General features: G+C 39.9%; 1 protein-coding gene across 2 annotated transcripts; it reads right to left on the minus strand.

Moving 5' to 3' along the window:
- Nucleotides 1-6691: 6691 nt before the first annotated feature.
- On the minus strand, nucleotides 6692-80032 carry STAC (SH3 and cysteine rich domain). Of its 2 annotated transcripts, none has more exons than XM_042817622.1 (11): nucleotides 79763-80032; nucleotides 57108-57384; nucleotides 36262-36362; nucleotides 33698-33779; nucleotides 31837-31952; nucleotides 27885-27957; nucleotides 23022-23086; nucleotides 22032-22120; nucleotides 18032-18083; nucleotides 17764-17901; nucleotides 6692-9723 (listed from the first exon to the last, which is right to left on the minus strand). In XM_042817622.1, the coding sequence occupies exons 1-11, from the start codon at nucleotides 79877-79879 to the stop codon at nucleotides 9625-9627; spliced, it is 1209 nt and encodes a 402-aa protein (XP_042673556.1). In that variant the 5' UTR covers nucleotides 79880-80032; the 3' UTR covers nucleotides 6692-9624. The 2 variants fall into 2 exon arrangements, with proteins under 2 accessions (XP_042673556.1, XP_042673557.1); XM_042817623.1 differs by lacking the exon at nucleotides 79763-80032 and adding an exon at nucleotides 61786-61865.
- Between the last annotated feature and the right edge of the window lie 64147 nt (nucleotides 80033-144179).

Genomic DNA, 144179 nt, shown 5'->3' on the forward strand with positions numbered 1-144179 from the left:
AGGTGTGATTTTATGCCTGTGTCTATGACCCTGAAACTAAAGTAATTTTGGTCTGTGTTGATCTACAAAGTGCTTCTTGCTGCTGCCAGACATCTGTGTTGAGATCATGCTTTGGACTCCAGCACTACCTTGGGTACAAGATTCTCAAAGTGCTTTGCAGCCATAAATCACTTTAATGGATTTTTATCCAGACTGCTCATTTGTTCTCAGCTCCCGGTTGCATGAATGAAGGTGGATCCAAGCACAAATAAAGTCCAGTTGTTGTTATGGTGTTGCACTTGAACTTGCTCCACACAGTCTACCTGGTTCCCTTCATCCTCCATAGTCCAAAGTCAGGTCCCCAAACTTGTTGATTATTTGTCATGCAAGGCTTTACAACAGGTGCCTGGCTGTGATTTCACACAGGTGCTGTTTTTCTGCACTCCTGGTCTCCCTGTATCATTCTGACTGCAGTTCTTGTATCCAATCAGGCAAACATCAGCTGGGACTCGCTTCTTACAGCAGCCTCAAGCCTGAAGGTAGCCAGCACATCCCTAGTGTGGAGATCAGCATGGAGTCATTGTTCCTCTGCAGCTTCATGCAAACGTGAATTTCTGCCTGAAGTGTTTACCAGCGCTGACAGAGGCTGTTCCCATGTCTTGACGTGGGATTTCATGCAGTCCCAGCAATGCAAAAGGTGTGAGATCTAGCATCACGTCCAGAGGAGCTGGAAATGGACTGAGAAGGTACTGGGGTTGCTGCAAAGCCACATGGCTGGGGAGAGGAGGACTTTGGTTTGGAAGTAAGGGGCTTGTGATGAAGTACAAGCTTAGAGGCAGAGTCTCATGAAGCAAAAGTGGCATATCTATTTTATTTATAAAAATGATTTATGATCTCATTTTCAACTCCTGCTGGGACTCCCACAGTGTAAGGGCAGCCTTAAGGACGGCTTTGATATTGCCTAGAGGGTTTTGGTTTGAGCTGTACCAGCTCATTTTGTGACAAGCTGTGTCTGGTGTGGCTAGGGGGGGTATCATGCAAAATGGCTAACAGGTGTCTCTAATAAAGCAGTGAACCCTGAAAGCAACATCTGTCTCATCCTACTCATGTTCTCAGATGATAATTGCATCACCTGCTCTCAGCCTCATTAGCACTGACAGCCCTTGCTCCCAAGACAGTGGGGGAGGTACTTATCTAGTTTGTGCTTTTGGGGTTCCGCTAAGCAGGCACTGAGCCTTTGCCTTCCATGGAGAGCACAAAAGGCTACAAGAACACAGGAGGTGCTGCTCCCTCTTTCTCCCAGATCTGTCCTGGCTGGACTGAGGCCAGAACCATGGTGGTGCTGTTTAAAAGGAGTTCGGATCATGGAAAGCTGGCTTAATTCAGACAGAGAATCACTCTGTGGGAGTTAAAGCAAAGATTGCCATCCCTGTCTGGACCTGACAGGCAGAGGAGCTTGTTGCAGAGGCTGCAGTGCAGGCAGGATGCTGCTCTGCCTCTGGCCTACTGGAGATTGTTTCATTAATTGCTGTCGTTAAATGTGACAAGCGTGCTAAATCTATGAGGGGGGTTAATTGGAACAATGGAGCTTCAAGATATTGTGGACTTTCCTTCTCAGTTAGCAACTTTTGTGTAACAAAAGACTAGGAGTGAGCACAGCGCTGTCAGAGAAGGACCACCTGTCTGCTCCAGCATCCAATCACATCAGCAGCTGTGCTATTCTGAGTTAATGTAGTTTGCTTTTTTGTTTGTTTTTTTTTTTTTTTAAGGAGGGAAGGGATATTACAGATAGGCAAACTATATTTTTGCAATCTTTACCAGCACCATGCAAACCAAAATAAAGGCTCCTGGGATTTTGGAGAAGCGAACTTAGAGCACTGTGACCTGGGAAAAAAAAGGAACGTAGAAATGGTTTTGGTAGTCTTCATGAAGAAATCCCTCTTTTGTTTTGGGAATGTGAGACCTTTGGCTCTTCTAAGAAAGGTGGTGGAAAATGTCATTTACTTCATAGTATGGGAATTAAACTGCTTATCCTTTCCTGGGAGTTTTTTTTTTCAGGATGTGAGAGAAGCAGGTTTGCCTGTCATTTGTGCTAATGGTCCCTATGACAGTGGCCTCTAGAGGTCACAGGACCATACACATCTCCAGAGGAAGTCAATCTACAGCAGTTCAGGAGCTGCTGTGTAAGATGATGGCTAGGAGCCAGGGAATAATTTTGAATTGGGCTACTTAAATGTAGAATAATGCAGTAAAATGCTGCAAACTAGGTAAATACTGATGTATGTGCTCCAGTCTGCTTTTCAAGGTTGTCTCACCACAGTATTAAATCCCTGATAGCTCCATTACTACTGGATGAAGTTCCTTATTCATGGTTAAGGATGAAGCTGAAGCCATGGTGTTATTTTTATAGGGTAACCTTCTCCTTGGACCATAGCAGCCTGGGCTTGCTTCTTCTTGCTTCAGTGAGACATGCTTCTGATGCTGCCAGCTTAGTGTCCTGTCTGCCTGCTCATGTAGGACAATGTACTTCAGGCCTGGATGCAAGCATGGAGAAGTGGTAAGCAAATCCACTGTGTGTGATTACACTCAGCCCCACCAGTTAAATAATTTTCCTTTCCATTTGAGATCTAGTGACTTCTGATTGAGGTGTGTATTGAGGTTGATGGTTTAGGAAAATGAAAGAGAAAGGAGAGGGGAAAGGGAAAGAAAAATACCCAGCATAACCCTACAGTTCAGGAAGGATCCCACACAGCAGGAATGAATTGCAAAGAATTGCTGTGCTGGCCATTTTCAGACCTGACTGCTTACAGGTATGTCAGTGGGGCCGGGCTCTGCTCAGCTGGAGGTCAGTCTCTTTACACTCCAGTATTCCAGACAACAAAAGCACTAATGAAGGTCAGTGCTCCTCTCTCCCATCCTTCTGCTTGGACACTGATAGACACATAGCGAGAACTGTGTGGCAGGGAAACTTCTGCTGAGCACTCTGAATGTAGATAAGCCAAACCCAACATCTTGCAATGTCTGCAATGTCCCATTGCAGCTTGAATTGTCTCTGGAAGAAGTATCGCCTTTGATCACAGGAGAAAGGCTTGGGAGAAGAGACCTTTGCAAGACACAGGGATGTGGCTGATGAGGATGTGGAGTGAGTGCAAGAGAGAGCAAGGGCAATTTGCATTCATGTTGCATTTTTGGAGTGAAATATGTTGACAGAGTAATAAACAACATGAACAAGCTGGTCACAAAAGTTTATTTTGTTTCCCATATTTAGTATGACCCAATAACACTTGGGCCTTAGGGAATCAGGCTTCTCTCAGAGGGTAAAATAAGTAGCATCTGGTTTTCCCCTTCCATTCTTGATCATACAGGCGTGGTCTCTCTCCATCCCCACCTTCAGTGAGAGCTCCTAACCCGTCTGCAGAGGGTGTTTCTGTGGGAAGGCTGCTTGAATTTGGAGAGAGAGTGAGTGTTCAACACTGGGTAGATGGCCCTGAAAGGCTTTTCTCAGTGGGACAGAGCATGAGATACCCAGAGTGCTGGTGACAGAGGTGCTGCAGGGAGGTGCAGGGAGGTGCGGGGGGTGGTCACTTTGCAACACGTACAGGAAAGACTGTGCTTTGGGGAGCAGAGCCACTCTGTCTACTCTGTCTGTCTTCTGCTTGCTAGGGGTAATTTTGGCATTCTTCTTCTGCCCTACACAAGGGCATGCACAAGGGCTGGCCAACACCACGACCATTCCCTGAAAGGGAAGTGGTGGACAGAGGCTCTGCCAGCTAGGGTTGGGCAGGCTGGGAGGGGCTGGGGCCAGGGCGTGAGGCTGGGGTTGCTGCCATCCTCCCCAGATCCCCACCCAGGACAGGGCTGCAGGAACCCAGGGCACGTTGAAGGGGTTGCTTCAGTGCTGCTATTGGGCTGCGTCCTTTAAGTCAGTTTTCGCACTCAGCTGCATCTTGGTTTTTCCCTGTTTGTGATGCAAAGCTGAATAACTCCCACAGTCTTGCAGTTTCATACAGTCAACCTCTGACCCTACCAGCTGGAAAGCCACTGGTAGCATAGTAATTACTCAGACGATGATTTTCTTTATTCTAATGAAGGTAATATATGATCTCTCTTCATAGTGTAACTGACTGACTGCTTCTTTTTTGTTGTTGTGTTTTGTTAATTTGAAGCCTCTGGGAATGCACCCAGTCTCTTCCTCCTGGCTTCCTCTCTTTCAAGTCTTCAAGGAGAAGTTATCCTTTATTTTCCATACCTCATTATTTGGAGGCACCTGGGTCAAAGAAGTGTGATTTACATCTTGTTCTGACACCTTTTCCAGGCTGCCCATTTGTATGCAGCATGCAGCCCTACCTTTGCTGGATAGATCACACACAGTTTGGAGCAGCAAGTGTCTTGACTGCCCTCAGTGCATTGCACATTTGCAGTTCACTTGCTGATAACTCTGAGTTTTTATGCTATATGCTTTGTCTAACACAGCTAATGCTTGACAGGGCTACACTTCTCTGCCTGTACAGCTCTCTGTCTCAGTACCTGTAGGGAGCTGACAACCATCCTAACCTGGTGCTGAGAATATTAAGATAAGGAAAAAAATTAGTTGTGATAGATTTTTAAGGGAATGTCCTCTTGCCTTCAGCTTCACATTACTAAGTACTGTTAGTGAACGTAATGAACATATGGAGAGAGATACGGATATCAACCTAGCCTTGTGTTTATGTAGTGTCTGTTTGTACATATATATGAAATACCAAACGAATGTCATCTTATTTGATAGAATGAGTGATGTTAATTTTACTAGAGCTACTCAAGAAAAGGACATACATCAGAACCTGACGCAGCCCTGATGTAGATTTTCTGGGCCTCTTTGCGGTGAGCCTGCCAAGCGCTCATTCCCCAGGCACATGGCAATTTTCTATATAAAGAACAGTTTTAAAAATAACTTATATACCCCTTACGTTCAGATTTTTTAATTTTATTTTTTATTTTTTCCTGCTATGGAAAACTCAGCATTGTGATGACATGTAATCCCATGGGGGAAAGAGTATTCACCCTGCTTTACAACTTCAGTGCGCACAGTCTGGATAATAATTTGGGATTACATTCTTCTGAAACGTCTGAAATAAGAAATGAAAACTCGAACCAACCTTCCTGGGACTACAATCAATGTGTGTTACTTTTGCTTTCAGGACTTGTGGGCAGGCACTATACTTGGAGGCAGACTTAGAGCCAGGCTAATATTTCCCGTGTTCTGTGTTTTAAATTAAGATGTTGTTAGGATCGTTCAATATTGTATTAAATGCAACATGTCCTACTGAGAAGGCCACTCTTGCCCACCGGCTACTAAATGAAATTCTATAAAGAGGAAGCAGGGACAAAAATGCAGCTCTTTTTTCATTCCTAATAGTAATGACTAGTAACTTCTGAAGTGTTACAAAAAGCATAAACAAGCACACAATACTCACATATATGTATTATACCTACATGTCCGGAAATGAGGGCTAGGAATTCCTCTGTCCTGATACAGAGCTTTGCTCTGCAGAGGTCTGCATCCCACTGGCTAAGGCTCTCATGATTGTTGATGCGTAGAAATGGGCACTTGAGAGGCACAATAAAACTCTAGCAAAAGCAGAAGGCTTCAGTAGGTCACATGGACCATAACACTGAAGTGCCCATAACTCTCTTTTCTGGGGAAGGAGGAAAGCCAACTGATTTACTAGCTTAGTTGTAGACATTTTCAGTTAGATTAGATAAATTACATCATAGAGTTTTGGAAGAATGATAACAGTGACCAGCCTTTTCCAGTGTAATAGATGAGCTTCACTCCCTGTGGCATTCAGAGATTTTTTTTTTTTATGGTGAACTTAAATGAGAGAAGATTGATAAGCTGAGCTGCATTTATTCAGTATCCTTCAGGGAAAGAAATGTAATTTGAGTGCTCAGTAAATCAGACTTGTCTGCATACATTTAGGAAAAACAAGTAGGATTCATTTTCCAAATATTTCTGCTTAATGCCATTTTAGACAATGTACATGGTCCACAAAGGTTTCTTTATAAGGCATCGTTCTTCCAAGTCTCCAGTGTCACTGCCCACTACTCTTGCAGTCTCCTCAGTCTATAGTAGCACTTGGTGCAATATTTAGTCAACTGAATCTCAACCAGTAATTACAAAGAAAAGGCTGGTGCTAAAGACACGTAGTGTTTGTTGGAGTAAGTGTCCTAGTCCCCCTGGTGCAATGAGCCTGCATCTGACCATGCACTGCAGCATCTGTGACTGAAGGAAATGACCAAGACAAAGTGGCCAGTTGTTAGAGCAGGATGATGATACGCTGAGAGAGATACCGTGCTGTTTGTGGATGGGAATAAATCATGACTCAGGCAGTTCACCCTCAGCTCACGTTGGTCAATCTCCCTAGCGCTTATGAAAATATTCTGCAGCCAATTTTATGCTGTGACGAGATGCTGAATGGCTTGAAATATAATCTGATCTGCCAGAAACAAATGATTGGGATAGCTGCACTGCAAAACTTCACTCTGAGTCTATGCATGCTACATACATTACAGAAGAACCACTTTAGAAATGGTTTGCTAAATATGGCAAATGTGAGTGCTGTAGATTTGAAATGGCAGTACTCAGTGATGTCTGTTGCTGATGACTGTAGCTCTCAGAGGTGGCTGACTGAAAATGATAGCGGCTGAAGCCAAGAAACATACACTTCTATTCTCCTTCCAACCATTGCACATTCTTTATTAAGCAGAATATTAAGTGTGAACAGTATTCATCTCCTAAAGTTCAAATTTTCGGAGGAAACGTCAGATAAATTCCACTCCAGCTTCTTTTAACTGCTTGCTAATTCAGTATCTATTGCAAACTGCATATGGTAGGAAAAAAAAAAAAAGGGATACTCATCTGGATTCAGAGTAAGGCATCCAAAATTAATTTGAGGAAAATGTCCTCGATTCAGCAAAGTGCTTCAGCTTCAAGCGTGCAAATAGCTAATGAATCACATGCTTAAAGTAAGACTCATGTATGTGCTTCTTGCTAAATTAGGTATAAATTACATCTTCATATCAAACAGCAGCAAAAACCCATTAAAAAGGCAAAACAAAATACACAAAGAAAAGATAACCATGAAAGCTTTGGTTCAGAAGCAATGCTTACTCAGACGTAATGCAGCCAACATAAGGTTTGTTTTGTTTTACTCAATCACTTTATTATTTATTGCTCAGTATCAAAAGGAATAAAACTGACATTGATTAAAGGCCATTGTGAGTTGTAGGTAATATTCATATCTTCGAATTCTTTGAATTCTTTCTTTCTTGATGCACATTGTAGGGATAAATTAAAATCATAGAAGACTCAAATAGGGAATCACAGTATGATGCAATCATGTAAACAATAGCACATATGTATAGATTAATATTAATTAATATTCCTTTGCCCGCTTGACAGGTCTGATCAAAAATAGCAAATATTTCAATTCTAACAAACATTTGAGTTTTTTTCTTTGAACTAGTGAATATATATATAAAAATCATATAAAGCAGAGTGGATTATCATGACTTTACTTTTTGTCTTGATCTTTAAGGCTTGTCAGAATCCTCCCTCTTCCCACTAAGTTCACTGGTTACTTAGGAGAATGAGCTGAGCAAATGTTCGTTGTTTGCTCTGTAGAAAAGCCATTTATGAATTGCTGATATTCCCATAGAGGGAGATATGAAATCAGATACTTTTGGTCAGCCAGAAGGATGTGAATTATTGGTGTAGACCGTTTGTATTACAAAGGACGATGTTTCAACAGTTGACACCCCTGTAACTTCCTCCTCAGCAATTAAGTGATAAGAGCTGCAAAATGCATCTGGAGAGGCTGCAGCCTGACCTGCTCTGTGAGCTTCTGGTCACGTGTAGCACAGCGCTGGATTTCATAAGGCTTTGCATAAGGTCAGCTGTTGGGCATCCCAACTATGAGACCTGGGCTGTGCAACACAGATTCGAACTGCCTCAATATAAGGAAGCAGACTGGACAGCATCTTTTTAGAAACAGTGTCAACTTTGCAAAGGCGTGTACTAACCTGGCGGCATCTGGATTTCTTCTTGCAGCATTGGCATATAGGACATCCATTTGTGGCTAATTGCAGTAGTATTAAAGACTGGCACTCAATCTCAGGCTGGTCAAATAAGGCGTGAATTCACCAGGGAGCTTTGGGACAGGACTTAATCTCTATGTCATAATATATACTAAGCTGTTTAAGTGTATTTGGTGCAATTACATCCAATTAAATGCTTGGAAATTAGGTTCACTGTTTTGAAACATCATAAGGCCCCTGCTCAGCAACACGATTGGCACCGGCTGACTTGTGTAAGTTGGTGAAAATCCACAAGTCCCACAGACTGCTCTCCAGATCTTATACCCTAAACATATTTGAATGAAGATGGAGGCTTACATGGATAAACCAGACATGTCTGTGCAGTTGCACTGGGACTGAGAAGGTTTATGGGAGGCTCACAGTTGTTAATGCCAAGGAGGTACTCATGTGAGTGCATTTACTGATGAATCTGCAGAACTATTAGCAGATGAAGACGACAACTTTGGTGGGTGACCACAATGCTAAGACACTCAGTGCCTTACTGTCACAAGTTCTGGGTTTAGGTACAGTCTTCACTTCTGTGCGCAGTCTGTCTTTTTCCTAGTGTTTTCAGTCTTCCAGGGGGTTAGTTAACTGTCTTTTTTTATATATATATAAATAGGATTAATATATAAAATCTTATAAGTGCAATAAACACAGAAAAATACAAAACATTTCAAGCCTGTGGCTCTCTCTCAGCATTCTTCCCATTTTCTCCCTCACCAGATAAGGATGCAGGAAACACAGAGGGACACTTCCAAGAAGGCTCTTGAATCGCAGGGCAGGCCATTTTTGGGAGCTATGAGAGCAGCCGTCACACCTGGCACACACTGAGAGCTTTTGTTTGTATACAGAGAAAACAAAGGACATACAAGGTCGCTACTCTTTCATAAGGTAAGATTGCACAGAAAGAGAAAGCTGCTGACCTCCAGGGCACAGTGCACTTTTTTGAACTGACGTCCACATGGTGACTCCAAACTGCTTTGATATGAGACTAACATCAGGAATAAACGCTTAAACTGATCAGTTGATACAGGGGACAGAGCTGTAGAACCACAGCCACACTTTACTACAAGCATTGGGCTGTAGTATGAGGACAGTTTGACTGGTATTCTTCCCTCCCTCCCAAACACACATCTCCAACAAGAAAGTAGTCCAACAGTTTTCTGAGACATGAGACTTGAGTTTAGTCCTTTAGAACAGCTGTCCATTTCCATCAGGGTTGCAATAGCCATCTTGCACCAGAAATCACCCCAGACTTCTTTTTCTTACCTTATTCCTATTAGTTTCCAAGGGCCTCTCATTTCCCTAGAGGTTTCTAACTATATTTTCTTTCAATCATTCCACTTTTCTTATTTCTTAGTGTTGCTGCGGCAGTCTAAATGTCTTTTTCTTCTTGTAGTTGCAGTTTTCCCACTGTTTCCCTGAACATCTGCAAGACAGCCCATCTGGATTGACACAGTGTGAGATGAGGCAGACAGGCATTGCCAACAAAGGGCTCCTACTGCAGCAAGCGGGCTGTTGCAATCAGATGTTTTCTAAGACGTCTATGGGGACAAAGCCTTTCTTCTTCCCACTGTATACTTTGATGAAGCCATCGTGTTCCTTTTCTGAAGTCACGCAAATCTGGATGCAAAGAAGGTATAAAAATAAAAATCTCTTTGCTATGATGAAGAGATAAATTATTGAAATCTATTTGGCTGGTAGGCTGGACCCTGTGCTGGTTGCTTCTACAGGTAGTTTAGAATCACTGCTTTGACAAGAAATTCTAAGTCATATGCTCAGAGCATTACCATTCCCCCTGACTCTCTGAAGGGCCACGTATGAATGAGAAATGTTAAAATCATTAACACCCTCCTACAGAATCAAATATTTTGAAGCTTGAATTATGACTTCAACCTAGTGTAACTATCGTGATTTAGTTGTCTATGTATGAGAGATGTGGGTAATTCAGATCACGAGCTACCAGGCTCCCTCAATAGTTGATGAAAAATAATCACAATGCCAAGGTGGGTCACTCGTAGCAGCTGATCTGAATGCAGGCATATTCTCTTTGGCATATTTAAAGAGCCAAAGTGCTTCTCAGATGGGCAATGGGTTCATTTTATTCACTCAGCTCTCTCACCTACAGGTGCCTGTGTCTATTTTGGATACCAAAGTATGTGACCTGAATACAGCTCAGCGAGTGTGTGCGCACAACTCCTGTGCCTAACAGAGGTAAGAATGATGGAAACGGTATGGTCTTCACAATAGTGCAATATATCATGTTAAGGATCTGCATTTCCTGAAGACCTTTGTGAAGTCAGGTATTTCCTTCCATTTGAGGGCCCATCTGAGGCTACTTTGGCAATAGATGAGCCATTTGAAAGCACTAGTACTTTGACTGGGCACTTGAGCACAGAGGCATAAAAATTAAGATTTTTTTTTTTTTTCAAACATCTGTGCTAAAGAAAGATACACTTCCTACTACAATTCAATTACAGTTGAAAAATAGGCAGAAAGCTAATGGTGCTATTGAGATCAACTCACTGATTTCTCATGATGAAAGTGCCAGGTCTTTTAAGCTCTGTATCTGGATTAATACTCACAAAGGCTTTATCTGATGGGTCTTTACAGTGTTTAGTTACAAAAATTCAAAGAGTATGAAATGACCCCAAATGGCTAAAAATGTTCCTGACTAAATGCATTTCAGCATGACTCTTACAAATCGTACGGTGACACCTAAATAACATATCTCAACTGTGGGTCGTATTGCCCTCTTATTGCTACATGCCTAAAATTTGCTTGCAATACTGATGCTGCTAGTTGGAAATGAAAGGCTATATGAAGGAGGTGAAGATGTTTCATGTTTGCCACCTCCAGTATTTGGAAATGGTCAGATGTATCTCTGTAGCTGAAAACAAGGGTTTGAAAAACATACATGCTCATTAATATTCTTGACATTCTCATTAATATTCTACCTACTTAATTCTATCTGAACTGCATTCCTGGGTCAGAATGACTGAGCACACCAACAGAGTTGACATCCAATTAAAACAAAATAATATATTGTTGTTTGGGCTAAATCACACAGAAGGGGAGAGAGAGAAGTATGCAATTGATGCTGTTTTTGTTCAGGTACTGTTGCAAAAGAGCCAAGCTAATTTTGTGTGATGGATCTCTAGCACAGTAGCAGCTCCCTAGGCAGTCACATCATCATTTGAAGCAGAAGTGCGTGAAGCAGAGCTATACAGGAAGGTTCTTCTGAGTATTATGAGATGTTGCTCTGTCTTTGAGGAAGACTATGAACACCTCAACAACTAGAGAAAAAGCCTACGAAGAAGCACCAGATTAAGGATAAATGAGCACAGCAGAGTGTTCAAAAGTAGGGAAGAGCACCTTGTTTGAAAGATGCCCATTCTCAGTTGATCCCTGCATGGGAAAATAAACTTTTGCAGGCTCTCTGTAATGGGCCTGGCTTGTTAAAAGGAATGCCTGACTCCATCACTATGTTACCTCCTGACTAAAAAAGTCTGACAGACCTCTTCCCTGATGTCTTGCACTGTCAGCAGAATGATTTGTGGGCAAAAGGAAAGTACAAAACTTTCTGAACAGAGGTTTTCTTTATCTTTGAAGTGGAAAAAGGACAGCAGATTTGAACTTCAGAAATTTTTTTCATTCTGCTGCTGTTATTCAAGCTCTCCCTGATATCAGTGGGAATGCTTTGCTATAGCAAGAACTTTAGATCTTCACTGGGTGTGTGGAAGACAAGGTCTTTCTGCAAGATTTTCTCTCGCTCCTCATACTAATACATTAATACATTAATCAATCTGCACTCTCACAAACTCCAGCTGAAGTTCTCTCACACTAATACTCTAAGCCCTGCCTTTGCCAGCCCCTGAATGGCAGAGGCTTTTCCCACTCTTTCCCAAGGAAGGGGTTGAGTGAAGGGCAGGTTGAGCCTGGCTGCAGTATAACACCCTTTACTAATATGGTACAAGTCAGGAGGTCCCCAAGGCTGTAGCAGCTGCTGGAACTTTGCACAGCTCTGGAGATTCTCCAGATTCTGCACTTTCAGAAAAGGGGGAATGCGACTCCATCTTTGGCCACGTTTGTCCTCTTTGCCTTTTGTGAGTATTGCCAAGGGTTTCATCCACGAGCCTTGGGATCTGGGTTTCTTAGGTGGGTGTGAATCAGGAGGAGTACGTGGTGGTGTACAGTTTTGGGCTCCACCTGATGAATCAGCTGTCACTGAGGACTAGTCCTGGTGACAGCAAGTGTGGTGGTTGTGAAGGCATAGCATGCCTAGCTGCCATCAGACACCCACAGTTCACTGCATCCAACTGGAAAATGCTTGAAATGACAGCTGCTCAGGCTGGTGTGTTCTGGGGGCAAGGTGGCTCAATTCCTCTGTGAATTCAGCAGTAACACAAATGGAGACAAACAGTGTGGGTTTTTTTTTTTAGAAAGAAAATAGAAAGTGCCCTGGCTCAAGAGATTATGAATGGAGTAAGTCATGGGATAAGCAATCACATCTCAGGCTATTTCTCAGTTATCCAGGGATCTACAGAAATAACTGAAAGTGGGATCTAGTATTATAAAGTCACTTTCTCATTCTTTCGTCTCATTTTTCTTAAAAAAGAAAAACCAAGCAAAACAAACACATGACAAAAATAAAGCAAACTACTGCTCAGATCCTGATTGATGTCTGAACTTGTCAACATCTGCCCTCGGGATTTCTTTATCCCTCAGCAGGGGAGATAGAAGCAATCAGGAAATGATCCTTCAAGCTGCTCTCAGAACTCTCCAGTGCTTCTAAGTCCTGTGGCAAATTCTCTTTGTCCCAGAGTAACTTTGAACTTGCTCTAGTTTTCTGTAGCTGTCTTCTGCTTATCTTCTCCCTTTCACATATTTAACCTGTCAGTAACAGGCTAGTTGTGATGAGACAGGAATTTGCTTATGAGGTCAGCACAGCTTCAAGAGCTGTTCTGGAGCCTGGAGACAGTGCCAGGTCAAGAGGTCTGAAAGCTCATGCCTTCTGTTTGTCTCTGGCAGTGACAGCACAGGGACATGATGAGTTTCCACATCTGCTTGTGTCTATGCACTGAAATTTTTGCCTAAAAGTAAGCTCTGTGGATAGAAATGGTAGATAACTCAGTTTTCATACTAATTTGGCTACAGTGCAAAGTCTGATGATAGGTTTTATATCAGCTACTTCACTAGCTTTTGGACCAAGAACAACAGCTTGTTTTTCATATGACATTTGTTCAGGATTTTAAAGATGACCTGGATACAAAATGTGCTGTGCTCAGGCTCTAGACTCTTCCACAACTTGTGTGCCATTCTGAGTCTCTGAATAAATGTCCCAGTTAAACAAGACAAGCATCGGTGCAAATGTGAAATAGCTGGAGAGAAAGACCCTTTTTCCCTCAAGCCTAGCTGTGAAAAGTAGCATCTATTGCAGGGGAGTGAAACTTTAGCATCACTTTCCAATCTGGATTTGTTTCAGCAGTGCAGCCAAGTCATTCTTTAAGAAGTTCAGATACTTCTGGAGTACCACAGAATGAAAGATGTGGGGCCCTAATGTGAAAGGGCCTTCAGCAAGGTGAAAAGACAGACACCAACAAAACATATGAATTAATGAGAAGACTTGAGGCAGGTGAATCCCCTGGGACCGGAAGCCTGGGTTGCAGTCCTGCCCTGTTGAATCCACTCTCCAGGATGAGAGCCTGGATCAAAGTCCATTTCTGGGCTCTTGTCAGGTGGCTGGATTAGACCTGAATGTAGCTGCTGATATACACATACCTAAAAGTCACTCCTGCTGAATGGGAGCAACTGGGTGTAGGGATATGGATGCCTTGGGGACAGCAAGGCTGACAGCTCTGGTTCGGAAGCTGCAGCCATCACAGCTATGGCCTTTTTTGCAGTCACCGTGGAACCCAGATGGGAGAGGCTTCCTGCAACAGGGCTACTTTACATCAATGACATTTATAGAACACATCCATTGTTAAATGGATCTGTTGCACTGACCTTTATGTAAACTCACAGCCCACACTTGGATGAGGCAGAGAGTTTCTGATTGCTAACCTCATTACAGATGTTGTGGTTTGGGGTCGTTTCTGTTTCACAAGATCACTTGTGCAATTCAAAATCAATAGTGTTATTTAATCACAAAGAGCTTGGTCCTAATGTGGTTTATATTTGTATGCTTGTCAGAGAAGCTGCCAGTAAAGAGTGTGGGCAGGATTTTCTTAAAGAGGGCATTTCCTCTATTTAATTAGGGTGCTAGAAAAGGAGGAGCAACAGACATACAAACAATAGAATGTTATTTCTTCTTTAAAAACAAGGCTAAGTCTGCCTTTCTGCTGCACTTATCTGATTGAGCCCAGCCACTTCTACACTGGTTTCAGGCACAGCACACCCTGAACTCCAAGATGTTGCTGTCTCTGAAGCAGTACTGCTTATTCCCAAGCTGAATTTCCTATTTCATAATGAATTATTCAAGGAAACCTTTGTGAAGATAAACCCATGCATCTTGCATAAGACGTGCAAATGTGCTGCTTTGTTTTTCCCTCCATTTTCTCCCTGAGTATTGGCCTTGCCAGAAAGGTCTGCATGAAGCTGAAAACCCAACACGCTATTCATAGGACATGAAAACAGCAAATGATTCCAGAGAAAGCCTCACCTACTGTGCTTCAAACTTTGAAAATGTCTCTACTCACCTGAAATGGAGCCACAGATTCCTTTGTGTAATAAAATACCCATCTTTTTTTTTTGCCTTTTTCCTTACAAATACATGTGGTATTTGTAAGGAAAAAGGCATGTAAGCTACAAAACAGATGGCAACCTGCAGTATAAACCATGGATGTTATCAAGCATTATACTGAAAATTCATATTAAAGGAACAGGATAAGTTTTCCTGTTCGCCTTCATTGTAAGAATGGCTCTGAACTCCTGTAAAAACACTGCAGAATTTACCCCAGTGAATTAACACAATAAAATGAAGACAATCTGCCATACTATAGTTACACGAATTTATGAGACCAGTTAATGAGTTTTTCTAGCTAAAGTGAGACTTGACAGGAATTGGTAGCAATGAATAATTTCTCCTCCTTGCTAATCTAAAACAAGTCAGTGTTTTGCATGTACTACATATATTGTGCTCCCAGGACTCTGAATGCTGTGAGACAGCTAAAATGGCTGCTTAGACCCACAGAAATCCCCAAGCAGAATGCAAAAAAGAAAGAATTCTGCAAAACTTTTTCCAGAATTCCTATTCAGATTATTTTCCTTTTCTTTCTGTGCCCTTCCTTTTCTTTAACTCTCTCAATGGGAGAAATAAACACTGGGGAAATAAAGGATGGAAAATAAGAGAAACAGCTATAGAAAGAAGGAAGGGAGGAAAATTGAGCCTGGAAATATAAAATAAATGTTTGAAGTAAAAAATTCCTGGTAACAAATACATTATCTTTCACAGCATGCATTGTTGTTCCTCAGGAAAGGAAGGACTCTTCTGCTGAAAAGAAGAAAAAAATAAATGGTGCCCTTGAGGAAGTGATCACTGAGGCAGGCACACATCCTGTGGTCTGGTCTGGCCCATGGCCCTACGCTGCTACCACATGTTGGCCCTGTGCAGGTTGCCAGCTCTCACTAGGAACTGTCATAGGGGGTTCAGTCCCTGTATGGGATTACAGGAGCAAGCAGATGAGTTTTTGGAACTCATTCCATCTCAAAATTACTCAAAATGGCCTTGAAGTTCTTTGAGCATCCCCTTTTTAAGATAATCTGTGCAAGGATGGAACAGGCTCTTACCACCCTGAGCTCACCTGCTGCTTCAACCTTGTCTCTGCCCCCCTGCTTTAACCAGATTTTCATTTCACTTTAACCCTCAGCATTTGTTTAAGATAGATAGGGATAAATAAGAAGGGAAGGGAAGAGATAGACAAATAGGATGGTTTCATAATCCCATTTTTACCCCTGCCACAGACAATGCCTCGCTCCTCACTGCAAGCTCCCTTGTGAGCCTATTAGGAACTAGGAAACAATAAGAAGCCATTGTGCTCAGATGCTGCTGCCAGACCTGCCCACTTAACAACTGTGGTCTTGTGAGAAATGAGGCAAGAAACTGCACCCTCACTGCCTGCAGGAGCAGCCACACTGACAGAGAGGATATGGTGTGCCTGCTGACAAGAAAGGACTCAGACTGCAGACCTTCCTTTGTGCTGGCAAGCAAATCTCCACACTCCCATTTCCTCAAGCTTCTGCATTGTTAATCCTAGAGCACAAAAGGTGCCAAACCTCCGGCCTGGCTTTGGTAATGACTTCTTCCCTGTGTGCACAAATATAAATAATAAAAAGAAGAGCAGGGTGAAAAAAAAAAAAAGGCATATTATCTCTTTCCAGTAACTTGAAGGTTGCCAAATGTAGTAAGTGCACAGGGCAGCTGAAATACATTCCTGTTACTGTATACTACGCCTTCCTTACAAAGCTGTGTATACTCAAGGACTGTTAGCATTAGTACATTATGATGTGCCACAAGGCAGCAGCAAAGGCACGAGTTAACCTTACCCACTGCTGGAGTGATGTATTACAAAAGTTCTGAGTGGAAAATGTGTAATCCTGGAGTTCGCTCTAATGCTGATTTCTGCTCCACTTTGCTAAAATCAATGGCTTTCCAGGCACTGAAAGGCAAACACCTCCTGGTGACATTATATAAACTGCCAAAGGAAAGGAAGGTGGAACAAAACTGGGCTTCACAAAATACAGTGATAGAAAGCCAGCTTCCTGTTTTGTGCAGGGTTTGGAGAATTTAGCCTGTGGGTGGCTGTCAGCCAGCCATCCTTCTATCTACATGACCCTATGCCACAAACCTTACTGTTAATGCAACTTTTGAGCCAAATTCTTCTCTCCTTTTACCGCAGCAAACATTTATAGCAGTACTATCAGATATACGGAAAGACTGGCAAAAATTCTGTTTACAAGTGCATTTAAAATCAGATCAAAGGCATAACAGTTGGCTGTGGTTTCCACCTTGTGAACCCACCCAAATAACCCAAGCCAGAAGGAACTGCTGAAAATATGCCAGGTGAATGGACTTTGTGAATCTTCACTGTATGTGGTGTACTATAACTCCCACTTGCTGCTTAAATTATGACTTGTAGAGAGAATATGCAAGTAGCATCACAAGCTATTAATGACTACAGATATTTTACAGCCAGTGAATAAGGGATAAATTTAAGATTTACAGTTTTCTCTGTGATGTCTTAACTCTGCTCCTGCTGAAGCTGAAACAATGTGCTGTGTTTATGTTTAGGAAAGGTAAGGTCTGGGAAGGGAGCTACCCTGTTTTATTAGATTAGCTTAATAGCGTGGAGGAGAGCAGACCATGTGTTAGGCACTCAGGCCTACCCCTACAACTCTGTTTTCCAAGCTGTCCCTCTGAGGTGACATATAAATATCTTTATGAACATCTGTAAGCCTGTAAACTTAGACCACAATAAATAGGAAGAATGTGTTAGCTGGTTAATACATCATTACCACGTTAATGGTAGATCTTGAAAACAGCTGAACTGCAGTGAACAGCATCTGTCTGTGTCCATTTTGCACCTTCCCTCTGGTCACATCAATTTGACTGTGGGATGCTCAAGTCTGCTGGGAATTCAGCCCAGTGGGTCTCCTTGCATTTACCTGGTTCTCTTTCAGAGTTATCTGCCCCTGCTCCTTGCAGCCAATGAATGTCCTGATACATCTGTAAATCTTCTCATCATGTTGCACTCTTTGAACGAAGTTAGCAGGAAAAAATCCAGTTCTGTCATCAATTTTTCCCTGTGGAGAAAATGTATTGACAGAAGAAAGCTATTAACAGCAGTAGCTTTAATGCAAGCTCAGTATTGAAAATAATGTATTTTTTCCCTTTGGAAATGAGAGAGATAGATGCACAGTAATTAGAACATACCTTCCACCAGTCTTCATTGGAGTCTTCCAGAAGAGTGATCATATCCCCTGGCCTGTAATTAGAAGAGGAAGAGTGGATTAGGATGACTCTTAATAGCTATGCTGCATCGGCTCCCACAGTTACCTTCTAATAGGTAGGTGGTCCTTCCTTGGTCATTTTATCTGAGCATTTATTGCAGGTAGACTCAGTGAGGCAGAAAAGTTTTCTTAAATCATACTAAGTAAAGTAGGAAGAGAATTGCTGTATGTTGGGGCTAGATCTTTATTGTGAGACAACACCTTCTGTGAACAGGAATTTCTGCTTCCTGTTTAATAAGAAACTGTTTAAAATGCAGTCCCTATTTGTTACAGGCATTATCTTGTTACTTCAAGACATTTTGCATTGTTGGGACACACTACTTTATCATCTGTGTTTTCAAGCTGTGATTGCAGAAGGAAGGCAGCAGGAAAATGGTTCTATTTAACTGACAAAGGCAATTAGTCAGCAGGGATATAATTTTGCCCAGGAATCTTTTTTTTTTTTTTTTTTTTGAATGGCACATATTTACCTCTATATACCTCAATGCAGGGTTGTAATTGCTAAGTATCAGCATCCAGCTGACTAGTTCCAAAGCAGAGCTAAGAGAATAATTTGGCTGGAAATGCTAATAGTGAAACATGCCGCGCTGATTTTGTACAGGTAGTTGAACAGTTATTTGACTTCCTTTCCCCGTTGGTGGCACTTCATTAATGTTATTGTGTAATTATAATCGCACTGTGTTGCAGAATGTAAGTGGCAGCCCATTTGCAAATGGATTAACCTCAGAAATCTGTCTGCTTGATAAGAGGCATCTCTTTGATCTTAACAAAATTAATGGTTGACCCTTAATTATTTAGCTTTCCTTGCATATCATGTTAGTCTCTTTGTATCAGTGAGGTATCAGCACAAGAGTCTGACAACACACTGAGGACATGTGATAAATAGAGAATTTGATGGGCTCTTGCAGAACACACGTAGAAGACATGCACTTGTCCAGCTGGAGAGCCTCTCTGGTCTATTTGCCCAACAGTTATCACTGCTGCTAACAAATGGAGATACAAGAATTTAGTCTTTCCTCTAACACGGCGGGGTTTGAACCTGAATTTTTAGGTTTCAAAGGTGCTATCAATAAGGCAATAGGGTAGGCTTTTCTCTCTTTGGGAAGCTGTTCCATTGTGCTTGGAATAATTAAATGTTCTTGCTGTGAGAAAGGAAGCTAGAGAAAAGAGATGACTTGGTACTCTTGTGGTAAAAAAATTCTTCCAAAGGAAGAATTCTGTCCAAAGGAAAGGACATCCAAGTCCAGTTAATATTTAGTATAAGATACTTGGGTTTTGAAGGAGCCTAACTTGTCACTCCAAAGTGAACAGGCTGTAATGTTACTGGCACCCTGACACTGCAAGGAGGAACATCTTCAACAAGAAAGATTTAGAGAATTCCACCTTTTAAATACCTTCCAGCCTGTTGAGTAGAAAAAAACTTTGAAGAAGAAAAATTTCAAGTTGTCAGAGGAAGAGGGCAACTGAACCTGAAGTCTTCCACGTCAGTGATCTGAGCACTGAGATTTTACATACAAGACCTGCAAATTCAGCTGATACTTTTTAGTACAGGACTAACATTGATTTCTCTAATCTGAAAGGATTCATAAATAGAAGTTCCAGGTGAACCTATATTATATTATTTTTCCTGCATAGATTTAGGCTGCAAAATCCCTAATAGGGGGCAATCTGCTGGGTGTTTACTGCTTATTGAAATGGTCCTGTGGACTTACCCTATTTTTTTAACTCTGCATCACAGCCCTGGACAAGTACTCTGCTCTACCTCAGTGTTCTAGACGTCAGTAGGTGCCAAGATAGGCGCTTATAATGCACTATCTGAAACCCTGTGTGCCTTACTCCAGAACTTACTTCAGGCACTGTAAAATATGGCTATCTCGTAGAATAAGCTTGTTACTGGACTATCCCTTTTTACTGAAGCCAGAGCTCTGGAAAGCAAGACTGATTGCTTCTGCTGCTGAGGAAGGAATCAAGGTTATGTCAAATACGAATTGCTGCTGAGATCAGGACTGTCACCTCTCAGCTGCAGCAGTCTCCTGCCCATTTCATGCCCTCATATGAGTGCTCAGATCTCCACAAATCTCCCTTAACATTTCCTTCCAGCTCACCTCCTTCCTCTACAAGTTCTCTTCCTTCTGTTAAGATGATCAGCGTCCAGTCGATCCCTGACTTGGGCTGCCAGGACAGTACATATCAAATCTTCACAATACTGCTGTGCTGAACCCATCTCCAGAAACTCAACTTTGTTGAACAAAAATTCATCCAAATGACCTGAATCCTGCCCTGCAGATAGCAAACTGCATTACTAGCTATTTAGCATCACTTATGAAACAGTGTTAATCCATGTATTACTGAATTTCTGGTCATGGGACAGATAACTTTGCTGTAGCCTAGTGACGATATTCCAAAGCCTGACTCTTGTCTCCATGGAAAGAGCCTGTCACTAGTGACCATTCAGGTTGTAGGCCATAGGTTGTTTGGGCCTTCTATAGGAGGGACAGGGGAGTTTTGGAGAATGATGCATTTTCTGGTTTTCTGTGTCTGGCTGAGGATGCCAGAGGATATGTGTCTGAATGGACTTCCTCTCCAAGGGAAAATTGCTCAAACTGAAATACACCTATTAAGGACTTGGATGCAAAGCGGGATCCCTCAACCAGAGTGGCTGGCAAGTTGCACTAAAGGTCACCATAGCCTGTGGTTATTTCCTGAAGAGCTGTCATGCCTAACATAATGATCAGAAAATGCTACTAAAACTGAATGACAGGGAAACTTGTTATTTCTGCCTTACATCCCACCCGTTCTTCCCAGAGCAATGAGAAGATACAGCTGGGAATACTAAAAAGGAGATGCTGACAACAGGGGCATTTCTCTGGCAATTCCTTAAATTTTGTGGCAAATGCACGACTGTTATCATGTAGAGAATGCCTTGGAGAGAACTGACACATTTAAAGTCAGCAGCTCTGAGAAGGCCCTCAAAATATGAACAGCATGAGTCAAGCTTATTGCACTCAAAGAAAAGTTGCTCTTACACTTCGGTGAGTTTGGATTAGACCTTGAGATGCTAGCAACTGATGCAGAACTGAGGCAGGAAGTGTTAAAAACTAATAATTGAGAAGGACACTTTGCAAAGCTCAGGATGCATTTTCTAGCGTGAAAAAAATGCCATCCATCTGCTGGAAATCATTCTTTTTTTCTCATCCATAATCTGAATGAGGGGGAAAAATCAAACAGGACTTGCAAAACATTCAGCATTAGCAGGACAGCGGGCGAGGAATTCCTAGTTGAAAATTTATGTTTGAAAATGACAAAGCAACTGAAAACTGCATATTTTCTAGTGGAAAGCCCCCTTAGTCCTTGCACAGGAACTGCCGAATCAAGGCCTGAACCTCTGATTGACCACCTGAGGCAAGCAATGAGTCAGCCCTCAGAGCACAGGTGAAGGCTGTGCTCTTGCACAGCTGTGCTGATGGAAGGGGTGGAGCCTGGCTGCACCTCTCCTAGACCCATTTAAGAGCTGACTACCACGTGGGAAGGGTTTCTTTTGGAGACTGCTTCTCTTGGAGTCTTCTCAGCAAGCCCAGGACAAAGATAAGCTTTCTGTTTATTCTTCTTTGGTGTGATAACCTGTTTAGCCTAACTTTCTTGTATATTTCTTAATTATAATATCTGTATAGTCATTGATTATACGCTCTTGAAGTGACATAAGTGCCTTTTAAGCATTTTATCTGTTGTGCCTTTGCCAAAAAAGAAGTGGTTGCTGGATTTGTTCCTATGCCAATAAATTTGTATCTGCAAGTACTTATATTTAAAAATGTCCAGGAAAAAGTCAGAATAAATCTCCTTTCCTTCTCTCTCAAGTCATATATAGCAATATAAGCCTTAATTTGCATGCATTAAATCAAATAATAAATATTTGGGGGCTTTACCTCATCTCCAAGTCTTCATTTTCTTGTGGTACAAATTTGTACAAGGCAACATAGGTGTTCATTTGTAACGTGCTTTTATAAAATGGTCCCTTGAAGAAAAAATAATAATGAGAAAATGTAAGCATCTGTTTGTCAAATATTTAAGTGTAACATATGGCCCCGTATCTGGAGCTTATTGATACTGGACAACCCAGGGATTTTGTTCGCACTGTTACAGTGAGGAATCAAGTTCTGTAATTCTAAGAGATGAGCCAGAATCTCACAATCTTGGAGGACTGTAAATGTCTTCATGGAGAAATAAGAGTTGTTCAACCCCCAAATCAATTTTCTGGCAGAAATATTGACTTGGTCTTTTGGGTGAGACTGAAAATGTGAGCTTGCTTTTTACTCATTAACATATGAATGTTGCAAGCCCAGCAGTATACTGGGCAGCATTATATAATATGTCTATTATAAAGGTCTCATTATGGATGAGTTCAACCTGTACAGTGCACAAGTCCAATGAATAGAGAGGGAAAATCACTTTCTTAGATAGAAAGTTATTTGCACTGGGCTTCCTGCAGAGAAGACTGGCTACTCTTTTGCCTCTCTGCTGGAAATCTGCAGGGGGGGAAAAAAAAAAAAGCACTGAAACCAAATGCCAGGTAATCTTCCAAATTATGTCAGGTCTGTGATTTTTATGTTACTGCTGTTCTGTTGGATTGACACAGCCTCCACACTGGATATTTTGTGTTTATAACATGAAATCATAGTGAACGCAGGAATATAAAAAGGTCCATTTTTGGTCAACCAAAAAGCCATCCAGTCCTGTATACTGCTTCCAACCAGCTTCCGGAAATGGAACAATTACGTGACAGGCAGATATTGATGTTTGCTCTAGGTAGTGCCCCCTGCAGTCCCAGCACAACTTAACAGCTAAAAGTCCTCCCCAATTTATATTCTACATGTCTTCCCATCCAAACTGCGTTCTCAGAAAGTTTTTAGCCATACCGGGGAATGTATACTTTTTGGTTCTTCTCCAAAGTGTTCTGTGCCATTTTCGGAATATGTAAACACTAAAATAAAGCAAACACATGACATTTTAGAATAGGTTAAGGCTCTTCACTTCACCAAGGCCAGCTTAGTTTTTGTTAAGCTCTTCCCTCAACAAAACCAGGTATTCCACTGAACTTGGCTCAAACCCGTTTCTATCCTGAATTTTGATCAAAAGACCTATAGGTAGGTGCAGCACAGAACTTAAGTCTCTGAATTGCACTACTATTTAAAGTCCTGAAGCCTTTTCTTCACATTCGATGCTGTGTTTTCGTGTTTAAGAGCAGAAGAATTTCCATTTGAAAAGCAAGTGCAAAACATGATGGTTGTATACAAACATTATTGAGAGAATTTTGCAGCTAAGAACCCTTCTTCCTGTATCCTCTGTCTCCACGTATTCAGTGGGCTTCTTTGCTCTTTCTCTTCAGCAACCTCTGCCTGGGTGCACTGGCTGTGCCCTCTCCATCTGATCGCAGAGGGATACTAGAAACACCTCAACCATAAGTTGAGATGGGTTGTCTGTTTGAAAGATATACATATGGTCTGTATGTTTGAAAATGTGCTTCTAAGTTACTAAATCAGAAACTCCTGGAATAAACCAAGAATCACAGATTGTAACTGACCTGATTGGTACCTGATACAAATCAATTATGCTATATTCATAATTGCTTTGCGATATGACAGATATCTGTCCTCAGTTACCTCCTTGGAAAGACCATTCTGGCTTTATTAAATTGATTGAATCCCCCTTTATGTTTTAACAATTGCTTGGTGTTTTATGCTTCTGGATAAAGTCTGAATATGATTGTACTACGTGGAGTCCTTTAGCAGCTAGAACCACCAGCCTCACCTCCATCCATTTACCCCTGCAAGTGTTTCAAGTGGTTTACTAGTCTCTAACAAGAATTTGGAAATCTCCAAAGCAGTAATAAGTAGCAGGATGATTGCTGGAGTGTATTTTCTTTCTTTCTTTGTGAAATGCTTTCATGTATCTGGAGAAAAGAAGAGGCCAGGAAATCACTGAATGGCTGAATTCCCTTCTCTCTCTCTCCTCTTCCACATTCTCACCTTTCTTCCATGAAAACATATTACTGTGGCTATTCTACACTGACAATGACAGCCAGTCAAGGTCTTTGAAGAAGTTTTTTGAGTTAAATAGTAAGGCTCCTTGATTATAGGCAGTTGTTCTTAGATTTTGTGCTGTTCTTCCTTGTAAAGGAGGAGATAGATAAAACAGTAGACACAGCATGAGTGAGAGATTTTCTGCAAAGGGACACATAGCTATGAGAACACAAAAACACACATACTCTGATAAAATGTAATACAGTTTTGAAGTCATAAAGTTTAATGTGTGAACGCAAAGTCTGTATATGAGTTGATGCATTAGCCTGAAACTGCCCCAAGTTGTCTCCAAGCGCTTATGATTGTGGCTGACCTGGAGGCCTCACTGTGCCTTTCACCAAGTCCTGAGATGGAGGGACACTGACTGTGCACACTGTCACCAGCACTAGAAGGGAGAACTTTTAAGAAAAAAACACTTTGCAGTATCCTTTAGCATACGGGTATGCATATTCCTGGCATCTGTGTAGAGAAGTCCTACTTATGTTTCTATGTTCCACTTTTTTTTCATTCAGTGGAGAAGGAGGTAAGAAAATTGGACAAGCTCTAGTGAGTGAGTTGAGTAACTAGGAGCCATTTTGACTTGCAGAAAGTCTTTCAGAAGAAGATATAGAGGCATTTCAACAGAGGACGTTTGGGAGAATTTCTGCTTGGTTCAGAAAACAAAGCCTGGTTACTCACGTGTACCTTGTGGTCGGTGAGCCCTCCGCAGCTCACATCTTTGTATCACAAGGACCATACAGAGTCATAGAATGATTTGGATTGGAAGGGACTTTTAAGATCATCTGGTTCCAACCCCTAGCTATAGGCAGGGACACCTCCTTCTACACCACGTTGCTCAAAGCCCCATCCAGCTTGGTCTTGAATGCTTCAATGGAGGGGCATCCACAGCCTTGCTGGACAACCTGTTCCAGTGTTTTCACCACCCTCACAGTGAAGAATTTCTTCCTAAGATCTAGTCTAAATCTGCCATCTTCCAGCTTAAAATAATTTCCCTTTGTCCTGTCACTTAATGCCCTTCTAAAAAGTTCCCCCCCAACTTTTCTGTAGGCCCCTTATGGTACTGAAAGGCTGCAAGGTCTCCTCAGACCATCTCTTCTCTAGGCTGAAGAGCCCCAGCTCTTTTAGCCTGTACTAAAAGAGGAGGTGCTTCAGCCTTCTGATCATCATTGTGGCCCTTTCCTGGACCTGCTCCAACAGCTTCATGTCCTTCGTGTGTTAGGTGACCCAGAACTGGATGCAGTACTCTAGGCAGGGTCTCATGAGAGCAGAGTAGCAGAGCAGAATCACCTCCCTCAACCTGCTGGTCACACTCATCTTGATACAACCCAGGATACGGTTGGCCTTCTGGGCTGCAAGCATGCAATGCTGGCTCATGTTGAATCTTTCATCAACCAGCACTCCCAAATCCATCTCCCCAGGGTTGCTCTCAAGCCATTCTCTGCCCAGCCTGTATCTGTGTTTGAAATTGCTCTGACCCAGAGGCAGGACCTTGCACTTGGCCTTACTGAACTTCATGAGATTGGAATGGGGTTCACATCCTTGTGTATGTAGGGAAGTGCTCACCAAACCTGGCTGTGCCAGGAAATTGTCCCAGGTTTGCTGAAATCCCTGCTGATAGCAGGCTTGTACATACTTTTTAAAGTATAATTTGGCCTGGGGGGCTTCTGATACAGATAGCAATTCACAGCAGTGCAGGAGTGTAACTGGCTTAGAAGAAGCTGAAGGGCTGGTGATTAGGTATGTCATCTTAGAACTGTAAACAAGGCAAGTTTGCTGGATGGTTTGTGTGCCAGGGCCTGGAATAATCCATCATCCCCTGAAGTTGCTGTCATATGCCTATAGAGTTTATTCCATTGCCACATGTGATGAGTCCTTTCTGCTTTTTCTCTTTAAACAAAGAGGCTCAAATACGCGTGTTCCTGAAATCTTGTTTGCAGAATGCAGGTTTTTATTGGGACAAAAATAACTGGAATAACCTGATTCATCAAGGCATTAATGTGGAACTGCCTCATAAAGAGACAGTGGACAGCAGAGGAAAAAGGAGTGGTGAATCACCTTGCAGCAACATTTTGAATTTACTTTGTTAAATTTTTAATCTCTGTTTAGTTCATGGTCTCTGGATATTTCTAGGAGGCACTGGAGTCTGAAAGCCACGCAGCTCTGTTGTTCATGTCTCTACAAAACATAAATCCATCTCCTTTCATATTTGCTTGCCCTAGCAGCAAAAGAGGAAAAAGGAAAGAGGAAAAAAAAAAAACACAACCAAAAGCACCCTGAAAAACCCAGAGATTTTGACAGTCTGAAAAGGATTTTTACCATTTCCACAGCTTGTGCAAACAGCACGGGCAGTTTATTAAAAATCTACCAAGGGGAAATTTTTTGGAGTGACTGATGCATAATTTATACTCCGAGCCTCTGAAGGCTGGATTGTAAAAAGCCAGTGCTGATCAAAGGAATTGTTAATGTGCCACGGAAGTTATTTGGGGGTTTGACACATGCTGGGTTTTTAAACTAATCTCTTTGAGTAAGTTCCTTGAATGCCTCTTAGTGCATTCAGTGAAGGCAAGTCTTACAGCAAAAAAGTTTCTTTTGGTTTCAGAAATTAAACTGTTGCTCAACAACGAAGGAAAGTTATCAGGAAACTCAGATAAGGCCAAATTAATCTCAGGTGGTCAGGATTAAAAAATGTGAAGTAGGTTAAATTTTTTATCTTTAACCGAGTGAGATCAACACACATTGGTGAGATGGAAAACCTAAATAAATTGTCAGAAGAAAGAAGGTAACATAGATGGGATGTTCATAAAACAGAAGGGAGGAGATGACTGAACACGGTGAGGAGAAGTGAAAGGAACACTTGGAAAGGAAGGAATAAGAAGGAGACAGCATGAAAGGGGAATGAACAGTTATAGCTGGCATCTCACCTACATGAATTGCCAGCTGTATGTAAGGAGCGCAAGGGGTCTAACAGAAGAAAAGCTATGTTCTGTGTGATTTATTTTTGCAGTGCACATCTCATGTTAAATTTACCAAAGTAGCCTCCTTGTGCTAGAGAAGACATTGATGGTTTGGGCCTGAAGTTTTATTAAAATGCTCCAACCCACTTTGTACTTATTGCTTCCCTTGCCATGACTGAATTCAAAAAGGAGGTCATGTACAGCCATCCCACACCAGCTGAGATTTCATCACTCAGCTCTGGTCTGCTAATGTAAAAGCATTACTTCCTAAAAAGCAGACAAAGGAATTGGCTATTAATATTATGGGGGCATGTTCTGTGGCTGTAATAAGAAGATGCAATTATAATCAGGATTCATTGTGATGTATATTTTACAGACATAGGGATATTATATGATTCATTTCTTATACCAAAGAGATTGTGGTATATAGAGAGATGTAGACAAGTCAGACATATGGAAAGAGGAAAAAAAGTCTTATTTTTGTTCCACTTTACCAATGTGAAACTGAAACTTTTTAAGTGACTAGAGTTACAAAGCACAGGAGATAAGGAATAGACCTGAACATTACCCAGTGTCAGGTCTGGACAGAACAAACAGTGGCTTGGATCTCCCCTGGCACTCAAAGCATTCCCCAAATTTTTTCACTAGCTTGTTGCCTCACCCACCTCTCCCTTCCAAAACCAGGAATAGGTTCTGCACAAGGCCAACGCATGCAAAGATGCCATCCTGGCCTAGCAGCACTCACCACTGTTGCTCCGTTTCCTGCTTATGTCAAGGCTGCTATCGGCTTCCTCAGGAACTTCAGCCAGATCAGCTGTCTGCAGAGACAGAGCAAACGAGATGGGAATCTGGTGGTGCACAACAAATACCTGCTTCATAGAGAGCAATAAAAGCACACAAAGGACCCTAGAGAAAATTTCCTGTCTTCAGTACAAAACATTTCTGCAGAGTAAAGTAAAATGAAAGTTAAGGAATAATTGACTGTCTTAAACAATCTGAGTGTCTGTATAAAACAGAAGTTTGGGGAGATTGGAGATGATGAAGATTTTTTAAATAGCTGACTACAGAAGAGACTGGCCATGAATTGAAATTATTGACCGACAATTTATTAATCCTGAACACATTTTTCAATAATATAACTGTAAGAGAAGTGTGATTTTAATTCTGTTAACATTCTGGGGGGAAAAAAGAGGAGAAGTATATTGGAGTCGTGCAATCAGCCTTGAAATATCCGCCTTCAATTTCTTTTTAAAATCTGGCTGGTATAGTTAGGGATAAATGAAGCTCAAATATTGTTGTTAGAATTACTATGATTTCTTATGTGTTCCATATTAATGTCAATCATGGTTAGGAACCCATTGTTCTAGGGCACAGGAAAACACGGGATGACAAAATCCCAAGCCTCTCAAATGCGCTCTGCGTAAGGCGCTGGATTCTTCAGCTGAATAGTTGGCTTCTCCATGTATATATAGCCTGACAGGAACCAGGAGCCACGCCAAACAGCTCTGTCCGAATCTAACCTTAAGGAGCTTCTCTTTCTGAACTTCCCACCTACGACTTTTGGATAAAACATCACCATACGAACAAACAAAACTTTAAACTGAAGACTAGGACTGAAGATAGTGTAGCCAATATGAAAAACTTTAAGTCCTCATATGGTCCTCAGCACTATTTACTTCTTGTTAACAGACACTTAAGACAGACAGAAGGATTTAACTTAATTATTCCATGACACTCTACAATTATATAAAATACACACCTCTATCTGGTGTTTTATAGACCTCTGCTTGCATTTCATTAAAAAAAATAAAATTGAGGAATATCCACTGCCTTTGTGTAGGGAGTACAGAATCTGAATTGCTTCATAGTTTTTTATATTGTTTTTTTCCTTTTACTAGTGTTGACAAAAATACTTTCATTTTAGAAAATATATTCGCAATTTATTATATTTCCTAGGAATTTTATTTCTGAGCTACTTCTCACTGCAAGCATACTGCTGAATGACAAAGTTAACAGTAGATTTATGCTGTAGGTATCCTGTGATTATCATGTCTCTCTTACTATTTTCACAGCCTTCCACTTTATTTTCTTTCATGCAATGTTTTTAGACTTCACCCGTTAGGAAAAGGTCATGTTTGTCTTGCACCCTTCTCACCCCTGGGTGAGAAGGGATAGAAATGATAACGATGAGTCAGAGTAGAGCATAGCCAGGGCTTGTTAGTCGCTGGGTGAGGGAGGAAAAGACTGGTTTTGGTGAAATAGAAAGTTGCAACTATTTTTCAGCCTGCTGTTGTGGTATTCTCCTCAGTTTTCATGAACTAGCATCAGAATTACTGATTAGCTTCATACTTTGTTGGATACTACTGTATATGGGATGTGCAGTGACTGTCTCTTCAGCACACAATTAATCCAAAACCTCCTGAAATAACATCACTTACATTTAAGGACTTTTCAGACAAGAAGTATATGACAGTGTCTAGTGGAAATGGTAGAGGTACAGAGCTGCTTTTGAGAAGACTAATAAGAACTGGAATCACATTTATATCACCTCAAGTGACTTTCTGTATAAATGTGGGTTGCAGAAGCACATTTTTGAAGGAAGCAGTAGGTAGTAAATCTGGAACATATGGCTACTTTCTTTTAAAGGAAATGCAGAATCCAGGCTGAAAATCACAGTGGGTGCATCCATACCGCTCAGTCATATTAAAAATACCTTGGCTAGTTCAAAGCAAGATGATATCTCCACTCTGGGCAGACATGAGCTTCAGTCCTGGAAGTTGTAGAGGCAGGGCACGGCTCCTGGGCTTGCTGCCTTTGCTGTTAACTATTCTTGGCAGTTACAGCTATACTGCTCTGAGCCTGAGCTAACCTCTCATGGCTTGGACACATTTGTGAGGTGCGGTAGGAACCCAGTTATCAGCATGTCCCTGGTTTGTCCCATGGCAGAATGCTGAAGCACTCTTCAGCTGCCAGGGTCAGAGCACAGTTGTGCTGCAAAGTCTCAGTGATGCTGTGAGCCTTGCAGGTGCATTACTGCTTCTGTTTCAAGAGGAGAAGAGCAGCACAGAAGTGAGTAGGGAGGACTACAGGGAAAGAATTTTAGTCCCTTTAGTTAGTGTTATTAACTGCATGGGCACCGATAGCTTGCATGCTCTGGTGCATTTTCACCTGGGCTCTAAGGGCTCTTTGTCACTCTCTCCTCTGGCCATTGGTCAGTGCCTGCTCCTCGGTCACACATTGCAGTTGTGAAGCTCTATGTACTCATCATTTTGATCAAGGTCGGGTCTGTCCCTGTTTTTTGTTCTTGACTTAATCCACAGGCTTGCACCAGCAGAATTTGTGGTTTCATGTGCCTGTTTATTCAGTCCTCTAGTGTTTCGTATTTCCTGTATGCTGACACATTTTACATTTGCTCTCAGCCTCACTACCCTGCAGAAATTCCCATAATGAACCTGCGTTCCTCATTCTACACCCACAGCCTACTTAGTTACGATCACTTCTCTAGGGAAAACACAGCATTCATGATTTCTACGCTTGAGTAGTCATTCATAATTCAATGCAAGGCTTTATTGATTTAGAAAGCAATAACTGCATTTGTAGAACTTCTGTTTCAAGTAAATGAAATAATTGAAAGAAAGAAGTGTAATCACAATGTGACAGGTGGTGAAGTCACTTTGGGTTTTAAAAAAGAATGAAAATTACCAAATTCCTTCTAAGGCGCAAACCAGAGTGGATGAAGGACACGTCCTTTAATAAATCCCTTGCAGATTTCACTTAGTTCTTGGGTAAATTTGTGTTCTTCCCATCTGAGAAATGAATATCTGTTTAGAGACCACCTATGTCATCTGAAGTTACCACTCACTCATATGAGTGAGTATATTTTTAAATCCTTGGAAGACACTCTACCAAACATAACTATATTTTAGCTCAAGTTTAACTTAAACATGTAAATATTTGCCCGGAGGCCTGGAGACAAAGTCTTACCGTTTTCCTGTGCATGGTAAGTTTTTTCTTTGATGTGAGCAAAGGAAAGATTGTCAGATAGCTTGGGTATAATTTTTAGACATGATAATCAGCTCCAGTCTGTGGAGCATTTAGTTGTGACTGCTTTTCGAGATGTGGGAGAATCTCTTGGTAAAAAAATGGAAGAGATAGTCTGACCTCATGGACACCAGCAGTGCTGAAATATTGTTTTTCTCTTTTGTCAAGTGGTAGTGTTGAACTAAGCAGGGATTTACAACAAGCAGAGCTAAAGGAACTCTTTCTTCCCTTGTCCTCATTCTCTGCTCTTTTGCCATGGTCCTGAAGAAACTGACTTCAGTGATGGGGGAGAATGAATGATAAGTTTTAATAGGGAGGTGAAAATCTCTTTGTCTGGTTATAACAGGTTGAGAATACCTGTCAACATTTGAGGTTTGGCGAGAGAAGCTTAAATCTGTGACATTTCTCTCATAAGAATAAAAGATTATTCACTTAGCTTGTATTTTTCTCTTTTTCTCAAGAGTCATCTAAAAGATACTGAGTTTATATAAATAGTGTTTTCTTGTTTCATCTTGAGAGTTGGGAACGGGTTTGTTAGTGTTTTCTTTTCGTGTGTATTCGTTTTACAGCTTGACATACAAGTTTTGTGGACTCTTGTGAATGAATAAGTACTGTTTCTCCACAAAGAAAATGGCAGAAAGATGTGGGATACTTACAGAGTTCCTATTAGGAGAATCAGACCCACTTCCAGAACTGCCTTTCTTGGTTTTCTGGGCTAATGAAGTCCCAAAGCGGAGAGTTTCATACACAGGATCAACCTTATTGCCACAGGCTGCAATGGAAGGAGGAAAACATAAATCAGTGTCTCAAAGATATTTCTGCCCTGGTTCCTGCTCCACCTGTAGAAACACCTGCTTGAACTGACGTGTTGGGATACATGTTTAGAAATACAAGTTGAGAGACCATCCTTATAAGAAGCATTTGAAAGTCTTAGTAGAATTGGCTTTTGCTAGTGATTTTTTGCTGTATCTTTGCTCACATTAAGGCTAGGTTTCCTTCACACAGGCTCTCTGAGTCCCTGTCATTGCCTCATCTCAGTCCGTCTGCAATCCTCATTCCCTAATCTTCACCAATGCTGTCTACATTGACATGAGTGAGTCAACATACCAGGAGGCTTTAATCCATGTTTCCTGCCTGTTCCTACCACTAACTTCTTAGATTGCTCTCCATGATGCATATTGGATGGAAAAAAACTTGCATCTTCCCTGAGCTTTAGGTGGTGTGTGCAGCCTTTCACCTTTATGCCATTAACCCTCACAGTGCTGTTACTGGGATAACGTGGATAAATAAGATGACTTTGGATCTTCCTGGGAAGGTGTTGATAGCACCAGTGTGAGACCAGGGGGGATCTGGGGGTAGTCATAAGAAAATACCTGCCATAGGAAATGCATTCCAGGTTGCTCAGCATAACCTAGGAGTAGTCAGAAAGGTCACCAACCCCACTGGCATGTCTGATCATTTTCACTCCCATGCTCTCCCTCTTAGCTAGTCCCAAAGTAATCTCTCATGAAAGAGAAATGAACATCTTCAATTGGCATGAACAGATCCAGATGAAATTCTTCTATACATACTGCCTTGTTAGATTTCAGCTTCCTGTGTCATACCAGGCAGTAGGTGCTTAGAATACAGCATCTTAGTAACATTGTATGGGAGGGAAATCTGAGCAAAATACTAAAAAAATGCTTGGGATTTTGATTTTTGATGGGAACAAAGTACATCTCGTTTTTAAGTCAGAGATTGCTCAGAATGCTTCAATTACTTATGACAAAAATGACAATGATGGATGATTTTTAGAAAGAGAAACTTAAATGAAATCTATGTAACTGGCTTCCTTTTTTTCTAAACAACAAAATAAGTGTTCTTGGATAAGCCATTTTAAACTGACTGTTTACTTCTGGCATTCCTCTTTTTATACTGCCAGGTTTGCCTGCTCAGACTACTTCTGACTGGGGAGAAGTATTATTGAGGACCAACTCAATTTCTCCATTTCAGAAATCTTTCTTTCAGGTATTACAGTGAGCAAAATGTGGTCTTTTAACTACTTGACAAACTGCAGGAACATTTTGTAAGAAAAAAAATTAGAAAAGTAAGAAGGGTGGGTGAAAAAAAAGAACAAGAACTTTACGAAGTCCTATAAGGGCAAGGCCAGTGGTTTAAATGCATCCACTGTTGTGATCTTTGTCTCTCACGTAGCTCTTCCCAGCTCCGACCTTCACTTCAGTCATCCACAGTTTCTTCCTAAGTTCCTTACTTTGAACTCATGTAGTTATTATTATAAACAGAATGACTACTAGGAGGTTACATGTAGGGAGTTTTGAGTGAAACACAATAAACACACCCTCTCCTCTTCCAGCTTTGTATCTTTGAAGTGGTCCTTTCCTGAGATGGCAGAAGGACATCCAGTCACTGAAAGGAGCTGGAAGGCAGCTGAGGGCAAATACCATGGCTGGAAGTCTGCCGCTGCTGTTGCAGAGCACTGCCAAAGGGAGACTGAACGGAAAAGCAATCAGAACCTACCAATAGGCATCACTTCTTTGATGCAGCCAAACTGTTCATGAATGAGAAGTGGTGAGCTGTAGTACCGTCGAAATCCCTTTGGCTGGAAGGAGAGAAAGCAAAAACATGTGAAGTGCATTGCTGCCATGATTGACATAGTAGAAATAACCTCAGCTCCTTGGCTAGAGGCGTAGCAGAGCTTTTTTATTTCTTCTGCAAAGTGTGGTGAGACTGGAAATTTGCCTTCTGTTGTTGAGTCACTGTGGGGTGCAGAGATCAGGGTTTTATTTAATTTTTCTCCTGGAAAAAGCTAATTTCCCGTATTTGTGTGGAAAAAGGAGGAGCTCATTTCCAGCCTTTCTTTTCTTTTGTCTTACACAAAAGCAGCACTAATTAATTACAGTAGAAGTGCTGAATCATTAGATGTTCTGAGAAGTTTTATGCTCCCTTCTCAATTTCTTCTTATGTGATGTGCATTTGCACTGTTTTGCATTTGCTAAATGTGCATCTATTCTTCCCCGTGTTTTCATGTATCATTTCTTTAGGTTTTTCTAAAATTTGCTGCTGACTGACCACAGTTTCCACTCTTCTTTTTTTTTTTCTTTTTTCCCCAGCTTTACAAGGCCTAAAAACTCCCCGGGTCATCACCACATGCCCCCTAAACATCTGTTTGTAGAGAAATGCACTATAACAACTGAAGCTACATCACTAAAGAATACCCAGCATGGCCAATGGTGCCCTATATCACTCTATAAATGATTCTAAGAAGACTGAATATTTCTTGTTATTTTCCTGTTTACCATCTCAGATTGGGAATGCTTCAGGCAAAGGCAAATGAAGGTGCTAACACCTGAGTCATTGGAAATGCTATTCAAGGCATTAGAGATTCACAAAAGTTCTCTCTGATCTCTGCAGGCTGTGAGAACTTCCAGCCATAGTGAGAAGTGGGAAGGCAGCATGAGGATGTGCATCTTTTCTGTATCTTATATTCAGTATGAAAAAATTATACAGTACTAGTTCTTTCACTAATGAGCTGCAGTATGGAAGGAGAAGGAGCAAGGGGGCTGATAAATTTGGTTACTGACAGAAACAAATTCCAGATTCCCCAGCTTCAGTTTAGACCCAAACTAAATTCAGACACCACATGAACTCATAAAACTCCCATGACTCTGCTGGAATTCTTCCTGCTATAAATTTGGCCTCTTGTTTTCTGTTTTTGTAAACTGATCTCCACAAGAGTTGAGGCTGGAATCAGGCAACGTGTGAAGCAATTAATGTGATTTAATATTTGGCTTGTCCCAAGCCTGCAGTGAGATAATTCTGCAGATCAACTTCCTATACCAGAAAACACCAAACCAGGACTATGATTATGCTTTAAAAGCATGAAGATTTGCTTCAGGACTATGAACAACAATAGCAATAATTGAATATACTTGAAAAGACAGTAGGTTTTCTAGTCTTTCTGAAGACAATGTATGGGTTTTTTTAATCATTTAACATAGCAAGGCTGTTTATGCTTAGTTCAGATTTGCCTTCAGCTGGCGTATGTTTGCAGGAGAACCAAAATCATCTGAAAAGCAAACTGGACAATTACCAACCAACAAAGCTGTACAAGAGCAAGTGCCATATTCTGCACCGGGAGTGCAGCCCTGGACTCCCAAGGACGTGGGGAGAAGAGGCAGGAGAGCCACCCCCACAGAATGGGGTCTGGGGGGGTTCAGGCTGATGGGCAAGTTGAATTTGAGTCAGCAGCGTGCTCTGGCAGTCCAAACCATACCTGGGTCAGGGAAGGGTTAGGGGCAGGTTCTTCATCAGAGGGTGGTGGGCATGGAACAGGTTCCCCAGAGCAGTGGGCACGGTCCTGAGCTGCCAGAGTCCTAGAAGTACTTGCACAACGCTCTCAGACATAGAGGGTTTGGATTTTGGGTGGAGCTGTGCAGAGCCAGGATTTGAGCTTGATGATTCTTGTGAGTCCCTTCCAATTCTTGATATTCTATGGTTCTATCAATCATTCTATCAACATGTGGACTCAGTTTTTATATTCCAACAATTTTCTTAAGCCATATTGTCATTTTTTTTAAGTCTTTCCCCCCTCTCCAGGAGTAACCAAATGAATCATTTTCCTGTAAAAAGCCACCAAGGTAGAATTTTTTCAAATACAGTATCCTGCCTTTGCCAACAACATAGGCACTAAAGTGCTGTGCTCCTTACAGGGCAGGGCTCCTCCAAGCCTCTCCTACGGAAAGACTTCTGCAAGCTCTGTAGTGTCTCACTGTGAAATATCTTTCAGTTTTCTTTTTAAGCTGAATGATGCTTATTCTTCAGGCCCTAACAGTGGAGGGAAAAAAAAAAAAAAAAAAGATTTTTCATTTGCTAAAATCCACTGAAATATTTTGACTAATTGGTAGCTTTCCCCACAGTGATTTCCGCTACAGTAAGTGTAGTTCAAATCATGGGAATTAATTCTAATATTCAGCTCAGTTTAGATTATGTAACTGTGTTTTCAGCTAAAAGCCAGCCAGGGGGCCTGACCCACAAAGCAACGTGCCCCCAACTGCACTTGCAGCCCTGGGCTGCTTACTTACCAGCTTGCCCATGCAACGCTGTTGTCCAATACTGTCTGCACACTTGTGGTGGATGCTCATCTTACAAGCCTTACAGCGCAGTCCGTGCTTAGCATTTGTCCCTGTGAAATGCAAGGAAATGATTTGATTAGACAAAATCAATAGTTTCCATGCACTTAACAAATTTCCATGCATTTAATGAACGACCTGAAAGAGCTAATAGGGACGTCAGTGGTGGTAGTGTAAATACTGATGGCTAATTTTGCCTCGCTTGCTTTTTAATGCATGTTTTTTATACATGTTCTTTTTTCTTTTTCTTTTAAAGTCTTTTCATTTCAGTCACTTATCCTCCAGGCTCCTTCCCAGGCTAGTGCTGCCTTTAGATATCTATTAGATTAGGCTCTGTTGTGTGATAGTGTGAGGATGCTGAGCCAGCTTCCTTAGCGTTGCCTGTCGATGTACCCAAGGGACTGCCACTGTTGCTTCTTCAGATCAGTGTCCAGTGGCGTGCAGGAATTGCTCCTTGCACATCTGTGAGCTGGGCAGCAAGGATGACATAAACCTGATTTCGTTCTCCTTCACTGGCAATGGAAAAATCTGGTGACACGGCAGGGAGCTTCGGCAGAAATGCTGCCATGCAGAAGCAGAAGACTTCTCCCAGTACTGGAGAACAGTAGCTCTGAATTATGCTCACTGTGGACCTACTCTGAAATAACACAGTATAGTCTGTCTTCCAGGAAGAAACAGTCACTCTTATTCACACACCCATAAGACTTCCTGAACTACGTAATAGCAGTTAAGCTGCAGCAACTCTTTTTCTCTTGCCACAGGACTGTATTAAATGGGGTGAGTAAACAGCATGTCAGTTCATTGCCATCGACTGAATAAGAAACAAGGTAGTAAAAATAAAAACAAAAAAACCTCTTGACATTTTAAACTGGCCCTCATTAGTCAGACATGATAGGAATATTAGTCAGAGGAGTCAGAAAATCCCACATCTGAAAGTACTCATGTAGGTCTTGATTATTTGAGTAGTTAACATCGTGTACACATTGCTGACTGAATTCAGCGAAATGCTGCTTCTAAAAGAAGCACTCCAGGGTAAGATGTATCAAGTTGGTGCCAGAAAATGAGCCTTATTGAGACCACTTTCAGGGGAAGAGGTCCCTGAAGTGGCCACTTCCAAGTCAGGTGGAGGCAGGCTGCAAGAGCTGATGGTGGCTGCGCTGAGACAGGCTTGGATGTATGTATCACTTGCATGCTGTTTGCAGGTCAGGTAATCAGCAAAGTCACTGCTTTCCAGCTGAGACTGTTTAAGAGATGAGCAGTGAATGAGGCTTGGCATTTTGGGGTGCACTCCAAGGGCCCCTGGGTGCAGACTGCATGACCCCTCTTGGCTGAGTCAACACATGATGCCTCACTGCTTGGTTAATGTGCAGTTAGCTTTACCCTGGGCTCTTTTTCCAGATTTACTGCAATATATCCCTGTTGGTTTTTATTTTCTTTCCCCCCTCAGTGGTTGCACTTGGATTACTGTGCTCTGACAATTTTTCTTCCTGTTACACTTTCTTTTCAATAACAGATGCTCAAACAAATACTGACTTCTGTGGCTTTGTGCTTGTGTTGCTGAGAATGAAATGCTGTATCACCCTTTCTGATGGTCTATGGCAAACACAGAGAGCTATGAGAAAACAGGATTTCCTCCACATTGTTCTATTAGATCTACAGGTAAGAATGAAAAAAGCAAAATGTCATCATATTTTGCATATAACAGGTACTCAAAATCAATGTTTACACTGAGTCTAATTGTCTTAGGCTGATCTGTGATGCATAGCTCTTACCTTGCTTTATATGCTGCTCCTGAGATTCAGCTGGAGGGGCAGTCAGTGCTATAGTCCTTTCTGCCATCTCTGTTATGCTATTCTACCCACATTAATATATTACAAGCTGGATATTGGTCTTTATGTGGCATTACTGTGTGATCACAGGAGAGACACGTTCGATGATGTAGCAGCACATCCAACTGATGCACAAAATGCACACAGAATGTGCTATTTTCAAAAAAAACAACATTTTGGAAGAGGAATCTGTGGTCATGTAAGAATGAGCTACTGTCCGTCTTATACAATAAACTACAAAAAATGTAATACTATATTTCCACCTACAGGTAGATAAACAGTTGCTTCAAAGAGAGAATTCAGTCACACATTTCAGTCTACAAGAAAGATTTTAAAATCAAAATGAAACTGCCTTTAACCATCAAAAGCTTCAATCATCAATTCATTGTCACTTCTAAATACTTGGTTTACTGTGGGAATAAGCAGCTTGGAAGTAATTTGCATGTGTCTCCCTCCCTCCCTCTGAGGAATAACCAAAGGGCTTAAAGAAGAAGAGTTAATTCCATATTTACTTACCCATCATACCTCAAGCTCTGAAAAGGACATTTATATGGGAAATATTTTAATTTTCCCTCAGGATAACTCTTCCTTCTCCAGTTTCTGATCTTCACCACACTAACTCAAACCTCCTCGGAGGATTATAGCTAAGCTGTTTCAAAAGCATGCCAGAGGTTAGATAACTGCATATTGACAATGTATCTGCCCCCTGGATGCTGAGATTCAGAACTGAGGTGGAGCCACAGCTCACAGTGCAGAGAAGGACGGATCTATGTGTTGCATAGGTGTGAATGAGGCCAGGATTTATTCTGCAGTTAGGTTTTGCATGCAAGGCTCTGCAGTCGCTTGAATGGGCTTGTTTTTTGTAGGCATCTCTGTAGTTTGAAATGAGGAAAAAGCAGGTAGAACATGGGTGTTGTAAACAAGTTATGTGGTGCTAGGTAAGCATGTTGACAGTCATGCCAAAATAAGAGAGGTGTTTCATTAGCCTAAAGAGGTGGCACAGGAGATAGCAATGTCTTGAAACCCTACTGGCAAATACATTCCTCCAGAGAGCATGAAAAATCCCTCGTGAAAGTGAGGGATTTGTTCTAGGTATAATTTAAATAGAAAAAAATCTAAGTGGTATTAATGACTAAAAATAAAAGAATGATAATAATCATGTTAATAACAATAATGATTCACTGGGGCAGACTATTTGAGGGGAACTTGGGCAGTTCCACTTGTCCTCCCAGAAGGTAACAGGGTGTGTGTGAAGTTAAAAACCACTCCGTGGTCTGCTTATTCCCACTGGGTTAATCTCTTTGCAGACTGAAATGTGGGGATCAGAAAGAGTTCAGATGGTCATAGCGGTGTCTGGATGTGACACTACTCCTGTGAAGCCTGGGACACTAAAACACTCTCCTCTGGGGCTTCTGTTGGCCATATTGCTCTCTGCTTCCTGTCCCTAAGTAGCTGGCAACCTGACTGCAGCCCGCCATTTATTCCCACTAGCAGATATTCCTCTATGCTAATTTTACAGCATAGCAGGAAGCTACTAGTATAAAGTACTCAGTGAAATGCCTTTATCCACATGGAATGTGCCACAATTTCCATTTGTGGTGGATCAGAAATACAGGAGCTGAAGGCTTAGCAATTATGCTAAACTTTGAGCACCCTAGCTACAGTTTGCTCCAGTATTCTTTCAGAGGAGGAGGAGATTAATAGCTTTGATGGACTCTTTATCATTACCTTTAAAATATAATTATCTCCATTCATTTCTCCAAAGACCCTTATTATGGTTACTTAATCAAATTATTACAAGTTGAGCACATTAGAACAAAAGTTCTGCTCACTCTTTTTTTGCAGTCTTGGAATGTGAGATTTTTTTAGTCAAGGCACAGTATTACCTTCAGTGAACACAGCAGTCAGTGTTCAGTGAGTGGCCAGCTCTATTCAACACTTCTTCATTAGTCTGTATGCGTTTGCTTTTATCACCTCTGGAGTATCATATTTGCACTATTTCCAAACAGCAGATGATTAGTAACGTCACAGGCTTACCTGTGGGCTCACTATTTTTGTCTCTTTACGCCTTGTGAGATGAACACATTTGCCAAAACTCAAATAGCATGGACCCCATTTGATGAATCAACGGTAAAATCATCAGAGGCGTCACTGATGGGCATATTTGGCCTAAATAATTGCAAACTGTTAAAACTGGGCTTTAGAATGGGAAAATACTGGATCATGTTCAGCAGATTCCGACTGCATGTAAACTTAATAGACAACAAAGACATGAAATACTTATAGGAAGAAAGCACACGTGCATGTGTTTTGTATTCTGTTTATTAAAGCATTTATTCATTTTCTCATAGTCAGTAAAATCTGGTATTGTTTTGCAAATGAAAAAGCCAAAACTGTCAAAAGAAACCACATTTCGCTTGGAAGAAAATGAAGAAATTTCATGTCAGGACACTTGAGTAGCTCTTAGACTTACAAATGAGGTTCTGTCACACTCATTTTCTTCAGATACCAACTAATACATCCAGACTCCCAGTACTAAAAGGACACACTGTTTTGAGAAGCAGGCCATATTTAATAACACCTTGCTAGAAATACTCTACGACTGGGTCAGCTCCCATTTGAATATCTAAACCAGTGGCTAGGCTTTTCAGAACAGGCATGGAAAATTCAATCTTGAACTGTTCTGATAATCTGACCCTGAATATTACCCAAAGGACACACGACATCACTTTCATAAATCTAAGCTTTTTTTGGAGGAAGCCTTAATGGGATCAGAACACTTTAACTCAGGTGAATGGAAGAATTTGAAGGCAGAGAGAAACAGATGAGACAGAAGGGGCAGAATTTGATTTCAAGGCTTTATGCCTGTCTCTCCAATAAAAGCAGTTTAGAAAGTACACTGCCTTTCAGGAGAGTGGCATTTATCTCAAGGAATGCAAATGAGAATTATATTAGTCACAAGCTTGCAAAAAGGGCACCTTTATCATCCTCTTGGCCAGCACAGCTATGGCCACAACACTGCTGGCTGGTGCTTTTTGCCTGTTGTTTAAAGACTCAGCATAAGATTAATAGCTAGTGAGTGAGAATGATCCCTGCAGCCTAAAGAAATCTGAAAGGAAACCGCAAATGCTGGTAACAGCATGACATTATGCTGAGTGTATAAAGATATCTATATTAGGTACTTAGGCTAAATTTAAAAAGAAAAAAAAAAAAAAAAGAAAGAAAGGGTAAAAATATTCAGGTCTCTATCAGAAAGAAGGGCAAAGGCATGGACTGTCATCTCCAGCTAATCAGCTAATCCAACTGCAACCCAATGAATATTTGTTGTTGTTCCAGCTGAGACGAACATGCCAGTCAGAAATGGTTTTGATTTAAAGCTTGCATAAATAAACACATTTAAAATTACATATTTTCCACAGAACTTCAACTTCTGCTGTGGGAGGCTGATAAAAATAATGAGTGCGTTGCCCCTTTCTCCCAAAGCACATTTGGAATTGTCACTGGAAAGCTGTCTCTGTGCCAGAATTTCTGGGAAATGGAGGATTTTAGGCAAGCTGGGCCAGTACTATAACAGTGAGAGGTTTGGGATGTCACCTTAGAAGGAGAAAGAGAAGTCCCTGCAATGGCACTGGTGCGTTTGTATCCATCTCAGCCTTGGTCCAACCTCCCCTCCTGCTCTCTAATTCATTTTTTCAATTAGTTGTTTTTGCATAACAGCTCTGTTGCTGAAAGGATGGAGATTATCTTTAAAAATTCATCTTTGGCTACTGCCTGTCCTCTGAGCTGGCTGCTGCTCACCTTCCTCCTTTGCACGGCCTCAGAGTATGAGAGCTGTGGGCAGAACAGATGACAAGAATGGCATTTTCTGAACAGGATACCCATCCCTTAAAATTAAGAATCTTGATTCTCCCAGCTGACAGTGCAAAGGGCAGACATGCAAATACCCAGCTGGCCTACAGACTGGAGCTCAACCCCATGCTTCCCAGACATCCCAGATACTCACCACTGATAGTCACTGGAGCTGTATATTGTTGACTGACACACAAATATTCACATTACAGAAAATTACCAGTACTATTACAAATTGCCCCATTGTGCTTTCCACTGCTAAGCCCTCGACCAAATGGATTATTGAAAAAAGGGATAAGGAAAGGAAATAATCAGTTTGCAGTCTGCTGTGTATTTTTTTTAGATCGCCTACAGATAAATGGATTACAGCAGCTCTTGGCATTTCCATTTCAACAATTCAATAGGATGTTTTCCTTTTCAAGGAGAAGAAATTACACTTTACAAGTAGGCTTCTCTTTTGACCTGACTAGGTGGCCTACACTCATTTCAACACTGCGGCAAAAGCTCTCCATGCTTGACAAGTTAGATGAAAGAGTTCAAAGTACATACAGAAGAGCAGGCAAAAATCTTATTTAGGCTATTTTTCATGAGTAACGAGAACATGGGATTGACTTCAAAGATTCTACCTCCTCGTTGGTATCTTTTTTACAGTCAGATTTCCCAGTTCAAAATGTAAAGAGCTGCAAGTAGGTTAAACCTGTAGTTCCTCAGGGATGGGTACAATGTACAGGCAGATCTAAAAACACATAGGATCTAGAAAGGGAATCCCTCCATTTGCATCCCAGCTGCCAGGTCTGGACCTGACACCTCATCTGGTTGGTATGAGCATCCCTTTGTCATGAGTCCAACTTGTGTCAGTCTAAACTGAATTGGGTGGGAGGAGAAGAAACTTGTTTGTAGAGTAGAACTTGATATCCAACCACAGTACCTGTTCTGTCCAATTAATAAATTTTAGACTATATGCCAGTGAGCAGTATGGGCCTGTTTGAATGCCCACCCCACCCAATTTCCCTGTAACAATATCCAACATTTAAATAGCACAGAAAGTTGTCTCATATGTAGGCAGGCTACAAAGCAGCACATAAAATTAGAACTGACTTCCCAGTGACATAGTTTTCTTTAGAAACAATGTGCTGAGGAAAAGAATCTGAGGCAGTAGTAGGCAGGTTTTTCTCCAGGGGCTGTTCCAGAACAGAAAAATATGCCTGCTAAAGTAAAGTTCTTCTAACTTCATGGTTTTAAAACATACATATCTGGAAGAGAAAATGCCTTTATTCCTCTTGCAAGTCAACTTTGTAATTCCTTGACAAAGAATTTCCAATGCTGCAAGCCTTCTTATTCTTTGGTAAAGGAACAATGAGATTTACTTACAAGGGAAATAGACTTTCCCTTTGGTCTCTTGGTCCCAAAGAGATTCTCATTCTTAGTGTATAGTGATAAGAAAAGGACAAAATCCACTGCCCTGTACTGAAAAATTTGGCTGTGAGAGTTTCTATTTGCAATGCACTTTTCACATATTCCGCAGCTTAGCTATAAATGTCTGCCCCTGAAAGGAAATATCCACCTCCGTATTTCTTAAAATATTTTCTCATGTTTTTGATCATCTAAATGTTAGTTAAGATGCAGGGACATCATGATAAATAAACTAACAGCTAACTGCATTATCAGAAGAAAAAAAACGCAGTCCTCTAAAACCCAAACATAAATTGTCTGTAGCGTTCTTCTCTCTAAACAAACTGACAGTGATATCTCAATAACAACTACATTTATAGACTATTGCCAGCAATCTCAAACCTGTGTTTGTGGATTTTTGCACTGGGTTGTTTGGCTGAAAAAGAAAATAGTTCAGAGGTGATAGGCATGGACTTGTCAATGAGGGTTGATACTAAACTGCACCATGATGACTGTACCAGAGCTGAGCAGGACAAGGCAACAGGAAGAAATTAAGCCTAGCATAGCGCCTCAAAAAAAGACTATCAGAGATCAGTGGCTGATCTTAGTCTCAGTAATATTAGCAAGTATAATGTGGTCAGTAACTCTTCTTGACATGAGGACGATGAAAGATTTCAAACAGGACTTTCACATTGGCAGGCTTAAGTTATTTGTACCTGTGTTCTTACATACGTTGAAATGAAATCCAGTTACAACTTTCTTCTTTCTGTTTTAAAACGCTTTGAAAAAGGATTCACATATTTTAGGGCCACTTAGAGATGCTGAAATTGTGCTGTTTTAAGGGTTTTGTGCCCTTGAAAGAGAGAAGTTGGAAAGTAGAAAGCCGATATCTGAACAAAGACTGCACTGCAAAATGAAGAGAGTAGCTCTGGACTTGCTGGAAATGTGGGAGAAGAGTTATAGAATAAAAGAACAGCCTGCCCTCAGCAAAGGAATTTAATATCCTCTCTGCTCTACTAATGGATTTTTAACATTGCTTGTTGCTTACAGAGCACCATCATCAATAGGCTTGAAATGAGAGGCTGCTATGTGCCAGAAGATTAGGGCAATCTGACTATAAAAGGTTTAGTTAAAAAAACCTGATATGTAAACAGCCAACTGCTCTCTGGCCTTCTGCTCTTTCAATCTTACTGAGGGCTTTGGCTCTTTCATCCTGCAGCTCTCTCATCAGCGCAACCTCTTGTCATTGTTCCTGTTCTTCATTAGTGCAAACAGACTGGCAATATCTGCAGCAAAGGGCCTCACACACAAAACACTGATGTGCAGCTTGCCACAGACAGAATTCCTCTCCCTTCCATCCTCTTTTCCCCATTTCAACTGGCAATGGAGCTGGAAAGCATAGAGACAGGATAATTGTGCTCTCCTCTGCCCAACACTCATTGCATAGACAGGATGTGGCCACAAACAGGCTCCTGCTCCAGAGCCATTTATGCCCTTGGATGCACATGTAGCTGGGGAAGACCTTGTCAGAGGCTGCAGGTGGAGGTAACAGCAGGATATGGCAAGGCTAGTGATGACTGAGGGCATGCCGTGGGTAACTGGGCAGCTGTACCAGTTTGGTATGGAAGTTATTTTTGCAGTTAGTCACAATGTGCTGCTTCTTCGTAGAATTTTACAATCACATTTCATAATGAGTTGTTTCAGTTCCTTTCCCACAGCATTTTCATAAGCAGAAAGATGAAATGCTAAACGAGGAGAAACATTCAAATGAAACCTTTCAACTCACGTGCAAATGCTTGGAAAAATCTTTTTTTGAAACAAACTTTTGCTTAAACTGACAATTTTCAAGAAAAATTCTACTCATTTCAGTGACATTGACGTAAGCTGGATAGAAAAACACTTCTGAATACTTCTGTCATCTGCTCAGAGAGGCTCTCGCAGCCTTCACTGTTATGACCTGAGACCAAATTTAGTCCCTGACTCATAGCAGTTCTGGCTTAAAGCACACTCACAAGTGCACCTCTATGTGGTATCAGTTATTATTTAAAAGAACAAGGAAAACATCTGCCAAATGATCATGAATAAGCTCTTGCAGCTCAGTAAAGCAAAAAGAGTGTTATTTGTGCTGGGATCTATCTAGGAATCACAAAGAAATATGAACATTTCATTGGAACTTTACATTATTGCTACATATTTAAAATTTTTAACCAAAAATGCCAAACTGCTAACATTTTACCCATCAACAGGAATAGCTCCAAGGCATCATTTAAACTCTCTGTGGTTAACAGTGATTTGCATTATCTGAATTCAGCCTAGACGCAAGCGGAAGAAGCCAAACCCATCCAGGTCACGACTTCCCTCATTTACACATGCAACTTGCACCAGCATGACTTATGTTTTGTTATGGTTTTTTTAATGTTTTTCCATGACTTTATTTGTTATCTGAAAGTCTGAATTAATTAATTAACAATTAATTAATTAACAATTACTGACTGTAATTGTTACGGTACCACTATCAGAGATATTGAAAACGACAAGGATAACAACACAATGTAGCTACAACCGACTGGCCTGTAGAACAACATGACCTGTAAAAAAAATGCAATAAATTCCAGCAGGCAACTTTGCTTTTAACAAAATGATTTCCAGTGCTGTTTGTTGGGAAGGCTCAGAAGTCACAAACTTTCTGGAGGGATGGTGGCAGAAGATCTTCATGTCAGAAGGCACTGGCAAATATCTGGATCTCACTAATGGGCAGTTGAGTCAATACATACATTCAGATTTAGGAACTGTCATGAGGAAAACATAGCTGAAATAGTGAACACCATCAGGGAACAGATAACTGCATATGAACATGACTAAGCATCCAAAAGTGAACTCGTGAACTCTAAAGCTTGTTACTTGCAAGCTTCTACCAGTATGGGCTGCTTGAAAATCATGGTAACACAGACTAAAGCCAAGTGGCACAACCAAATTTCTCCAATTAATAAAAAGACATGTGACAGGCATCTCAGTTAAAAGGATAATTGTGGATTGTGCTTCTTTCTGCATATGTGCTACTTGGACTGGAGAAACTGCTGGCTTTTTTTTTCTTTTCTTCCAAAAGAGCTGCTGCCAGAAGATGAGCGTAAAGAGACGCTCTCAAAAATAACAAGGTCAACATCCAAAGTAAAGAAAACATCCTGGAGACGACCACAGAACAATGTAATCATAGGGGTTGGAAGGGAACTCTGGAGATCTTCTAGTCCAACTCGCTGCTAAAGTAGTTTGATGAGTAGGTTGCACAGGAAGACGTGGAGATCAGTGCTGTAAGATGTCCAGGGATCTTGGTCCTAAATCATTCAGTGTGAGCAGTATCACTACAGGAACATCTTTCAGCCCAAACTTCCTGAGCCAACAGTGACCTGACTGCAGGGGAGGAAGATGAAGATCTAGGGAGTAAAACATTGTGGGTGTGGGAAGGATGCGGGGAGGGAGGGAAATAGTAAGCAGGATAAAGGTTGTAACATCACTGGTTCTTCAGTAAAACCCAGTATCCAGATCTATGTTGGCATTTATACTGCCTTGGAAATAATGCTGACCTCTTATCACATTTCTTTGGTTTAGAAACAGCCTGAATTTTACAGATAGGGCACTTTGAAATGCATCTGTAAGAAATATCCCCAAGAGATGAATTTTCTGCTCTCTCCAGAAAAACTCTGTTTCAGCTAACAAAGAGTTCAATGCCCTGCAGGCCTGCTACAGTGTTCCTTCAGCTTATCTTGGAAAACAACTGCTCATCAGAGGTCATCGCTCATCTGCTGCTCTTCAAAAGAAACCATCCTTGCTCCCACTCTTGGTGACATCTGAGATTTGTTATACTCAGAGGTTGTCCCATCCAGAGATTACAAATACAAAAGTGGACTTACATGCTCAGCTGCATTGAAAGACAAAGTTTATCAAAACAGATTTTTGGTATAAATTTTCTATATTTGTTAGCTCTAACAGACACTGTAAGGCAGATAGCTCAGTAAGCAGCTGTAAACAGACATGCAGATGAGCCCCTTCACAATGCCAGTATGCTGAGTTTGTGCTTACAAAGGACATGCATCACTTTTGTCCCCCCACTTTGTCTCTCTGTTTCAGAAAAAGACAGAGAACTACAGAGTATGTCTGGAAACTTCCATGTAACTCAGATAATCATGGGATATAAGAGCTTGCTACACTTTTGAGAGGTGCAGCTTGTAAAACAGGCTGTATTAGCACTGCAAATACACATTCCCACACCAATAATCCCAACACTCATTAATGTGAATGCTGAGAAAGCGTAGCAGGGAAATACTGACTGTAATAGTTTAGTTCACAGTAACTTAGAGGTTATAGCAGCCATACCTTATTTCCTCTCTTGGCTAGGAAAGTGGAATTGTTTTGCAAGGAGGATGATGGACACTTTCTTTTTCCTTCCCTCTCTTTCATTAAGCAGGAAGTAATGCCATGGTCTAAACAAAGTAGGGCAGGGGGGTTGGACTTGATGATCTCTGGAGGTCTCTTCCAACCCCTACAATTCTGTGATTCTGTGAAAGTACTTCAGGATTCTCAAGATCATACATCACATGTTACAAAGGAAATTACAATGAAGTCACAATACAGTTGGGGCAGTGTGGTTGGGTTGTTGTTGGACTTGATGATCTTTTAGGTCTTTTCCAACCTGAGCAATTCTGTGATTCTGTGATCTCGCTTCAGAGCTCATCTCCTGAATTAAAAGACGAGGTAATCCATACGTATGCAACATGCTTCAAAATATGCTGTCTATTGTACTCACATCAAAGAGGAAAAAAGTTAGACTGCAAATAAATTGGAAAATTAAAGTGAATGCAGTTTGGAGTAGATAATTCTTTGAACTTCTGTTCCTTGCATTCATGTTACAAAAACAGAAGGAAGCTGGCAAAAGTGGTAATTCTCAGCTATCAGTGCTCTATATGAGCCATGAGAATCATTGCTCTCCGAGACATCCTTTGAAGTCAAAGAAAGTAACAGGCGAGAGTGGGCAGGGATTTTACTCTATATAATAGCAATATTCTATTTCTTACAAAGGCATTTCTACCGCTTGCCTCATTTTATGGCTTTTGCAACACTCTGCACGGTGAAGTTTCTAATGAGTTTCCTTCCTGATAATGCTTTTGTCAGCTATGTGCCAATTTATTCTCCACATATCAGTGATTCTCTGGTAGAAAAAGGCTATAAAAATAATATAGATATATTTCACTAGAAGGCTGGCTTCAAAGATGCATTTAATCTGAATATATCTGATCTCTCATATGAGCTCAAAAAATACATAGCAGGACATAAAGGTGTTTTGCATTCTTTCTCATCCCCATAAAAACTTAAGTTTACCATAATGTTCTTCTCTAGGTCTGATCTCAGGAGCAACAGACATTACCGAGCAGTCACAAAGACAGTAAAAGAACATAAGAAAAGCATTACTTCAGCTATGTTGGCTTTTCTCAATATAGTCTTGTCAAAATCATGTAGGCTAATATCACTTTGAAATATAGATTGGATATGTACTGGAAGTGTTTACCATTCTCCATCTAATTAGGAAGTAAATGCTGGTCAACATATTTATATAAGTTGCTCCAAAAGTAATGCCTCCTATTTCTTTCCAAAGAAACTACAATAGATATGAAGAGCACAATCTCAGCTACAAAACTGCCTTTCAGCACTGTCAGCACCACTAACTATACATCTTCCCCAGTGATGGACAAGAGCCTGCATGCTGCACCCATAAAAATCTCTGTGAGTGGAGCTGTCCCACTGTTTCACAGCTGCTATGAAGACATGTGGTCCATCTTTCATCAGCTTGAACAGATGAAGTCAGAAGGCACCAACATATGGTAGGTATGGTAGCACAGTCCATCCAGGATCTGCCCTCTGCACTTTCATCTTCAAACTGGTATGGGTCCTGGTGTTATTGCATGGCAAGTGAGAGGTTGCCTTCTGCTCTGGCCTAACTCTGGAAGCTTCAGGTTGGTCAGTCTCAAATGTAACAGTCTGAGTTGAGGAAATCTAGAAGGATCACTCCTTCCCTTTCCCAACAGACAGTGCACATCACTTGATCTGTATGGACTGCATCCTGACCATTTTCTTAGATGTAGGAATTCACATGCCATGACTCCATGGACTGTTGTTTTGGCTCTGGACTATAATGGTCACACCATGTCTCATCACCAGAAATGACACAATCCAGGAAACTATCACCTTCAGCCTTTAGTATTTGTCCAGTAGGTCCTGACAAACTTGCACAGTGTTTTCTGTTCCTGTGTGAGCATCCACGGGACCTACCTGGTGCAGACTTCACAATATTCAAACATTGCCACCATCATTTCCTACACACTGAAGCTGATATTCAGCTCTGTACACAGTTCATTGATTGTAAGCTGTCAATTCATACAAATGAGCTGACACTTTGTGTGACAGCTGCGCATGGCCATCCAGAACATGGTGTGTCTTTCTGTCACCACTGCTGAAATATAGCACCCACTGCCTCACTGCACTCTTTGGCCTCCATAAACATTCAGCAAGTGTCAATTGATATCAGTGGGTGCAATTAATTCCACATGGAGGAATTCAGTGACACGCCTGTTTCATACAAACTTCCATGTCAGATGCCATTTGGTCAGACTGCCCCTCTGCTGCCATCTGTTACATGGCAACAAAATGTAATGGAATATGGGTGGGAAGGTTCAACCTCTACCGCCATACCACCAGCATTTGCCTCTGATGTTGTGGGTCAGCATAAAAAAGGAAGCATTACTTTCAGAGCAGTCCTCATAACATCTCTTTTCACTAAGCATTAACTGCAAATTCACATTAATAGCAATTTTTCAAAAACTACAGTGAGCTTGAAAATTACTTAGTAACAAATGTGAAACACGCTTGATGATGTTCAAGGACAAATTAGAATTTAAAATATACTTCCACCCTCTTTTCTCAACTAAGCAGTTCCTGATTATCCAATTTAGTGTTAACATTCTTGCCTCATCTCAGAGGAGGAAGCCCTCCCAGAGGATAAACAGACTAAATACTTGCCTTTCAATATTTGCTTTAAAATAAGATTAACTATTTATTACCAAAGAAAAATATTAATTTAACAGATGGATAATGTTTAGCCCCCTGTAGCTACTTCACAAATACGAGCCCGTGTGGATAGGGTATTTCTCATCATGTTTAGAAAAAATGGGAGAGGTATCCACAGAGCACATCTATAGTACATATACCTTATATGCATCTACTTCTCTTTCCCTCTCTTCATCCACATCTTCAGTACTTTTGATGTACAAACTGTCCACTTTCTGAAAGTTTTAGAGTCCAGATGTCATTGTCTATGTTTGAGTAACATAGTTGACCATGTGCTGCATAAATTGATTTACGTGTAACACTTAATCTCTAATCTCAGCAGAGTTTTGCTTAGCACTTGTTATAAGGTTCCTCCTGGGAAGCATTACTGAGTTAAGAAAGTTGTCAGTGGAGAAGGCTGGCTCAATGTCAAGCTAATAAATAAATTAAAATCATTATTTTGCATCATCTTTTTTCCTACATTAAAAAAAAAAATGCACACATTTCTCCTAAACTCTTGCACAGAAGGCCAGAGAGGATTGAAGTAATTTTCATTTACCCACTGATTCTCAGAAGAAGGTTTTGGTGGCCAGAACTATTCAGAATCAATTGGAGTGAGAATCTAAGTCTCCTAAATCGAGGACTATCTTTAAAGAAGGGAAGATTGAAGTCCTTGCCTTTTCACCCATTTAGATAGATCGGCACCCAGTACCAGTCACAACTGCCCCTTTCCCTCACAATCAAAATTAAAAGTCATTGAATTCCAGGGAACCAGATTTTGGAGGGAGGTTGCACTAGATGGTATCTCCAGAGGTCCTTTCTAACCCTTTGATTTGCTGATTCTATGTCTCAGATGCTTTGAAAACTCCTTTCCATAGGGAAACCTGCTGCCCGCTTGTATCAATAATAAATAATACAGACAATGTTACACTCCACTATAATCATCTGGAAAATGCATCCAGGAAGGCTCAGTTGTGACCACGTAAGCCCACTTGGGGAGGTGGTTACAAACTGATCATGGGCATCTCCTGTATGGTGGTGACAATACACACCTACAGCCCTGGTCATCTGTGACCGAGAGATGGTAGAGGGGCTGGGAGAAAGGAACGGTAGGATGAAAACCGATACTTTTTTTTCCTTTCACCTGAAAGAAAACCTTCAGAGAAAAAAAAAAAAAAAAAAAAAAAAAAGGAGCTCTAAGGGAGTCCTCTAAACTGCGAGCCTTGAACAACATACCCTGTGTAGATGTCAAGCAGTCATGATCAGCCTGTGGCTTTTTATTGCATCCTTGTCTACCTGTACAGGCAGGTTTTGGTGAAACCAGAATATCTTCTTGAAACAGTAAGTCAGGAAGTTGCAATGCAGAAGTCTTTCTTTCCTTCATTCCTGCATTTGAAAAGCCGGGGCCAATTTATCAGTGCTGATGACGCTTTGAAGGGAGAAAAAGGTTGAAGGTTCCAAAAGCTGCAGCAGCACAATGAAATAAAGGATTTATTTTAAAGATGTGTCCAGAAGGAATTATTCATTGCACTTGGATGGTCGGTTGGAACTCCAAATACCCTGGCTAAGCCAGAACAGACAGTGGCAAAAGTGAATCAGAACTGAAGATACAGCATAATTTCACCATTGAAACGCACTAATTAGCAGACTGGAAGTAAAGTGTAGCAGGGAGTTATTGTTGGTTTTTATCTTTTTGTTGCTCTGTCTGGAACTGAGTTAGCTTCCTGAGAGTGAAGGTAGATGAATTTAAATGTAAAGGGACTGCAGTAGTCTAGAGAATCTGCAAGTGATCTTCTAAATAAGAAACTCATCTGTCCCAAGATCAACTATAAATGCATATATCTAAGTCACAGGTTCAACTTGGTCTCTTGAAGTTTCAGACCAAGTTTAATCTCTGTATTACCTCTATATGTGGACAATCATGGCAGCACACAGTCTGTGAAAAACGAACACTCACCCAAAAAATATTGCCTATATGTATACTTTTAATGAAAACATTGTCCCTACATTTATCTGTAGTCCTGTTACTGCTCCTAGTATAAATACTAGAAAATGTTTAAGGGCAAGGTGTCAGTGGCACAATCTAAAAAGACACATTTTTAACCATTGCTGGACATTGCAGACCAGTTTCATTTGGTCATTCTGAATCTTTGTGGTCATCCACCATGTCTTTCCAGACAAAGATACCCCAATAAAAAAAGTGAAGTGAATAAGGTCAGAAATGTGCGTCAGTGACAAGATCAAACACAGAATGAACCTGCTAAGTGCACTTCTGAAACAGAGACACACAAGGATGCTTATAAACAAGCAGCAATTCCCTCAAAACACAGTTTTAAAAGGATCAACTTTCAAGTCAGCTATTTTTGAAAGCAAAGTGGCTTACTTTTTTTTTTTTTAGATGGAAGCATATTAATTATGTGTAATATGCTTGGAATGTGTGGAAAATAAAAATTTTTCCATATGAGTCAGCACAGGAAATGAACTGCAAATGAGTAGAATGGTGAGAAGTCTACAGATGGAGATTTTTTTTTTTTTTAATACACCAGAGCAGAGTACTGACATCATGACTTCTTATAGAGCGAAGTACCACAGAAATGACTGATGACACACCAGAGACTGAATAAGAGCAAGCAAGAACTTCCTTCTGATCTGCATAGTTTAAGCTTCTCATCTGATGCAAACATTAATTTAAGAGTTTCTGTCTCTGTTGATGTCAGACAGCTTTGCCTCCTTTTACTTGCCAAAGCTTACCACATTCTTGCTGAACACAGAACACTGCAAATAACACCAAGCCAAAACATCTCCAAATCTGCCTCATTTTCTTTTCAGTGATAGGAAATAAACCAGCATCTTCTAAATAATGACCTACTGATACATTGCATGAGATACTTTGGCTTCGAGATTTTCCCTTGTTGGATTTAAATATTAAAATCGTAATAGAACGGTAATAGTAGAAAAATTAGGAGCAAGAACAGCAACTCTACCAGTTTCTACAAGTCATGCTGTGAGAGGATGTTCTTAAGCAGACATACTTAAGAAAATACATAACCTATCATGGAGCTGAATCCTCAGTCCTAACCCTACCAGTGCCTGGAGCTCACAGTGGCAGAAGTGGGGGAATACAAAGTGGTGTAAGAGTGAGTGACAGAAGTGAACACTTATTCCAACAAATTATTGAGTTGCTCCGAAATTACGTGAAGTATTACTACTGACTTCAGTATTAGAACTGGAGATGGTATCATGGCATCTCACAGTGCCGGAAGGCCCCATTAACAAATGGATGTTCCATACACATCATAGTATTGCTTTGGATCCAAAATTATCTCACATACTGTATTAGGCAGCAAATTACTGCTTCTATGGCAATTTTTTCTTCTCCTTAGAGAGGTGGAACTTAAGCCACAGCCTAGTATAGTTAGAAGGTACACAGCCACTCCTGTCTTTAATGTAAGGTAAAAGGCACAGTATTAATATTAATTAATATTGCTTTTTCTTTTGAGAATGAACCAGAGTTTATGAGCAAATTTGCATTACAGTCATCCTAGTAAACGCCTTCCTTTGAGTGCTTAAACCTATTACATAGATTTGCCCTTTACCTTACAACTGTACTTCTGTCAAAGGAACAAACAGGAACACGTGCTGTGTTCCAGTGGCAAAATTCAGCTCCTGGTGTCTAACAACCAAGGAGGGATAATGTGCGTATTTTTTGTAGGTAGATAACATTTCACACATTTTAATTTTGCTGTCACTGAAAAGAGCAGCACGGGGATCCTGCTGTCTCTGTTCCAAACATCCTGCTCTTGTTGAAACTACAGACAGGCTCTGCCATGCCAGCGAGTCCAAAGTGCGTGCTGCATGCTCGTGCCATGCACAGTTCATCATGCTGCCCCAAACAGAGCTGCTCAGTTTGTGAATTGGAGAACCATTTAAGGTGAACCTGGAATCATTCTTGGTGGCAAAACTGAAACCATCTAAAGTCAAGCTGGGATTTTCCTGGACACTTTCCCCCAGCCTTCAAAACACGCATGTAGCCTTTGCCTTTACTCTCATCAATAAGGAATTTAAAGCCAGAGACACATTACTCTCAAATGTCACTGCCCTTGAAAAATGCAAATGGAGGGAACGAATAGACTCCATGTTGCAAGCATAAATACAGGGTTCCTGCACAGAAATTACTTTTTTTTCCTGTCTGCTTGAGGGAGCAGGCTTGACATAATTTCCTGAAGAGTTGCCTGTTTTGCTTCACCAACCCCATGACCAGCAGTTGCGCAAATCATGTGGATTAACTGAGCTACAAACAGCAACACCCAAGTCTCCCATGCTGCTTAAAATATAGTACAGAAAAGCCAAGCATGACTGTAGTAAGGATCAAAGATAGAACACGATGGAAGTAGCCTTCTGTCTATGAAAATAAGGGCATGACTCAAATGCATTATAAGGTAAAATTCTTAACACCTTTTCTTCTCTGCTGAGCCTTCAAGCAAAGATACGCTACAGGAGATCAGAGAAATTCACCTGACTCAGCCTGCCACCAGCCAAAGTAGGTTGCATTAGCTTCTTCAGCAATTACTAAAAGCTTCATTGCCTAATTAAGAGGCTAAGACAGAGAACAGCAAATGGAAGCCCTCAAATGATACAAAAGAAAAGGAAAAATTCAGAAAATCGGTGGGGTTAAAGCTGATGTTTTGAATCTTAGTAGATATGCTTCAGGACTTTCCTACCCCAGGCAGGACATAGAGAACCTAGCAAGGCACAGATGTTTATGAACTGGAGTTGCTCTCTGCAAAATTTGCTGCCAGTAATAACCTGTCTTATGCAGCAGTGTTTTGGAACAGTTTTACTGAGTCATGCAGATTTGTGATCATATTAATCTCCATACAATTTTCATGAGAAGTTGCCAGAAATGAGAAGCACTTGTATTTGCAGTATACGCTTGTGAAACTGAGCTATGATAGAATATTCATTCACATTATAGGAGGAGACAAGTTCCGAGCCTGCTTCCATACAAGAAGCTGTTTTGTTTGCCTATCTTCCAGACATCCCTTCAATCTCTGGACTATACAGTTTCTCTGGTATTGATGCTTTTATCTTTCTCCCTTTGACTTTTTCTACCCCTTAAATGGAAGAAACAAATATATGAAATCAAAACTCCTATTCCCCTGACTTTCGTAAAGCTGGGGTGGACAAAACCAAGACTCATCTGTTTGATCATTTTATTTACAGAAGCAGGATTGTCTTGCATTGGATTTAACATCCTGCTGACTGGCAGCTGCCTTATGTAAAGAATACAATTCCTCAAACAAGCAGGGGGACACCAAGCACCCTTGTGTGGAAAATAAGGTACCATTCTTTGAGAAAGGTCAAACAATCCTATCAGCATCTTTCAAGGGCTTACCAAGCTTTCACATGCAAAGCAGTTCCACAACAAGGAGCATTGCTTCTTACAGTAAGCTAAACAAACTGCAGACAATAGTTTGCACTCAAAGACTTGCTCTACTCCTATACAAAGCTAAACCAGCATTTCATTCCATGTGCTGCCCCAAAACATGGAAATTGTCACTCACTTTCACACTGGTACACTGCCACTTACTGTGCTGGGGCCAGATGATAAACAACGAGGCCAGATCATGTGCATACTAAACTAGCAGCAGAGACATGCATTTGTAGGACTGTGTTACTGAATAGCAGCTCTTGCAGCTTCCCATAGCAGTGACCACACATGTAGTGCATCTCTAGTCACTTGCCAGCATTTCTTTCCTGATCTCTACCCATACAAATAACCTGCTGTGTGAAGGATGCCTTTTTTAGATCTTCTGCCCTGTATTGAAAAATACTTTATGAGCAGAGCTCACCATGAAGCTGCGTTTTGCAAGCTCAAGAGAATAATAAATGATTAGTTCTGTCCTCTATTTCTGTCAGAGAGTTAATCCATGGCAGTAACTTATATTAACATGGACACTTTCAGAGATGAGGAAGAGAGATCCTTCAAAGGTATGAGGTTTTTGGATTGTCAGAGACAGCTGGAAGAGACACACCTAAATCAACAAGCCCAAGAAAGCCTGCAGTATGAATTCAGTTCTTATTTGTTCAGTTGACCTACTCTGCCAACGCACGTGTTCTGAATAGCCAACATGCACACACAAGTGGCTCAGAGCCTACCACCCAGCAGATGCTACTTCTTGCTCAGCTGCCAGCTGAGGTAGTTGGGCATCGTCACCATACTTAATGGAAAACAAGGGGCAGCAGGGTTGGGGCAATTATTAAGAACAAGAGTTAGAATTACTGCTGTATAGAAGAGAAAGAATAGCAAACAAATTTTCAAGATGAATTTCTGCAGTTTCTAGTATAATATATAACAAGGCTTGCACTTGGTGCTCAATATACCCTAAATGAGCACAGAATTTAATGCTGGTAGAAACCCTCACTTGTTATGTATGACTACACACATCACCAAGGAAAGAGAACCATGAGTGAATATAGATTTTACGTTCGTTTACAGCAGATGTGACTTAAATGCAGACCCTTTTTGTATGAGAACCCTCAGTTGGGCATCTGGGCTCTCACGAATTACAGAAAGTCATCCTGCACATTCTAACGTGGATGCCCACAGAGAGTTTGAAAATTGTTTCTTACCAACAATCATGTGGTTGCAGACATCACAGAAGGTGGGCTTTTTGAAGATGTGCTCCTGGAAGATGTGAGCCTTGTTGTTTTCTGACAGCTGCTGGGTTCTGGTGGGTGAGGACGCCTGGCTCTCTGAGCTGGGGAGCTGCCCTGTGCTCGTGCTCACCTCCGGCATCAAGTCCACTTGCAGCTTCACATCACTGTTAGTCCTCTGGAAGAAATTGTCTGCACTTTTACTCCGCAAGCTTTTGGTCTTGAAGGAGAGTGATCGTTTGAGTTTCTGCAGCTGCAAGAAAGAAGCCAATCACAATTAGTTCCTCTTTCTTTTCAACAGCAAGGTGAGGCTCTTGGTTTTGGCATTTGCTGCTGCTAAGTAAGCAAAAGACAGTTTCTTGTCCCCCGGGCACCTGGGAGCCATTAGCAAACCTGGAGCCACCTGAGAAATAAAACTGACTCTAAAATTTAACTAGCAATTTCAAAATTAAAACAAAACAAAACAACAGATCCCTACTTGAAAATAAACCACTCTTCATATATTTTCTGATGTGATAATAAACTCCATACCCCTAAGGAATGCTATTTTTCTTTCATGTGTGACCACCACGAGATACTGTAGAGAGCTGCACACACACTCCCTTGGAGAATATATTCTTCGCATTCAAGTATAAGAAAAGTTAGAGCCATTGCATAGCCTTCAGCAGCCTTTAAAGCTATTTCAGGAACAGATGTTAAATAGCATTACAAGAAGAGTGAATTCAGTAAATAAATTCGATATAATTAAACGCCTTGAATTTGGCAGAAACAGACTACACACAGTTTTGATGAAGGAATACTTGTTCAGCTTTTTTAAAAAAGGTTAAAAGGTTGAGGAGCAATAACAGTATAGTTAACTAGTCAACTGCTAGCTAATGCATTAATTAATTCATACTAATTAACAAGTACCCATATAATTCCTTATAAAGTGCATTGTGTATTCATCACCAGATGTTACATCTGGAAAGATTATTGTGGTGAAAATTGGAAAGAAACAGGGAAGGAATGCTCACCTGTATCAAAAGACCCAGGTTCGCAGAAAAGACTCCCCCAGAGAAGGGATCTCCAGAACAGACCCTTCCTCTGTGGCAGTCAGCCCTTAAATGGATCTAGGAGAGATGCAGCCAAGCTCCACCTCTTTGGTCACACAGCTGAATCGCCTTCACCTGTGCTCCCAGGGCTGACTCAGTGCTTGCCTCAGGTGAGCAATCAGTGGTTCAGGCTGTGACTCGACAGTTCCATACACCAGAATATTAAGTATCAGAATTAGACATAATCAACTCAAATTTATACTGTTTCTTTGCCTACAACGTGTCTTGTACCCTATCAGAGCTCCTCTCATCCTTCCCCCAAAGTTTTATGTAAGGCTGAGAAGGGCACAGAGGTGACCCACAGAAGGCATCAGATTATCAACCACATCATTTTGCAGTTTTGTCAACTCACCCATGAGTAGGATAAAAGGAAAGCATCCTGAGAAAGCCAGCTTTTATCCACTTTCTCTTTGCTGTCTCTAAAGTGTAATACCTCCATCCCACCTTTCTCCTCAGCAATAAATCAGCCATCACAGAATCACTTCAATCACTGCTGCAATTATCTGGATATAATGTGATATAACATCTGATGTTTTCCATGCCTCGTTGGCTGGCTGTGGCAAACCAGCAGGAATGGTTTATATTAGAAGCTGTTTATGTTAGAAACAGTGACGATTGGGAATCATAATTCACACTGATTTAAAGGGAAGAGTTCACATGCTTTCCCAAAAAAGCATAGGACTGTCACACTGACATAGTGGCCCCAGAGTACTTGTTCTTCCCAGTTCTTCTTTCTGATCCATCCAGTCTCTTTGCAGTGCAGCCATAACTGCACTATGGGATAAGAGCCTGCAGGCATCCTGAGGGAAACCTCTCTACCACTTCCACACATAGGCAGCTTGCCCTTGAAGAAGGGAGGTTCTCCAGCTCTCTCCCCACTTTGCACAACACCAAATTCCCCAGTCCCAATAAACGCGCAAAAACCATCACCTCTGATTAACAGCATTTGCGTTTGCTACGTGGAAGATTTCCCACATCCTGCTAGAGAAACCTTCTGCTCCCTGAGCTGCTTCTCCATAGTGGATTTGAGAGCCAGGGGGATCAAAGCTAGGGGCTTGTCCCACATCTCTCTCTGGGCACAACAGGAGAAGTCCTGGGTGCAAAGGAAAGAAATTCCCACCAGTTTGTCAGAAAGTTTCAGTGGGGAAATGGCTAAAGAAGAGTAGTTAAGTAAGTCAATAAATGCCAACTTCGAGGCAAAAGTGACTTCTGTTTTCTGAAAATCATTCAGCTGAAGGATAAGTAGAGGACTTGCTGAGCCTGAAAACCACCTTACAACAGCACCAACAAAATGTGAGTTTCTTCCTCTCCTGCTTAGATGTTAAGTCACTGGCACCCAAAATCACTGTGGTTACTAAGTGCTTGAACTACTTCATCTTGCCAGTGACAGCCAGAAGCTCAGTAATAACTTGCCCCCTTGCTACCTAAGTGCTTCTCACCAAAGTCAGACCTAATCAGTGCAGAAAAACACAGAATTACACCACCACAGGGTGACTGAAATGGCATTCATTATTGATTTGCCATCCGTTTCTATAGTGTCACATGAAGTTAATTAAATTTCAAAATACTGCTTCTGCCACAGAAAGAAGAGTAAGCTGTGCAATACAGTATTTGTTTTATCATGAATCAACTGTCTTTTAAACTTAGCAATGCAGTATGTTTCAAGGAGTTCTGCTTTTACTACCTTTATAGCATTCTACCGTGCAGATATTTGCCAGTTTAGATATATTCCAGCACCCTTTTTTCCCCTGGGCAGAAAAGTCAAGTTTTCCAAAGGGGGGTAGTACAGCATCCAGGCCATGCATGTCCAAACCTATGCATAGGCACTCAGGTGAGTGTGCAGCTGTGCATACATCTACAGCCTCAGTGTTCAGAACAGAACACAGATATTCATGAAAAATTAGACCAAATTACATCTACAGGCTTGGCAGGCATCTCTGCATGAGCTAATAATCCTGAGCACTATCCTGTGTTAAAATCATTTTCAAGGTGAGCATTCTCGCCGTTACTCAAATGGAGAATTCTCATTGTGAAGTGTGCTATGGCCTGGCCCACTCTTTAACAGGATGATTTCAAATGTAAACACTGGCTTATAACAGGCTTGGTTTTGATCTGCCATTAATTGATTTAATGTACTTGTGATGCTACTCCTAAGGGAGAAGCTTGGAATTCAACTGGAACCAGCTGTGTCAATAGAGAGAGAAGTATGCAAATTTTAGTATGATTAATTTCCTTCTGCAGAATTAATTGAGTCCAAGGTTACGACATAGGCAAAAACACTACCAAACTTTGCAAAAATGTAAGACTGTAATTGCTCTGTGTTAGACCCTACTCCAACTCCAGTGAAATATCACAAACAAAATCATGGACTGAACAAAGACCTAAACCAATCACTAAAAGGCTCTAAGAAACACACTGGAGATAATTCTCCTAGGCCTTTCACATTTTCTGTCCTGCAGGGAAGGTTTCAAATAAGCTTTTGCATAAATAAATAAATAAATAAGATCAAATTAAAATTCCCACAAGCACAAGAACTTTTCTAGAATTATGATAGGATCACAAGGCTTCGCAATACCGATCCTTCAGAAATGCAAACCTTTGATATCAAATTCAAGATGTTCTGGTGGGTTGGAATTAGATGGGGAAGAGAGTTTGTCTCTAGTCAAAAGCTTTTTATCGGTCACACAACTCAATATATTAAACTTGTGGACAAGGAAGAGATAAGTGAAATAGCTAAACCCTGGATCTTTATTAACCTTTTTTTTCAGCATTATCCAACACAATCTCCATCTTCTTCAGAGTTATTGAATGTTCGTGCTTCAAGGAATCAGGAAGCCCTGATGAACTACAGCTTATCAACACCTCCTCTTCTTCTGAATTCCCTTTACTACAGCTCTTCAGCTGCAGGCTGAAAGCAGCAGGCAGAAAAAGAACAGCTACTGAAATTCATTCCTATTGTGGTGTTGTTGCCAGTGATATTGATTTCAATGGGAGTTGCACCTGCCCTTGCTGTGGATTTATTTTACGTGGAAAGCACACAACTCTTGTCTACGATTTTGGTTTAAGAACTTTGAGGGGAAGCTGGAAAGATATCAGAGGTTTGAACTGCTTTATGTAACTAACTTTGCAATTGAAAAGATAAATATACAAATTTCCAATTGTCTTCTGCAAAGAATAATTTGTTTGGGCTCCTAATCACCTCCCTGATGTCTAGAAGCTTCTTTCCCAAGACTCTCTGGCTCTGCCTACAACTGCAGACAATGTGGCTCAGTAGGAGCGGATCAGCAGAGCGAAATGGAGGGTGTTGAAATGCATACAGCATGCAAACATTTCAGATCACAGAATACTCTGAAAGAGAGCAGCCCATTAGCCCTTCTGTGCAGTAAGTGTGTACGTGGAGCACAAGCAAATCCCCAAGAGAAGCACTCTGCACTCAATGAGGCTGTGAGTTGTTCCACAACTGAGAGGTTTGCTTTGAAATTGTACTCCCAAACGAAATTAAAATGCTAAGGTAAGTTTCTTCTCCAATTCTCTAGAAGAACTTCTCCATCACAGCTTCTTACCATTCAAAGCTCAGAGAAAGCCCCGCTTCTTCCACCTGAGTGCTTCACTCCTCTTTCATAAGCTCTCTCCTTAGTGATCTCAAGGTGAATGGTAGTTAACTGGAAGGACAAGCAATTTGATTATATTGTGTTTGCTTGGACCATTAGCTTTGGCATTCAGAGCAATCCTGATGGGAGTTATTTACTTCCCAACATGCTTAATCTTGCTCCCTGCTCAGCCACTGCTAGCCATCCTTGGCAGTAGTAGAGGCTCCTGGATGGCACAGGGCCAACAAGAAGGTTGTTTTTATAAATTTCCACACTTAACTTTATCTTCCACAAGAAAAGAACAAATGAAATAAGCTTATCCACTGTGCTTTCTGACAGACCACATGACAAAACCCTGATTTTCAGATGTCAACTGTGCTACTGTCCTAGTAAAAACAACAAAAAAAGTGATTGCTTGCTCTTCTCTATCCCTTTCTTCACAGTAGCATTAGCAACATCATTAGATGGATTACAAGTAACACGAGGCATTAATGGTGTTGGGATGAACCCTTAGGACAATTTGATTGCTGCAATTCTTATAAAATGTACCTCATTTGTTTAGCTATGGAGACTGTAAGTGCCGTCAGTGGTTTTTGCTCACTGCTGCAAAATAAACATCCACCTTCTATAAGGAATTATTTCTTCCTTCTTTCAGTTTCTTAAAGCAACTTTCCAAATTATTTCACTCCTGTGTTATAATAAATGAAGGACTTCAACATGCAGAACTGTTGCACTGATTAACTAGAGATCATATCAGGTGCATTACCAAAAGGGACTCAAACCAAAAGTGTTTCAAAAACGGGAAAGAACAACAGTGTTGACAAATGAAATCTATTCTACCAAATGCAATCCATTTTTCTGGGCCAAAGAGCATTCATTTTGTACCAGCAACCCCCTGAATATATTTCAGATGTTAAATGCATTTGTTGAAGGACTACATGTTACCAGGGTGTCAGCTAGCCTGAAGGCATTGCTGGACTTCAGCACGCTGCATTGATTAGAGCAAATAAGGAACTTTCTCCAATAGAAATGCTGCTATTGTGAGCATGGAGGCTCACAGTTTTCTTCTTAAAATTGAGGGACACAAAAGCAAGTGATTTTTGAGCACAGATGAGAGTGGGATCGTTGTGTTCTTCTCTAGTTTCGATGTAAAAATGCAATGCCTTGGCATTTCAATGAGCAAAATAAGGTTATGACATGTCTGAAGCCAGTATGCAGTTTTATAAATAATGTGCTTGTTATCTGTTGATGAGAGAAATACCATGTCTCATAGAATTAACAAGATAAAAGGACATTTCAAACACTTAAGGGGTTGGTGTGTTTTTTGGCAAAGTGTCCACGATAAAGTTTGTAAGCAAAGCTGATTCCTTTTCTATTTTCTCCTTTCTAAATAATAAATAGTACAAACACACTGCTGTACAATAGCACAAACTGAATTAGCTAGATTGACTTCAATTGCTGCCAATTTATACAGTCTGAGAATCTAGCTCTATCATGTATTTGCGGCTGCCCTAGACAGCTTTCTTAGAAGCCTTTAATCCTCTTAATTCACTACAGACAAACAGAGAATGCTCATCACTGCACAATCTGCTACGTAATATATCTGTGTTTTTTTCCCAGAGAGATTGCAAAGCCATCAGAACAAATACATTTGTTATTGCTGTAAATAAATAAATAAATAAATAAATAAAAATCAATCATCTGTCTTCTCAAATACTGTACTGGACTTCTCAAAGGTAAAATCTTTTCTGTAATACCTAATAATAATATTATTGATTTCCCAGTTACCTCCAGGTACTCTGATTGGCTACTGTTGCTCTGACCATCATCCTGTTGCTCTGACCATCATCCTTACATTACCCTCCCTGAACTCCACTGTTTTTGATACTCACCCACTGATCCTCACACCAGTTTAGGATATAAACCTTTCCACTCAGGTCTCTTATTGTGCTTTTCTCTGACATGCTAAGTCCTAACTCCAATGAGATGCTCTGATTGGCACATCAGAGCGTAACAGCAAAAATTCCTGAAAGAGCCTCAGGGATTTTTTTCAGAGCACGCAATCTGAAGAGATGCTCAGTTGTCACCATTCCCACAAATGTCACTGTGAATCACACGTTCTCAGCCCTCTACTGATGTACTACATCCTTGGCAGCTGTGTGTTTGCATATCTAATTGGCAGACCTCTAAATTATCAAGAGGTACAGTCTGCACGTGTAGTCAAACTGTGTTTGCTTAGCAGTTTTGTCCCTTCTGTACAACTCTCTGGCTTGGTTTAAACCATCCTGAATACCTAGATCTGAACAATTCCTTCTGTTGTTGGTCCAAAAACCTGTAGTTCGAGGTACATTTTCTAACATTGCGAAGAACCAGAACTAGAAAAAATGTGAAATAAAATGCCTGACAATATGAAATGGTTTGCCTTTTGCTCTAAATTCCTTTACATAGCCTTGAAATTCAGCATAAGCTGTAATAGGACAAAGTACTGCCCTCCAGGGGGTGGCACACCTGAGGAAACACACACAGTTTATTAACTACAATAATTTCTGTCAAATTTCAAGGAAATTCTTTTTGGTCTTCATGATATTCTGAGCAGGCTACTTAGTCATAAGGCACAAAAAAGTAAACTCTATGTGAGATATTCTGCAACTGTGACTTACCCTGAGCTTATATTAACTTCCCTGCCAAATATATTTTCATACTAGCTTCTAAAGACTCACTGTTCTTTAAACATTTTAAAACAGCTTGTAAAAAGGAGGCAACATATGCAAAATAAATATAACAATATTTGTATGCATGTGAAAACCAGAAAATTAATTTTTTAATCAAACGCTAAGCAATTTTTTCTCCCCCTGAGAACAGCAAAATTAAATACATTTATTTATCTAGCTAAAACTCTCAAATGTTCTATCTAAAAGATTTTTTTTCTGTTAAGTTTTCAAGCAGCCCTATTTCGATGTACTCAACATTTTTTTCTTTTAATCTAGCTACACTAGAATCAGTAATCTAAAAAAAAAGACTTTATGTTACACTTCTGTTCCCAAGAGATTTCATCTCTATTAGTATTGCTTCAAATTTCACAACAAGTTGAGTTTGAGAAAAATGCTTGTGAATGAGTGGTTGTTTTATCACTGTGTTTGTGTCACTCAGTCATGGTTTGAGCTAGGAACAGGTATGAAGCCTGTTTCTAGCAGAGAGGAAAACCAGTGAATCTTTCTCAAATCTGAAGCATTACAAGCTCACAACTCACAAGAACATCTTTCAGAGAATCTTCTCATGCAAATCATGAAAATCAGATTAAGAGCCCCAAAGTCATATATGCTGAGTTCACTGTGTTTAGCCCAGTGATCATCAGTTCTTCCTCCTTTGTGAACTCATGCACAGATCAAAACATGTTACAGATCAAACTAAGCAATGCTTCATCCATTCCCAAAACGTGTTGATTGCTTTTTGTTGGGATTGGAAAATGCCTTGTCCCTTCTCTTGCCTCAGCTAGCAAGGAGGAGATGCTTCTTTCCAGAGAAGGCGGCAAGACTATAAATTCTGTATTTAATCACAGGAATATATTCTCCCTTCTACCAAACAGCTGTTCCAACATGGGTGGTATCAGCTGTGGGAGATCTCCTGTAATGTAGGTTATGAGAGGTGGCTGGTGGAATGACTGGCTACAAACTTTCTCCATGGCTCCTCTCTTCATGGCCAGGCAATTTAATCTCCAGTCTTTCCTCCTGGTGCTAGCAGACAAGCTTACAACACAAGCAAGAGATGATGAGGAACAGTCCTTCCATTTCTCTAAAATCCTCTTCTAACTTTCGGTTTCAAAATGGATGTTTCCTACTTCTTGGTTGATAACCCTGGGTTCACCTCAGGCATCTGATTGCTAAGCATCTGGTCACCTCCATACTTTGTCCCTATTACAGTGATGTGCACGTGTGGTTATCTCCTAACTTTTGACATAAGAGGAATTTAGACTGTTGTCTCTGAGGTCTCATCCACAAATCCTGCATTTTGCTGCTCCATTTGGATATCTCTTTTCCATTTCACCTTCTAAACGGAACAGTGATTTCCCTTTGGTAACTCCTGAAGTACTCTTGTAATAACCTTTGCAGCAGTGGAAGAGGCACAATGAATTTTGGATATTAAAAGGCTGGATTTCAGAGTAATGTAAATCCAGGCAGCCCTGCTGAGGTAAGTGAAGCTACACTGCACGCACCTGCTGAGTGTCTGCAGCAATAATATTAAGGCCCGAGTTTTGCTTCTTTTTCTTCTCACGAATAATCTGTGATGAATATGATTGTGAATGTAGGATTAATCATCTACGATTGTGCCTTGTATCTGTCCACCTATGAAGCATGCAGCATTATTTTCCATTATTGTTCTTTTGTGAAATTAAAGCTCACTCAGATCATCTTAAAAAAGACAACTTCTGCTAAGACGTGCAGGTCTACCTATGGTATAAATTTTCACCAATTCATTTTGTTCATGTGTTCTTTTTTTCTTTTCCTTTTTTTTTCTTTTTTTTTTCCAAGCAGAGCTGTTTAGCTGTTCAGCAAAAGCAGACACTACTTTAAATGGTAGTATGTCTCTTGAAACAAACATGGAAATACATCTGGCAGGGCGGCTGACAGTAACGGAGGGGGACAATTAACATCAGCAACAGGTCCCACGTACCATATAATCACATTTGTATTGTCCACAGAAAGGAGGAATGAGATCTACTGGGAGTTGTGATAGTTAATATTTTAGCGTATCCACTCCTCCTTCTGGGGTTCCAAAATTAGGCTGTTAAAATTGCTTCATGATGAAAGCATATAAGTGCTCAGCTCTAGAACAGAGTTGTTGTCACTGGGCCAAATCCTAAGGTCTTTGCTCACTCCTAGCTCCAGCTGACTTCAGTGAGCATGGCTCCCAAGTAAAGGTTGGGGATTTGGCAGGACTATTGTTTTGCTTCTTTTGAAGTGAAACTTTTTGTTTTTACTTTTTTACTTTGTGCATTAAAAGCAAAGGATTTCTGCGTGTAGCATGAATAGCCACCTGAACACATGTGGCATCCTGTTATCTGAAGGACCTTATTCATCCTTCCTATTTCTGAAACCCCGTCAGTCAATCTCTTCTCCTCCATAACCAAATGCTGACAGACCCATGGAACACCTATGCCTCTTGCTTTTGTTTTTCCCAGATGTTTGTTTCAAATTTGTACCTAGTGTGACTTTATTCTGCCTAGATTTCTTGCTTAACTACTGTGCCTTAAGTCTGAAACAATGCTCTCTCATTTTCTGATCACAGAAAGAACAAAACCATAATGCCAGGATTTGGTTGCTATATGGCCTATTAGCTTAAAAAAAAAAACTACCCAACACACAAACAAAGCTATTCTGTCTTATTTGATCCCATAGGTTTCTGCACCTCCTTTCCTGTCAATCCACAAACAGATTCACCTGAATTATACAGCTTGTTCCCTTCTTTCCACTTCAAACTCTTTAGTGGGAAGATTATGCCTTACAGAATATTAGCAGTGTTTGTTGGCTCATTTTCAGTTTTTCTGTTTTCACAACCTCCTTCCCCTCCAAGTGCTTATTTTTACAACCTGGTAGCAAATTTTCTGCCTCCTCTCTTCTTTTTATTCCTCCCAAATCCTGACACTGTCCCATCCCAGCTGCTCTGGAGACCAGGTTACTGGCATGGTTATTTTGGCAATGTCTGTTCTGAAGCCCAGCAGGACCCCTGCTGTCCTGGTGTGCAGATTTAACACAGCCTTGGCACCACTTGATCTGCAGCCCAGGATCTGGGAGGAGCATCAACAGCACAGGTCGAGCAAAGATAGTTAATGCCTTCTCAGCGCTCTACTTGGGGCCCCAGTGAGTTTCTTTCATCTTGTTTTTCTAGCTTTAGAGTCCTACAGCAGCTACCAGATACATGGCGCATACTGTCATTTATAAATCAAAATCTTTTTCCACCTTGGTAACATTTTCATTGCTATACATCTAATTACTTTACTATCGACCATGGCAGAGATCTGCGTATTTCCAGATCCAGTTCTGATCTGGCACAGTTTCCTCACTACAGGTCTTCTCATAACGCAATTTAGGGCATGCATTTATACCTTCCAACACATCTACTCCAGTCATTTTCTAATTTTCAAACCACACTCCCAAATCATTTGAAGGAAAATTACTCCTGTATTACTCAGTTTTCAAGGAACCTTTTAGTAGTACAGAAAGTTTCTATCTAATTAAGTCTGTCCTTTGTCTTACCTTCATTCCAGGTAAGTGATGCTCAGCAAAAACTGCATTCAGTATCATACATAAAGAATAAACCAAATATCCACATGAAGAGTTTATCTTGATGATGATGTTGTTGTATATATGGAATTACAGTTACTTGGCACTTGACGGAGATACTTTAAGGACTGAATAATGCATCAAGTTTATAATGTGAATGTATATATTTGGAGGTGTTAATCGGCAAGTTTTGTATGAGATTTATGGTACATCTTTTACTCCTTTTACCTTAGGCTAATCTGTTTCTTTTGTATTTTTCCTAAACTTCCAAGCTGCTGAACATCTTCAGCCAGCTATTGTTTCAAGATCAACCCTGCAAAACAAAAACATTTTATTTTTATCCTCGCCAGCTGCACAACTTTCCTTCTCCAATTATCTCTATCAAAGTTTCAAGACAAAAAAATGACTGACTGCACTGTTATACTGAGGCATCTAGCTTCTAAAAAAAAAATAGTTATACACAGAACATCACAAACAGAAAGGGAGAATTTAAGACTGTAACTTTGAGGTACTACAGCTTTTACTCAGTATTAAAAGGGATCTTTAAGCCCCTCAGAATCTAAGTTTAAAGTTTAGCTGCTGCTACTGAAAGCCTGTGCACAACGAGCTAAGAATTAAACAATAAATTAATAAAAGATTTGTAACACAGTCACACAGGCTCTCCAAAAAAAAAAAAAGAAGCATATTTAAACTTCAGATTGTTGGTGTTGAGAGAGAAAAGAGCTTGGTATTGACATACGATACCAACAGATTTTTACAGTAATTGTTTTTATGATAGGAAAGTGAGGGATTTCAAATGAGTAAAACATTGTTGTCTGACAGAAATAATGGGAGTGACTTCAGTGGGGTTGCGTGAGGGATTCAGGCAGGCAAGAGAGCAGTGGGGAAGAAGAGGAAAGGAAAGCCAAGTGGGGACTGAGCATGTTTGGAAAAACGTGAACATGAATCCTGGTTACTTCCATGAAATGCACCACTTTGGCCAGGCTGCTGTCAGAGTAGCTACCATTCTTGTATCAGCAGAGTGGCACTGATCCATGAGGAGTGTGGCGTATTATTGCAGATATCAGAGCCTGAAGAGCAAGCAACCACTGCTGAATTGAAGAGCAAGTGCACTGATAACTTCTAAGATTTATACCTGCTTTTTCTCATCAACTGATTTTTTTTATACACAGCAGTGACTTTGAGTATGACTGCGCTGGAGGAATGATAACTCATGGAAAGGAGATCTTTTTCTGGAACAGAGCAGCTGGTAGTAAAGGCCAAATGATGTTACCTCACTTGCAGTAAATACAATAGTCCTGAAGTAGCAATGTGTTCCCTGCAGAGTCAGAAAAAAAAAAACAGGCTGGTTTCCTCATGTTGTTTAAAAAGGATCTGGTTCTTTTCATCTGACCTGAGGGGCTCCTTCTTGTGGCCACCATCTATTCACAGCTGAATTCTCCTCAGAAATTTTAGGTTTGGTTTTCATTAAAAAAAAAATATATCTTTGTAAAATGCTTTTAATTCATGTACATTCTAGCAAGTTTCAAGTAGGTTTGTTACAACTGTTGGAATTAATTTTAGATTTGAGTATCTACAGAGACTCATTTGTCCAAACATTTTTCTTAGATGCCAGGTAGGAACTGCAGAAAGAAAAAGTGCTACCAAGAGCAGAATAAGAGTCTGGAATTGTATACAGGACCCTACAATGCTATGGACACAGGAGCTCAAAAGCCCTCCATTGGCAACAGTTAAAAGAGATCTCCTGAGTTATATTACTACCTGCCTAGATAGGAGACCCAGACAAGTGGAGATGAAGAGGGTTTGATTTCTTCTTGCAAAAGGAATGTTTTCTGTTACCTCATTGTCTGAGTTCTAAATTTATGTATAGTTTCCTTCGTATACATTAGGAAGAGAGCATGATGTTACATTGAGAGATAAATAGGCACCCACACACAGAGCCCAGACAGTATAATGTCAGACAACACAGGGAAACTAAAATGCAACTTGAAGAATTTATTTGTGAATAAAACAAGCCCAGCCTGGAGACAGATGAAAAGGAAAGTGCAGACAGTAAGGTTTGCTTTTTTCCAAGAGTACTTATGCATGAGTGCCAGCATCCACGTTAATTCTAAGAGGTCCCTTCCCTGACTGAAGAACCACCATGCATTTTCTTAACTCGCATGTTTAAACTTGGCTAACCTCGGAAACCTCGAAATCTGGTCCCTAAAGACAAACCTTGCACTGTGTCAGAGAGCCTAGTCCTGGATTAAAGCATTTGGGTGAGAAAAGGTGCAGAGAGAGAAGTACTGAAAGGCAGAGAGAACAAGCCAGCAAAAAAAGTTAAGTGTTCATCTGGATCTTTTGGATGGCCATGAGAGTGAAGTTCATTTGTCATTATGAATAACTACAGGAGGTAGATCTAACTGCTGTGCACCTGCCAAAGACTGCTCTGTGCCCATACTTCATGAAATGAGTACATGATTGATCTTGTAGCTAGAATTTAATAGCAGTGCTTCATATCTTGAAGCCTGGATAGGCTCAATTTTTTTTCTCTTTTTGTCATAGGTGCATAACTTTCTATTATAGGACTGGCTGCAGAACAGCAATTCCACATAGCAAAAAACGTTCTGATTTTGAATGATTTTTTATTTTTCACATTGACATAAAAAAACAACTGCAGCCTTTCAAAATGTCTATGAGAGGACTGTGAGCAGAAGAGTAAACTTCCAGGGAAGGAAACAGTTGGCCAGTTTTTGTCTGTAAGGTTCAAGACCTTGCTCTGACAGATTCAAAGAGGTGTTCACCCTACTTAAATTCAAGCTCTTAACTCAGCAGTAGCTGTGTACTGTTGTAAAAGGAAAGTGATTTCCTCTCAAAGAGGCTAATTCAGAACACATTAGACAGGCTTTTGCTTTAAATTACACCTGTGATAAAACTGCTTCTGTCTGTGTCTGTTCGTAACACAGGGAGACTGAACTACTAACTGCCAAAAGTTGGGCTCTGATTACCAGTGGGTCTACATGAATTAACCTATGATTTTTCTCCTCTTTTGACTGTTTCATCTGCATTGAGGGAAAGGTTCCTCAATAAAGTTTACACATTCAGTAAGTACTTCTCCAAAACAAAGGCTTTGACCAAAAAAAAAAAAAAAAAGAGCACTTGACAAACACACTTAAAACATTCATTATCAGGCATGTCTGGCACATCATCACAAGTCACGTTACCATAGAATCACAGAATGATTTGGGTTGGAAGGGACCTTCAAGATCATCTAATTCCAACCTCCTTGTTATAGGCAGGCTTTTTTCAGTCTCTCTGCTCAATCCTGAGATATTTTGGTTTTCAGAGTCAGTACCAGAGCTTTTAAACTGGCAGGAGAAAAACTGGCATATCAGTAAGGAATATTACACCTATACATATGATGTTCAAGGATTTCTGTGCCTCAGGTCAGGAATCTGACTTGGACTATAAAAGCTGGTCATTCCTCTCCATTTTGCATAAATAATTTTTGTGAAACTCAAATGAAATAAAATGTTGGGGGGTAACGGAGATGTGAGTGCAGCTCTAAGACCATATTTAACTATATTTGCTATAAAAAGCTGTCAGGATGACTTTGCTCTCTCACCTGAGCTATGTCATTCTTTGACTTACTCTGAGAAAAAAGCTATATATTTATATACATAAATAATGATTTTAGTAGCTTTGCGAACACCAGCTAGTAGTATTTTGCTCCTTTCTGAATCAAACCTAATCATCAGTTACCGCCCTTCAGACGCATTTTGCTCTCTTATTCAGAACACTAGACTGCTAAAACGAACTTAATAAAGCAGTGCATGTGTGGCATTTCAATAAAGCTTTTAAATGGCACTCAGAAATGAAGCATATTGTGTCTCAAGAAAAGAAAAGCATTCAAGCAATCACTGTTAACTCACCTAAAGGCCTCTGGTCTGTAAATTCATATTGAACTTGCAGTGTTCTGCAGCTAGGAAACACCCTTTCCTCACAATTATTAATTGATTGGTCATTCGCCTATGCAACTGCAAATTGTGCAGGACTGAATACAGAGTCAAGGATATCAATTTGTGCATTCACTACTGAAAATTTAGTCCTCTGCCTGACAAATATTGGGAAAAATATCAAATATGAGACCAATGTAATCTTCTACCCATAAACCTACAGTAATGGCTCAGATAGGCAACAAGAAAAATACTTGTCATAGGACTATCAGAAGCAATAGTTTGGGATCAAGTGGTTATGTGCTACTTTCATTTAAATTAAATAATTTGTGAGGGAAAAAATAAACCTTCAAGCAAAGTTTGGGACTTCAAGAGGATAGCGTTTGATGTGCTTCATTCTCCTAAAAAAAATTCAAAGTCTTCAGCACTCTCAGATCCCTAGGGATTTGTTTTATACCACCATGGCACCCTGGAGTGTGACACAGAAAGACCCAAGCCAGAGTCTGTCTAAACTAATACTTCCATCAAAAGCAGCATGGAGGTCTTAGCAGTGATCTAGAAAGCAGCATAGCTATGTAAGCAGGTTGCTACGTTGCTGCTAATGAGTGAAGGCTGTCAGCAAGCACTGAGAGCTGATGAATTCCTATGGCCATGGGGTGTAATGGCCTTGGCCTTTGTTAGAATAAGGTATCAGGTTAGAGACATGCTTCAAAGAGAAAGGAGACAGAACAGAAACCATTAGATACTTGGACGTGCTTGGGTGTGCAAGAGGTGTAGAATTTCTTCAAAGTAAATATGTTAATGCTACTTGTAATATGAAACAAAAAGGCATAAAAAGATCCCATTGATGTATGTTCCTGGCAAACTGCTTGAAAACAGTTACCTCAGAAAGGAAATCGGGAAAGAGTGGAATCCACAAAAAAACGGCAAGGAGTGGAGTAAGAAAGAAGAGTAAAAAAGAAAACTGGTATGCAAATGAAATTTGAGCTTTCAAGTTGAGCTGCTAAGGTTTAAGCACATTAATTGCCAAGAAAAGCTGAGAGAGCCCTTGCAAAAGGTATTTAAGGAAATGTCAAAGGATTGATGCAGACTAGGGAATGGAAAAGAAGAAACAGACTGTGGTAAAGCAAAGACAAGATAAAAGGCAGTCTCAGAATTTATCAAATGCTTCATCTCACATTCTTCCCAGAACAATGATCCTGGGGTAAAATAACAGGAATAATAGGAAAGTATTTGCAGAAATTGATGGTATGACATCAAAAAAGCAGTTCAGTATACCTGCTGAGGTGAAAAGGAGAAAAATCTCTATTACAAAACTTTACTTTGCAAGTCTAGGACCAAGTTTACTTAACAAATTTTATCAAGCAGGAAATGACACAGAAAATCTATTTCAGGAGGGGGGAAAAGGGATCCCAGAAAATGAATATTTATTGATCTGATCTCAACAGTGCAGCCAGCAACAACAACAACAAAAAAACAACTAGATCCTCCTAGACTAGTTATCTTGGACAAGATGAAAAATTTTCTAGTCAAAGAAAATTTGGTAGGTCAAAGGAAGATGTGGTCTATTTCAATGTTCTATCAAATAGGAATCTATTAGCCAAGACTAAAGAATGGAAGTAGTGGAGAAATTGTAAGATGTGAAGGAAGGTGAGTCCAACAGATGAGAGTTTCTGCTGAAGGAAGTACTATCTTGAAGGAAGACTATTAGTGGAGTGCTTCAAAGAACGACACCATCATTTTAAGGCCAATCTTGCTTTCTGTATTTTCATTACTGAATGTGATGAGATGAAGAACAGAGTTTATGAACAGAGTTTATTTTATATCAGCCTGACTTGTTTGGTCTAGAAAATGAAAGGCTTGAAAAGAATATAAAAGTCTACTCCCAAATGATGGAAACACATACTAAGAATGGTAAAGACCTGTTTCAACTAAAGTAGTACTATCAAAAGTACAGTGCCACACAAGCTAGCTAGAGATGAAGTTAGACTGGAATTAGAAGGAAGGAGAGAGCAGAGGGCATCCCTTAGCCATTAGAGCATCCAGGTGCTGGAAGTCTTTCAGAAGCAGTAGCAATAAATTCTGAGCATTACTTTAAGGCAAAGAGTACAGGATAATAGGCTGTGATGCTAGATTTGGACTGTCTTCCAGCTTTGAAAACAACTTTCTTTGTTTCAGTGAAAATTCACACTTCTAGTAAATCCATTTCTTACCATGAAGACTTGATTCAAGTCATCTTTACTTGCTGAAAGATAATAGACATTCTCTTCACTTCGGCAAGATAGAAAGTGTGGATAGAGGAGAATGAAGTGATCACTTTTCTGTTTCGCCTCAGATATCTCAATGCACCTAAGAAATGATCTGACATATATCTCAAAGCAAAAACAATAGCAGTGTTTTAGTCAGGAGAAAAGTAGGAAAGAAAGTAAAAATAAATGCAAAAACAAGAACTCTGCTCAAGAAAATATTGATAGACTATTACTTTCTTACTGTTAAGGAAATCCTCTAGTTACTTAATCTGCTACAGAAAGTAGCACCTTAAAAACACTTCAGCACATTTATTTCCCTTAGTCTTACTTCACAGCATGTACTCACCATTTTATGCAGAGGCATGTGGGTAAGATTAAGGAGAATCCTTCCACAGGATTTTTTTAAGCTCTTTGGTATTCCTTTGAAGACTGCAGCAGTAGTTTACATACTGGCTATTTAGCAGTGGTGTGGAGGGTGAAACACTAACTGCACACCATACTCTCTGCCTCTTTAAATATTCATTGTTGAGTAACCATCTATGGAGCCTCATAAAGAATTAACTCTTTAGATGGGGAAGATCTCTGCTTAAGTGCATAGCACAAATCCTACATGATTTAAATCCCACACAATCCTATTTAAAATCCAAAGAGTTTCCAGCTGTTTGCGTTGTTCACTCTCTAATATTAACACCTGGTTTTGAAATCCTATGCAAGCAATATTGCTCTATCACACTAGAAAAACAGGAGAAAGTAAATTCAACCTTCTCCATTGATTTGGGGATGTAAGTAAATTACATCTAAATCTTGAACCTCAAGGCTGAATCAACTTCTTGGTCAACTACTTTTCAACAACTTCCATCTTATGTATTACGTATCAGGTTATTCATAGAGCTTGAACAATTGAGCTACATCTCCTGAACTGACATTTATGAATTTCCTTGAATGCTGGCTAACGAATAGTATGTGTGCAGAAGTGCCAGACTGAGAAACTCACTTATTTTGCAAAATACATATTCCAAATGTCATATTCATTGCGAGGATTGGTTTCTACTTTTTTTTTCCTCCATATTCAGCTGTTCAACTTACCTAATTGACCTGAGTGTAAGCAATTCGTTAGGCTAATGAAATTGTTGGTGTGAAGCTATTGCAAAGATACATGACTGCAGTACATCATAATTATGCCCGAACTTTAAAAAAAAAAAAAAGTAGATGGAAATGGGCAAAGCTGTGAAAGAATATTTGGCCTTCATAGATATTGACTACTATCTATAAATAAGTAAATTTTACATGAGAGATTGCTTCCAATGACAAGGGTCAAGGCTTACTACTCCTTCTAGCAAGAATCTGACATGTGTTTTGCATTCTTTAAACAAGACACTAATGATCCAAAGACCAGCGCTGACCAATCCTGCAGGTACTAGCTTAACCATCACAGATGCTCAAGCTCCCTTAAAACTTAAAAACAGGAAAGGCATTTTCTAAGACGCAGTCACCTGTCTATGAATATCCCCAGCCATTATTCACAATATAGCAATAATGACTTGACTCAAACCTACTCAGAAATCATCACATGGTCTCCTTCCTCTTCATATAAATGTGCAAGTTAAATGTAAAAAGGATAAAGGTAAAGGAGTTATGTGCCAATTATGCCAAAACATACAGAAATATTGTCAGATGTGACAATATTTTCTTCACACTCATCTTCTGTCAAATTTTAGCTTTCTTTACTACATTCAAAGTACCTTTATACACAAGAGACATCAGAAATGTGATTTGATTGCTGCCACCACATTTCTGCCTCTGTTGCTAAGTTAGTAGTTGTGCAAGTGTGTAGTGCGTCTTTAATTGCTACCAACAGGAAGAAATCATTCCTTAGAATTCATTAGCCAATGAATTCCTCACTCCTTGAACTGAAAATATAGAAAATTCTTTTGCAAATTGGCTATTTGCCTTTTGGAAGGCAGATGTGAAGGACCTAAGCAGCTAGAAGGTGCGATTACGAGCAGATGCATGTAATAGAATTAGCAACAATATGCATCAATTTGGTACCCTCATATTCTCCTAATATACTTCAAGTATCCACTTAAGTCATACTTAGATGTGAAGTAAATGGTTTCAAGAGTCAACAGATTAATTTAATAAGTTCATTATTAGCTTTGCAGCATTCTTAACCATTCCAGCTCTAGGGCATTTAGCACAATAGCAGTACATGTAGTGCTACAGGATGGCCCAGTTACAGTGTTTACTACCCTTTGGATATCTGTTTGAAGTTGTATTAACAAGGCGTCACAATGGAACTGCTATCTGTAAAGTATGTGAGGGCAACACAGTCCAAAAGATGCATTCACAGAATACAGTACTGTATCTACTACATGATAAAGTTAGCAGAACATTTACTGTTTTCCATCTATTTACCATCTACTACTTAGAACAAGTAAAATGGGCTTGCTTGTAGAGACCAGGCAACATGGTGTAGTTAAAAGAGTGTTTGAATTTCCTTATTCTGAGCAGCTTTGTTGCAGTTCAGGCATGAAAGTGCTCATGATGGGTAAGACATGCAGAAGAGAATGGCCTTCCAGCTTTCAGTGTCTGTGTGGACTCACCAGTAAATATGCTCCTAATCCATAGGAAAATGTGGTGGGAAATGTTAGGTTTTATTGCAGGCTAGCTGGTTTCCTATGGTAAAGGTATGTACATGCAAGTCATTCTTTCAAGTTTTAGGTATTTGGCAACATCCTAAAATTCTGCTTCTCAAACTCATGCTAGTCAGGAACTGTAGTGTCTCCCCTGTGTCATTATCTGAGTACAGCCTGGAGTGTGCTAGAAAAAACCCTTTTTCTGGACTTTGTTACTGTAAGGGACTATGTGTCACAGTCTATGATTACAAAAGGCTGGAAGCAATGTCTCTACATTAGCTCTACATTAGGTTTTCAAAATTATCATTCCACTGAAATGTTTTCAAATGCATTTTGAAGGGTGCTGTTATCCACATTGTTTCCGTTTCTATATTTGGAGTCATAATAGTGTTTTACCTCAGAAACAAGCTATTATGAGGTAATTAGACCCTGCACAAACTGTTCTGCAGTAACTGCAGAAGGCATGAACTTGTTAACTTACACAACAGAGGGTACCTGAAGAAAGCAAAGCCCTCTGTGATTGACAAGACAGCAGCCTAGGCAGAAGACACAGTGGAATGAAAGCTAGTGCACAGGCCATTGGCACTCACTGACATATATCTCTGTCAGAATCTTTGGCTTCTAAAGTACATAAGCTCTCCTGGAAAAAAAAAAAAACCAAAAACCCGAAGTCATTGATAATTTTTCCATCCCTCTGCTTACTAGGACAAAAAAATCTTATTAACCTGGTCTAGTATTAAATGTGGAGGTTGGTGTCCCTGCATGTGGCAGGGGGCTTGGAGATTCATGATCCTTGAGGTTTCTTCCAACCATGGCCATTCTGTGATTCTGTCAACCTAGTGATCACACAGCTTTTTTGACTCCATCTCTTGAAATGACAATACAGAACATTTTCTGATCTTATGTGCAGTTGTAAACGTGAATACACAGATTACATGTTTACTTAAAATATCTGTGTGCAAGTGATGGCATCAAAAGCACAGTCACGGCTTTTGCCTACTGCAGTGTACCACTCATAATGCTCACAAGATTGGAAAAATTGATGATGGTAAGGTTTGATTAGAAACTGCCTACTGGTCTTTTTGCTCTGTGGCTAAATGAGCCTAACTCCTGTTGTCATCCTTCTGAAAGCATGCATAAGGAGCAGAAAGGATCCCCACATGCAGCGCTTTGCTTTGTTTAGGATTCCTGCCTGTCTGTTCATTTTGAGAAACTTGGGTGCTCTGTGACCCAGTGGCAAAATCCCTCATGTGAGCAGCACCTTAGCTCTGTAACAGCTTGCTTGGCTGTGCCTGGGAACAGAGGGAGCACTCATTCCACCTGGCCCAGACACAGGTACAGCACAAGTGAGAACCTGATGCTGGCAGTGCACTGAAGGCTCCAGCTCCTACTGGGACTTCATTGGGGGGCTGAGCTCCCCTCTGGATAAATACCAACAGCAATTCTGGGGAAATGCTCTCTGTGAGAGTATTTAGGTACATATCAACCAGATCCTTTTAGAATCTAGTGCTGAACCAATAACACATTTACTCTTTCCCTTCTCACCAGGGAGACTGCAGCAGTGTCCCAGTAGTGCTGAATGTATATATTGAACAACACGAACAGGGAATGATATTGTTGCTGGGAGAACTCTTCTACAGAGGTTGTTTTACATAGGGGACACCTTAGTTCTCCTCCTTGGAGTAAAGCATTCAAAAAAATCCCAAAGCCTACATCAGAATTCTACCCACACAGACTCTTGCCACTTGCTCTCTGAAAACCTAGTTTTAACTGCAGACTAACACAGCAGCTTTCACACATTATACCAGGCTCCTAGTGCCTTTTAAACTCAGGCCAACATAGACCTTCCCTGTCAGGCAGCTGATCTGCTCACATGGTATTTTTTAAGCCTCTACCCAGCTGTAAGCTCCAAGTGATGAGGACCTCCCCATTTTGATACATTTACCCGGCACATAGCATCACTGTGGAAGTCTACAGGAAGATCTGGCAGCTGCTGTCATGATATCGATCATAAGTAGCAGAGGATCAGTAAAATCATATTATCCAAGAAAGCTGCAGAGAACATTCATTATGTTCGGATACTACTTTCCTCCCCTTTCTACTCAATCTTCCAAGTCACATACTGGCAGGCAGAAAAACTTTTCATGGAGTAGTCAATTAAAAATTTAGGGGCCATGCCATTTGAGCTGGATGTTGGTTTTCAGTAAGATGCATTGAACCACATTTAGTAATCAATAAATAAAAGGCTGGGGAAAACAAAAACAAAAACACTTTCTGGGTAGTGTACAAAAGGATTCTCGTGCCAAAGCTGTCACTTACATCCCATTTCAACTACTGGCTTGTTAAACAGTGAAAGTTCACTGATGGGTCTGCTAGAGGGGAAGAGGGAAGTGGAACGTCTGAAGTCTCCCACCAAAATAGTCCTCTCTGGACAAGTCAGAAAATAAATCATTCCAGCCGTGAACAAAAACCCTGTAAGTGATCTGATGCTCAATGTGAAAATAGCTAAAATCACCTGTTGGCAGTGATCCCCTCGCCAACCCCCTTTCTTCCTCCAGGTTCCTAGCGTAATAAGGAGGTGAAAACACAAACCAAATTCCCCAAACCCACCCATCTCAAAAGGCAAGTGTTCCCCAGTTCAGACCCCAAGCCTCCCGGGTGACAGGGAGAATTCAGTAGTAGGAATGTCAGAGCAGACACTGCAATTGGAGGTGGCTCACAGCACTCCACTGCTGATCCTGCCACGGAGCTTCAAACACAAATCAGAGCAATACATCTTTCTTTTTTTTAAAAAAAAAAAGGAAAGAAAAGGAAGAAAAGAAAAGAAATAAAAGACATCTAAGTACCTTAGATTCCTGACTGGTGGTTGATGCTGGAGATGGAGGCTGCTCTGTGCTCTCCACTTCATTCTCTTTCTCCACACTGTCCACGCTGACTTCAGTCATGCTGCTCGGAGGAATCATTTTCCCTCTAAAACACTGCTAGTATCAAGAAAACGAGCTACAGACCTTTCTTGCTTTTTCTCATTTAACGTCCTCTTTCTTCTCTGCTCTTCTCGAGCAAATGAACTCTGACCACTCAGTTTCACTACATTTGCAGGACTAGAATTCTCTGGATTTTCTGGGCTTTCTTTTTTTCCTTCTCCTCCTCCTCCTCCCCTTCTTTCCTCCCTCCTCCCACCCCTCCCCTGTGTGGTTCTGCTGCACGGGGAGCAAGTTATCCACGGCTCCGTAGGGCAGCTGTGTGCCAGCTTCTCCGTTTTCCCCGATCCTTCTCTCCTCAGCGTGAAGCCCGGAGGTGAGGAGCAGAGTCGTGACCATGAGCCCGCAATCAGCTGGGAGTGAGGCAAAGCAGAAAGCCCCAGCCAAACACATGCAGGGCACTGGAGGGAGGAGTTGGATTTCTAATGCTGTGAATAGCTTTGGGGAGCATGTGCTGTCATAGTAGTGTAAGAAAGTAATGCGAGCATGCATGCAGACACACACAGAGGCATACAGCATGCATGAGGTGTGGGAGCATTTTACCTTCTAATCAGGCTGAGGAAGGCAGAGTTTGAAGGGCGGCTTTATATTCTTACAGGTCTGGTGATTTTCTGAAGAAGGGCTCCAAGGGAAAAGCAACGCTCTCCTTGTCTTGTCCCAGAGAAGATGATTAAAAATCCTAGCTACTGTTGTCCCTTAAGCACCCATACTTTGCCTTATACCCTAAAGCAACAGGACAGAACCAGAGAGGGGCACCTGTGGCTCTGAGTGCTTTTTACCCTTCTCCTAGGCAGGGCACCCCGGCTCTGAGCCATTCACACGCAATCAGGGCTTGCCGGAGCTCCCGGCGCTGCGCAGATCCGTACCTGGAGGTTGTCATAGTAATAACACTCGGTTGGGCTGCAGTGGGAAAGCTGTGGGCATCCCCAGGCGCTGTCTTTCCCGTGGATGCAGTGCCCAAAGTCACTCTTGGAGCTGCGGTAGCCCCGGCAGAAGGACGGCATGACTTTGCTGGCAGGCTCAACCCGTGCCTCTGGATTAAATCAACTGCAAAGGCACCTGTATGCTCTCCTCCCTGCTGACTTCAGGTCTGCGTGGCAAAAGGTTGAATGGATGTGCTCCCCAACACGTGTGTGCTTTGTGGAGTGGGACCCATTCCATACAGCTGGGGGAAGAAAAAATAAAAGCAACCCCAGCGTGCTTCCAATTATCAGTACTTACATCCCATAAAGCAAGAAGAAAAAAAAAAAAAGAAAAAAGAAAAAAAAAATCTTGCTTTTTCCTTGGAGGTACAGGCAAAGGTGTTCAGAGGTGATGCACTGACATCTGAGCCAGAAAGGAGCTCAAGAGAGGGTACCACATTCACTTTGGTCCTATCCCTTAGAAACATTCTTGCAACCTGGGGCTGCCCTGTAGAACTACTCTAGCCCAAATGATCTGTGGGTGAAAGCAAAGCAGGATTTCAAGACACTAGGAGGTTGTACAGATGAAAGCCGAGCAGAAAGTGCCCTGCAGCCTCAATGTTCTTTATAACTATGCTGAAGTCTGGAAAAAACTACACTTATCTTTGAATTTCTGGTTTAAAAAAGAAAAAAGAAAAAAAAAAAAAGCATTTTTCTTTGAAATAGAGCATATAAGATACTGAAATCTTTAGGAGGCAATAAACATGAAATGCTGCAATGCTATTTGTACCACCACTTTAGAGCAAAAGTCTGTCTTAGGAGTCTGCCAGCAGAATCCATTATTTGGTCTCAGTAACACCATTACAGGGATCAAAACAAGAGCTCTGGTCAGTGTTGAGGCAGTTTCAATGACATCTGAGATTGAAGCAAGAAAACAGAGCTCAGAGGAGCAGATTTGTCAGGTAAGTGAAAGAATTGATTTCCAAGGGTTTGATACCTAAAACACAGAAAAATCTTTGGCTGTTCTCTTCAGAGCCAGAGCAACTCTCCAGACACAAAGCTCACTTCTTGCATCCAGTAAGTGAGATTTAGGTCCTAGCAATGACCAAGGACAACAGAGATCTTGACAGCAACAGAATGATCCAGCTCTGACTGTGGTAACCTTCCTGATGGTCAAGCCTAGTGCAGCCCATCAGGGCAAGGGCATAAGGTCTGCCTGCTGCAAGGGCTGCTCTGCCCAATAATGCGATAGGTGAGAATCATGAAGCTATTTTTCCATCCCATTCCTCAGCAGTGCTGTGGATCAGTCTTTCTGTTAAGAGACTCAAAAGCATCTTCGTGTGGTGTACTGCAGGCCACCTCTGAAGTGTGTCTGGAGTGGCTGGTTAACAGTTAACACTCTAAGCATTGTAAAATCCTGCACACATTTTGTATGAAGTGCCTGCAGCGTCATGACTATGAAAGTGACTATCATACCACTCTCTACTCCTCTTTTTTTTCCCCCGTTTGTTTTACCAAATTAGTACTGACACCTGCTGCACTCCCTCTCTTCTCCCAATTACTCACTTGTCAACCATGAGTGATCTGTCAGTTTTTTGACAATTAGCCTGGGAAAGATGAGTCAAACCAAAAATCTTACCAAAAAAGCAAAAAGGGAAGGAAGCTGGATTTTTTACATTTATATTTCCTTCCAAGGGAGCTGGCTATTGAAAATCAAATATTCGGTATAACAAAACAGACTGTTCAAATTAGATGAGCTTACATCTCCCTCTCTCTCCCACGCTTCACTCTTGAGAAGTTGGACTTGTGATTAGCACCGATCATTCTCTGAGTGAGGGTACCAGCAGAAATGTGAGCGCTGCAGCACGGCGCTAAATGAGAGGAAATTGAACAGATTCTCTAGTGAAGAGATGAGTGTAGTTTTCTGGAGTGGGGAGAGGAAATTTGGATGAATAAAACATGAGGATGGATTCTCCACCCCCAGCTGAAGTTGTTGCACTACGTAAAGGTGCTTGGATGCTGCTTGGAGTCACTGCCAAGCATTCTCCTGCTGGGCAGAGCAAGGCTGAGGACATGAGTGCTATGCTTCACCCTCTCTCCTGTGTCCAAGCACACACATTAGGGTAATGCAGAGCACATGATGTGGTGCTGGAGATCCAGTTCTCTAGTGAGAGCATCCCAAAAGCTCCCAGCACAGGAAAATATACTCTGATTATTAATACATGTTTTTGTACTGCTGAGTCCTACCTGCTCTAAAGCTCCAAAGTGGCAAGGTTAAGTTGATGTAGATGTTTTGGCCTATACCACATTCCTTCACCTTCTTCCTCTAACATATTTAAGCACCTTTCTGCAAAAAGAGTACATAAACACAGCTGTATTTCACTGAGAGGAAAGTTATGAAATCAGCACTTATTTTATATATATATATATATATATATATATATAAAAGATGTTCTACCCACTTGGACACACCCCATGTAATTACTAGAGAAAAATAAGAAGTAAAAAAAAAAGGAGAAGAATTCATTATTCAGCAAATAACAAATGTACGTGTCATTATTCATTGCCTGGTGCATCAACCATCTCACAGTCCTGAGCAAAAAGAGTATAAAGGTGCTTACAGAGATGATACTACTAATAAATGGCACTTCTAAACCACTATATACCTCTCCCTAACAGTACAGAAATCAGGAGGAATCAGGATGTCTGCCACCAAAGCAGAGCCCTCAAATGAAGGAGTATTGAAGTTTACTGAAAGTCCAACATCCAACTGGCTGCAGACTGAGTGCTACAGAAAACCATTAGCCACAGAATAAGGTTGACTTTCTGGCATTTGAAGTGCAACTTAATCAGCCTCTCTCTCAGTCCCTCAGTTCAATTTGTGAGTGTTCCAGGTGAGAAATAGTACCTTCAATTCTTATTCAATCCAATTTTGTCTTTGTGGAAACTGGCAACAGGCTATGCCTCTATTGCTTTTCGTGATGGGAATTTTACTTTTGGCATGGCGCATTTGGCCAGACATACTGGTGGATGTCTTCGCTAGGCTGTGCTCTCAGATTTTCACTATTGCCCACAGCTGGCTACCAGATGGCAAAGACCAGATCATTGTGCTAGCGGAGAATTTTCAGGCATTTCCAGGCTTGTGGGCACTGCTCTGCCAGCAAACACTGTACCCACAGAGAAAACAGTGGTAAAATAGCAGAAAGAGGCTGTTTTTGTTGCTTTGTTTATAGTGACATACCTCTTGCTTGCTATCAATACAAGCTTGGCAGTTCATCAGGTGGCTAACGTGGTAACAACTGCAACCACCTCCCTCAGGATTTTGCTTATGAAAATGCCATCCAAGGGCTACAGTCACCAGCTCATCAGATTGGAAGCAGAAACCAGACAATGCTCTGAAAGCATTCCAAGAGCTAATGGGATAGTGATGACTTGCATTTTGACTACAGTGATCTCAAAATACATTTTCGAGTCAAAGTAGTAAGCCTCCTATCGCTCCTGGGAGTGATTATACTGCAGCAAGGGAGTAACAGAGGAGGAAGCCAAACCAACAGATTCGCACTTGTACTTAAGCACAGAAAAAAATGGAACCTCTGCTTGAATATAAATTTCAAAACCTGCCTTCTCTCCATACACTGCAGTGCTACAGGGATTGATGCAGAAACCGTGCTGCAGCTCGGGCAACTTGAATTTATCTTTCAGAGTGCTCACGACGAGATTAAAATACTGCTACCCAGACATCTAGTTCAGGAAAACGAAGAAAGCGGCATCCTCTTGTGACAACAAAAGTTGTTTGAGAAGAGGAGAAGAGGATGTAATTACAAAACATGGAGTTTAGCCAAGATACAGCATGTAATGTGTTCGGGCTTACAAAAAGCTTTGCAATACCTTTAAATAACTAGCGACAGTCCCGACCTGATTTTACATCTCTGCTAGCAATGAGATTCCTTCTCTCTTTTTATAGGAATGTGATAAAAAAAGAGACCCATGGAATCAGTAGCACTACTTCATGTAACTCACAGATGCTCCAACAAATTCATGGCACTTAATAGCCATTTACTGAAACAGTCCAATATGACTGTAGTGAGAATGCCCTGACCCAGTTCAGTGAGTGGCTGTGATGGTGATTCATCCACACAAGCACAACGTACTAAATCCTTTCAGAGTATCTGTGCTCCAAATATTTAGAGAAATAACAAAGTTATGATAACTAATGTACTGATCTCTCCCACCCTTTCTGGACTCTGCTTTAACCTCACGTCTGTTCCCCAGGATGAAAGGCTTTATGGAAAGTAGGATTCTTCTTGATAGCTCTCAGAACAACTCTGGAGAGTCTCCTATCACCCCAATCAACTCTTTCTACTCTTTTTTTTCCTCAGCCATTTCCAGGGTGAAGTGGGAGGAAATCCTCACAGGGTTACCATCCTGGATCTTGGGGTTATTGTTTTTTTTCTAAATGACTTTCAACAGAAGGGAACTTTCAGTCTCACTTTTCTTTCATTAACCTTCCCCAACCTGAATTCGCCTTGAAATTCCCTTTTCCAGCTGTTACCCTTTCCAGTCATGAATACTACAACTTTCAGGGCTTCACTGGATTTGTCTTACGTACCTGCTTTCTCCATCACTCTGGTATTCAGTAGTGCATCATAATGAGCTACTTCTTAACTAATGCCAGTTAAAATGCATTTAGAGCAATGTTTTGCTTAGTCTGTAAATAGAATCTAAAACAAGCACTGGCAAACATTCCCAGCATAGTTAGTGGTGAATACAAGGATACACGTATGCTTTTGTGTGTGTGTGTGTGTGTGTGTGTGTGTGCAGATATCTTATAGCTATGCACCAATTCTTAAAAGGCTGTGCATGCACAGTATTTCCTGTCTTAGGCAGTTAGAGTGTGCCTGTCACTGTAATATTTAGGCACAAACATGCATGCTGAATGCAAAATGAACTTTGCTGTCTACACAGTTGTGTTACCATAATTTGCATAGAAAAGAAAAAAAAGGATTTCTTAGTGCACCGCTGACCTTTGTTAGAAAAGCAGAGCTTTTCTACAGTGTGGCACAACTCAGTTGTTCACAGCAAATCTCTAAGAGCCTTTGGATCTGGTAGGATGAAAGACTTCACTGAAATATCAGAAATTATCATTATCAAGATTAACATTTTGCTCTATCAGATTAGTGCATGTGTCAAATGGAATAGAAGCGTGTATGATGAGGGCTGCCTACTATTACATAAGTTATTATAATGATCTATTACAGCTCTTGAACAAGAATAAAGCAAACATTCAGCCTGCTATGAATTGAATGGAAAGGTGAGTATCTTACAGCCCACATATATTGCTTTTGTTTCTTGAATGTCGATAAGATGCAAAGCTTGAAAGATACTGAAGGAAAATGGGCTGTGCTCTCGCTGCACAGTTACCAGTTCTAAATAAAAACATGAAGTAAAAATTTAAAAGAGAAAAAAAAAAAAAAAAACACCTTACAAAACTGCAAGAGATTATCTGTAATGTTTTATATTACTTGATTTTAAAGTAACTAAAAGTCTTACAACCTACTGCAAAATGGATAGAGGAAGGTAGCTTTGTCTTCCTGACTATTACTATATTACTATTCTGATTCTACCAAACATATTCAGTACCTTTTAAAAGGACTGAGAAAGGTCAATTTATGTAGGTAAAAATTAGGTCTCAATATCTTGTCTAGAAGCAGCGATAAATCTACTGAGTCCTTTAGTTGAGAATCTTCCCAACTAGATTTCCCCATAGAAAGTCCATCCAATTTTTAAAGTGTTCTAGTACATAAAATCATTATATTTTGTTGCTTGAAGCAATAGGAAAGCATATGACCACTTGCTGCCATTTGAAATCTCCACACAGAGCACTTCTGAGTCACTCCTTCTTTTATATCACTGCCTCATTATCCAAAGGGGTCAAGCCCAGCTGCAACAATTTCACTGGGGAAGATAATCAAGATTTTTAGAACAAACAGCAGAAAAGAAGAGAAATACAAGGGGAAAAAAAAAAAAAAAAAAAAAAAAAAAAGAGGGGAAAATGGTGTGAATGACTTTACTTTCCACATTCTCAATTACTTCTATTTCTTCAGAAGATTTAAGAAAAAAGAAACAACACAACAGTAATGGTTTTCTTTCTTCAGTCGTATCGCCCGTAGTAGCACCATGCTGTACGTGTAATTCTGATGTTTCAGTGTGGCTGTTCAGGTAGAAAAGGCCTGCAGACCACATCCAGTGAAGACCTGGACTTCTACCACTCTTTCCATGGAATATATTATCCCAAACTCAAGGGCTTAATAATTGAGCATAGTGGTTTCTATAGACTTTAAGTAAGCAAAGTACCTAATTATGTTATACATTTATTCATGAGATTGGCCAAATTGATTTTAGCAAGAGTATTCAGAATCTAAAAGTTACATGGCTGACAGTTTAGATAACACAGCTCTGTGTCATTGTAAAATTCCATTTTAATTTTGTAATCCATATTACTTCTATGTCTTATTACTCTTTCTTACTGGTCCATCAGGATAGAAAAGACTTTTAAGCATCATGATAGCTGGAATCTGGAGGAAAATCAAGTCATTCCAAATTCCCAAGAAAGGCTAATATTTGAGATGCTTTAATTTATCTAAAGGAAGAATTAACAACTCAGAACAAGTGGAAGGAAGAATTAACAACTCAGAACAAGTGGCTGGACTTATATAAATGCAAGAGACCAACAGTTAAAGAAAGCAGCACTCTATAGCAGAAGGGATAGGCTTCATCAAATAATAGAAGGGATTGTTCCAAACTGGGGCATCCTTCATACCAGAGGATGTGGTAGTCCACGTGATCAGAAGTTGCAGACATTATGAAGATATAACCTCAGACAGAAAAGTGTTTTGGTTCTTAAGAAAAGTGAAAAGGAAAGTGCTAGCTATTAAGATGCAGTATAACAAAAGAGGTTGTTGTTGTTTTTTTTCCAAGTGGATGTGACCAGTAATCAGATATGAACTCCTACAAACACACAAAGTTTATGCCTAAATTGTGAGCTCTTCAGGTTCAATATTGTCCTTCCATTTTGAATTAGTACAACACCTAGGAGCCAGCTTTGCTTTCTTTCTGATCTTAATATTACATTAAAAAAACCCAAACAATTATGTTGAAAAGTGGATGTGTGCATGATCGATCCCAGGGCACTGTGAACCTAACCAATGCAACATTTGGATGTGTCAAAAGATTTTATCATCAAAATTTTCCTTTAGTTTTTCCCCCTCACTCGCACTCCCATTTTGCTACGAGAGACAAAATTCTGCTTTTCTAAACTAATCACTAGAATCCGAAGTATAAAAAGCATTTTTAAAAATAAAAACATAAATCCAGTTATATTTTCAAGACTGAAATCTTAAACAAAGACATCAAGGTAAGGAAGCAGTAGCTAAACAGTAGATTTCTTAATATCTGTGTTCATATGCGGCGTACTTACCCCAGTGCACTGAGAGAGAGACAAAACTGGGCACTAGTGCTCAGAAAAGATGAGGAAAGATCACTGCAGCAAGGACTTCACACATCAAAAGAAAAAGCGTAGAGAATGATCCAATTTAGGGAGAAATGGCTGCTGTGTATTTGTGTGACCCCCTAATGAGACTTTTGTGTAGCAAATCTATTTTTACCTTCCACATAGAAAAGCAAAGAATGTCCAGAACTGTGAATGATGTATTTTAACTGCAAATAGTTGGAAAGGGTTTTGACTTTTTGAGGGGTATTTTTTCATTCCATTACTACCAGTGGATTTATAAGGGTACTTGTTAATATGTCTTAAAAGCCATTTCTCCGTGATCTCAGCTGAAATACTGCTCATATCCTCATGAGTGTGATTTTCAAAAATATTTCATGGGGTTTTATCTTCTTCCAGAGATGTAAAAGCTGTGTTCTGTTGACAAAGACAGACCAGCTGGACCAAAAGCAAGCAGTTAGCTCTAATTCATACTCCCATTTTTGTCCAAAAAAATTTAGATCTGTTTTACTCGTTACTATTCCATTCAGTGTTAAGCACCTAGAAATCACACCTGGACCCTAAGTTCAGGGGAAAAATACATATAATCTAGTGCATGCTTCACCCACCTTATGTTCATATTCTTACTCCTTTAAAAGTCACGATTGAAAGCTTTATTCCAATGAACCTAGATCTTATCTGATCTAAATGTAAGAAGGAAGTTGTAAGTAGCATAAAATACATTGTAATAAAACAGCCGTAAGTATTTCTCCCAACCCTTTATTGTTAGGTGCTGTTTGCTTAGCAGATGGTAAATAGGCTATCAAGAAAGACTTGGGGGCAATTTTCCAAAAGACATGAATGACACCAGGGTACTGAACTTTGCTTAACCAAAGATAGATAAAGCTCATTTTATTTTAAAGAGAACATATCTTCCTCCCACCTAGGGAGAATTTTGAGAATTACAGTAAAAGCTTCTGTGCCAATTCTAAAAACCATCGTTCCTGAGAAACTATTTTTTACATGAAATTTCAGCTCTATTATACTACTGAAAAGAGGAAGACGTTCATGTTCGACTACCAAAAGACTACAAATTTTTTTAAGAGAACCATCTTAAGGGGGAATTTTGAGGATGCGTGCAGAATTCTTGGTCCAGTGAAATTAATAAATGGTTCCAAGATGTCATCCTTACAACCAAATACAGATGGTTGCAGATAGGGATGTCTGGTGATATCTGTTGGAATAAAACAATGCTGGAAAGCCAGGCCATAGCAGTTATCTGGCAAAGGCATCAGTCAGTGCTATTATAGTCAGCATGCAAACCTCCTTCCCTGTTAATTACTTGCATCTACTGTCAGAGATCTAATTATTCAAGAAAAAATTAAAATTCCTAAAAGAGCAGAGCTGAAAAAATGGAATACAGCCAAACTTCCCTGAAGTTTTCACTTATGACAACCTAAGTCTGTGTGATCAGCATCAATTTTAAATACATGTTAACCTTTTTATTCTTTACTCTAGCCATCCAAGTGGCATGACAAAATAGGAGAGCCCCAGATGTACTTCTTTCAAATCCTTACTCATTCTAGCACTTCTTGTACCACCTGACTGTACTGAATTAGTGATAAAAATAGAAAGAAGGATCCCTGGAAACAAAAATTTAGTTTGGAAGGTATGGTTTTACATTGATATTGACTTCATCTCTGAGAAGATTGGTCACAAATTCCTAGAGCCATTGAGCTTATTGATAGCTTCTGTGTTAACCATTAAACCTCTTCCATTGTGATGGATACATTAGACAGAAATCAAGGTGAAATTCCTTCCTGAACATGTAATAGTTTTCTCTGTGTACAAATACAGCTCTTTTATCTTTACAGTCTTTTTTATCTTAAGTAAAAAGTGGATGAATTAGGAGATCATCTGATGACCCATATTACCAGGCTTCTTTCAACAAGTGGACACACAAAGGTGAATGAAAGAGGGAAAATTCTGTGAAAATTCAGGTGTTGCTATCAGTTGTGGTTAGATATTGGTTGATGTTCAGATGGGTTTGAACAGACCCTGCTTGACTGGCTTTAGAGATCTACGTTATTTACACAAACTGGTAACAGAAGAGATGAAGTAGCATTAGACATGAAATGAAAGATCACAGAAAGCAGGTAAACTCGAATTGCATCTGAAGACGCATTTGGAAGCTACATTTCAACAGTTCTTACACTTTGTTTTTAGATGAAGCCTAAAGCCTCCATTCTCAACCTTCAACGTCTCTACTGCCAGAGGGTATAATATGAGCTGAGGGCAAATTTACAGAAGAATGCAGCAAAAGGAAGAATAATTATTAACTTGGCATTACAGAAACTACATTAACTGTGCCATCTGGGACCACAGAAGAGACACAAGTTAATGGAATCATTGCTCTCATTTTGTAAGTCTATCCATGAGGGAGCAACTTGACAAAATATCAGTTACTATTTTGAACGACAAAACTGGACCAATTTGTCTTAGCTGTCAGACATTCCTACCCAAAAAGGACAATTCCTGTTTTTAGCACACTCTTCACTATTTTCTGTATTTTTTCTCTCTATAATCTTTCTCATAAAGACATGTAACTATCCCAGCACGTTTCAACACAGTTTAAAAGCCACGTCCCTGTTTCTGCCTCAGGGGTTCTAATTTCCTTCAAATGTTAAATATTAGTTCAATACAAAAGGATTTTCTACTTTAAGTAGTAACCTTAGTTATCATCTCCTCTCATATTCCGCTGGACACGTAAATGATTTATATATTCCCTACAGGGCTAGCTTTGATATCAAGGGACTGATCTAACAAAGACTTTGTCAGAGCTCTCCAACCAATTTAATCAATTATTCTTTATTCTGAGAACACCACAACACACTAGTCTCTATCAGGGTTTACTGGAAGATGTAGAAATGCAATGCTTGTCAGTTGAGGCAGTGCTGTAACCAGCTAGATTTTACCAGTGTGGTGGAGGTGAGCTGCTGCTCAGTGAGAGCAATTCTAATATCTTGGCCTTAATTAAAGACCTACAGCACGCCTGGTGGGAAGCCATCAATGAGAAGGCTTTCGGGAAACAGATACGAACATATCTGAGCATGCTCATTTGAGCTGTGGCCAGAGAATCTTCCCTTCTTTCCCAAATGGAGTTATATTGCAATTTGTTCACCCAAAGCACGTGCCAGGGTTCACACAATGTGGACTTGGGATGAGCTGTAGACAAGTTTCATAGTGTGCAGGAGAGAAAGACAGGGTTTGGGCACTGATCTGCTGCCTTCTTGGATGTATTTCCCTAGTGAGTTAAGAGGAGTAACTGCTCACTATTTCTCAAAAATTAATACTTATCTGCTATAAACTCACTAGCCACTTAGGCTCAATGCTAGCATGAAAGTCTGTCATTCAAATAGAAGAGGAATATTTTTTTTGTTTACTCCTTGAAATTCTAAATCAACAATGAAAAATATCCTATCAGTGACTATTGAGCCATTCCTAGGCTCAACTTTTCAGTTCTAGTGCTTTAATCATGCTGGCATGAAGACTTTAGGCAATATATTCTAAAGACCTAATACCTATATTTAGTTATTGAACCATTAAATCAATTCCCCAAATCCTCCACTCTTAGACTAGTGTGAACTACTCTCTCCCACCAACGATCTACTTTGACTTTTCATTAGAATAGTTGTGCATAATTTCTTGTCACTTCAGACAAACCCCTCCAGTGTTTATCATCAGTGATGTGGCCAAAGCCTTTGAAACCTGTGAGTCATTAGACCTTGATCAAGCTATGTGAGCTCACGTAAGAAAAACATGAAGCAGTGTGCTTGTGGAAATGCTTTGCTTTCTTATCTGTTGTACCTCAAATAAATTTTTTCATGAGCAGTCTTTCTATAAGATATATTTCTATATATTCTCAACGAGCTTTTCATTCCCAGTGCAAAATTATTTTGGCTATCAGCTGTATATACCAAGGAGTATGTGAAATGGAAAAATTGATCAAATGTTGCAGTGCTGCAGATGTATGAGCTCTTTGACTTCCAAAAGGGTATGTCTTGGTAGGTATGTATTTAAATCCCTTACTATTCTGCTCTTTTCCCTTTATTTATCCTTAAGAATTCCTTGATTGGTACGTGGGGTTTGGGTTCAGTTTTGATGGGTCAGGTACGTGGATGGTGGAGTTCACTGCCATGCTTTCAAAGCTAATGGCAGCACTCAAAGTTTTCACAGGAAAATAACCAATTATGAGACACTCTCACATGCAATCAAATGAAACTTCAGAATGTGTCTGTGATTTTGATGTAAATCTGTCAGATGGTTCATCTATTTTAGAGGAAAGCGATTTCTGCAAACTTTGATGCACTTGACATTAACTGTACTTTAGCTTACAAAACTTGAATGCAGTAGAGCACCTGACAGTTTTAGCTTTTCAGACACTTATGACCATTTCACTTACAAAGGTCAACAAAAAAGAACATTTTCCCACGCTAAATCCAATGTTCTTGCAGAAATGCTGTATGACTGCTTGTCAAAGTCAGTAGATAATTTAAAGGCTGCAGTGTAAGAGCTATATTTTCTTTGTGAGTAGCACACTTCCACATTTAGGAGAATATTCAAAATCCAGATATATACATGTGAATGCTACAAATACTTTCCTGGGCATGGCACACTCTACTAATTAATTTGGCAACAAGAATTACACAATTAGCTCCTGGACCACCATGACAGAGTGAATAAGCTTTACTGATCTAAACACCTCAAGGCTTGGGATTTAAAAGACAAACCTATATCTGAATTGTGCATCACATGGTGAAATACTTTCCCCTCTTCAGCTTCTCTCTCTATTTTGCAGCCTGTTAGTCAGACGGTTCATCTCAGTGACAACCCCATCCCGTTCATCTTTCTGCTCCAGTAGAACTTAGCAAGTATAGCCTCTTCACAAGCTTTCCTGCTGATGCTACTGCAAAGACTATATCTTATGCAACACTGGAAGCTGCATTTCTAGGATCAGTGGTCCTAAGCAAATGTTTCAGTCCTTAGAAGGGAATTGAGTGGGATTACGAAAGGTCTGCAAGAGCTAGGGTGCAGAATTACATGTTATTCCCTCAGTAAGTCTCTGGAACAAGCACAGTTCTAATAGGCATACCTTCTACTGTGCAGATTTAAGGTACTTTGGGATGGCCAAACAACCTTTAAATGACAAGCCTTTAAATAACAATTATGCCCGTATTTCTGCATACTGTTTACTGTTTTGTAAGTCTTTCTAAATCCTTAATCTGCAACATATCTAGTCTTTTTTTTTTTTTCTTTAATGTCTATACAGCCACAACCTAGAACAATGACCTCAGTATATTTGCGATACAGCTCACCCACTGCACATCAGCAAGACAGGTTTTACTTCTTCAGCATTACACTGGCCATGCAGCCTCACTTCTAGCTGGGAAAGCAGCTTGCAGGGGGGACTCAGCAAAGTTTCATTTAATGCAAAACAAAACCAGTTAGAAATCAGGACTCTGAGCCAAGCACGTCTCTCAATCAGGTTGGCTTGGTGCTGTGAACCAATCAGCCTAATTAGGCAGACGTGATGAGGAGCAACTGTCCTCTCTAGAAACATCCAACTGTGCATGGGAGCTGGCAACATTAATCAGCCTTTTATCAGGAACTCTGAAAGAAGCAACCAAATGATGCCCAGGTGCAGAGACTCAAATAGCTGTGTAACTGGCACTTGGGAGTTTTAGACTGTCATGAAACCGTGCTCTGGTGCTAGGCTTTCCAAGAAAGGAAATACAGAAGACTGAGGGATGTATCATAAGTTCTAGCAGAATTAATTAAAAAATGTCAAAACTGTGAAATATTAAAAAAAAAACTTCAAAAAAAGCAATTATATTTCTGCAGCTTTATGAAGTTATTCCGGCTTTAATACAGAAAGAACTGAACAAAACTTTCTTTTTAAATGTTGAAAGAAGAGATAGAATTTCTTTTCATACAGTCGTATCTGCACACCTCTTTGAGTAATTACAGTTGCTAGGCCTTATGATTGTGACTATAATTTAGAAAACATTAATTGGAACACTATACAGAGCAGAAGTGTCTGCAGTCATTGCCTGAAACAATAGCTTGGATGGATATGACTTACTTCATCCACCTTAGCATATATTAACTTTGAAGACCGATAATAACAATACTGTTGCCATTTCACTACTATTCGTTTCATTTCAAATATCCAGCTGAAGAACTTACGCTTCTCTCTCAAGCAATAGACCTCCCATTTTCTGTGTAATTCAGTATGATCAGATATTCTCCATCCAATCTATTGGTTTGATGGACTTTCTTTGACAAAAATGTTCTCTTCTGGCAAAAGGTTTATTTCCTTACTCTTTTCAAAAAGGATCTGTTTCCAGGGAAATATGAACTTCAGTAAAACAAAAAACATCTAAGTTGGGAGAAGCAGTTCTTTTCATACTCAGACCTGCAAAGTTGTGTACTGCTCTTCCCTTCTCCCACAACACCAGCCCTCTCTCCACACCATGCCTGAGACTCTAAGGACAAAGAAAACTGAGGGTCATCTCTGCAAAGCAGTTGTAACCTTAAATAACATTTCAGCTTAGTCTCAAATGATCTTTGAACTCCTGGTTAATCTAGTTACATACTGCACCAAATCTGACAAAAGTCAGAAATCTGAAATCCCAGTGAACAAAAGAGCCAAACTGAAAGACTTTGTTGAGATGTAAGAGGAATTAGGGAGAAAGCAACACTGTTGGGTTTTAGTTTTACCCTTCTTGCACATTTTCTCAGATGCATATCTGGAAAGTAGCTCCCCATTTCTGAATTTGCACTGTAGGCACAATGAGCCAGTGGGAAATGAAGGTGGTGGAATCCCATAGCCCCCCTGACTCTAATTAAAATGAGGGCCAGAAAGCAATTAAGCAGTGAAAATATATATATCTGCAACTACCCAGGAGGGGTGGCATTAATAAAGAGTTTTAATGCTGTTGCCTAATTAGAAGGAGGAGAGCTAAGGTTAGCAGTTTTGCTTGTCGCAGTGATTCAAAGCTTTGCAAAAAAAGCAAGTGAGAAGCAGTACTTTTAAGGCAAGGGAAGCTTCACATTCAGGCTTGCGGCAACTATGCTTTCATCTGATGACTGCATGAGAGACAGAAGGAAAAAGAAACAGCTCTAAGAAGTTACAGCCTGGAAGAGCATCATAGATTTTGGAATGCTGTATCTTCAAGAAAATGAAACTCATCTGCATCAGTCATTAGAAAAGCAGCCCTCTTATTTTACACGCCTTTTTCAACCCCGCTGCCATCCCATTACACCCCACTCACTGTGTCTCATGTTTGGGCAAATGCCAGCTCAGAGTGCATCTCTTTGGGCTCTGGATGCTTTCCAAATTCACTAGCACTTTTGTTCTTTTCCCCATTAAAAAGCAAACAGTTCAGGGGCTGAAACACCTCTTAACATTGCTGGGATTATTGTGAATTGATTTAAAAGGTCTGCCACTGTACTCTTGATAATCAAGGCATTCCTCCTTGCACTCACACAGTGAAGTTGCCCGCTGCCCTGACAGGCAGGTGGGCTCTGCCATCTGCCTCATCCCCTTTACGTCAACATCTGTATGAAGAGCCATATCTTTGTCTTGGTTGGAGGAGCAATGGACACTGTTTGTCCAAATCCACCCGTGGGTTTGCTAGGAAATTTTCTCTAAAGGTGCTGTGCCTCATCCTGAACAGAACTCAGCTGCCCTTTTCCATGTGATATAAGTAGGTCTGCACCCAGTTTCCACAGGCACTTATATTGCATCTCTTTCAGTTTGGCTGGAAGAAGAACATGAATCTGACAGCGTGTCCAGAGGCAGAGGATCCCTTACATCTACTCTGGACTGTTGGCTTGATGGTGACTTAAGAAGCACAAGTATTGAATCATCCTTTTCTCTGCCAGTCCAGGCTTTCAGAGGCGCAGTAACCAGACTTGCACTGGGTACATTATTAGAATTTATGAGGCCATGGCCCTATGGAGCATACGTGTTGCCTAAACAGAAGGATACAATGGGTTTATATTCAACTAAGTGGCACTGTATGCCATTTATTAACAAAATAACCTCCTCCAATGTGCTAATTATTTACTTTGCTACTGGAAAATATGTCATGGTAACATCAACACAGAGCAGCCAGCAGAAAACATTTACATTGAACTTTGAGTCATTTCAAGTACTGCTTTAACATTTAGGAATGGCAATTGTAGAAACAACTACTACTCTCATCTGTTTAGAGTATGATCAGAAGAAAATCAATTGCTCTCAAATGTTAACATCTCCTTACATACAGTTGGTGTTACTGATGGTAAAAGTAAGCATTAATACATACATAAGCTATACTTCTTCCTTCTTTGCAGCATAATTAAAGCAAACAATTTTTTCCACATTTGCCAAGCAGAAAGAATGTATGCATACATCGCAGTAACATGGTACAAGCCTCCAGGGCTAACTGGGGGTGACATATTAAAGATGGTTCACAAATGCACATTTGAGCATTGTTTGTCTATATATTGCCAACTGCAAAAAAAAAAAAAAAAAACAAAACCTAACCTCAACTTCCCTCCCAACATTTCTGAGTTGCAGGCTTTTTTTCCCTGCAAGCAGCCAGTTCAGGGGGCGAGCAAATAAGAGCGGTCCCTGTGCTGTTTGTCATTCAGAAACAGTTCCTTCACTCTTACTGTCATCCTGAGGAAGCAGGATGCTTAATGAGGTCTGGAGAGGTGAGAGGGCTTTCTTTCCTTTCCATTGCCCACGCAATAGGTCCAAGATATAGGATGAGGAGAGTGCTTCTAACAGAGTGGCAGGCACTCCCACTGCCTGCCAGGAGCTAGGCACCAACGCTCCTTTTAAAAGCCACCATCAAACTCAATGTGTCAGAGGCTCCTAAGAGGAGCCACACAGGCATGTCAGGATCCCTGCTGTTATCGAAAGCCCTTTCATTAGTTTCAGATGAAGCTTGACATGTTTCACTCATGCTACCCTGCTAGGCACCCTGTCCAAAATACCTATAGCAATGCCTATTAGCTAAGAAAAAATAAGGGATAGGAAGAAGGCAGCAGAAGTAAAAAATAAAAATAAAAAAAGGAAAGAAAAAATATTCTTCTGAAATAAAAACTATATGTAAATAAGCAGAATGTGAGCGTGTTAAATTAAGATACTGTGAAACTTTTTTATTGGGATAAAGTTATCATGTGTCTGAATGTTCCTGAAATGATCCTTCAGACATTTCATCCAGGAACACACAAAGCACTTAGTTACTCCTCTGAGATCTCAAAACATGCAGACTGCTCTTTGCAGCAGTGAGTCTGAGTTGACTACTCAACATCCAGAGGTCTGGACAGCCCATCTAGAGAGGCATCAGGCATGTATGTGGAGCCTGGATGCTCTGCACAGGACAGACTTGCCTCTGGACGGCCACATAAACTGTAAATTCATCTGATAGACTAAAGTACAGTTCTAGATAACAACACAGATCACAGAATCACAGGAACTGGAAGGGATCTCAAGAGATCATAGACTCCAATAGAGTCCAACCTCCCTGCTAAAGCAGGTACCCTAAAATAGGTTGCAACAACCAGACAGGTCTCTCCACAGGAGACTCCACAACATCTCTGGGCACTCACTGCAGAATCTACCTCCATATTAATAGATATATCCAGTGTTCATTGGGTTCACTGAGTGACTTTATACTTGACTTTGGCTGATGTAGTCACCAAGCCTATGTTGATGATATACGATAAGTCAGGGGAAGACCCCGGTGACTGGAAAAAAAGCAACATCACATCAATTTTTGAGAATGGTAGAAAGGATGACTCAAGGAACTACTAACCTGTGGCCTCACCTCTGTGCCAGGGAAGATCATGGAGCAGATCCTGGAAGGTGTGCTAAGGCACGAGAAAGAGAAAAAAAGTGATATGGGATAACCAGCATAGCTTCACCAAGAGCAAGTCCTGCCTGACCAACCTAATGGTCATATATGATGGTGTAACTGCATCAACGGGCAAGAGAAGAGATACTGATGTCATCTATTTTGACTTCAGTAAAGCCTTTCACATGGTCCCCATATAACATCCTTCTCTCCAAATTAGAAACAAATGGATGTGACGGGTAGACTGTTCTATAGACAAGGAACTGGTTGCAAGACCATACTCACAGAATGGTGGTCAATGGCTCAATGTCCAGAGGGAGATCAGTGATGAGTGGTGTCCCTCAGGAGTCAGTACTGAGACCAATGTATGTCAGTACTCTACAATATTTTCATCAGTGACATAAACAGTGGGATTGAGTGCACCCCCAGCAAGTTTGCAGATGACACCAAATTGAGTACTATGGTTGACATGTCTGAGGAACAGAATGCAATTCAAAGAGACCTAGATAGGCTCAAGCAATGGCTCCAGGAGAACCACACAAGGTTCAACAAATTCAAGTGCAAGGTCTTGCACCTGGGTCATGGCAGCTCTCACTATCAGTACAAGCTGGCAGATGTAATGATAGAGCACAGCCATGCCGAAAAGGACCTGAGTGTACTGGTGGATGGCAAGCTGGACATGAGCCAACAATGTGCCCTTGCAGCCCAAAAAACCAACCGTATCCTAGACTGCATCAAAAGAAGCATGGCAAGCAGGGTGAGGGAGGAGGTCCTGCCCCTCTACTCTGTGCTGGTATGACCTCAGCTGGAGTACTGTGCACACACGTGGAGTCCTTGGTACAATAGAGATGTTGGAGTGCATCCAGGGAAGGGTCACAAAAATGATCCACAGAATGGAATACCTTTCCTATGAGGACAGACTGAGGGAGCTGGGACTGTTCAGCCTGGAGAAGAAAAGGCTCTGGGGAGACCTGTTAATGGCCTTACAGTATCTCAAGAGGAACTACAAGGAAGAAAGGGACAAACTCTTTAGCGGGGTCTGTTGTGATAGGACAAAGGAAAATGGTTTCAAACTAAGAGGGAGATTTAGATTGGGTATAAGGGTGGTGGGGCATGGGATCAGGTTGCCCGGAGATGTGCTGGATGTCCCATCCCTGGAAACATTCAAGGTCAGGCTGAATGGGGCTCTGAGCAACCTGATCTAGCTGTGTACACTGATTTTCATTGCACGGGAGTTGAATCAGATGACCTTTAAGGGTTCTTTCCAACTCAAATGATTCTATGTTTATACAGATGATACCTGGGGAACCTTGGGCCAGTACATAGTACTAATACACCATGAGAGACTACAGAATTATAGTGTAGCTGATGCCTTTTTGTACAATGAAGTGTGGAAGATTTTATGATAAAATAATAACACTACAACTACTCAGCATGTATCTGCACCATACGATTGCTTTAGTTCTAATTTACCTGGCTGATTTTAGCTTGAGGCAAATGTTTCACTACAGCTTTGACTCCATTTTGAAATGCTTGCCTGCTGTGCTGTTCTCACTGCTTGCTAATTCTCTCTTGAGTACCAGGCTTCTTTGAATACTTCTGTGAGGATGCCTCTACAGAAAATTTACTGAAATAATGGCTGCTAGTAGTAGTTATGAGAATGGAACACAAGGATCCCAAATGTGCAGAAAACAACAAAGAAGCATAACAAAGTCCATAATATGGCATATGAGAATTTCTGATTTTTATTGTTAAGGAGAAATACAGAAAAGGAGAGGAAAAAAAAAGAGTGATTTCAATTTTCTTAATTTGTCAAAGACAGACTAGACCAGCAATCAGTTCTGGTCTTGAAGTCTTTTGTTTCCATTTGTCACAAATCTGCTCTATTTACTCTTCCCCCAGTCCTCATTCCCACTCAGTTGCCTGCAGGACATTTTAGTGACTTGATGGAAGAACAATGTATTTCCTCAGTAAAAATATGAAACCATTCCCTCCCACAGATGGAACTGAAGTGCTACTGTGCTCATTTCTATTTAGGATTGGCATCAAACTCATGCAGTGAGTTACTGAGCTGAGCCTATCAGTCAAGGGGACTCCGGGGAAATCTCAGTAATAGTTCAGGATACAGGTGCATCATGCTTAGTTAGAAGTGATTCATCAATTCCAACCAAAATCAACACTTGCTCAGTTCGTTCCTCATCCTGCAGCCTGCTGCCAGCACCCCTCTGGCCTCTGATGCCAAGTGCAACCCTGCTCCTGTTCTAATGATATGGCTAATGCCAAGGCCTTGCCCTCTCAGTGACAAATTAGAGTATTTAATTCTACTTTGTATACCAGCCTCACTACTTTTTATTTTTACTGAGCATCAGCAACTGCTAAACACAAGCAGAATATCTGCACAGAAGAAGAGACTTCGATGACAAATTAAAAATCAGGTGGAAGACAGTGACCACTCCAGGCATTGCTTGTTGTTCATTATAATTAGGCACCAACACCTTTATGAACACGAGTGGTAGCCTTGTACTAGGATAACTAAACAATGATAGATATGTTGATTGCACATTTAAGCACTTACAAGTGGGAAATGTCATCAAAAGACCACTCTCACCTCAGGTAATTGAAAACCTCATCAAACAAACAAAACCAGCCAGCCACACTCCCTTCAATAAAACTACAAGAGAAAATGGAAATGCACTGACTTAAACAATTTTTTTTTTTAATTGCAAAGAAGGCTTAATTTAAATTCTGAAAATCAAAGAAAGCTCTGAGAAAAAGGCACACAAACTTTTTCTGCTGCCAGAATACAGAAGACTCTCACAATTCTCTAGTACTTATAGGAACAACTGGGTTTGCAAAAACTGTATTGGGCAATCAGTCCAAGAGTATTTGCAGTCCAATTTCCAGTTACCTGCAAATATATGAGGATTTTCCAAATGATCCATTTCTTTAACAAGACAAAATGCTATTACCCTGAGTGTTTTGAAAACCAAATAATTTTTAGTATCTTCCTGCCGTAATGTTTGTGGTGAAATTTTAAGTACCTACACAATCCAACTCCCTGAGCAATTTGGAAAATCGGTTTTCTTAGCTGGCTGCCTAAGTGCTTACTGTGAATTAAGTCAATTTTGAAAATAAAGCCCAGAATGTGAGGACCACCCAATTTTTTATAAGATCTGAGAAAATTAGAAAATTTTAGTCTCAATCACTGACTAAAATAGGCAACAGTTAAAAGCATTTTAAAAATTGATTGACATTTCACTGAAATATATGAATAAAAAAAGGAGAGAAAGGGAAAGTTGAGTTAAAAAAAACAGCCTTTAACAAACATCCAGTTCCTAGCTTCTTGTAGGTGTCTACAGAGATGACTGAATCCCCCCACTTGACTTCAACACCTATTAGGTAGAAGCAGATTTTCTTGAAACCCTGCCTATGGGGAAGGTGACGGAGCTGTAAGTTTGCCATCAAAACCTGGAAGCAGCTCAGAGAAGCGAATGGCCATGCCTCAGTTTAGACAGAGAAGGAATGGTGTGCACAAAGGAAGATGAGAACGGTTTAACTTCTCTATAGCCCTTAGACGAAAGCAGAACTAGCACCTATCTGAAATTAGTAAGGCTGTCTGGACTGGAGTCTGCTGATGAGGATGAGAAGAAAGGGAGGCAAGACTCAGACAGCAGCAGTCATGGCCTTGGAAAGAAGCTGAATAGGCTCAAGATAACATAAAGTGCATGAGCACATCCGCCAAAAAAAAAAAACAAAACATGTGGCAATGTCTATTGCCAACTGTGGAATCACACACTGAGATTTTAAGCCCTGAGCCACTGTAGCCTCAGTAGAAAAAAAGGCCTTCAGAGGCAATTACCATTGCAAGTCCTCATAAGATAGCTCTTCCCTCAAGGACAGCAGCTGTGAAGCAAGTTTGGGTGACACGGGTGGATGGGACATTTTCTCTTTCAGTGAGGGCAGTGGTAAAAGTGCCTGAAAAAGGGTCATAGCAGAAAGCCTGTGGGCTGCCCAGTAAGGGAGAGTGCAGCGTGTCCATCTAACGTGACATTTTCCAGAAGGCATGGTCAGCACAAGGCTCTAAGAGCATTTGGCCCCCTGCGGGGGGGGAATGGTGGTCTGTCTGAGCAAACCATCAGCCATACTGGTCGTGCCAGATCCTACTGACAGCACAGCAGGAGCAACGTGCACCTGAAATATCCTCTGTGGACTCCCAGCATGCCAGGTGAAGTGCTTACATGACAGTTCCCAGAATTTCAACAGCAAGTAGACACTTGAAGCTTTCAGCCTTGAACTTGCTGCTAGAAATGCCTTTGCAGGACAATGTAGACAAAGCCACTACAGTGATATATCAAAATGCTTTTCACTTCTAGAGATTCACAGCCAAAAGGTTAAACAGCAAAGTCCCAAATAAGCTTCGTAGTGTTTCTGTAGCGTTTTGGATTTAGTGTGAACGCATCTGATTTTACAGTTTGTTTTGTTTAATATGTATCTTTTTTTATCTGACAGCTGATTTATAACCAGGTCGGCAGTATGATGAATTCCCTTTATTGATTTTTTTTTTCCCCTTTTTATTCAGGTAGCCAAAACATTTACAAGGACAAAAAATATAAAAAGAATATTAAAGAAACAGACTTGATATTATAGCAAGTTTTGCACCACTTCAGAATAAAAATGCCCCCAACGCTTTTGTAAAATGGCATTTCTTTGTAGAAGGAATGGGATAAAACACATGGAATAAATAATTCGAACTTCTCACCAAACAAACAAATGCTAACAATTCATTTTCTTCCCTACACTGGACTCCTTCTTCTACAAGTGGGAAGAAGGAGATTGGTTTTTACTTAAATGAAGGTAGCCCATCAAAGGTTGGCAGAATTGCAAAGGGTTGGAAGCTTAGGAATCAATCATAGCAAGAAGTTGGAACACTTCTCTGAATGTCCTGCAGGATTTTTGGGGTGTTGGGACACCTTTGACAAGCTCTCTGTGCCTAGTAAAATAGGCCAGCTCATGAATTTCTCACTCGTCCTTCTAGTCTCAGACATAAAAGAAAGACAGACAGCTTATCTTCTGGTATCTTACAAGTTCTGTATGAATGCAAAAGTCTACAGCTGTAGGAATAATTAAGGAAAGTCTCAAAACTTTAAAACTGTTTTTCAGCATAGCACTTGGAAAGACGGAACTGCAGAGATAATTGATTTTTTGGCGTTAGTGACTGAAATCACAAACCAGCCTGCCACAAACAAAACCTGATTTAGATGAGGTGCTCTGAACTGTAATATTTCCTCCCTCAACTTCTCACTAGATTTCAAAAAAAGCAACAACATTTTTAAGGATTTAAAACTGTCCTGTTCTGTTGGCACTTCATATCTTTCTGAAATTTTAATTTTGTTTATCGGAATCTAAAATGCAAATTTGAAATGGGAAAATGGTTTCACTTTGAAAATGTTACAGGAAATATATGAAGGAATGCTACGATACAGCCCTCCATTTTCCCAAAGGAAATTTGCTTCTGAACTTTCCACTGGTAGATTGTTTAGGTCAGGGAGAAATTGATTTTTCAGCTAGCAAGCAATGAAGCTGAAAACTTCCTGAATCTAATTTTACATCCAATTTTGTCAAGAACAGTTTAGTTATCCTTAACCTCAGTTCACAGGATGCCTATCAGATTTATTATTTTCTTTAAAAGTACCATCAGCTATGCCATTCAATCAAGTAGCAATTGCACATTCAGATAAAACTTATGTATTTCAGAAAATGCACATTTTCATGATGCGTATCAGAAGCTTTGGTCATGTCTGATGGCACATTCTTACAAGTTAACCACACACTAACAGGCATTAACACACTGGGCCCCCTGGTCCTCTAAATGGAATATCATACCATACCTGAAAAGTGTGCGATGACTAAAAGAAGAAAACAACAATATTTTGCATGCACGGTATTTATCGAGTATACTTACAGACAAATGCCCACACTTAACATTCTGTGCACTTTAAAAACTGTGTAGGTGCTGTTTAGGGGCGCACGTGAGATGCATTTTGAGAAGGTGTACAGAGTATCAGAGTAGAAAAAGCCCACTTCCACAGAACTACAATGCTAGGAAAAAAAAAAGAAGAAAAAGGACAAGGGAATCTATATGTAACAACGTACAAAAAAACTACCTGGTTAATAAAATAGGTAGTCCCACCAGGGCCGGGAGAAGATCAAAAAGTATTAGGAAGATAAAATGGACTATTAATGTGAAACAGCTTCTTCGTTCAAAAAAAAAAAGAAGATGAAAAGGGTTTAAAACCCAAAGACAGAATCATTAAGGTTGGAAAAGACCTCTAAGATCATCTAGCCCAACCATCCACCTACCACCAATGCTGCCCACTCACCCATGTCCCTCAGTGCCACATCTACACATTTCTTGAACATCTCCAGGGACATTCACTTCACCACCTCTCTGCGCAGCCTGTGTCAGTCCTTCACCACTTTAAGATGACATCTTTTCCTAACATCCAACCAGATTTTCCTAACAGACAATATAAATGGTTATATATTCTGGCTCTGTACTCTATGGCAGGTACACCATAATGCATTTCTCATGAGAAAAACACATACAGACAAACTAGAAATCAATAAGGATGAAATTTCCCTGTCTTCATCTGCAGCTCACAGATGAAGCTAAAGAACATCAACATGTAGCAAAAGTTTTAAAAGTCTGATATGGCTTTAGGGCCAGATGAGCTTCTTTGGGATAAATCATAGCAATTACTGCATCCAAGAGAGCTGTTTTACTTTATTTGCCCATTTGAAGGTGTGAACAATCTCAATAAAACTGGCAATACTAGGCTGAGGTTGATGTTACCAACTCTTGGAGCTAGAGAATCTTGTGGAGATAAAACTTCTCACTAGTGTCAGTTAGGACAAATTACATGTTGCAGCCATGCCAAGCACCACTAGCAAATTACACCATGTTAGATCATATCTGAAACAGTCACCCAACTCACAACCACAAGCATGGTTACTGCTTGCATCTGCTGAGAATAAATCAGGTCTGGAAGATCCAAATGCATTGCAGGAGATGTGTGTAACCCATCTTTGATCTGCTATACAGTGGATGAATGAGAGAATTTGTAAAATCAACAAATGTTCAGTTAGAAGAGTGGCGTGGTGAGGATGGTATTTTACTGATTTACAGTCAGAAAGATTACCATGATAGAAAGAGACAATCAAAAATGAAATGCTCACTTGTATCCTAAGCTCACAATAGAAAACTCGAGAAGGAGAGATCTACAGAAAGAAACCCTTCCCAGGCATAGTCAGCCCTTAAATGGGGTCTAGGAGGTGCAGCCAGGCTCCATCCTTTCGGTCACAGAGCTGAATCACCTTCACCTGTGCTCCCAGGGCTGACTCAGTGCTCGCCTCAGGTGATCAATCAGTGGCTCAGGCTGTGACTTGACAGTTCCCATACAGGGCTGAAGAGTTGTGCCTCCTAACAGCAGCACAGGACATCATTGCAATTCGGCATCCTGTACCACAGACAGGAGTTTATATAGCTTGACAAGAAACTGCTCAAAGGCAGCTGTTGTCCTCATTCTCCATCTTGGGTTTGGAGTATTTGAATGAATCAGAATCCTGCTTATACAAGCCTTGGGTTTATAGCTTTTTAGCCATAAATTTAGCTATGACTGATTAGGGCTATTGTTTTCCCATGGTAGCATGTCTCAGTGATTCAGAGGTCTGAAATGAAGCATTTAAGAACTCAGGGACATTCACCAGGGAAACAAATTATTTTTGGAAACAGCCAAAACATCTAACCATTGCATTAGCATCCTGAGGAGTCCCTTATACAAAGGCAGAGGAGATGACCAGCTGAAGCTGAAGCAGCTGAACATACAGCTCAGCTATAAGCCAGTGAGAGGAAATGTTTCTGTGTGTATGTCCCTTTGGCTGTTAATAAGAAACTGGAAAAGACAGTAAGCAGAGCAGTGCTATGACTCATTAGGACAATCAAATTATTTTTTCACCATCTTAACATTTCCCCTTTAGTTTTTCATCATTATATTTCTGTATCATGGCCCTAGTTAAAAAAAAAACAAAAAACAAAAAAACAAAAAAAAAACAAGAAAGAGAGAACAGACCCAGCTTTTTAGTTTTTTAAATGAGCTTCCCTCTAGGTAAATAATTCTGTTGCTGTTCCCTTACCAGCACCTGACACCAAAACCACCAACAATCCAGTGCTGTCAGCTTCCGAAAAAAAGTCCCTAACAATATAGGGGGAAAAACCTTTTATTTCTAAGTCACATGATTCAGCAGCCCTCCCTCAGTGCAATGGACCACTGCAGCAGGCTACATTCAATGCACCATCACCCCACTCAGCCCCAGGCAGACAAACACTGAATTTAATGGGAGGAAAGAGAGCTTCTTGCCTGATTCCCCCTGGTATGAACAAATGAATGGGGACAGCAGTAAACATCGTCCTGGTTTCTCTCTTGTCAGTAGCAGAGAAATAGCTGTTGGCAGCATGAAAGGGAAGAGTGTGAAGAAACCACCCCCTCCCTAGGCTGAAAGGGAGTTTCTCACACTCATTGCTTCTGATTTTATGATGATCTGTAGAGTTGTAGTACATGTAGTACAGTAACCTTTGTTACTGGCAGCTGTGCAATCTTAGCCACCACCAGGCTGATGGCTCCCCACAAAAATTAAAGGACCAAATTACCTGAGATTTACTGTAATGAAAAACCAAAAAACTACCAAAGAGACGAAGGAAGCAAAATGAAAAAAAAAACTAAACACTTCATGCAGATTCATTCTTGCTCTCAGGATGATGATGAGGAAGAAGATAAAATAAATTTGCTCTGTGCTTTCTTGCATGAGCAGATGTGGATAGAGGTGAAAAGTTGGAGAAAAAGTCTAAGCGACTTTGGGATACAATCTGGCTTTCTGTATTAAACGCATTCTTGGAGTAGAGCTGTGTTTCTTTGCATTCAGTTTCTGCAGCCAATCCTTTGAATCTCAAGTCCTACAAAAAGGCAGTATATTATCACCTCATTTTCTATAGGTACCTACCTTCTATTCAGGAAATACAGTCTTAAAAGGTTGGACATCCTTCTGTCCTATTTAGAGCTTTTAGCTTCTGTCTTATTTTGTTAAAGAGCTCCAACCAAAGAATAATAAGAGTTTCTGAAAATGCTGGTTCCTTTTTTCTTTCTGGCAAAGTTTGGGACTCATGACATTACATAAACAGTGATTTTACACTCACGGTAATTATAATTTTCTCACACTTTGTTTAGGAGTTTGTGACTGTTATGCAGTCTGTCCACCTTCACCTTCTATATTTAGATTCATAGAACTAACATTCTTTGCTCAGAAAATATCACACACTCTCTGCTCAGATCTGCCCCTTCATCCTCCAAGCATTTCACAACTCTACAATAGTACAAATGAGACAGGAAGGCTTAATTTTCCCCCATGTTTAGCTTCATGGGACGATGCTGTAGTCTGAGCTCTGTTTTTTTCCTAAGAATTATGGCTTGTAGTAAGAATCTCAGTTGCTTTGCCCCGATCCTACAGGAGATTCTGCTACTGATTTCAGTACAGGAAGTTTAGCTTGCTATCTCTCTATGCAATACAGACTATATTTAAGACACAACAATGATGTTCCTTCTATTCTGTTACCTTACTTGCACAACTGGCAAGCAGGCTGACATAAAGAAAAAAAGCATAGATCTCATGGACTAGCAATCTTTTGCATAATTTCTTCTAGACTATTAGACTTCAGACACTTCATGACATATTGGATTTTACCTAATGAAACTGAATGTGCTTTTTTTTCAACCTAGATGGAATGGCAATAGAAAACTATTTTCAATGCCATTTTGCAGTGATAAAAAGAATGCAAAAGTATTACTCTCTATTAATTGCTTTGTGGGTTGCATACACACTTTCTGTGAGCTTGGATCAAAATCCAAAAGAATATCAGCTAGGGTTAAATGAGAATACGGATAATTAGTTGCAGCATTGATTTTCCTGTTTTTAAATACCAGTTTATTTGCTGATTGTATATTTTTCATCAGGCTGGCTGCTTAGCATATGGCAAAGCTCAGAATACATTATCTACGAACAGGAAACAAAGGTAATCACAAGAAGTGGAAAACAGAGACTCTCTGCTGCAATCTACCTAGAGACAGCTACATATTGTGCCTGAGAAATAATTCTTATTTTACAAAAAAAAAAAAAAAAAAAAAAAAAAAAAAAAAAAAAAAAAAAAAAGTAAAGCAGGGAGAAAGATAATGAAGTAGAAAAAGTTGTTTAATTTGAAGGACATCCACTAAAATTAAGGACAGAATATCCAAGACATGAATTCCAAAGGATGTGTGTAAAAGGCAGGGAGGTGTCTATTGCATGAGAGATCTTTCTCAACCAAGTGAGGTTATGTATGGATGACTTCCATGCATAATTGAAGCACGTAGCCTATTTTTACACATGAGCACAGCTGGAAAAATACCTGCAGAGAAAAGAGCTTAAACTTCCCACTCCTTTACATATCCTTTACATGACATATGTGACTGATATTTACTGGGGATCAAATCTGTTAGCCACTCAAAATTGCACTCAGAGTCTTCTATGATGTGGGAGAAAATTGATAGAGCTCAATAATGCTCATACATTGCAAATCTAGCTGCCCAGAAGGAATAATGTCCTAATTTCCTGTTTATTGCTCCATGGACTAATTTTTACTATTTTAGATGGATAAGAGCTTATAGCAGAAAAGGCAAAGCAGAACAGTGGAAGTGAGACACAGAAGAGGAAGATGTTTCTAGGAAAACTAAAAGTGGCACACAAAAAATTACAGAATTACAACTTATCTCTACCAAAAGCAACTTCAACTCAATTTTCAATCCATCCTTAATGGGTCACGCATCTAGTTGTGACTTTTCAATACACTCCAAAAGGTTAAGAATCACTTTGTGCATGTGGAAGATGATAATATTCAGAGGGATATATCCAGATGGCTTTATCCTTGAAGGTGGATACAGCTGCATTCTCATTTGGTACATTTGCCAAGAAAATTTTGATTTAATAGTAAATATACATATATATTCTCAGCACCTGTAGTTATTGAGAAATGACAAAACGTGATTTAGCAATTGCTAAACATGCCTTGGAATTGGCAGTGAAGAAAAAATCACAAGGAAAAGAAACAATTTTAAGTCAATAATCCTGGCCCTTTGAACACAGCAGTAGGGGAACAAGAATTGCCACAGAGGACAACTTTGAAAACAGCAAACTGTCCATTTGACATTTTTCTCAGTACCTGATCTGAAATATGGGCAAATAAAATAAGAGTTATATAATAAGTATCAAAAAAAAATGGACTGGTGATTCCTTTGTCAGTACCTCACGAGACAAGGTCTGACTTCCAGCAGACCTGCACCTGCAGAGCAAGAACTTATAAAGATGTGGCTAACATGGAGCAAAATCACCATCACTCCCAGAGGGACACAGTTTTGCTTCTGGCAATATTTGTTAAGATTTGTTAACTGTATCAATGCTAGTAGGGAAAGGCAAAGGGGAGAAAATAAGCATTACTGAGGGCATATTTTTCCTCTGGACCATATTGACAGGGTCAAGGAGTATATTACAGCTTCAAATGAGGATGAAATAGTAATATCACAGGCCATTAAAGATCTTGGTTCAACTCCTGCTTGCTAAGCCAAAATGGCAATTGTCACACCATCATAAATTATGCAAGAAGAGATCTTAGGAGTAATCCTGGCAGCTTGCTCTACTACCTCATTCTTAATATTCTATTCAGTAAGTTACAATATCTGTCAAGTGGTTATTTGATGAGAAATAAGTCAGAACCTGTAGGATCAGACAAGCAGAAAACAAGAACAATGTGGTTTCATCTTCAGAGAGGATTTAGGGAGTGGGCATCTCAGAGAGTAACAGCAGTATATGTACACCTAACTATCAACTTTAAGTTCTTTTTTAAAACACTGCTTAATATAGTTTGACTGGCCAGAAACAGTCATTCATAGGAGATGTTTCTCTAGAATATGCCCAGAGAGGCTGTGGATGCCCCGTCCCTGGAGGTGATCAAGGCCAGGTTCGATGGGGCCCTGGGCAGCCTGGGCTGGTATGAAATGGGGAGATTGGTGGCCCTGCATGTGGCAGCGGGTTGGAGATTCATGATCCTTGAGGTCCCTTCCAACCCTGGCCATTCTGTGATTCTGTAATAATACCATACGCATGAGACAGAAAAAAAGACCCTAACATTTCAATATATCTTAATGCTCCTGCCTTTGTGCCCTTATAGGTGTTAATATAACAAAACAGGAGATTTAAAACCCTGAGCATCTAACCATACAGCAGCACTACTGGAGCATTCCTGAGTTTTTGCAAAATTATTTGGTAAAATCTCAATTAAAATGCAGATCATTAAGCTGTAATTATATAAATTTATTTCCATATTTTTCCTGTACTTTCATGCAGCAAGCTGTAAACAAATATTTATAAAACATACTGTGTCTGTAATTAAACAGATCACAGCTTTAGTAGAGAGGGCTAAATGAATTTATATCCAAGTCTTCCTCTCAGAGCCTCCACTAATTTAAGAAAACAAGTCTATCATCATATTTCCTAGTTTTTGTGAAGATCTGAAAGTGCTAGGAAATAAGATAAAGGCTCTTTCTTTCCCTTAACTCCAAGAAGGTGTAAATGCCTAGATTTTAATTAGCTCTGTTAAACATCCACATTTCCAGCAAAGGCTTTACATGAAACGAATCCCCATCCTGGTGAGTCCTTTATCATTGCTATGGGCTTCAATTTTGGTTCTTTTAGCACTGTTTGTCCCAAGCTTAGGAACTTGCTTGCTCCACAGGGGACTGAAAGGATGCCTAAGAAAACTTCCCCACTGCTGTGCTCAGGTAGAGAGTTTCTAAACGGAAGTTTGGTCTTGCTGAAACAGAGCAGATTCTTGCAGTGAAAAATGGTCACCTCTTCTCTACAGGACAAAGGGTAAAAGGGATCAAATGGACCCCATGCTGCAATGGAGGCTTCACAGGCTAATCGTCCAATCCCAAGCTTTGCTGCTTTGGTAATCTGTCAGAAAAAAAATGCCTCTAAAGAAGAGAATCATGAGTGAAAAATGAATGGATGAACATCCTCCATGATAAAAACGCCCACTTAAAATATCCACATGTGTAGAGTTTGCTGCTTCGTGTCACTGCACTGCATGCCCTAAAACCCTCAGCTGGCATCCACAGACAATTTAATGAGAATGCCAAGGGATGTGCTTGCTCTGTTTTTGTGCAGGAGACAAGCTGAGGGTAAAAAATTGCAGATAAACTGGAGGAGTCGTTTCCCAAAGCTGTGTGCTCAACCTGGAGCCATTTTGACTTTACAACTGCACTTCTCAGGGGTGTAACCTGGGGAAACAATGAGACACCAAGCTCCTTTTTCTCAAGTCTGTGCAGGGATGAGACATCTCAGTATAACGTTCATCAAACTGATACATGGTTAATGCTTTTAGATGAAGTGAATGAACAGTTTTCTGCCCTGCGTCTCTGAGGTGTGCTCTCCATGGAAAGGGGAGCTGGGCACATGTGTCACATCCAGCTGGATTGCATCTGACTGCAAAGCACAACAGGGAATGAGGCAGCCCTGCATGAGTCAAATGCCTGCATCGTAGGCTGGCCACTAACACTCCTTTTCTGCATCACACTCACCACAAAGCACTGCACCGATATAGCTGAACTACAGCTGCAGAAATGTGCTACGCAAATTAAATGAGAAATTGCTTTAATATTCCTTTTTCATGCTCTCTTTTAAATGCTAAGGTCTCATTTTCTCTGTTTCAAGAAGTCTGCCGCAGTGTGCTTCTGAGGCACAATATTAGATTGTGTCCACAAGTGAGAGCTAGGAAGAGAATGTGATGACTGCTCTGTCCTTTGTTCTCATTTTCCATAACATGACATGAAAAAAATCAACAAAACAAAACATTTTGACTGACATACTTGCGGTTTGTTCTTTCCTGCCTGCTATAAACAATGTTGTAATGAGTTCATTTTAGTTCATTCCCATTTTAGGGGTATTGCAAATCGTGGCACTTATCTCTGCACTTAAAATGGAGAACTCTTTCTGGATCTGACAAGGGCTTCACAGACAAGAAAAACTTTTAAAATGTACACATTATGCTTTGTATTTAGACTACTTAATTAGAACCAGGGAAAAAATTCGTACTGGAACACCTTCTTGGTGAAAAGTTTAATTTTAGAAAAAAAAATTAGAAGTTTTTCAGTCTGTTCAACCAAGAATATTTCCTTTTATTCACTTCAGTATCTAAAAGCATCAACTATGTACCAGTTTGATAAACATTATACTGAGAAATCTCATCACTGCACAGACTTGAGAAGAAATTTAGTGTCTCATTGTTTCCCCAGCTTACACTCCCTAGAAATGCAGTTCTGTCAGAGGAAGGTTATACAATAATCTACCTTCTATACAATAACATGGTGGGTTCCAGCCTCTGTCTACTGCTGTCCTCCTTCTCCTGTACCATCTGCCACGAGATCGCACTCTCATCCATATCCATGGGCTGATCCAACCTATTATTGCAACTGTACTGGAAATCTATTTTTAATCGTGATCCTTGAAATACGCATCATCATAGGGCAAGTGGAAAGAGCATTTGTGGACCCATGGCATTTTAGTCTGGCTTTAGCCCCATGTCCAGCATAGCCTCAGGCTGTTGACAGGTAATGCCCTCTGTAGCCACCTATCTGCCTGTTGGTCCACTACATCCAAGGAATGCGAGTCTTATAAGAGATGTATCCTTGGGATGGGTGCACTGTCTGGATGCAGATACAGACCAACCTGCATTTCTAACTACCCTCCTTCCTTTTTTTTTTTTTCCCCTCTATTTTTTCTTTCATTTCTTTTACTGAGAAAAATGTACTGTAATGAGTTACCTCAAGGCATGGCGTGACATCCACAGAATCAGTCTGAGATTTTTTAATGTAATTTAAACCAAAACCTCCAGAATATTTTCACACAGGATGACTTCTGAAAGTTTTTATGATACAGCTATCCCAACTTTCCCACTTTCACCAACTGATAAAATATCTCATAGTGTTTCGTAAAATAGATTTTTTTTTTTTAATTTTCCTATCATTAAAAATACCACAGAAATACCTTGCTAACACACTGTTACGTTAATAAATACTCAAGGAGTATAATAAAATATGCAGCACCTGATATAAATTAGTATGCATATTGAAGGGATGGCCTTAGCACTCAGCTTTGCCTGGGGCAATTAGAATTTTACTGTGGGAGTACAGGAAGCTCTGTAGTATGTAAAACAATTAAAAAAAAACCCACTCAAGTCCTAGGTTTCATCAAAGAAAGCATGTTTTTTTCAATATGTTATTAATGGTGGAATAGTTTTAGACATGTAATACAACCACCTTGGAAAATATCAGTGAAAGAAGCACCAAACAAAACATTATGTCCCCCTTTTGCTCTTCTAGGCAGTTCAGTAAAATTGACAAATAAGAAAAAAAAAAAAGTTGCCAAGTTAAAGATATAATTTTGAGTGGAAAAATGATCTTTAGGAAAAAAATGCTTGCCCGTCTCTACTCCAGCTATTATTTGGTACTCAGTGTACGTGGCTGATATATTCACTGCTGAGCACAGGTGTTGATGATCCACCAAAATAAATACAAGATGGAAATGGAAAAGCACTTGCTGTGCTTAGTGGCAGGGCTTAAATTCCAGTGGTTCCTATTACTGCAAGATATTAGCATTATAATGGAAGAATAAGTTGGTTTTCCTGCTGGGGCAGTCAGAAAGATGATTGTTCTTCTTGTCCCTTTCTTCGCTATCCTAGTATAGAGGAGTGAGCTTGATTATAAGTCATCTTTTGCATACATAAGCTTACAGCACTCATCAGGTTTTGACATAATGCGTCCCTAGGCATCAAAAGAAAATTTCATAGAGGACTGACTATATTGCATTAGAAAAACTAATTACCAAAAGTACAATCTAATTAAGATAGGGCATTTAGGACACTGGATACCAAAGCTCGAAGTGCTAGGGGACTGTAAAACACTGAGCAAAGTTTCTATGTATGGTATCATAAATCCTCTATACTTCACATTAAACCAATGTTGGTTTCCAACAATACACTTGAGGAATTGTTTCCTGCATGTGGTCTTGCAAACTATGTCATTTCAGTATGCAACATAATGCTTAAAAGATATGTGTATTAAGCATAATATGAGGTTTTCATTTTCACATCCCAAGGACCCGTGTTCTTCTGTTAAAAGTAATATAAGTCAGACATAAGCATGGATATAATATCAACAGTCTGCACAAAGCCAGCCTAAGGTTATAAATACTCTGCAATTTCTTTTTAATACTTTCCACAGAACTACCTCAGTGTATCTTAGAAAATATTACAGAAATGAGTCATTTTTCATGCTCAATCGGTAATGGCTCAGGAAGACCCAGATTGCTCAAGCTTCTCCAAAACCAACTCCTCTCAACAGTTCTCAGCTGGGTACCCAAGTAATCAAAAGTCTCATTCTTTATAATACATCATAAATTGTATGTTAGAAGAATGAAACAAATGTACAATTTAGATACTATTTTCTTTTTTTTCTTCTCCTGGCGGTGAAAAGAAGGCAAGACAACACCAGTTGACTTGTCTAAAGCTTCAAAGATCTCTGGATGGACTCAGTACAGGAAAAAACAGCAGGTGATGTCTCAATAAATAAGTAACTTCAAGCAAGCAGAAATGATACAATTAATGGGAAACGGCTCAAGAGCATGGATTCTAGCACTTGCAAGAAGACAGACTTTACTTATTTATTAAGAAATGTAATTTCTCTTGACAGCTCAACCAAGATACCATCCCAATATAGCAGTTGAGATTAGTTATTTAAAATGTATCTCAGAGTTTAGGCTGAGGCAGAAATGATACAAAAAAAGTAATAATAATAAATCTAAACTATCCATGAAGTCCTAACTGAACAAGACTTTATGTGAAGAGGCATACTTGTACTCCCAAGGTTTGTTGGTTTCACTGCACTGGTCCTTTGGGATCAATTTACTGTATGTCAGGACTTGGAAACATATTGACCACAAACAGATGTGGAGGGAAGACTGGTCTTGACCCCATCAAATATTTCTAATGCAAATTTTGGGCAAACAGCTTTAAAAAAGTCTTGAAGTTGGTCTACTTTGTGGCAAGGTCAGTCTCCAGCCAAGCAGGGAATCACAGAGCTGTCAACAATTCCTCTGTTGCTTTTATATTTGTTGACAGAGGAGATTTGGGTCCTGCCAGAGAAACTAGCTTGGAGAAAAAAAAAAAAAAAAAAAAAAAAAAAAAAAAAAAAAAAGGAGACAAGAAAGGAAAAAATATATAAAAAAAAAAAAAAAAGAAAAAAAAAAATGTCTCTGGGTACTGGTTTCAATAGCTAAACATGGTTATAGTAAGATTAAAACAACTGTTATCCACAGGTACCTAAGCTGCCACACTGAAATGCAAATCAGACTTCAGAGGTTACTTAAGTTGTAGTGTACAATAATAAAAAAGCAGAAAAACATCAGGCTCATTCCATCAATTTAGAATGAGCCATAGCAGTCAATAAGAACATTAAAAATAGACATTTTTAAGGTAATTGCATTAATGTAGCTGTTGTATTCCCTAAGCCCGGTCCTGAGATGCTCATGTTCCCTAGGGTCGTATGTAGCGCTTCATGTAACTACTTAATTGTCTTGCAAACTTTCACTGTTTGCAATAAGCACTGCAGTTCAAAACTGCAGTTCATTCTTGCACGTAAACACATTATATGCTCTGCAGAAATTATTGTGGATGAGCTCTGACTGTGTATCTGTGTACTGAAAGTCACTATGCTTTCTGTGGATATATGGAATACAAATGACATTTTAAATGACACTGAAAATTTGCTGGTGTTCCAAGTCTATTGAGAAATGAGACTTATTATCTAAATGGCCTAGCAGCTACCTAGTTTCCATGCTGTTCTACAGGCAAGTTGAACAGAAGATGTTTTGTGTAAGCAACACAGTCTGCTTTGGGAAGCTTACAAGTCAAACTGAAAACAAGGGTTTATCACAGTGCACAAGTACACCTGTACTATACTCCATATTTATCATACTTAGAGTAACATATTGGTAGGAAACTCCTGCTGCCAGAACAGAACCCTGATTAGTTACATCTGCAATTCAGCCATATACCTTGTCCTGAGAAGCTCAGTCTAAATATGCTCCTGTAAAACACAGTACAAAAGGCTTTTTTTTTTCTAGCCTATTTATTTTAGTATGCCACCTTCCCAAACCTTGTAATATCACAAACTTTATGGTTATGTGTATGGTCTTGCCTGCCTGCAATTGACTGGGGCTTCTCCAGATTTCCAAGATCATTAAAAATAATTTAGAGAGGTCTCACAATGACATCAGCCAGCTCTTTCAGATCCCAGGGATGAATCCCGTCAGGCCTCATAGACTTATGCATATCCAGCTGGAACAGCAAATCCCACAGTTTCAGAGTTAGCTGGGAATTTATAATTCCCACAGTCATGATTCCCTTGCTCAGGGCAGTGGGCCTCCAGTGCCCATCACTGGTCTTGAAGACATTCGAAACTCTGATGATTATAAAAAGACAAATTGGTGTCCATTTCTTTTCTGGCTCCCAGACATTCACAGTTACATATGAACATTAGGCCACAGAAGTGCTAAATCTATTAATTATTACCCAAGAACTTCAAACTCCAGGGAAAATATATTTCTATTTACACTAGGGCTGCTCTGAAAGTAATGCCTCCCATTTTATCATCTCATGGAGTCAGAGGCAGATGTTGGTGGTATGGCAGTAGAGATTGAACCTTCCCACCAATATTCTGCAATAGAAAGAAGCAGAGGGGCAGTCTGATCAAATGGTGTCTGACATGGAAGTGTGTCTGAAGAAAAGATGTGCCACTGAATTCCCCAGTGCAGACAAAATGGCTCCAGCTGATATCCATTGATGTTTGCTGGATTTTTAGGGAGACCAAACAGTGGATGTGAGCGCAGTGAGTTGGTGGTGGTTGTGTTTCAGCAGTGGTGACAGTGACGTGAAAGACAAGCCATGTTCTGGACCCACGCACAGCTGTCACATCACAAAATGAAGAGTGTCTCAATCAGGTCATCTGCATGAATCAGTGGATTGCAATCAAGAAACTGTGTATGGAGCTGAATATTGGCTTTAATGCACCGGAAACAATGGTGGCAGTGTTGCAATATCACAAAGTTTGCACCAGGTAGGCTCCACGAATGCTCACATAGGAACAGAAAGACCACCATATGCAAGTTTGTCAGGGCCTATAGGACCTGTAGGAGATTTAATGTGTCCGTTTCCTGGATTGCATCACTTCCAGTGACAACGTGTATTGTCACCACTACAAGATAAAGTCAAAACAGCCCATGGAGTGGTGACATATGAATTACCCCATAAAAGAAAATGTTCAAGACAGTCCACATAAGGTAACGTGATGTAAACTGTCATTCGTGATAGGAAAGGGGTGATCCTTCTGGATTTCCTGGAAGCCAGACAAACCATCAACTCTGACAACCATGCTGCAACGCTCTAAGTTGAAGGCTTGAAATTCTAAAGTCATGCCAGACAACAAGAAGGCAAACTTTATCTTGCAACACAATAGCACCAGGTCCCATACCAGTTTGAAGACCATGGTGCACACTGTCAATCTTGGTTGGACTGTCCTACCACACCCACTGTACAGTCCAGTTCTGGCACTTTCTGTCTTCCATTTTCTTCCATTTTTCTTCTGTCTTCCATTTTCATTGGGAAAATGAAAGATGGACTGCATGGGTAACAATTTCCCAGCAACGATGTCATCATAGCAGCTGTGAAACTGTGGGACATTTTCTCTGGTGTGGATTTTTATGAGAGCAGAATGCAGGCTTTTCTTTGTTGCAGGTGCAAATGCATAGCTTAGTGATGACTGTATTGTAAAATAGCGTTTTGCAGCTGAGAATTTATTCCATCAAATAATGTTATTGTGCTCTTTGTAATAGCTGTAGTTTCCATGGAAATAAATAGGAGGCATTACTTTACCTACATTTAGAGCAATCTACTTACAAGTATGTAGTATAAGATGCACCTATTTCATACCTAGTGATTTTGGTCACTTGAATTATAAGTAATATCCTTTAATCCTGAGATTTCCTACAGTTAAAATACCAACAACAACTACAGCAACAGCCCAGTATTTCCTCTGTTAGACATTTCCTGTCTTCACTTCAGTGTTGTAGTAAAATGCATACAGATTTGAACATTTATCATACTTAGAAAACCTGACCATCCAAGCCTAAAGGACTTAATCAAACCTAATTGGTGATGGACCTCTTCAACAGCCTAGTATTTTTTGAAATGCCAGAAGGAAACAGTTAAGTTTTTTGGAAGAGCTCACCGTGGTAGCATAGTAGATACTGAATTAATCTAGAAGTATGGCCACTACTTACAGACTTAAAAAAATTTTCCATTGCTTTGCAAACCTTGTTCTGTACACTTTAAACAGTTTTTTGTTTATGATAGGCTCGGCCCTTTGGCAGGTTCTCAAAATGCAAGGTTCTGGAACAGTGCTACTTAAGCTAAACCAAACTTCTCTATATACACACTGAGGAAAATACTAACAGCACAGGAGAAAAAAAAAAAAAAAAAAAAAAGCAAGCCAAATAAACAGGTAAAATGACAAAGATATTCTTTATAGTCATTGCTGTCCACAATGATGCCACAACATTATTAGAGCAACATTAAGGGATCAAATGGAAGATGAAATGAAAAGGAGAAATGGCAGTTTTCTTTACAATAAATATGTCTAGAAAGTAGAAAAAAAATGCTAAGCAAAAAAAAAAAGAGAGGTGCGAAATAAATCTAAAATAGTATAGCACTATTGAGAAGTCTCCTTAAAAGCGCTATAATTATATACAGAAATGATGATCTCATGAATAGGAACTTTTAAAAAACTTCCATTTCTTTGGAGAAAAAACAATACTACTTGAACACTGCACTTCTCAGTTCTATTACTCCTGGAAGTTAAGAGCAGTTAAAAGCCAGATATTTGATGACATTCGAAGACAAGTATAACAACAGCAAAACTTTTCCTACACAGTTTGTTGGAACAGCTGTGTCCTAAGGGTTAGATCAAACATGCAGAAGGTCCAGAGAAGAGCAGGTGTAAGAAAAAGATCTTTTTAAATAGTTCTTACATAAGTTACTTAAGTTCTAACAGAAATTAAATACTGAATAAGCTCCCATGAAATGTCCCACTTCCAGTTTAAAAATAACAATGTTTTTTTTCACATAAGGATAGCACTGTGGTGGCCATCAAAACATACCAGCAATTAACTCAGCGTGGAACCAGAAGACCTAAAAGGCATTGCACAGTGCTAATTGTTTGTATTCATCGGGTGCCAGCAGGAAATGAAATGATATTTCATTCAGCAGGATATGAAATGATAATGAAATGAAATGAAATGATATTTAGATCATTTCATATATGAAATCATTTCATATATGAAATGATATTTAGATGCAATCTGAATTGGCAGGCAATGGATGAATGGTAGAAGACACAAGCATTTGGTGTGTCAATTATCTGCCATGTCATTCATTATTCTAATTAATGTCATCCAAAATGCCTATGCCTACCACAAGGCGTTTTTCAGCCTCTTTATAGAAAATTCCTTGCTGCCCAATGCTAGTTATCAGTCATGCTATCAACCTTGGACTTACAAAGAGAAACAAAGCAGGATTAAGAACCACAGAAGTTGCTCGTTTACCATTTTGGTTTTTCTTGTTGCAACCATTATAAGAAAAGGCTGTTAAAAATCTGCAGTTTCCTCAAGGAAGTCAGATGATCTCCCACCCCAGTTCAAACTCACACAAGGTTTCATACAACATTTCACGTCTCATTTCTAGAAAGAAGCTGTTTACCTACAAGCACATTTAAAGACAGTACTGCCCTGCTTGCATTGCCTATTTGCATTGTGAAGCTATTGTCTCTATGTTCTAATTCATATTTTAGCAAATAGCAAAAATTGAATGGAAGGAGGAGGAAACTGTATATACTTAGTTGAAATCATCTCAGAATTAATACATTTTATCCATCTATATGCTCTTCTTAGTCCTTTCTCCCAGCAAAGGAAATCAGATAAATTTTCAAACACTTATCTCCCCATTGTCCCATGTGCAGGTTTAAGGAACCAAATCTCCTTCCTCTAGTACTACACTATATATTGTCTCATGTATTTACTCTTTATCAGAATTTTAAGACTATCTGAATGATTTGAAGTTCACAGAAATCCAACAGTATAAGAAACAGGGACACTCTAGTGTTTACTTAAGGTTACATTTTTCATTCAAGTGATTCAAAATCCTCACAGTAAGCAGTTGAAATTTCATCTAGTCCTCATAGGAATCACTGTAAAGATGGCCACTACCATTAACCCATTCTAGATCATAGGAGTATACTTGCAGTTTAAATCCTGGACTGCAATTTTTCCTCCTTCCTTCCCAGTGATTACTGCACCTCACACATTGCACCACAGCATCGCATTCTTAGCACAGGCAGCACCTTCCTGCAACTGGCAGGAATTAGTCAATGCTTTGTAATAGGTGTTACCAAATTCAAAGCAATAGTTCCTCACCAGACTGAGCTATATTTGGCTTGATCTGCTACTTCTCACAAGCCATCAAGCCAAGGTTTAGTGCCTTGCTCCAACTATCTATACTGTCAGCAGCAGAGATCAAGTCTAGTCTTTTGCTACAACTTCATGCACGGTGAAACTGTAGTGAAATCAGCACGAGTGCAGACCTCCTCTGGATTATAATGATAAAAGGAAGATGTGAGAAAGTGACAATAACTTGCTGATTTTTTTGAGGGATATGGTATCAAAATCCATGCTCACCTCTTCACAATACCGGATAATTTTAAGAAGCATAGTTCATGTTTTCAAATGCTTTCCATCACAAAGTAAGTCAAAATGTGAAAAGGAGATGGAGACTGTTCTCTAGATTAAACTGTCACAAAACACGCTTCAGAACTAAAACTGTTTGTAAGGCAAAAAAAAAAGAAAAAAAATGTTCTTTTTATTATAGTTGCTGCCGTTTCAGTCCTGTCACAGAGGTTTAAAACTGTGGTGGGAGCCAGTCACGTAATCTCCTGCAACCAGGGCAGGTGATGGTAGCTCAGTGCTACCAGCATCCGTATGGATGCAGACAAGCCTTCGTCTGGCAACACGGCTGCCATTCTCCAGTTATCTTCTATCTGCAACAGAGGTGAATCTTTTGTGTTTTATTAATTGTAAAGTGGCAAGAATCCTTAATGAGATAAAAGCAGTGTTTCCCAGAGGGCAGAGCAGTTTTATCTTCACAAGATGACTCTAATTGCATGGCAGTCCTTTATTAGGGCTGAGTTTTGTCACTGTGAATCAGGAAGCTTATCGCTGGAATGTCTACAGCAAGAATTTGAATGCTGTGGCTTTCTCATTTGGAGAAAAAATAGGTTTATTGCATTTTCACTTTCATTTATTTCTCCCTGATTTAATCAACTGGCTACAGAATAGCCCAGAAACTGAAAAGAGTATTATCATGATAACCACTGCAAATATCTCAGCCTCTGTAAATAAACCCAAAATAAAATTGAGCCACTTGGACTATAAGTCTCTATTTCTAAGCTTTCAGTCAAACCACAAAGTATTTTCCAGTTTTCACTCTGAATTCTTATGAAAATCAACTCATGCAGAACTATCATAAGATGCAGTATCCATCCTGCACCGAAAGGTAACAAAAAGCAGTTAAAATATATATCACTTAGATTTTTAAGATTCAAAGCATGCAACAGAGGTGGAATATAATTTTGGGAGAGTTTTGCAGCATTATAGAAACAGCTGGAGAGGAAAACACTAGAACAGTGAAGCCAACACTCAGTCTCCTGCTCTTCCACTGGGGCCTGCATCTGGCTCAGGAGTGAAGAAGAATTCCTCACATCTATGGCAACATCAAGACCAACCAGGATTATGCCTCTACAGCATGAATTAATGCAGCCAGAAAAGAGCTCTGACTCCTCATGGACCCAGAGTTGGTTTTGAGACTGAAGACCTGGAACAGCTCTCCAAAGCTTCCCTCCTTTCTTACTTGTAAGCTTAGGATGGAAAGGTGATAGCATCCATGCATCCCCCTTCCTGTGGCTGTTTGTAATTCAGTAGTAGCAAAGTTAATACTGCAAAGAGGCAGAGATTTAAAGTCTTCTGAGATACAAGCTTGCACAGTAAAATGAAATAGACAAACAACACAATCCAGAACTCAGAGCTTTCTACATCTTACTGAGGAGAGGAAAATGAAGGAAGAGAATGAGATTTGAAGATAGCCAGGCCGCTACCCTGACCTGCAATAGAAACCTCTTTCCCATTCTTTTCTTTGTCCACCATGTAAAACTAGTAAGAAATCAGCAGAAAAATTATTAAGGAATTACTGCTGAGTTTCAGTCCTCAGTGTATTTTTTCTTAATAAATATCAGAGGTGGTGGAAAAGAGTAACAAGAAGAGATTTTAACAATTAATGGAAATGTTAGCCAGCACACACTATTTTCAGATCTCTGCCACACTGGATGCTTGTGGAAACATGCAAAGTTTTGTCAAATAAAGTGTTATGTACTGCAGATACAAGTTATCAAATAAAAATAGCAAAAACAATTTCTGCTCCACACAGAGCACTAGAAACTGGGAGGTGGGGAGAGGGAGAACATGGAGGTAGATAGAAATATTTGCGGAGTGGAGAAGTTAAGAATTATTCAGGGGTAGGAAAAAAATGAGGAAATATTTACATAAAAGCTCTGTAGAAACTGCTGAGAAGACCAGAAAACAGTGAATTCAGGCCTGGTGTGAGTACAGTTTTTGTGGGAGTTTGCCAATCTATCCAGATAATGCTGAGTTTGCTGCATACTACATACCATCAGTGCAGGTTCTGTAGTGCATTTCTACTAAGGGCACGCTTATAGGCCTTGGGCATATGAATCTTATACATATACTCTCTTCTGCCACCCTAGTTAGAATAAATAATGTAATTAATAAGTCTATGATTAACTGATTTTAGAGGCTGGAAAGCAATCACATGGACTACTCAGCAGGAGAATGATGAGATACATAACAAGCAGCCAAAGATTCAGCCAGCTAAAATGATGAAAACAAATTACATGACTTCCTTGATGGGAAAAAACTTGGAGTGTCCTACATTCAGCTTTCCTTAAAAGGGCTGTAAAATGAAACAAGCTCAACTTCAGCCATTTGTTTAAGCAAGAAAAAATAATAAAAAAAAACCCCACCAAGTATAATACAGTTCAGCTGCAATACAGTTACAGCTTATCTGAGTTCTCAGTAATAGAAATAGGCAATTCATAGTGCTAATCTTGGCCAAAAAAAAACCTCATACAGGAAGACAGATGCTTTCCTCAAACAGATATCCTTATATATATGGGCCCTCCATCTGAACAGTTTAAGAGCAATTTCCTCTTTCAAACGAAAGTCTATGACAAAATAACATATGCTGAATTATTACAAATTCTGAGCAAAGCAGATTTTCCTACGCTTGATATTCATAAATTCGATGAGGCAGAACTTTGTATCACACAATCTGTGTTTTCAGCAGAACCATCCTCAGTGCAGCCAAATATGTCAATTTGCAGGGTTTAGAAAGTATTGATTATAAATAACCCATACACGCTGAAGAAGATTTTAGTCATTATCCAAAAAGTTTTTCAACTATCTTGAATTAGTAGTGCAGTGTCTGGGGTGTTACCCAAGAACTCCATTATTTAATGTAGCAGAGAGGTGAGACTTCGTGTTCACAGTCATCCCATGACCTGCCAATTCAGTACGTAGTTTCTTCAGTGACCTAGAGATTGTGGCCAACTAATATGAATGCCACAGTCACTCCAACAAGACAGTGAGGACATCTCATCTGTCAGCAAATAAACAGGGCAAAGTCAGAGACTGAGAAACACTGGTCTTTTCTGCCCTCATAATAATCCATACTATCTCCTCATTTCCTTACTAAAAAGCAGTAAAAACATCATGTTCTTTTCAGTTGAGGTCAAACCTGCACCCTCACCTTCCCCAGTGCTGTGCATTTGGGATATACTCTCAGGATCCCATTTATAGATGCACACGTTTCTTCTTCAGTTATCATCAAGCTTATGGTGTCCCTGAAGGCCTCAGGAACAAATCTGAGCTTTTGTGGGGACGAAGCTAATGCCTGTGGCATCTTTATTTCCTGCAGGAAACTGAGCTCAGACAAGTGTCAAGCTGAAGCACTGCCTGCTTGCAGACAACAGTGGCACCCCTAAATGCAAAGTAACAGAAAGTAGTCCTCTGCTTTCTCTCACCTTCCTGCCAGGTCTCTTTGCAACATACTTTCAAAGCACCAGTTACATTCAGTAGTAATGATCCTAAGGAAATGCAAGTAGGAAAAAGATTCTGCAACAAAAAGAGTTTGAAATAAAGGTGGGCTTAAACAGAGCGTCACCCAACAGCTTTTCTGTAATTCCTTTTAAGACTGCAATCTCTGTGCACTCAACAAAATCACCTTGCTATAGAGCAAAGATGAGCAACCCGGTCCTTTATCTTATACTTCTCCTTCACTTCCCAAACAAAGCCCTTCCAGACGGCTGCCCAGTCATGCTAGAGGCTTTCTGTAATGCATCCCACAATGTGCTCTGTTCAAAGACTGTGTAACATTACTCTGCTTTCTCTCAGGCTGCATGAACACAGCTGTCACTGGCTGAATTAAATGAAACAGTGACTCATACTACATCTTTGATATTGAAAAAGGTGTGGGCAGTATTTCATAGCTCACAAAAAGCTATGATTTCACATCATGTTTAAATAAAGAACGGCAATGACTTCAAAAAGTATAAACTCAAGATGATAGATGATGTACCATGTATTAAAAATTTTTGGCAATATTTTACATGGTTCTGTCATCATCCATCAGCAGGAGAATCACAAGGAGAAGAAAAGTTCAGATGAAATTTTTAATGTACGTTTTAATATATGCTACAGGAAGAGAAAATGAGGGCTTAGAAACAAAGTATGGCACTTCTCACTCCCTAGGTCATATTTTCTGAGGAAGGCCAGGAAAAAATGCAAATGCAAAGGCTCAAGCAATCACATGTGTGCAAAGTGGATATTAAGCACTGCTGTTCTTGCATGGTGGCATTCTCACATTTGCTTTTAAAAATAAGAACACTGCATTCTAGTGATGGAGAATTATAGATAATTTATGGGGTAAGAGACATCTAAATTCTGATTCTCCACTCCTCTTTTCTTATGTTACTTGCCATGTGTACTTTTGAAAGTAGCCTAGGCATGTTTTCTCTCCATACACCTACAAATAAAACCGAACTCGAAGAAAAATCAGTTGGCAACAGAACTACACTGTGCAGCCTGCCATGGGAAATATCATGCTCTCAGTGATCCAACATGCTTTTAGAAGTTACATCCTTCATGAGACACCTGATTCCATCCTATAAACACTAGAAATGGTAAGATGTGAGGTAGAGGTTTGGAAATAAGGAGATTGGCAAAAGAAAAAATTTCTATGGTGAATATAGATGCCAGAAACACTTCCTCAACTTCTGAAGGAAATAAAAGGATGGGAGACAAATCACTCTTCTAGGAACACCACCAGGTGTACACACTGTGTGGTATGAAGAGACCACTTTTCCTTTTTGGAAGCAAGACAGGATACAGAAAGGTCTATTTGGTAGTAAAGCCAGTTAATTCTTTGATGGACACTTTCTTTACAGATACTTCAAACTGCAATCTGACTGAGAATCATCTTAATTTTTTACATCGTTCCCTTGTTATTAATGATTCCAAATCAATATTATTCATTTCAAATAAGATGCCAATGTAGAAGCTGACTGAAGTAACCTGGGAAGTATTAGCCAGCTGATACCCTGGAGTTGTTTGAAGGACTGCATTCCAATACTTCTAAGCATGATTCTGAAGACCTATGAAGACCCATTTCTTCCCTGTAGCAAATAAAAGAGTGAGTCAACCAAGAAAGTTTATTTAATTACACATTCTTTGAACACACCTTTCTAAGCAACTTGCATAATATTCTCTCAATTACTTGCTCCAATCTTCAGCCCTCTGCTTTGTTGTTTCTACGAGTACCAACATAAGCTTCAAGTTCTCTAAGGTCCTATAAAGTACTGAATAAAAGATAAGATTTTTCAAATATTCTCTCCACTTTTCCTTTTTCCTCCTAACATCCCAATAAATCTAATTATATCCATGGAACATCCCCTCAGCCTCTCTCCATCTGTCAGAACAACTGACAGTACCTTCTAGAGAAATGCGCTTCGAAGTCTGCCCGTAATTCAGCTCCCACAAAATCAAAGATCCAATTACAGTTTTATTTCTTCCACTGAAGCATATATGATAAAACTGCTCAAGAAAGGTTTACAATCCCAAGTGCTTGTTTTCTAGCCTGTCTCTGCACAGTATGGGAATTAGAGGAGGAGCTACAGTCAACACCTACTATACACTTCAAACCACAATGTTCTTTCCCTACTACCTCACAGCTACCCTTGGATAAAACGCAACCATGCCAGACTTCAAAAGGCTTTACTTGGACTGAATTCTAAATTCACACCTAGAGCAATCTGTGCCCCTTGGTCCTCGAAAAGAACATGTAGGTATTCAAAACTCTGGCCTAAGCATTAATCTTCTGCAGTAACAAAACAAAGAGAAAAGGAAATATCTACCTTTTACTACTGGGATTAAAACTTTTGTATGTTTATTTGTAACAATAGAATAATTTAGGTTGGAAGGGACCATTGGAGGTCATCTGGTCCAAACATACTGCATTGTCTGAGATAATTTCAAAGTTTTATCAGGTCTTTCACAGCATTATTAATTCAAAATGGAAAATAAATCAAACAAAACAAATGAAGGAGGGAAGAGATGATATTCTGGCACTGAATCTATTTTTCCATGATTTAAAAACTATTTAGATACCAGAGAAAGAGCTTGTCTTGCGAATCATCTTACTCACTTGCAGATAGAAATTTACTGTTGACTGCACTGTGGAGATTCGGCTAACTAAAGAATGTAAAAACTGAATAAAACTAGTCAGCTTCCACAATCCATGCTGAAATGAGTTTGAAGAACAAAAGCAGCATAGCAAAGAAACTGCAACAATGAGCATGGAAGTGGTTTACAATGAAGCTGCTTCCCAGTCACAAAGCTTTTTCTATTCTTCTCTCCTTCCTCCAAACCTATCAAGTTTTTAACATAATTCTATTTGTGTTAAATATATTAAATATTATATATATATATATATTTAATATTTAATAATGTATTATATATTATATATAATGTATAATAAAAATATAATAAATGTATAATATTATATATTCAATTTGTGTCTTCTTGACACAAATCCTATTAGCAGTGTATCAGCTCTTTGCTCTTTGCATCGTATTCACCCTTCTTGGAAACACCTGTACCTTAGGACGAGCTGCAATGTAAATGCAATTGATACAAGGATCAAGGAACATACAGTCACACCCATAACTTCTCAGTGCACAGAACTAGACATACTTCTAGCACTACTTGCTGAGGATTCACAGTGTGCATATGCCCTAAGCTAACCACAGCACCAGCACAGTGACTTACTGGAGGCATAATGTGTTGTGTCATCCTAACCTCAGGATGATGTTAACAAGGCCTTTGGCATGAGGTGTGTGGCACATGTCATATATTAAATTGTTTTTCTTCTCTCTTAGGACTTTCTCAGAATGCTAGGCAGATGGAAGTAACTCTGTTGGATGAGGAGATATAGGAAACTTGTTTAGGAGTTGCACTTCTGTGCTTAAAAATATGGACATGTTGGAGGCTCCTACTTCATTTCCCAGCTACAAATAGAAAGTTGTGAAAGCCCCTAGGAAAATTTCATTCCTCTTCTTCTCTTTTTTTTTTTTTTTTTTTTTTTTTAAATAAAAAATTGGGTAGTTAGAAGAACAAAATGAAGTCTTACAAATACATTAATTGCTATGAGATCAGCACGGTGGCTGTAGAGAGAGAGCTGGCAGCATAAATTTATGATTGTAACCAAGTTGCCAGCAGTGACCAATTCATACAATGCCAGCAAAATTCAAAGCGTAATTTCATCCTGTACAAACTGACTAATGCACAGCCTGAAAGTTATAGTGGCTAAAGTCTCATCCGTCTGTACTTCACTAATGCAAATTCTCTAATGAAGCCATAACTCTACTGATTCAGTTTTGAGCAGGAGGCTGGACTAGATGACTTCTCAAGGTCCTTCCACTTAAAAGATTCTAGGATTACTGACATGTGTTTTGAAGATGATTTACTTAAATTCACAGCCACAACTAGAAAGGTGTTCACTTACGACATCCAAATACAATGCATTTTTAGCTTATGAGAATGAGAATGAGGAACATGGGGTGGAGGAGGACATGGACAGAGAGAGGGCATAAAGAGACTACTACAAAGCTCTTACTAAATGAGATGGATATGAAGAGAATAAAAGAATGAACATCAAGTCTCCATAGGAGCAGAAGCAGCGACCAATGTCCATTCTTAAATAAGAATTGGCTTCCAACCATAGTCAAGGTACAGGACTAACTTTAGGTCCTGAGACTGTAGCTGTATTCTAGGAAAGTGTACTGCCATAAGAAAGAAGAAGAGGCTGATAATCAGCATAACCTACTGGAAAGGCAAATTTGGCAATTACTTTCAAACAAATATTCTTTACCTTGCTGTTTTAGAGTGGTGGAGAAGCCTGAATGGCAGGCACTTACTAAAGATATTTTGGGGTACTGGAACATCATAGGCAAACTACCATCCTAATGCAAACTACATAGTAAAGATATGTATTGTGCCACAATATATACCTGTGTATATTTGTGTATCTGAGCCTCCCTAAACTTTCTAGCATTGATCTCATCCAAATCTGTGGAGAATGTGCAATGTTCTCTCCAGTTTCTGAGAAGTGGTCACTGGAAAGAAGTGAAAACCAAAAAAGCTTAATTCACAAAACATCTAAATTAACATTTTACTGCAGGAGTCATGGATGCTCTGGAAGAAAAGGCCAGATTGCCATCAGTCAATTCAATAATTTGGTAAGAGTATGAGAAAAAGAGAGGAAAATAAATTCATTCTGATGTTTCAAGTCTCCGGTTTAAAAACAAATGAATATTGTTAGGTTTAGGGAACTAGTTTGGGTGTTTTGAAGCTTGCTTTTTGTATTACTATTATTGTGTTTGGGTTTCTTTTTGTTTTGTTTCTAATCAAGAGTTCAAAATAGCTGCACACTTCCACCAGAATGCCCTTCAGGACTATGTAGCAATAGACAGCAGTATCTCAAACACGTAGAAGCAGTAGTTTGCATGGCACAAATCTCTGAGGGGACAGTCACCTAGCTGATAAACATATCTTGTTCAATTGCAAGGGAGAAAGATTGTAATGGCAGACGAAAGATAGACTAGCACAGTACAGTGCTCTGGGGGTTTGGGTTCTGGTCATTACAGTACACAAAGGAAACTGTTGCTATGAAACTAATTTATTTCAGCACTGATGAGACTGTTGGAGAGTAGAAACATCAAAATAACTTAAGCAATGGAATGAATCATAACTTTTTGAAAAGTGTGCAGGTATTTAAAGGTGCAGATAATTACTTTTGAAGATTCTCAGTGGGTCTCCCACTGAACATTTAGCTGCCCAAGTATGTTCAATATCTCTTCAGACACCTAACCTTACAGCAGAAGGAAAAGAATCCCATCATTTCTTAATTTTGCTCGGTAGTATGAACAATGGAGTGAATCCTACAGTTTCACATCCATGCAACAGCACTCTCAGAATTTTCCTCTCAAAAACTGACTTCCTTCAATGCTCCAACTAAAACACACACAGCCTATGCAAGGAAAAAAAAAAAAAAAAAAAGCTGGTTAATAACAAAAGGGATTTCTAGATAGAATGAGGGGATAACCTGAACTGCATGTCTCGTCTTTTTCAAAGATAAAGAGAACAGCAGCACTCTGTCTTTAGCTATTTCTTTATTTTAATTTGAATCCTGAGACACATGGCTTACATTCAAGGCGAATTTGGGAAAATAATGAATGACAGACAATTGATGTATTAATTTTCCTTTGGAAGACCTAGGATTAGAACAGATTTGTTTTCATCTTCACTGTTTAACTTGCCCTGCCCTTGAAGAAAGGAAAAGAGCATTTCCTGCTCTACTTTAAATCTAGAATAGAAAGACACACTTGTTTGTTAGAGGCTTTGAACTGTTAAAAAAACAAAACAAAACAAACAAAAAAAAGTATAATTTTATTTAAAAAAAAAAGTATAATTTTATAAACTATAGTAAGTCTTATTGTCACAATGCTAGAATGCTGCTTTGTTCTTCAAAGTCCTCTGGGATGAGTTCACTGTATGAGAAGCCACATAAATATATGCATGGGGCAGCAGTATGTCTCACTTTTCTACATTAAATGTTTGTGCCATTCAGACCTTAAAACATTTTTGTTTATCCAGAGCTGGAAAGCATGATATGTAGCACAATTACATATGCTATGCAGCGAGAACTACTACTCAGAGTAGCAAATTTCCTCCCACTAGTTACAAAAGCTATCAGAAGAAAGAAATCTGTTTTGAATTAGACCCATTAGATTCAGAGATAACTTTGTTAAGAGTTTTAAAGTGAGTTTTCCAAGAGGATGAAATCCTGCCTTCTCCAGAGCCTGTGTTTTCAGTCCCAGGAGGACACCAGAAGTACTAACATGTTCCTGTTCTCATTCTCTTGGGTACCTCCATTAATTGTGTCTGATACCTTACAATAAGAGTGTAAACATGAAGAGCCATTTATCGTAGAAGGAAAGAAGGGGAAGGCAAGGCTACTGATATATTCAGCTATAATGAGAAACAGTGAAGGGAGTGACCTTAACATATTTGAATTGATAGCATCAAGAAAACTCAGGGGAAAAAAAAAAAAAAAAAAAAAGAAGATTCTTAGAAGCAGCATACTTACGGTGCACAAGAGTGAGAAGTTTCCTTCTATGGTTACAAATAAACAACTTGGTAATTCCATTAGATTCTGGAGCTCTTCTTGGAAAGTTCAGTATTACTGTAGCGTGTCACTAGTTAGAATAAAGCAAATCCATGTGGGTATCTGATATTTAACAAAGTAAGTAGTTTCACACTGGTCTGTATATGAAAATTTTCACACCACTGATGAATTTTAGAGCCTACAAAGTTTCAGAGTGCTCCGATTAGCCATAAGGAGTTAAATGAATGCTAAAGATGAGAGCATGCTCTGTACAAATTTACCAAGGTATACCTTCAGTATAAATAATCATCAATAGCTCTTTATCAAATCACAGCAACTAAGGAAGGTCTCTGTTTGCACCTTTCCATCATAGTCTGTGAGCAAAATAAGTGGCTTCAGTGTGTCCTTTGCCTGCTAAGGCACAAAAAAGATGACTTCCTGCTACTGATGGCTATAGTTATGTGGAATGCAATGATGAATGTTGTCATGTATATTCTCACACTTGCATCTCACATGCTCAGGCCTAACGCGCTTAATGAAGACTGGAAATGTAATTTTGTGCCTGGAACAGACAATTGAGTTGTACATTCCTTTAGCCATCAAAGTTCAACCCAACATTTAGTGACAATTAGCCCATCTGTATCCAAGGAAAGGCTTGTGTGTGCTGAGCTGCCACCCTCCCCACACTCCAACATGCATAGTTTTTGCACTGCAACCAGGATTATAGAACCTTTCAGGGGATCTGATTGTTAAAGTCTGTTTGCTCACTGTCCTGTCTTCTTTCATTCTGAGCCCATCGTAGTGAATCAACAGAAGTCTTATACTGATAGGATTTAGCCTTCAGATGCATTCAAAAGGTAAAAACTGTCTGTTTCAATTCTGCTCTGGGCTCAGAAAGAGAGGTAAGACAAACAGCCAGCTAAAGGTATATACAACTAGTTCCTCAGCATGTTTACTTTCATAATATAAGGAATAAGGAGTTCTGCTTGTACCTGGAATATTTGAATCCAAAGAAGACTTGTTAATTTTTTGAAAAGGCTGAATTACATTCTAGAGAAATAGGAATTTCTTCTTACCAACACAGAATTAAGCACACTGAATAGATCTCAGCGAAGAGAAAAAGAGGACCTCAATCCAAAACATGACTATGAAGGTCAAAGAAGGAAGGATTAAAATTCTACTGTATAATATAAACCATTCTATCCTCTTGCTAACGTCTGTGATGTAACTTTTTCCTGTTTAAATCTTTTGGTGATTATCTCAACTTTTTTACACTCTTTCAAAATCTGACCATTTTCAGAGAGGTTAAAAGCTTTAGAACTTCTTTGCCATTCACTTCACTGTCAATGTATTCAGTTATGGAAGCGGGAAGAAGGAAAGAACAAGACAGACAGCAGACAGTGCAAGATATTTGCATAATTTTAGGAGATGGAAGTGTTTCATTTTTATTTCTGCAAAATAACCAGGTGAAAATGCATTTAAGAGTCATTATGAAACGGACCCATTTTCCTTGCTCATCTCAATAGTGGACTGTTCTCAGATTAGAACTCTTGTACATAAAATGCTGGATTTTCTAATTCTGAATAAATGTGAAGTTATTTTAGCTACTGTTCATCTACAGTTCTCAAAGTACAACATGTTCATTAATTGTGGATTAATATAACCTAATCTGAGAACCCACCCTGAACAAAACCAGAATAGCTTGGATGATCTTCAACTGCAAATGAATAACCTACCGTTTTATTTCAAAGCCATTATCATAGCTTACAGACAGTCTTTTTATGATGTTACTAATTTTAGCAACTGTTCTAAGGAAAGGCTTTAAACTGTTAATCAATTGAAATACATGATTCAGACAGCAGCATTCAAAGAACATGACTCAGAATGCTTTCTGAAAAACACTACGTAAATGCATAAATGCTTGAATACAAAACCAACCAACCAAACAAACAAACACCAAAGAGAAGAATATTTTAAAAACAACCAACCACAACACCACCACCACCACAAACCAATCCAAGGATAACTAAGCATAGAAGACAGGAGTTAAAAACATTATTTCGTATTTAATTTGGCCCAGCTCTTGGGACAGTTTCAATCCCAACAGAAGTCCTATTCTGATGGATCTCTCTGCATTACCAAGTTTTTTAGCTTCACCAAAGCTCCCCAAAGGCACCTGGGCCCATCTGGAATGTACAATAGAAATCACACAAGGAAATGCAAAGTAGATTGTGAAACTTTCTGGTTCAGTGACAAACAACAATTTCTTTATCACGCCACATTAAGAAGAGAGTTTCCTGCTGTAGTTGGTTGTGTAAGTTAATATGTGCAGTGCAATGTCACTTTAAAGAACAAATTAAAAATGTACATCTCTTTGGAAATCAAAGAAATAGAAGTCCTGCCTACACATGATATGGCTATAGCTACATCTGTTGCTACAACTTTCCTACCATTAGAAGACAATTAAGATGCAAGGTTATGAATTTCATTATGTATACAGCTGCAAGATTACTTGGACTGAACTATTAATCAATTATGGAACAGGAAGGAAAAAAAAACAACAAAACAACCCACAGCTCTAATAAACATAGGCACACTGGTTGAAAGAACACATTTGGATTATGCATTAGAATGTGTACTTGTGTTGTTTAAGAATTTTCTGGAGGTCTGCTGAAATTGAACAACTGACTAACAGCATGTTACGCCCAGGCCACTGAAATGCAGGGGAAGCTGTGTTTGCTTATTCAGCTCCTGAGAGCAGCCTTTTGCAAATCCTGTCACTGAGAGACAGGGTTTATCTGATCATACCCTCAGGGTCCTTAACTGCTGGAAGCTTCCTGGGAAAACTAGGGTGGGATCCACAGCACAAACCGAAGCAGAGCCCAAAGAAGAATTTCACTGTGAAAAGTCAAATGAAAAACGACTCCAGCTTTCTAAGTGTCTTACAGACAATTATAAATTACAAGTTTACATTCCTCCCAGCCTTGTAAGAATACAAATTATTAACTCCTCATTTATTCTTACTGCCATATCGCCAGGTACCTCTGGTTTCTAAACAAAAAAAGAAAGGAAGGGAAGCAAAACCTCATAAACCTGGTACATATCCAGAAGGGTACGAAGTGTAGAAAGACAAAGGTCTTTCCATGATGTAGAAAACTAATGCTGAACTCCCAATTTATTAGTGTACTAAATATATACATGTATATATAATTACACAATGTGGTTTATTCTTTCAGGTTTTACAAGGACTTACTGGGATGCAAGTCAAATATTTTTAAGCACACTGCTTCAGAGAGTTCAGTGCAGCAAGAAATGAGAAGTTAGGAAACCATGTTTAAGTTCAGAGCAGCTTTCTTCACTTGGGCCTGTCAGACCTACAATATCATTTAACAAGAACTCTAAGTGCCACCTTTGCATTGAGAAATTCTTTGCTTACATTAAGAGGAAGACATGATACAAGCTTGGAGATGACGGTTGGACTGGATCATCTTTTAGGTCTTTTCCAACCTTGGTGATTCTATGATTCTATGAGTGAGCTGGGGGTCGGCCTCTTCTTTCGTGTCATTAGTGATAGGACCAGAGGGAATGGTTTCAAGCTACAGCAGGGGAGATTCAGGCTGGACATGAGGAAGTATTACTTTTCACAAAGGGTGGTCAGGCACTGGAATGGACTGCCCAGGGAGGTGGTGGAGTCACCGACCCTGGGGGTGTTCAAGGAAAGACTGGATGTTGTGTTGAGGGACATGGTTTAGTGGGAGCTATTGGGAATAGGTGAATGGTTGGACTGGATGATCTTTTAGGTCTTTTCCAACCTTGGTGATTCTATGATTCTCTGATTCTATGATGGCTAAGGAACAACATAACACACTGCTTTATTACTAAGTCAGTGCTGCAGATAAAAAAAGGTAGGGATATATTAAAACATGTGGCTTGCCCAAATCATGCAGTCTTCTGCTAGGAAGGAGTCAAATCCTTCTTCCAGTAAATCGGGTGGGAAACCAATGCTACTGCAGCACAAAACTCATCAGCAAAGTCCAGCAGATCTCAAGAGCACTGACAAATTGTGTATATAAACTTACAATGCTGTAAATACAGCACCTCAAATACCTATCCATTCTGCTCTTAGAATAGGAATGTTCTGCGACAGTTACTGGTTTCTCTTGACAAATGAGGTCCATTCCAACAAGTAGCCAGCCCAGTTCAGACAACTCCATGCATCTTATTCATCAGCAATAACCAGATCTACAAGACCTCACAGAGTAGCTTTGCCTGCACCAGACTTCTTGATTCCCCTCCAGACATCTGAGCTTTATCATTGGTACAAAGCCTAACTCTTTCAACAATCTGTCTTGATGCCACAATACATGAGCAGTATCTTGTCTGTGCTGCTGCTTGAATTACCTTACTTTTTCAAACTAGAAAGCCCAGACACATTATTCCGGTTCATGACAAAGATCACTGGTAAACTCAGAAACATCAAACTGACTTCCTGCTTATATTCTTCTCAATTTTCTTTCATCTCTGAGTCTACAGAATATTGTGCACCATGTTTCATCGTTTGGCAAAAGTTTTTGTAGGCACGGGAAAAAGTATGCCCACAGTGATATTCAACTCCTACATGCAACAATATTTTAAGCCGTACTTTGGACTGTAAGTAACATCTGTTCAAAGGTAACATCTGTTCAAAGAAGAGTGACACTGCAGTTCAGAGTTGGCTTCTTAGCTGCATCATTTGTACTGCCAGTGAAATGCTTCCAGCTGTTAAAGTAACGGTGATTTCTTTCTGAAGGACAAGATACAGAAGATGTAGAACACAACATGCATGCACATGCATGCACACACACACACAAATTCTTATTTTAGAGACTCATGGGTCTCAAGGTGTAAAATCTTTTTTATGGACAATAAAAGTGAGAAATTGTTGGTATGAGAAAAAACCTCCTCTCCAAGGTCTCTTTATAGCAACTGTGTTATTCTTCAAAGTACTTCCATGAATTAGAGGCAATAAAGATCACAAATGGTTATTTTCCTAGCAGCATTAAGAAACCCCTAAATGTCTACAAGGTAACATGCCGATGCAGGTGGACAAGAGGGCCTTTCCCAGGCTTTGCTGGGATGAACAGCAGGTGCCAGCATGAGTCCCACCTCCTCCTGGAAAAGGGAACTTCTCTCCTACCTCTCTTCAACCTTATTTGCCCTGCCATGATTTTCTTTTAATAAACAGAGGAAAATAAAACCTAAACAATCCTTCAAATCTTTACTTGACCTCTCTTTCCCTCATGAGTAATTCTGTTCCTGTCTTAATAGATTATCCAGTAAAGATGTAGCCCAACCTCATACCCTGAAAGCACACAATAAATTCTTGGTAGCACTTAGCACAGCAATGCTTAGCAGGCCAGCTCATCTGGAAATTCATCACTGTTAAAAGCAGTTAAATAAACAAGCACTCCTTAAAGAAACATCAGGAGCAGTTTCAGCAGCAACATTACAAAAACTATTTTATGATGATTGACTTTGAAGGTCACATTCAGATCACTATGGTCTTCTAGAACTGATGAATGATAAGGAAAAATAGATTTGAAAGTGGAGGATATTTTGCATGAATTCTCAAGAACAAACAAGGATTACCTGTCTCCCATTGATTCTCTAATTATCTTTTAAACTCATGTTCAGAAAAAAAAATCCACACTAGAGCTGGGTTGTTTTGATACAAAAGTTTCTACAGCTAAAAGAAACCAAACAACCTCATTAATATTATATAGAGTTTCTAAGGCACAGAGATGTCAAATATTCATCAGGTTAATGCTTACAGAAATGATGGACTAACAAAGTGATCTCAGTCAGCCACAGACTGCAAAAAGGAAAGCCTTGCTTTTCCTGTCCCTCAGGGGTGAGTACTGGGACCAATGTTCTTCAATATCTTCATCAATGATGTAGACAGTGGGATCAAGCGTACCCTCAACAAGTTTGCAATTGACACCATGCTTTGTAGTCTGGTCAACATGCCTGAGAGATGGGATTCCATCCAAAGAGACCTAGAAAAGCTCAAGCAGTGGGCCCAGGGGAGCCTCATGAGGTTCAACAAATCCAACTGCAAGGTCTTGCACCTGGGTCATGGCAACCTCCAGTATCAGTACATGCTGAGGGATGAAAGGGTAGAACACAGCTGTGCCAAAAAAGGCAGTGGGTGTACTAGTGGATGGCAAGATGGCTAGATGTGAGCCAGCAATATGCCCTCACATTCCATGAAGCCAACTGTATCTTGGGCTGCATCAAAAGAAGCATGGCCAGCAGGGCAACAGAGGTGATCCTGCCACTATACTCTGAGCTGGTGAGGCCTCATCTGTAATACTGGGTTCACACGTGGGGTCTTCATTATAGGAAAGATGTGGGCCTGCTGATGTATGTCCAGAGGAGGACCACAGAAATGCTCTAAGGGATAGAACGCTGGTCCTAGGAGAACAGGCTGAGAGCTGGGGCTGCTCAGCCTGGAGAAAAGGCTCCAGGGAGACCTGAGAAAGGCCTTTCAGTGTCTAAAGGTGGGCTGTAAGAAAAAGAACAGTCTCTTTAGCAGGGTCTGTTGAGACTGGACAAGGGGAAATGGTTTCAAACTAAAAGAGTGGTAATTTAGATTGAATGTAAGGATAAAGTTGTTTACAGTAAGGGTGGTAAGGCACTGAAAGTGGCTGGACAGAGATGTGGTGGATGTCTCTGGAAACATTCAAGGTCAGGCTGCTCCAGGCTCTGAGCAACCTGATCAAGCTGCAGATGTCCCTTCTCATGGCAGGGGAATTGGACCAGACGATCTTTCAATTCTAACAATTCTGTGATTCTATGATTCTAGAACCTGAGCATAGTGTACTCAGGAAAAAACGTTCCCCGTCTTCAGTAAGAAACCTCAAAAGAAGTCACCTGTGCACCTATTGAAATATCCAGTTCAAATGAAAGTATAAAACCTGGGACAGCCTAATAGTACTACTTTTATTTATTAAAAGAATAACTGTTCATATCTATGTATATAAACATTTATATGTATATATATATATAATAGCACTTTGTTAACCATTCCAGGACATTGGTAGCACCCTTAGAAAGATTGTTTATACATGTTTAACGTGATAAAAAACACAGCTAAAGCTGGACACCAGGATTTGAGAGGCTAGTGTTACAAGGCTGTGTATTATGAGAAAAGGTTCAGGATGGGTAGCATGGTGAGAAATCACTGGGGGAGAGCAGCGTCTTGTGCTTATGATCTCAGCATGATGAGGCTGGCTGCATGCCTATCCACCCACCTTGTATCTGTGACTAGTCCTATGCTTTTCCATCTTCTTGACACTACCTGTGAACATGCCTCTTGTAAGATGACAAAATACATGGTGGTCAGGGTATATCTTCTAAATAACGTAAGCGTTAAAGGAGAAAGATGAAACTTCTGAAGATTTATTGAGAAGAGTATTAAAGACTGAGATAGAGAGAATAAACATTCACATCCAAATGTTCATAAAAAGTGTATAAGGAATTTTGACATGAGCTAGTGCAATGTGTCACTCAATCTGAATTATGGAATAGTCCCTGGTACTGCAATGATTCAGTTGAAACAATGCAGTAAGGGTCATCCATATCTTCCTACATCATCACCCAGTTTAATTTGTTAGCTGTAAAAAAGTAACTATTTGCACAGGTAGATCAAATTTCAGAACTCAGATAAGCTTCAGTCCGAATGTATTGAAGATAAAATAGGCAATAAATTAGGCTGCAGAAAGCAAATATTAACATAGCAATGCATAGCAACACAGAGGAGATAGGAACGCAAGAAAACTTATTGGAAAGCAGGCATTTGGCTGAAGGGTGATTAATGTCTGCAAGTCTATGTGCCACTTGGCAATTTCCACTGCTACAGGTGTGAGGTTTTGAGTTAGAATGACAGCTCTTGGCTAATGAGGTTTCCTGGTTAGGAATCAGATTAACCTTTCAGACAGAAGTTTCTTAGTGTTGTTACCATCTGTCTCAATCGTATTTGCATCAAAAAAGATCATGAAGGTTATTCTCATTATTACAACCACGGAAATAAGTTACAGCAAATAGGGTATTCAATGCTGTAAAGTTCTAAGCAGTCAAAGAAGCCTGTGTAATCTTGATTATTTCCAGTTTTGAAAGCTTAGTTCTAAACACTGACATTTTACTTTTCAGAAGCGCAAAGCATTTCAGTAAAACTAAAAACCCAAATCCACAAAAACAACCCAGAGTGACCCAGGCAGTAATGGTCACAAGCTGAATGAGCATTAGCTTACATCATCCCAAAGTCTGTAGAATACTGGGGAGAAAAAAAAAAAAAAAAAAAAAAAAAAAAAAAAAAAAATGTACTTTTTTTTGACTCATCAAGTAGTAGCTGTGACCAAATACAAATCTAAAGATACCATACATAATGATGTGTCATTAAAAAAAATAATAATCAGTATTACCTCTTGATGGGACATACCTTGCTCGTTTCATTCCCCCACGCCACCTTGTGTGATAGCAAACCTACATTAAACATATTTTCAGTTCTCTTGTTCTATTTCCCAGCTTTAACACATTTAACTCTTGTGCTATAGAGAGCTCAGTTCTTACATTTGTTGGTTTAATTTATATATTTTACCATGGCAGAACAATAAGTAGTTAATGTGCATGTTTCTTATTTTGCTATGGGGGGGCCTTAATTGAAAATATGCTTATTTTGAAATTAAATGTCATTTTTAGAGTTGCAAATGCATTTACACCAGCCACTCCATTACAACAAGTAACACGAGTTCTCAGAGATAAGGTCTGATGGCAAGTAAGGCAGGCTGACCTCCTCTCTATCGGTTTAATATAGAACACAGGCTTTTCAAAGCTACCCAGTGATCAGCTTCCTTTCACCTGATGCAGATGGCGAAGCAGTGAATGTTATTAGAGAATTACAAAGTAATAGAGGTTGGATGGGACCTCTGGAGGTTTCTATTCCAACCCCACCCAAATTAGGGACAGCCGGAGCAGGTTGAACAGGGCCTCGTCCACTTGGGTTAACTTGTCCTCGGGTGGACTCTCTGTGACCATCACTAGGTCAAGTAGCTTTAAAGGGAAAAGCTATGTTTTAGTAAAAGTTTCTCATTTCCATTAAGCTAGGATCTCTGATGAGAAGAAGCTGTTCAGGGTGTACAGTAGGAGAGTTTTCTAGCTCTACATTAGATATATTAATAGTTAGTGAGGCAGATGAAATTATGCATTTGAAGAAATGCTTCTCTCACTCACTATGCACTATCCCACTTCATATCAGTCTTCTCTTTATATTCTGAATTTAGTACCTGCTCTTCAAACGAAATAATGTTTGTAAGCTCCCAGTATGCAACAAGAAATAAAATTCCCTTTTGCCAGGCCATAAACCTACACCTCAATGTTAATGAAAGCACAACCCTGAAACAACAAAATACTTTATGTCCATCAGAGACTTTCTTTTCAAGGTTTTCTAAAGTCAAGAGCTAGTAGAAGATCCAAAGGGCTGTGGTATGGCCCTGGTGGAGCCCAATCACAGGGCTGCATGGGATGAAGAAGGCAGGAGTGAAGTTCCTTCTTTCTGGGCAATTAGCAAGTGAGGGGGGACAGATCTGCGTTTTTGCTTTCCTTCTCTCCTTCCATACAATAACTTATTGACCTTCAATAGGGAAATGAAGTGCTGAAAGCCCTGCTGTTACAGAAGGCAACAGTGAAACACTCACTTTTTCTGTTTAGAAATGAAAGAGCAACTAATTTACCTTTTTCTCACCAATGGTAGGTATTACAATTGCCTGCTAGATAAAGCACAGGGATTCATCTGTGCCACAGCTCTGCTTTGCTCTCTCCTGGACTGCATGATCCCCTTCAGCTAAATCCCTCTGGATATCTGTCTCCTGTCAAACAAGGGCAGATGGCTGTTAGCTAGGAAAGGGATAAAACTCCAACAAGGCATCTAAAGGCTCTTTCTTCCACACCTCTTGCTTTTTTGAAATTCTGCTGAGTTTGCACATGAACCAAACTGTCTTTCGTTGTTGTTGTTTTTAAACTAAAAACATTTTTGCTTTGTTAAACAGAAAGAAACCTAAGGGTCATTAGAGTGCCTGGAGGGAAGTCTCTCATTAAATCTGTCGTAAAACATAAAGATCTAACCCTAAATTAAAACACGTAGTCATTGCAATTGTGCGCATATGCTCAATTAGTTAGCAGCGCAGCTCATCTAGCTGATGATTGGCTCCATGGGTTTCCTCCCCATAACAGAGCTTCTGGCTGTGCTTTCTCTGAACTTTTAAATATTTGGTATTAGCCTTATTTTCAGTCATTTTGCTCTTCAGTTGTGTAGATCCAATCTACTGGTGACACCAGCAGAAATTTGATAGATCAGTTGGCCTGCCTACACTGTGTCCCTGTGAGCTCCAGTCAGGATCCAGCACTGCTTCATGCTGCAAACAGGAAACTGCTTTATGCCCATTCAGACACAACAGACTCTAAGTGTGTCACATAGTACTGGAACAAGCTCCTCTTTTACAGCATACAACATCTTCCTTTCCATGATAACAAATTCTAAGGTGAAAGGTTAAAGTAATTAGTCTGCTAGTTCTACCCACAGATTCATCACTTCATTTAGTTGAATGAATGTCAAAAGAAAAAAGCAGAAATGCCAAGGCATTTTCAATAATTCCTTACTGGTTTGATTAAAAGAATTAGTAATGTCACTTTAAGGTTATACACTGGAAACAGGGATCAATGCACACTCTTCTACTTACTTCTTGCAAATAATTTGCTCTCAAATTCTAAGCACTGACATCAGCAACTTACTCACAAGAAGCAGTTCCAGTTCAAAATGGAAAATAGAGAAACACTGACTTTAGAATACAAAACAAATATGAATACTTGCATAGAAATAAAATCTGAAGGAAAAAACGAGTATAGGTAATGTAAATTTCAAGACAATCTTCGCAATAAAAACTTACTTTTATAGCTTAACCATATTTCAGCTTTCAGCAAGCACAGAGCTAAGTAAACATGCTGCAGTTGCTCAGCAGTTTCTATATTATTAAAGCAAGACAGTCATGGAATTTCTTGCTAGTTTTTTAGTGACAGAACACCCTTGCAGTGATTTTACACAATACAAGCCTGTACAGAAGGAATTGAATTCCAACTTTTATTTGAGTTTCCATACAGCCTATACTGGCTTAATTTCCCTTTGGTTTACAATCAAACAAAGCCTTCAGCAACACAGGATTTTTCCTTACACTGGTAAGTAATGGTAGTTGGTAGAGTTCCACCACAGCACATAACTGTCACCAATATTTCTTCACTATTGAGATCCTAAATTTTCAGCAGCTATTCAAATTAGAGGATTAGCACTGTGTGCTCACTTGCCCTCTGCACTCATTATCACCACTGAAGGCTGAGAGAACCAGCAGGATGCCCAACCTGGGGCTGCCTGGTTTTCATGTTGGCTTAAACAGAGAACATACGAATTGTGACACATAAAGAAGAGTTTCAGTCATTACATGGAAAATATTAATTTGGTTATATGCAGCTTGCAGATGAAGGACAATGGAGCAAAATTATGTTCCTCCTTGCTTAAACTGAACTGGCCATTTACTTCCTACTTTGCTCTTTCTTCTTATTTGCAGTCTGTGAGGCACCCATTCAGAATGGCTGATGTGAGGTATGAACATTTCAACAACAGATGAGCTTTTCAATAAAAGATGGTTGATGCGGAAATTCATCTTATTAAACCTGCATTTAACTAATAGGGAACAGAGTGGGAGGAAGGAAAGAAATGAAGCATTCCTGGAACTAATAGGAGATTACCATTAGGACTGTAAAACTCAAGAGGCAACAAGTTTATTATACAGACCATTACTACCAAATGGATATGTTTTCCTGATTCCCACTCTAATTTATCATGAGCAAAAAGCAGCTGCACCATTAAGTGTAGAGAAAAAGCCAATGAGATGCAAATATGCAAGAGACTAATTACCAGGCAGGCAAAAGAGCTTCTATTTTGGGTTTGTTGAACAGGGGATTAATTTCTTGTAATGGAAGTGAAATCTGCCAGATCAGGCTCCTGTAAAACCCACTGCCTGCAGATTCCCACTGAACCACTCTGTACTTCTGTGCTGAGCACTGAGCATCAGCGGCTTTCATCCATACACTGTGTAGACTCAGTACACTCTCCTTTGGATTTGGTTTAAAGATTCATTTCTCAATGGCTGTCACTATATAGGCACTCAATAGATTGCTTGAACAGGATCTGAAGAGAAGAAAGAAAGCACCTCTGAAGTGTGTATTTTCCTTGGATTAAAGGGCAATCAATGCTAATTTAACTCATGTTTTTGATCTATTCAGTACTAATCACTTGCTCTTAAAGTGATGCACATCAAAAGATCTGAGAAGGGAAACATAAAGTTTGTTCATTTTCTGCTTTTTCTTGAGCGTTAGTCCTTTATCAAATAAATAATTGCATTTCAAGGAAGTTTCACTGTAACTTTACTGTCTCACCAAGACAGTGATGTAGTAATGCACCCTAAGACATTGGGCTTGTGAAGTTCTCTTAATTGTGCTTACTGCTAGGTACATGAACTGCTCTAGCTTTAGTAACCTTTAAAGTTGGTCATCTAAGGGTATGTGCTATCTTTACTGTTTTATTTTCTATGAAGACTACTAATTTGTAGAAATTATCTCACTAAAAGAAAGAAGCAACATTGCAAGCACCTTATTCTATTAGAATTCCAGAGTTCCAGGAAGTGCAAAACACAACTGTTGCCAACCTGAGCTGTTTCTCCCGGATCTACTACACTTAACA

This window comes from Centrocercus urophasianus, unplaced genomic scaffold (genome assembly GCF_019232065.1).
Source record: "Centrocercus urophasianus isolate 14NV4802_14NV808 unplaced genomic scaffold, USGS_Curo_1.0 seq_16, whole genome shotgun sequence".
NCBI classification, from domain to species: Eukaryota; Metazoa; Chordata; class Aves; order Galliformes; family Phasianidae; genus Centrocercus; species Centrocercus urophasianus.

Bases quoted from the DNA above. Each gene is read 5' to 3' on its own strand.
- STAC (XM_042817622.1), bottom strand. From the start codon at position 79,879: ATGATTCCTCCGAGCAGCATGACTGAAGTCAGCGTGGACAGTGTGGAG. The intron at 31,953-33,697 runs GTAGGTTCTGAT...CTTCCATTGCAG, and splicing joins CAAAGAAGTGATGCCTATTG to CCTGTGGCAATAAGGTTGAT. The intron at 18,084-22,031 runs GTAAAGCCCCCA...TTCTAATTACAG, and splicing joins AATGAAGACTTGGAGATGAG to GCCAGGGGATATGATCACTC.